This window comes from Passer domesticus, chromosome 8, assembly GCF_036417665.1.
Source record: "Passer domesticus isolate bPasDom1 chromosome 8, bPasDom1.hap1, whole genome shotgun sequence".
Taxonomy (NCBI): domain Eukaryota; kingdom Metazoa; phylum Chordata; class Aves; order Passeriformes; family Passeridae; genus Passer; species Passer domesticus.
The window spans coordinates 23,363,039-23,507,217 of NC_087481.1; the positions used below are offsets into that span (position 1 = coordinate 23,363,039).

At 39.9% G+C, this 144,179-nt stretch overlaps 1 long non-coding RNA gene across 2 annotated transcripts; it reads left to right on the top strand.

Moving 5' to 3' along the window:
• Positions 1 to 377: 377 nt before the first annotated feature.
• On the top strand, positions 378 to 100,563 carry LOC135306142 (uncharacterized). Of its 2 annotated transcripts, XR_010366986.1 has the most exons (5): positions 378 to 472; positions 4,745 to 5,835; positions 10,984 to 11,045; positions 48,843 to 48,879; positions 100,405 to 100,563. It is a non-coding gene; the product is annotated as an uncharacterized LOC135306142 (long non-coding RNA). The 2 variants fall into 2 exon arrangements; XR_010366985.1 differs by lacking the exons at positions 48,843 to 48,879; positions 100,405 to 100,563 and having other exon boundaries at positions 10,984 to 11,150.
• Positions 100,564 to 144,179: the final 43,616 nt, after the last annotated feature.

The window sequence follows — 144,179 nt, forward strand, 5'->3', positions numbered from 1 at the left end:
AGAAGTGACAGATTGCTCTGAAGTTGGTATTGAGCTACAGTTTGTAGAAAACTTGAAATATTCTAGTGGGATGGAAGAGATAAGCTTTAATTAGCATTGTAAAGTGTGTAATTTTCACAGCTCTTTGTCTCTCCACCCCCCTTTCTGAAGCTAAATCAGGCTGTCTAGCTCTAGCTATATTTACTTCAGTCTTTTGCATTTTCTGCTTCGCTGACTTTAAACAATGTCAGTTTGAGAGCAGTGAAGGGAAAACTCAGATATGGGAAGACTTATGCTGAAACACAGAGAATAACTCTTGGAGGGATTACATGGAGCTCTGAGCAGCGAAATGAAGGCTCTCAGATCTCTGAACTCTCTGTGACATCAACAATGACTGTGCACAGTCACGAGAGCCAGAATCCAAGGAAGTGTCCCTGCATGGCACTGAGCACCTTGGGCAAACACAGAAAGCTTTTGTTTGGCTTTCCCTGAGGTAGATTTTGGCGTGGCACAGCGTGAGCATGTGCTGTCCCTGGGCACCTGTGTGCTGGTGTGCTGTGTGGCAGTGCCATTCAGCAGAGACAGGAGCCTTTCTTTGCTCTGTGCCATTGGACCGATGGATCTGCACAGGGGAGCCTGTGCTCACACGGACACATTTCCTTGGCTCTTTATCTTCTTCCCATGACATGTGCTGTGTATGACAGTGGAAAATCCCTTCCTAGAGTAAATGCATGCCCCCCTTTTTGCCTGGACTTGTTGTCAGGGGTAGACATCACACATGACTGTGCTGTGAGATGTGTGATTTGTCCGCAGAGTACACTGCAGGGAGGGGGGAATGTTTGTTGTTCTGATCCGCTCAGCCACGCTCTGCCTGCTCTGCTTGCGTGGGCAGGTACCTGTGCAAGCTGGAGCAGCTATGCTTCAGACAAATAGAACTGTGCAAATCCTCAGCCTGATTAATACTGCCTAAAGATCTGTCCAGCAGGAAAGACAAAACAGTTGGAAATGCAAATAGTTGCTTCCGAGAGCAACTGCTGTCAAAAAAATGCGGTGGACATGTATTTGAGTAGTGATAAGTTAAAATAGAGGATTTTTTTTCCACTCTCCATACTCCTCCTTTTTAAATGGGAATGAGAACTGGAATTTTGTGTAAGACATACCCTAAGATACAACTGCCTCCTGGTTTTCATTTTCACAGTGGTTGTGTTGTGCTTTTCCCTGACCTGATGTAATAAGAAATTCTTGATCCCCATGTGTGATTGGTTTGTCTATTACCCTGTAACACCAATTCTGAGAGGAACAGCCATGTTCCTTGTATTTGATAGATGACCTCTGTTTATGTGGTACTTGGTTCTTCATTGTCATGAAATCCTTGGAATCTCTATAGCCATGGAATGTAACGCACCCTCTCAATATCTTTTTGGTGTATGAGCCATAAAGAAATATTCCTGCTTGTCTTTAGGGAGGCCAGGCATTTCACGTATCTCCTCTGTGTCAAGCTTTATCACAAAGAACTTCTCCAAAATTTCATTTGATAGAAGAAGAAACTCTTTGCTTGTAAAAGAAAATTGTTTGATTGAAAGGAGAGATTAATTATTTGAAAACTTGTGGATCTTCCTGCATTCTACTGGGTATGTGTATCTGTAGGTAGTGTAAGGGTTTGAAAATATCAAGAACACTAAAGGAAAAATGAATGGCACATAGTTGAGGAAGGAAGAGATTCTTGCCTTGTGAATCAGGAATGAGTTCCAGAGGCAGCAGCGGTATCCCATGGATACTGCAGCTGATAGACATGAGACACCTTTACTTTTGTGCTTGTAAAAATACTGTTTATAGACAAATGTTCAGGAGTATTGTATGAAAAGTAAAGTTGAGTTCAGTGGGTATGGGAGTGCTTGCTACCTTCCCCTGCTACATTACATTTCCCAGAACAATCTAGAAAACATTGATTAAAATACATTAGTAGTTAATACTACAATGCTCACACTCTGTCAGATTTATCTTTCTCTTAGATGTCTTAGCCAGCTTTGGGAACAGTACAACTGGTTCCTGCTCTCATGCCCTCCAGGTTACTGTTTATAATTGCGTCCTTCCACTCTTTTTGGTATTTCATTAAACAGGAGACCTACAAGAATTGTGATAAAAGCCTTATGGCTACGCTGTGCAGTTTTGAAGTGTTTTCTTGCATTTGTATCTTGAAAATAGCAAGAGCTGTTTGGAATGGGAGCAGAGTCTCTCTGCTTACAGATGCTTGCAAGAAGGGCTTTTTTTTTTACTGTATTAAAACTAAAAGAAACAAAGACCCCCAAATAAACCAACAGTACAAAGCTCCATGTATTCCCAGTTCTCAGTAAATATTTATATTGCACTAAAGACATTGCTATTCACCATTAACTCAAAATTATAAATGTAGCTACATTTTAACTAATCAAACATATTTAAAGATATATACATACAGCAATTTTTTTCATTTTCAATCTTGATATACAATTACTTTAACATCAAATAACATAACCTTTATCTAGTTCAATAAATGTGGCATTGTACACCTGTTTGCAGGAATATTTAACTCCAAGTACAGATTTATAGCTATTTCAAATTGTAATCAGATGCAAATTAACATGCTTCCCTCACTACATTTTAATTAAAGTATAATAATCTGTAGTTTTAAGGAAATACAGGATTTTGGTGAGACAAAACTTGTATTTCTAGGTTTTTTTCAGTCATAAATGGGAGTACTGCAGTGCTGTGGAATTTTTTTTGCTAGTGTTTTAGCTGGTAAACTAAACATGCTTTGACAGAGTGACATTGCATGAATATTTCAGCTTTATTACCAGTTTATATGGTCTGTATATTTTTTTCTACAATGCAGACTTTTGCTTGTGTTGTGTACTGTAAAATAGGAATTAAGGGCACATCAGGACTTTTTCTCTGCCTTGCTAGCTATGAGTTGTTAGTATTTTATCTAAGGCACCATGACTTTCTTTTTACTTCTTACTAGAGTGCCACTGTTGATCTTGTAATTTCTCTTGTCCTTCCTGCCGCCTTCTCTAGGTTTGTCTCTGTGTTCCTGGGGTATCTTTTAGGATTCTAGAAGGTGTACCTGCCTGATTAGAAGGAAAATAAAAATTAAGATGTGGGGTTCATTTTCCTCTCCCCACTCCTCTTGTCTTCCCCCTGGAGCACTCCCCAGCCTCTTCTGTGGGTGTGCTGGGAGTCCTCATACTGCCCAGTATGGGGCCAGACTTGGCAGAGTGCAGAACAGCAAACTAGAAAAACACAGTAGGGTAGTCTTGGAGAATTCATATCATCTGGGAGAGCAAGGGGGTTTAAAAATATGTGGGAACAATCTGTCTGTTCCTGTTATATCTTTATAGGGTGCGTCCTTTTCATTTTAATCCCTGGTTGCTGTATCTAAGGACGCAGTGGAAACACAGCAGCATCCAAGAAAAAGGCAGGTGTCTCCTCTCTGTGTGCTCCTTGCCACAGGTCCCTACCACTTCTCTTGTCTGAGTGCTTGTGTTAACGCAGTAAATCAATTTATTGAAAAATTAATTATTTGAAGAAGAAAAGAAAAAAAAGCTATCTTCAGTACATGCAGTTCCTGGATGATGTAGTCATGTGAAAGCACAAAAAATCTGTAGGTCTGTTAAGAAATTTCATCATCTGATTCATGTTTTTCCTAGATTTCTGTATTTGTAATGCAGGTACATAAGAGAAGCTTCCTTTCTGCCCTTCCCAAACTTTGTCACCACTATGAGCTATGTGACTCTTAACCAGCAGAAAAAAGGGGGATAATCTGGATAATTTTGCTTGGACATCTAATGAGTTGTTATTGTGGGGTTTTTTGTAGTGGTATTTGTTTGTTTTGCTTCATGCATTGTTTTTTGAGTTTGTTTTTTTTTTCAACCCTGAATCACAAATTTCATCATCACTCAGTAAAATTTGTATTTGTGAGTCTGGATGGGCTAATGTAGAAGAGTTTGCTGTACATAATTTAGAAACATGTCCAACTCTACAAGTAAAATTTGATATTCTGGTTACCAGGGGGCTACAGACTAGGATTGACAATTCTTACTGGTGATGTGAAGTAAGTGTGCAGTGTCCACAGAAATCAGAGTGGCCAGGGAATATTTACAGTGATTGGGCAGTAATTCACCTGCAAGCCAATGTTCCATTTCAGTGTTTCATGTCCTCTGTGTGGAGCAAATTGTCTTGCTAAGACTGAGTCTGAAAAGCAGTGGCTGCTGCAGACCAGGATAGGACTCGAAAGTGCAGATTATGATTCAAAACATAGGGCTATTATTCATTGTGCTTTCATATTTTGAACTCAATGGGGGAATGTCAAGCATCTATGAATATAAATGTGGAAAAGTTCCGTAACATCTGCTACTAATTTCTGCCAGATGAAAGTGGTAATTATGATGAATTTTTTTTGTTGATGATGCTGATACATTGGCCTAAATAAATTCACTTGTAGACTCTGAATATCTAATTGAAAATACATGATTGTATCACCAAATTGTTGACTTAGTTCTCATTTAAATTTTAAATTTGTTTTCATTTGCTGGAGAGTTTATGGCTTGCTGTTTTAGTGCAAAAATATTGCAATGAAATCAGGCATTTTTAATGCATTAAATTAAAATAATGGTTAGAGATTCTGTATTTGTGCAGTTGGATTTTAGGATTGGATTATATTATTCAGTTATTTTAAACTGGTACAATAACTTTGTTAAAATAACCTTGTGTCTTTCAAACAAACCAGACTTCACTGAGGCTTTGATCTTGTCTGCTGTCACCAGTGCAAACCCTTTCTATTATGGGTGGTGCTCTTCCATCTGCTTTTTGCTGCACTGTTGTGGAGTGCTTATGACATCTAAGGACAGTGACCAAATGGCAGGAAAGCTGTTAAATCATTGAATGCTCAGTTGTGCTTTCTGTCCTGTAAAGGACTTCTCTGGAGACAACACAGCGTGGACACAAAATAAGGTAATTTTCTAGATTCTTGAGAGTGCACCACAATTCCTGTTTCATAAGGATGCCTGGGAAAAGAGACTAAAACATTTAAACTATACATGAAAGAAGTGTAGCTCGTCTTTGTGTTACAGAGATGCTTTTTCTGTCCTTGTTTTCTTAGATATGGGTGATTTTTCACAAAGAGCTTCTGAGTTCTCCTGTTTGTGCTCTTGTGGCCCCAATGGAAATTGGGTTTTGGAAATTGATAGTGTGATGGACAAGACTTGGCTGGACCTGGTATGATGCTGTATTCATAAAGGGTTTGTCTTGCTACTCTTCTGTGTCCTTTGTACGTGCATGTATGAACACTTAAACAGCACAAGGATTTTGAACTCATGGGCACCTGAGATAATTACAAAATTGAGAACTCTTAGCAGGAGGGAACTGGCTCGGGTACAGTCTCACTGATGACTTTCAGAATTGGTCTCTGTTGACATCTTGATAAAACACAAGCTACAGACAGCTGCCTTTTCTGTGTTTTAGCCTAGTTCTGGTTCCTGTCCAATATGCAGGTTATCTCATGGTTTTCAGCAGTAACTGTGGTTGCAATAGAAACGCACCTGAGTTGAACTGCTGGAAGTCTCTCTGTAGCAACAGAAAGCACAGGGGAGCTGACTTGCTGACAGCATCATAGACACTTCTGGCAGAACATATGCAGGTGTCAGTGATGCTGGGAGAGTGAACTTGGCTGCTTGGAAGAGCCCTCTTTGGGCTCCATGGGTATGGAGGAGGAGCTGAGGAAGTGAGTGACTTCCCCCCCGCTCAGCAGAATGAAGGGACACTCCTGGTGCTTGGAGGAGCGGGTGGCAGGGTCTTGTATTACAACCTAGGGGGAACGAGGTAAGGTGAGGGGTCAGCTATTTAGAGGCTGAGTCAGTCAGAAACACCTGGATTGAAGAGAGGCATTAGGTGAGATTCTTGATGCACAGAACACACTACTACAAGGTTGTCTGTAAATATCATTGGCTAAGGGATAGTAATATAACAGTGTGTACTTGTTTTTAATTTTAAAAAAAGGAACAAAACTGATGAAAATCCAGTAGTAGGAAATCAAAGGCAATTTAGGTGTCACAGGATGTTCACTTTTGTTTGAATAGCATGTGAAAGAGGAAATTTAAATGTCTTGCAACAGACAGATTAGTCTCATAGCCTTTGTGTGACTACTCATCAAATCTGGAATACAATTCCAGAGCTGTAAATGTAAATTGGCTTGTGCTTTGATACCATATCTGGGGATTGTGATATAGATTACCTGGGGTAATATCTTGTGATATTTGTATTGCAGTAGTGTATCTCAACATGTGAATATTTTGTAACAGATGTATGAATTTGCACAGGAACCTGATAAGTCTTGAATATTTTATGTAACAGAATATATTAAAAAACACAGCAATATTGTCTCTTTCTACAAGTAATTATAATATTAATAAGAGATACTTCCACATAGCCAGTGTTAATAAAAATGTACATTTTCAGAAGAACATAAGCTGGGCCAGAAGAACAATTGTGTGACATGGAGAAATAGAATTTTTATGAAGCAGGTTGTATACAGCAAAGCTGATGGGGCAGTCTGTTTCACTTTGAGAGTTATTATGTAATGAGAGAAGGTAGGCAAGGAAAGAGGCAAACAGGCCAGGACCTCGTTATAATGTTTTGTGTAATGGTTCCCTCTTTATATTTTTCAAATGGATGTTAAGCTTGACTCAGCATAAAAACTCCCACATGGAGGCTTCTGTATGTAGAACTGATGCGGTGTAAACCAAAGACTGGCCTTTCCCCCCCAGCCCCCTTTAATACCCAAAATAATTGGCAGATTGAGAAGGTTTTCCTTATTTATTTTGATAGAGTTTTGAATAAAATGTCAACGCATTTTTATTTGCTTGAAATGTCATGCATCTTATTTTCCAATTTTCCCTTCCTATCTAAGGGCAGTTCCTTGGATAATGTAATTTCTTTATTAAACTATATGAAAGAGTTGTTTACATTCAGGACTGTTTCATATTTCATCTAGTCTAGTTTGCAAATGTAAACAGGAACATTGAATCTTACTCTTTTTGTTTCCTATTTCATTGTTGTTGGAGCATCTCTTGAGATTTAAGTCAAATACTTTATGAAAATACCTGTGAGTTCCTAGCTAGGTATAAATTTAAACTACTTTTAAAAGCAGCTCAGCCAGAATTGATCTGCATGGGAACAGCATAAAAGCAGAATGATTTAACAAAGGTTCACTGAACTGCTTAGTTTGAGTAGCATCTAAACGTTCGTATTGTAGCCTTTTCAGGTATTTGTTAATACAGCCAAGAGATTTCAAAGAGGATTGCATTTAAAAGCAATTGTTGCTGTTGAGACACCCTAATTGCCCAGATTTTTTGAGTGTTAAATCCTTATTGGTTAGCAGCATTCTCAGCTACTCTGTAACTACCATGGAGATCTTGCTTCCTTGTGTTCTAGTTCTTCAGGAAAAATAAAAATACCTGAGATCTCATCTCTGATGAGATCCAAGTGGAACCTAAACCTTGTAGCTTCCATGAGTGGGAACTGTAACTGGAAATCTGAAGTTTAAGAATCAAAAGAATGCTAGAATGAATTGCTGTGCCAAGGTGCCATGGAGCATGAGTGATTCATAATGGTCAGTGTTGTAATCAAAGCCATTAAACAATACATAATCATGGAAGGAAGAAGTTCATTACTGCAAATCAGCAAAGCTGAGGTGACTTTGCTGTGGAAAGCTTAAAAAACTTCAACACAGCATGTCAAGGATTTTTTGGAATTTTAAAAAATGTCCTTCCTAAAAGCCAAATGCTATGTTAGTGCATTTAAAGTGTTGCTCTTCTGAGCTACTCAAATTTTGTAGGCTGGACTAGAATATAAATGCAGAATTTTAAACAACCTTAGCTTTACTCTGCTGGACTGTAGCAGCTTGCCACAGTCTGAGGCCTCCCTGGTGTGGAGAGGCTATGTCACCATAATAACTCAGTTCTTTGAATGTTATTAAATATCATTAAACATGTTTACTCCTAGCTCTTGTGTGAAGTCTTTTAGTCTGCCCCCCTCGTGAGAACATGTCTTGCAGCATCCCACTGTGTGTGGGAGGTTCTGTGTGTAGCTCTAGTGGGTGTGAAAGCCCAGCTCTTCCTGAGCTGTGCCTTGCCTTGCGCAGAGCTGGGTCTTGCTGCTGGCTGTGATACCCTGAGTGCACTGGACTTTGAGCCCCTGCATTAGGTACCACTTCAAAGCACTGTTGGGTTGTGGAGTTTGGTACTATGGCCCTTGTTTTGCACATGGCAGTCTGGGCATCATGGTACTAAGGGACTTATCTTGGTACTAAAGTACACATCTCATCGCTAAGATGGCAACAGAATAGCAGATTGTTTCATGTCTCCCTTCAGTATGATCACAGCATTTAAATCTTTGGATCACAGTATCCCTAAACAAATCTACTGAACTTTTCACAGACCTGTATCTGGTATTTCTAATATGGTCATGGGCATGAAAACTGAAAAACATCAGATAGAATTTAAGATATCTGAAGCTACTACTGTACGACTTTCTTGTGGACATGTGAGAAATAAAGGAGGCATTATCACCCAGCGGTAACTCTAAGCCAAAGGCACATATACTTTCTGAAGCTCAGGGTGCCTTCAGGTTTGCATACTACACCCTGCTTTTATCAGCTTTATTTTGCATTACAGCAAGCTGCTGATGGATCACTCCTGTCTCTGCCAATCCACAGAGCAGTGTGTGAGGTGTGACACAAGCCAAAATGCTCTCGGCTGCTGTGGAGCTATCCTTGGTGCTGTACAAGGCCTCTGAAGGGTACCTGTAAATCTGTTCCCTTCAGCCTTCCTCACGGAGATGTGCAGTGGGAATGGTACTGCTGGCACTCAGACAACAAAGACACAGTCTGCTCAGGGTGTGTCCTGCAAACAGCCCAGACAAGCCACTGCAATTTAGACTTCATTGCTCTTGCACTTCATATTTCTTAAGAGAGTATTTCAGGTGATTTGATGCTTCTTCTAGCTCTTGCCTGAGGTCCTTTGCTGTCACTAACCCTAAGTTTGTGGAAATAGCATAGCACTGAAAATACTTAAAGTTTTATGAGAGCAAAAGGCTTCCCTGTATTTCAGTAGGGTGTAAAGAAAAGTCTTTTTTGTAACATCAAGGATTTCAGAATCGGATGTAAACCCAAAAGTTGGTTTACCAGGAGAAACAATAAAAAAATCTGCAGGATGAGTTTCTGACAGAAGAACATGCAGATTTTATATTATTTTGACAGTGAGAACTGAAGACTATGCAATAGGGAGCCATTTTTCATCAGCAAGAGTAAGCTTAATTTAAAATTGTATTCATAAATGTCATAGTTTCAATCTTAAAGAATGCCTGTCAAAATGCATAGCAAAGTTAATTATAAGGAAATAAGTGTACTACAAATTATAGTTCCTGTTATTATAAATTTCTCAATAATTTTGGATTGCATACAAGTAAATGAGAACCAACTAGTTTATTTCAAAAAATAGTTTACAAGGAAAAACCCATCAAAGACTGACTTTGAGGACTTTCAAGTGGATATAAGGAAAAATGCTGTAGAAGAACACATAGTGGCAGTGTGTATATATTGTGCTATAAGGCTGTCATCAGTTTTGTCTGAAGTTCTTTCTTTCTGTTCCATTTTTCCTTCAATAATGTGCAAGAATGTTTTTTTTTCATTGTCATGACAGTAAGAGTGAGCCTCATTGCATTAATACCATCATCTGAACTATAAATGCACAACAAACCATAGCAGGAGTCAGTGTAAAACTGAGCTTTAAGCAAGGTTTATGGGTTTATTGGTAATTTCTGGAGCAATATTATTGAAGTATCTATAGCAGTAGGTCTTCTGCAGTAAATGCCATAAACTATTGAGGGAGGGGGAAGCACATTGTCCTGATCACTGAGATGTGATCCACTTGTCTTGTGGTAAAACTCAGAGGCTCTTTGGACTTCCAGACACTGTAATGGGGTAGTATTAAATTGCTTCTGATAGTAAAAGATAATGATCTCTTGCAGTGGGTTGACCAGATGTTTTGAAAATTATAATCCAGGGTTTCTATGTGAAAACTGATAAGAAGTTTAGAGTTTAAGTGTGGTTGAAGACAATAGGGCCATGGATTTTAAATACTTGTTTTTTTGAAACAGAAACCTTGGAACTAGAATTCCAGACCCTGGAATTGCTTCTTGTATTTTTTTTTCTTTCTTCTCTCAGCCTTAAAAGGCTTTTTTTCTTATTTCAGAAACATAATACTTTATGTCTTTAATTGTAAGATTCTTTGTAGATTATGTTCTTTACTGACTTAGAAAAATAACTTTACAACAATATTCTGAGGCAATCTAAAAGCCTGGGTCTGCAGTGGCATGTGTATTATGCTGTATATGGCACCAGTAAGACATTTGCAGACGCTCTTCCAGTCCTTGTTATAGTGTTGTATTGATTATATACAACTTCAAAGCAGTGAAAAGAGATCAAGGTAGCACAGTGCCTCACTGCACGATGAAGTACTTTGTTTACAGGGCCCTCAAGGAATGCGCCCATCACTCAGGAGCCCCTGATCTCCTGGCATGTAATTTCCATTAGGTTATATAAGCTGGCTTCACGCCATGCTAGCCTACTTAGGGCAACTCCATCAGGGCTGCCATGCTGGAGGGGGGAGAAAAACAGCCCTACGTGATAGTTGGTCTGTTTATTCTTTTCTTGTTTGCTTGGAGTTGAGTGGTGTGGGACAGCGCAATGTAACTCAGGCCGAAGATCTGCGTGGCTTGCTGTGTTCTGTGTGGGACTTGACCTCCAAGGGGAAATCAACAGTCATGAAATGGAGAATTATGGAAAACTTTGCAAAGGAGAGCTTTCATCCTGACTCCTGTTAAACTGATGTTGCCTTGCAAACTAGATTGTTAGACATTTTAATTGTCTACCAGTGGAAAAGATTGAACATTATCTCTCTCCTGTTGTAGCTTGGATGTTTCCCTATTCCCATGAAAGATCTATTTTGTGGAACCTTACAAAAGTATGATACGTGAGTAACTCAACTGAATTTTGGGCTGGATATATGAGCACTTTGAGATTATGTGCTATCTAAATTGAAAGGATAATAAAGGGAAGCAAGGATGGTAAAATGTCATTTGTGATAGAAGTGATGTCTGGTATTTCCAATTTATCCTAGTGAACTGTAAAATAAAAATATGTAGTAAAATATTTGACATAAAATATAGTACTGTTAAATACTTGAGTTTGAGAAGGCACTTAAATTAAAATTATAGAGCATGAGAAGTGTTCGTTGACATCTGCCCATAAAGTAATTGTATTGCTGAGTTTTCAGCCAGACATAGGATATACAAAGCTTTGGGAGACCTACCTGTTGGGCATCCATTGATTTTTAGCAGCCTTTAGCATTCTGAAGAAACGGCCTTTGCTGTTTCACCTTTTCCACAAAACCTTTATCTAATTGGCAGACTCCTGCAAGAGAACAATGTGGCCAGGAAGAAAATGATGGCATGTGCCAGAGTCATTGAGGAGAACTACCTGGTGGTTTCTGGAGACACTGACACAATTCTTCAGTTTCCCTGCTGGCTCTTGGGCTCCAAACAAAACCTGATTAGTGCTGCCAAATGCTTTTTGCTGCTGCTCAGCAGACCAGTCAAAGGCAGCAGAAACAAAAGCCATTTTCTTCATATATGCTGGAGGCTTGCTCTCCTGAAAGATTCTGCACTGCATTTTGGGGAGAGATTTTAGATCTAAGACCAGCATGAGCTTAGAAAACCTTTGGGATTTGTGCTGCAGAAGTTGGTGTATTACTCTTCCCCTTTGCTGGTGGTGACCAGGACAGTGGATTCCCCATGGCCCCTGTTTGATAACAAAGATTGAGAGATAAGGAAAACAACTTCATTTAGTTTAATGTTTTCAGGTAACACAGGGACATGCTATTTCTACAGTGTAATGGGATAACTGAGTTTCCTTAGTGCAACTGAAAAGATACTACTTGAATGTTAAGAGCGTTTGAGTTTTGTATAAAGTTGTGATTGATAGGAGGCATTCTTGAGCATGCAGTCATATAGGGGATATTATAGAAATTTATGACAGACTAAACATTTGTTCCCAGAAAATGGGTCAAAGCAAAACTACAGCAGTGAACATACAAAAGTGTTAATTCTCCCAGGAGGATTTTTGCCTTGTTCCTAATCTTTGGTTTATAAAAAGATCTTTGAAACTTTCTTCACACTGGTGAATAATTGCATTGACCCCAAAGTAGTTATTCATTTGTGTAGATTTATTCATGTGGTTGAGTCATTGCAGCCAGGGGATCTTAACTAGTTCTAGTTGCATTTAAATTTATAATGAACTTCAAAAGAATTATAGTGACTATTGATTTTTAGCCATTACATTTACAGACAACTGTAACTATGGGAATCACTGTTTTTACAAATTGGTAGGCAGAAATGTTTGCTAAAACAAGTAAAAGGCAAATAAAAGGGATGGTGATGACCTGTAGTATCCTAAGGTAAAACATAAAGGAGACCTAGGAGATGTAATTACTAGGTGAGCTCTCAGTTTTGTCTTGTGATCTTCCTGATTTTCACTAGTTTCATTAAGTATGATCAGTAGAGGAAGAGGTACAATGAGGCTCTTTGTTAGTCGGAGAATTTAAGGTAAGACTTACTCAGAACATGCTTAAAATAGTAGTATAAATGTAATAAGCCATGCCTTATGTTATATACTCAGTTTGTTACACACCTTCTTGTTAATGTTCAGCTTTCATGTGCTTCAAAAGATGGAAGATAACAAAGTGATATTTAACCATAAGGCTCAGATAGCATTTGCTAGACAGGGGTGAATTGCTGCTCTTTGATTTACTCCCCTCCATTTTCATAGACCAAACAAATATTTTTGTTTGGCTTCTGTAAAATCTCCTTTTTAATTCTATATGGCAGCAACGCTGGGAGAAGTTCTGTTCACAATGATATAGAGTATAGGCATATTGCCAAATGTGTATTGAGGTTGCTGGCATGGGATTTAACCATTTCAAATAACTAGGGCAAGGAAGTTCAATCAAAAACTTTCTTGTATATTTTTAGTCTGTTATTATTGGTAATATATGCCTTAGAGGGAAAAGTCTTAAGGGTGAGAAATCTATTTTCAAAGGTGATGCAATTTTGTTACATAATTAGAATTTCTTAAGAGATAAAGCACTTGATGAGAAACAAAACAAAAAAACTGATAGAAAAATACCCTCAAACCCATGTAGAGAGGTAGAGACAATATACTCCTGGAATATATCGAGTTTGTTACAACCAGCTTCTTCATGTTGATTAGAGACCAAAGTATCAGGAAAGGAGTAAAAGCTGCATTTTGACTCCATCCAGAAGTCCTTACTCCAGTATTAGAAAGCTGACCAGGTAATTTAGACAAGTGTGAAGGCTTAGTCTTTTGAATGTTCTTGTGTCGTGGCCCTGCTGTGTGCAAGGAATGAGGTAAAATCTCAAGTAGATGTGTGATTCAGTTTAACTCTAGTGTTGAGTGTCCAGATTGCATTGTTATGCCCCAAGTTTTGTTGACAAAAAGGAAACTCACCTTATTATTATAAAATAATTTATTTCTAGTGTAATAGAAACCTTCACAGTCTGATCAAAGAATCATTATTAGTCCACATCCATTTACTGCAGGAAAAACAGACTAAATCAATGCTGCATACAGAACTATATACCAGTAATTAATAACACAAGTAAAACTGTTGCATACACACAGTACTAGGGTGACATTATGATGCTTGTATCCCCAGTCATCTGTTCTGTCAATGTTGGATATTATGTTCTGTGCCTTCAAGACTGGCTCTGAGAGCAAAAACAGAGAGAAGAAGCAGCACGGATTTTTTATCAGAGACTGTACTCACTCCTCCACAGGCTGCTGGAACACAGAACTCCACTGTGTTGTCTGGGCACGGATGGGGCAGAACAGGGCCCTCCTTTGCTTTTTAGTTAGTTTAGCTAGCTGAGGCAGAGAAGATTTCCCTGGACTGTTTTTTTCTTTCCCTTTTCTGGCAACTGTTCGAACCTGCTCCAGACTGGGACCTGGGGAGCACCAAGAGCTTGCACCTTGTTGCTTACCAGGGCCTACTCTGGGCAGCAGACTCTCCCAGCACCAGAGGGATTGATAACAGAGTGACCACCCACAGGAGAGACTTTCCGAATTTGTCATCTCTTCAGAGTGGCAAGTGAGTTTTGTCATCTGGTATTGTTCATTTTTTGTGCTGGGGAGTGCTTTGTCTGTTAAATAAACAGGTTTTTTCCACTTCTCTTTGGGGAAATTTTTCCCAAACCAGTTGGGGGGAGATGCTGTGTGAGTGGGCTTTCTGGGGGAGGCCCCTTTTCGAGGTTTTCTCACAAATTTGCCCTAAACCAGGACACTGTTACATACACACACTACTAACTAGTTTCAATCTCGTTTCCTGGTGTTATTCTCATCATTCCTTGCTCCTTTGAATACTAAAATAAAAAGTTTCAGTCAGGTATTTGAAGGTAGGGATGATGTACCCCTTTGCCCTGGAGTATATTAGGTTGATGGTATTTTTTTATTATTTCTCTTTTTGCTTTGTTGTCCCTTTTAATTTACATAGTAGGAAAACTACATATGGGGTACAAAAGAAGAGTTTTTAAATCAGATCACTTCATCTGTTAATTTTTCTGCCTGCTGGATTTCTTACGTCCTGTTCAAGCAAACATGCTTTATTTTCTCCCTGGGAAATCAGAGACTGTGTTGTGTTGGGATCTTTCTCAATTATATTCTTGCTTGGAATAGATTCCCTTTCTGTGTCGGGGGCAAACTTCAATGGTAAGTAGATCAGAAGCCTCCAGGAGCAGAGAGATTTGTAAGAGCACTGTAACTTTCCTTGATACCTATTCAAGAAAACTTATGAAGAAAGCTTATGATAAGACTGTATTTTTATTTTCCTAGTGACAATTCCTTTTATTGTGGAACACTTACTTTTGTTGATTGAAAGAGTATCAGCAGAGTTGTCAGCATGGGGTGCCACCTCTCCATGGTGTCTGGAGAGTCTCTGTGAATCTTGAAGCACTGGCTGGGCTCAGGTGTCAGGCTGTCTGTCTGCTGCTGTTTGAATGGGAATCTCCTGCAACTCTAAGAGAAAAAAGTCTGTCAGGGAAGGCAAGACAGGACATGTTTTAATCATTAAAATGGCACCAGTAGAGGTGTGAGAAACAACTGCTCACTTTTAAAAAGTTTATTAAACTTTAACAAAAACTACAACTAAATAAGGAAAAATTACAGCACTGGGAGCACCCCATGACTACCAGCCAGTGCTCATCCTCAAAATGAATCCTCCCCCTTTTATATCTCTAGCCCCTCCTAGAGTCCTGTCAGTTGACTCCTTCCTTGCGGTCCAGTGGTGGAGATCACCTTCTTACACCTTGGTTGGAGGTCTGGTGTTACCATGGTAACAAGCCAACCCTCCAAAATGCCCCGACTACCAAGGCCATGCGTGATAACAATGCAAAGGGGAGGACATGTTGCAGTAACATAACTATACATCTACAAAACTTCTCTTAACATATACATAGTGTTCACCCCTTAATTGTGAGAGCCAACCAGCTCATTACTCATCTATAACAACCCCTCCTTTTTCTTTTTATAAGTTATTTGGCTCAAATAATTAACTCTTATTTTCAATTCTGATAATTTACTCTTCTCAAAAAAATTTGAGAGAGTCATGCTAGCATCTGTTGATATGGGTGGGGACAGAGGGAACAGAAAAAAATCTCAAGTTCTCTTTAGGTCCACTTATCGATGAATTGGTTGGACAGATAAAAAAAAGGAATCAAAGGGGTCCAGTATGGCTTTTTACTGCCATCTTCTGTGCCTATGGGGTTGCTATCCATAGCAGGTATATCTTAGTGGCAAGTAGGGAGGCCAATTCGGTCTTGCCCTCTAGCCCTTCTTAATTGCACCTCTATTGGGTGTTGAAGAGAAAAGAAAGATGAGGGATGATAGAGGTTCAGTATGGCCTTTTTGCCCCCACCTTACCATGCCTATGGGGTTCCTGCCTGCAGCAGGGCTATGGAATCTTCTCAGTGGCGAACACAGGGGCCAACCCAATCTTGCCCTCTATTTCTTGTCTTCCAAAGCAAACCACCCCAGCACCTCTTAAGGTTCTCTGTGTACCTCCCCTCAACAGATGCTTGTAATCTCCATCTATTAAAGCAGGACAATTACATCAATAACAGGTACAGTTCAAACTCCCTGTCCAAAGTATTACTTAAAACAGTCCTTCAGCTGTCTGGTGGGAGCTTGACTCTATTTTTTTCTTCTTCAGACTTCTTGGTGCTTCTTTGGTTATCTCTCCATCTCTACTTGAGAGTCACACTGCCAGTTCAGTTGTTGGCAGTACCTGGAAGGGACCACCCACTGAGGGGCTGGATGCTGGTCTTTCCATGATTTGATCAGTACTTAATCTCTAGGGTTAATATCATAAATTAATGCTTTTAAAACCTTCCCGTTTTGCACCTACTACCTGTATGGTATTTTGACTCTTCCCATGTCCCCTTTCAATTTCATAAACACAAGCTGTTTGTTCTTAATTCCCATGCTCACCAAAAATTTAAATTCTTGTCTCCGGGACTTATTTTGTTAAGGGTTTCTGATGCTATTTTGTCCCCAGGAGGTGGAGCCCTTGACATCTCTAATCCTCTACCTCCCCTTTTTTCTCATTCTTAAAAGCCTTCCCTTTGGGGGCAATTTCTCTTGAAGTGTCTATTTTCTTTAAAATAAAAACAAATTTGTTCTTCTGTAATGGCATTTAACATTACTCTGATCTTTTCCTTTGCTTTCTCTTCATCTCTCCTGATGTACACTTTCTGTGCTTAAGAGATCCTCCAATTCCCTTTCTTGCCAATTGTCTAATTTCTCTAATTTTCTCCGTATATCTAGCCATGCATGGATGACAAAATATGTTTTTAGTAAGATCTGTCTGGCTACTTTTTCCAGGTTGATACCTGAATATTGCCTCATATTTTTTCCTCAGTCTTTCTAGCTGTTCTTTTGGAGTTTCCTCTCTCTTTCGTTGTTCATCAAATGCTTATGAGTATTTTGGCCCCGTGGGACCACTTCTTTAATACCCCTTATAATTAATAATCTATACTACATTGTATGTACATTAAGAGAACTTTTGTAGATGTGTAGTTATGTTACTGTAACATGTCCTCCCCCCCCCCCCCCCATTGTTGTCGTCATGGCATGGCCATGACTTATAAAAAGAAACAGAAGGGGGTTGTTATAGATGAGTAATGAGCTGGTTGGCTCTCACAATTAAGGGGTGAACACTATGTATATGTTAAGAGAAGTTTTGTAGATGTATAGTTATGTTACTGCAACATGTCCTCCCCTTTGCATTGTTATCACGCATGGCCTTGGTAGTCGGGGCATTTTGGAGGGTTGGCTTGTTACCATGGTAACACCAGACCTCCAACCAAGGTGTAAGAAGGTGATCTCCACCACTGGACCGCAAGGAAGGAGTCAACTGACAGGACTCTAGGAGGGGCTAGAGATATAAAAGGGGGAGGATTCATTTTGAGGATGAGCACTGGCTGGTAGTCATGGGGTGCTCCCAGTGCTGTAATTTTTCCTTATTTAGTTGTAGTTTTTGTTAAAGTTTAATAAACTTTTTAAAAGTGAGCAGTTGTTTCTCACAGAGGAAAAACCTGAAGAAGAGAATTGCTGTGAAGCAGCAAACCCCTTCCTTCGGTGTAGCATGTCATGTTTAGGAGCATGTCTTGTTTAGAAGCTGCATTTCCTCAGGCATGCTGAGCCTTCCTGTGAAGACAGGGGCTGTGAAGTGAGGGTTTTCCCGGTCTCCGTGTGTGTGTGGTGGTGCACCAAGGGCTCTTTCAACTCCTGGCGTACACTTCCAGGAGCAGGGTATTGCTGCGCCCTGAGGGCGGGAGTGCGAAGCTTCTGGAAGGCTCATGGGGTGCCGCCTCCTCTGCGTGTGGGCCTGTTTGGAGGGGAAGATTAGGGCAGCTGTCTGTCAGGAGGGAGGCCAGGGAGCTCCTCTGGGCACCCTGCTCTCTGTCCGCAGGGAGGGATTTACACCCGATGTTTGATTGTCTCTGGACTTGGGCACTTCCAGCCATAATGGCGACCTGCCTCAGGTGCTGAAGCGACCACTGCTGGATGGAATGGGAGACAGGGTGTCATCCGGACAGCTCTGTGGAAAGGCATCGTGGCATGGCTGAAGCAGAGGGCTGAGAGGAAGGGGGCACCTTGTGCCAAGGCAGCAAGAAGAGCAGCACTTTTGGCAGTAGTGCCCGGGAGCAGGGAAGGTTGTGGCAGCGAAAAGGTGGGTCTGGGCAATGAGGAGGAGGTGGGAAGCATGCTGCAATGGTGAGTGTCGGGGAATGGGCGTCTGAAGGGGAATCCCCTTCCCTGAGCTCACCATGGGCTCAAATTGGACTCTCTTGTCATCAAAAGTGGTTAAAATTTAAATTCTTCCTTTTCTTTAAATTATTAAAATCTACTTTTTTCCAAACAAAGGAGGAGACATGTGGGTTGGGTGGTTTATAAGTGGCTGCACATCATGTGGCAGAAGGGATTTTTTCTCAAGTTGAGCACAGTTTAGCTGTTCTCAGTATTCATATAGTAAGCAGATTTCCCCAAAAAATGCACATTAACATGTTGTGGAAACTGTCTCTGAATCAAATAACATAAAGCATTGAGATGCATTACACAACTGTGCATGGAATTAACAAAAAAAAAAAAAAAAAAAAAAAAAAACCAAAAACAAAAACAAAAAAGAAAAAAAAAAAAAAAAAAAACCAAACCAAAACCCCAAAAAAAACCAAACCAAACCAAAACAAAACAACAAAAAAAAAAAACCAAGCACATGAACTGAGTAAGGGCTGAAGACGCTTAGGATTCTGTGGCTATACTACACTGCTGAAATGTTTTAGCGCCATTGCTGTAGCAGGATTGCTGCTGGCCAATAATCTTGACATTATTATTTTTTAGCTGCGTTTTTATTTACTTAAATAACTTGAAGTTAATCAGATTAATTTTTCTTTTAATTCCAAGTTGTCTTCTTTCAGATTGAATATATTTTTGCATATCTAAAATATGTAATACCATGATAAACCAGCCCTAATCTGTTGTCGTGGTTTGGCCAGGAAGTGAGTTTCTGGAAAAGTTGTGGTCAAACCAATCAGTGGCCAGATTTGAAATTGGCACCTGTGGTGGCCACTGAGGATTTGGATACGCCTCTGAGAACACACGGGTTAAAAGCAGAAGATTCCCAGAGAACTTCCTCTTTTGATCTGGCGGGGAGGGGGAGGCCATGCGGCCTGTGAGGGGAGGAAGGCCGGAGCCCTGCAAGAGGCAGAGAACTGGGATGTTTGGGCAGCACCCCCGGAGAGAGTGATAGAGACTGTGCTGGCTTGAAATTTGATATCTTGTGCCAGCACCACAGCCAGGAGAAGAAAGGAGGGGGGGGGGGCAAGGTGCCCAGCCACGGGCAGACCTCAACTGGAGTTTTAACCCCTTTGGTGCTGCGACAGTGCAAGCTGTAAAAAACACTGATCCTCCCCAGCTGAGAGTTTAGAGGGGATGGAGGATAGGCAGATGAGAAAAAGGCTTGAGTGAGTGAAGAAATACCAGCAGATGAGAAGTGCCCTAGATGGAGGACATGATCTGGAGTGGCCTTTTGGCTGGACTTTTCTCTTACATGGCCACGGGACAGAACCAAATCTTCCTGTAATGTAAGAGACTGCACCTTGGGGAAGGCAGTTGGCCAAAAGCCAGGAGTGACGAAGTCATTGTGAGAAGTAGAGGGAACAGAGACTGAAGGGGAGGGTGTGGTGGAGCTCTCTGCCTTCAGTGAAGGATCTCTGTTCACGAGGCCCCTCGGCCCCAGGGGGTGAAATATGGGTGGGGGACAGGTGTCCCAAATGGTGAGAGGCAGCCACTTCTTGGAACTGGGCAAGGAATTCTTAAAAGGACCTAAGGAGAAGTTTGGATCCATGGACAGTGGTGAGAGCACTGGACATGGAAGGAAGATGGTCACCACAGCCGATTCTCTCCAGGCAGTTGCCACGTGTGACACGGAAGCACAGGAAGTTCCACTGTGTTTCCTGGGGAGGCCCATGGTGCAAGAGGGAGACTCCTCTCTCCTGATGAACTGGGGGGAAGTTGAAGGATGGTATTGGACTGGGAATTCAGTGTTAGAGGGGATTGAGTGTTAGAGGGGTGGAGGGAGGAGGAGTGTTTTGGAGGTATTCCATCATGGATTGCTGTGTGTGTTTTTGGTTTTTTTTTCTTTTTTTCCTTTTGTGTCTTACATTGTAGATTAATAAAGTGTTGTCTTTTTCCCTCCATTCCCAAGTGGGAGCCTGCTTTGTTCTGTTTCCGGGTCACATCTCACAGTAACCATTTTGGAAATACACCTTTCATGGGGGCCTTGGCACTGTGCCAGGGTCAAACCATGACATCTGTGTATAAATTAGTTGATGAAGAAAAACTGTATATAGACTACCTAATTAAGTATAACAGTGTTCATATTTGTAACTCTATGCTTTAACTGCAGAAGTTGCTGCCAACTCTTCCTCTATAAAATCAGCAATATTTGGGGGGGGTGGGGGGGGGGGAATTGCTGTACCAGAAATCATCAAGTTTGTGCTTAAATTCCAGCAAATGTAAGCCAACAACGACTGTAATACAGATGGGGAACTGCATATTCTTTACTGCCTTTTTGTTATGTAGTAATATCAATCACATTGGCAAAGGTCACCGAGTGTCAATTCATTTGCAGTGGACCAGGCTCATTCTAACAGGAATGGAAATTCCCAACAAATAAAGCCGAAATATAGGCCAGATTTTGGAGGGAATGCAGGTCTGAAGTCACTCATTCTTGAAATGACCTGATAATCCATAAAGTTAATTTGTTTTCATTTGTTTATTGTTAAGTATTCTCTTGCCAGTGCATATGTCTGTGTCTTGCCTTTACAGCTGCACAGTATTTTGAATGTACTGTGTCTTTGCAAAACTTTATTTATTAATATCAGGAGTGATGGCTGGGTGTTGTAAACCATTGCCTTAGTTGGAAGAAATTAAAAACATTGCACCACTTATTAGAAGTGTACAAGAAATTCAGAAGGGTGCCAGTAAGGTTTAGAGCTGTTGGGAGATTCTAAGAGATTGAATTTTCTCTCATCTGGCCAAACTCAGGCGAGTGGGTTATCACCAGAAAAATGGCACCTTTGTTTAGAGTAATTGTATATGTATCTTTTAAATAGTTCTCTCAACACCATTAAATGTTGTTTTGATCTGGTGATCTTTATGATCTAAAAGTCCTAGAACTGATAAATGGAGCATGATTGAGTCCAGCCAACAGATGCAGTGATTCACTTAGGCAGTGTCTGATTGTTAGGGCTGTTAATATCAGCCACAAAAAGAATTTAACAGATTGAGATGAACTAAGTGTGCATTATGATATTGAAAGGATTGTATGCCATAAAGGTCAGATGGTGAAGATTTGCTCCAATTTTTTGAGAATTTCCACAGCTTTCTGTGCATTTGAATTTCTGAAACCTAACTGAAAATAGGCGCGTGCGCAGATCTGGGCAGTAGAGCTGCTGAGTGGACTGCAGTGCTGCTGTCCTGGTGTGCTCCCCTCACTGCTGGCTAGCAAAGAGCAGTTGTTCCAACGTGGTCCCCTGCTGAGTAATTCTGACTCTTGTTCTTCTCTGCACTCAAATGCATACAGTTTGCTGTGGCTTTAGATTTACTTCAGCAGTTAATTACTTAGTGCATGTGTATTTTGAAAGTTTTTCTTCATGTGAGGTGTTGGTGCATTGGAACCATCCCTCAAAACCGTGTAACAGCTACTAGACTAATTTAAAGTTCAAAATTTGAAACTAGGTAGGCATTTGTGGGTTATTAGATATTGCAGACAGTGACTGAGTCTCAACAAAGATAGTTTGAAATGTCAGCAATCAGAATCTGACACTGTCTGCTTGCATTACTAAGGTAGCCTTTTGTCATGGAACTGACATGCTGGTAGCGTAAGTCTATAGCAGACAAGAAAGGCAGAAGTCTGCTTAGTGGAGTGAAAGCAAAAACGTCTTGTTAACTTACTTTAAAACAATTATTTGAGTTTTTGTCTTTTTTTCTCAACTTCTTTATTCCAGTAACTGAGGATTTTACATTGAACAGTTGTGTGCAATTACACCATGACACTATCCAATTAACCACCCAAGGTAACACTGCTCAAAGAGAGAGTTAAATTACATGTCTCAGCAGTGGTCCATGTTTCTTAACCAGGGGGCTGCAGCAATGTTCCTTTGGAGTGCTGAATTCATTTCTTGGTGCCAGCATGCTGTGTTAAGAAGTACAAATTTCCTTGGTGTCCACATGTTCATGCTAATGATGTCTGTATCTGTGCCTAATTACTTCAGACTAGAAAGTTTTTCCATAGTGTCTTTCTTGCTTCTTTCTGCTCAGTGTGGGTACATGGAAGATGTGAATGATGTGATTTCAGTGCCTTTCTCCTGCCCATCTGAAATGGGGAACTCTGCTTCTGAACTTCTTCTCCAACAGAAGAGCAAATGTTTTGCCTACCTTGACCCTACCCACTCTTTTCCCTGCCAGCACAAAGCCGGTTTTTTTTTGCCCTTGCAAGACGAGTAAGCCAATGATAGAGTATCGTGTTGTATACAATCTCACCAGTCTCATGTCTTCCGAATCATCTTCTGCACATTCCCCCATGTTTTTGGAGGAACTCCAAGCTCATGCTCTAACTTTGTTCGATCTGTAACATGAAGTAATAAGCCACCTTCCCTCACACCCCTTTGTCCCCACAAAAAACAACCAGCCAACCAAAAATCCAGTCAAATACAAAACCTCCCTACCCAAACAATTCAATAACCTAAACTAAATTTGAGTCAGAATTGAACACGATTCTAGATAACGTGAATACTCTGTCTTTATTGACATGAAATTCAACTTAGGATAGTAAATAAACAAATTTCCTCATGCTATGTCATGCTATGAGATTTGGGGTGTTCCATGGAAAGAATTGTGTAAAGGCAGAGGGCTTTGGAGACCTTTTGTATTTGTCCACTAGCTCGTCCTTTTGACCTGGGGGTGAAATGGAATAGCCCCTGTCTTGCAGCATTTGTTGCCAAGATGCTCTACTGCTGTACAGACGTAGATTACTTTTTTTTTCTGGAAGGAGCTTTTCTTTGTGCTTTTGGAGCTGTTCAGTTAGTCCCATTTCTGTTGCCTTCTGAATCACTTGTTTGGTTTTTCTTCCCCATTTTTATAACTGAGCTATCTATGCGGAACACAGATGTTATGATTAGCTTGGATGAGAATAAAGAAATTAATAGAAAGCTTCCCATTTACTTTAGTCAGCTTAAGGTTGTAACCCCCAGCATTCCTAGTATGTGTTTAGAAAAGCAGGCATTTCCTCTTGCCTAATTTTGTTGGCCCCTTAGGAGGTTTGACTGTTGTAAGAGTTGTGTGGAAGTAAAATCTGGATGTTCTGTTCACATAAATGTAGCTACACTTAAATGAGTTTCAGAAAGCATTTGTTGACGTTGACCTTAGCTTGGTATGCAGTAGAAATATTTTTACTATAAAATAAGGCATCTTATTATGACATATGCAGTAAATTTTTTTGCTTTATTTTGACCTGTGACAGATGTAGTTGAAAACCTAGTCATTGATGTGATGTATGTCACATGCAATAGAGAAAGAAAGCACTGAATAAAATGACATGGTTAATTTATTAAATCTCATACATCCATGAAGTGCATTTCTTGTGAGTGTCATAATTAGTTTATCTCTAATTAATTTGGAAAGACTGTAGCAGCTGTAATGCCGAGTCAAGCAGTCAGACTTCATAGAAGTTATAACTAGTAAAATATTCCAGTTTTCTTCTGATGCTGATCATGTTACCTTGCAAAAGCAAAATAAGGTTAATTTAAAGATCACTTCATTGTTCAAGTAATACACTTATAGATGTTTAAGTTTCCTGAGCTGATAAATAGTTGTAACTGCATTTGAAAGTGGGTCAGTGTAATGTCAGCTTTACAAAATTATCGTTCTCTTGACAGTGTTCTTGGCTGGCTGGCCACTCTCTTACAAGAAGGCAAAGCACAAATTGCTAAGCTATTCTTTCAAATGAGCTTATTAATCAAGCACTTTGTGTAGCAAAATGCTTCTTCCTAAATTGCATCTGTCTGTACTGGCTGTGATTGTGTGTGTGTGTGTGTGTGTGTGTGTGTGTGTGTGTGTAAAGAATATTGTACTTTTGCTCTTTACTAACACTGTAGACTGAAGTGCTGCCTTTTGCTTCAAAATCTAAATCCTTGTCTAGGGAAAGGAAATACATACAGAGTTCTAGCCATGTGTTTAGGGTGATAAACCTCTTGCAAAACTGTTCCAGGGACTGAACAGGCATCTTTATTGCTAAGTCTTTCTTGTATCACAGTGTATTGCATTCAATTACGTACTGACCAGCTTCAAATTCTGATTTTGCCCAGCAATTAAGCTTCATGTTGCTACCAGTTTTTAATTCCAGTGGTGGTGTAACTTCTAAAGTATTGAGTCCTTCTTTTAGAACCTCTTTCTGCTGTATTTTATTTATCTTCTTCATTATATTGAGATCAGCAGCATCTTCATTAATAAAATTATTTCAGAGGTGCTTCCTATTGGATCCTGTGGAAGGACTTAACAATCAGTCTGGAGAGATGGGGCACAATTCCAGTATCAAAGGGTGCTGTCAAGCAAATGCTGGCTTTGGAAATATGCAGTGTACTGCATATAGAAATGGATCACTTTTGATTGTTGGTCAGATTAGACTAAAACCAGACTGCCCAATTTTCTTTGCCTTTTTGCTGAGTTCTCTTCTGACATGTCATTGTAAAATTGTTAGAGAAAAGCACAGGCTCATTTCAGCAGAAATGTAGCAGTACCTTCTGGTTATAACAGGAGCCTGGCACAGTCCGTGGGGCCGAAGGGACAAACAAAGAGCTCTCTCCTTTCTTTAAGCATTCTTGAGGCACCTTTTTTATGTACTTCTTACCTCAAAATATATAGATATTTTCGTTTCATGTAGCAATAGAAATTCCCCTTTTGCTTGGAATGCTTTTATTGTTAGATATTTGCCTGAGTACATTCTGCCCAGACTTCTGTTGCTTAGCTCATTGTTAACCAAAACACACTCTTAACAATCCGAGTGGGCTGCCTTGGAGAGACCACTTAGAACAGAGAAAGCTGATTTTTTGCTTTTAACAAAAAAGATTACTATAACCTTTTTGACACAATGGACTCAGTATGTTAACAGACTTCTTTTAGGCTTACTTTTTTCTTTAATTTCCAAAACTGAAGAACCTTTCTTATGCAGGGGTATGTAAGAAGTAGATGCTAGGATGATGGAAATTACAGAAGTTACTAACTAATCTTTAATTTTAGGATTTTTTAATGCTCTTACATCTTCAATTGCTAGGAGTTTTTCTTAATTATATAATACTAAGTATACATTTTTTTATAAGCAGTATCTCTCATTTAATAGAATAGTTAAAGTGCTGCTCAATTTGAAAATATTTTCATAAGCTTTCAGATGAGATTTATGATGGATTTGTTGTATCTAAGTCAGGTTCCCATAGCTTCTTACTGACCTTGTGTCAATTCCAGACTGATTACTAATTGATTTGAAATTGTATATTATATAATTACTGATTTAATCTATCATCTAATAATCCATTTGATCTTTGATAGCAGATTTTAAAAAACCCAACATTTTACAATACACCACAAGCATAACAAGTCTAAATGGGCTCTACAGCCAGTGAAGACATCTTTGTAGGAATACATCAATATCTGCTTTCAGTATTCTGCTGAAATTATTCATGTATTGAAATTATACTTTTAAATAATTAGATAATTATCTGGAAAGCACTAGGGTCTGGGAAGAAGCAATTCTATAAACCTGAGGTTTTTGTAGCATTTGCAGTCCATTAGTTAAAAGATACACTAATTTTTTCAGTAGTGGAAGATTTCTCTCCTTCAGTTAATTGCTCATACTTATGATTTTAAAGAGTACAGAGCAGTCACTTGAGATTATTCCTTTAGATCTGTATGAAAAATACAAATTGTAGAGCTATACAGACACTCCGGTGTGTGTACTGTGAGGTACAACTACCATGCATGTTTGTTAGTTGGAGTGGGGAGATCCTCAAAAGTCTCTTCATTGTGTGATGCTAGACTGTCAACCCCTCCCCGTGTTTACAATTTGCATCTTGGAGAGTGAGCTGCAAGGTGAAAGGAGCTAAGAGGTGACTTGCTTTTTTCTGCTGGAACAGTTACTGGGAGCTGCAAAAGCACAGATCCTGTGTCCGTGTTGTGGTTGTCAGCATCATAAATCTGCTAATTAATAAGAAAATAGGAGTTAAATATGGTACTAAAACATGCAGGATTTATTTTCAAAGTATGAAGGAAGAAAAATGGCAACATCTTGCAGTGATCATAGTTACTAAATTGAAAAGAACAAAGGAAGGACTTTAACATGCAGGTGATGTTTAGGGAGAGATAGAGTCACTCATACCTTTTAATGTAAGATAGTACAGCTGTGTAATGCTTGTAAAGCTTTAAAAGACATGATAATATGAAATCTGATAAAAAAGTATTCTGAGTAGCAATTAGAAGTGGAGTAATTCCTTTTTGTGCTTTTGAAAGTTCAAAGACAAATTACAAAAATTATGAAGAGTTAGTTACTTATAATGGTAGAAAGTAATTGTGTCAAAATGTGAAGGCATTTCCACTGGTTCGCTTTATTTTCTTTCCTGAGATAGTTGCAGCTTTTTTTTTTTTTTTCCTGGAACTTACTGTTTCTTCTTCATGCAACTGCAGAATTCACAAAGCTGTGATGTAGCAATAAGCACTGTGTTTAGTGAGAGGTGACATTTGTGGCTCTTGAGAGTCTCCATCAAGGGCTGAGTGCCACCGGCTACAAGGGCCTGGCCCTTGTGGCTCTGCTCTGGTCTCTCAAGCCTTTCATCTAGGTTTGTCATTTTATATTTTCCAGGAAGGAATTTACCAACACCAAACTTATTGTATGGGGGAAAAAAATTAAAGGGTTTTGTTTTATTTTTTTAATGAGCTTAGACCAATAATTTAGAGATGGTTGTGTTACTGCTTAGTGATCTAAGTGACAGATTTGTCTGGGCGAAGGCGGTGCTGGGCAGTGGAAATACAGGCCTGCGTGTTTCTGTGTAGTGACCTGAGCAGCTGCTCAGTCCCGTATTGAGTGAAAGCTCCTTTGAATTTGTGGTAGTGCTCATTGTGAGGGACCTTCCCACTTGGGCTTATGCAGAGTAACTACATGTGCAAAGAAAAGCAGGAAAGTAAAAACTGCTTGGAAATTCATTCCTTCTGCAGAGTGATGATAACTTTCCTCATGCCTTCACCTTTGAAATCATCTGGAAAACATTATTTGGCCAATGTGCTTTGATAGAATTCATCACCACAAGTGTTCTTGTCTGTCATGAACAAACCTAATAGTTTGTAAATTACAGTCTGGAAGAGAAGATTACTTTTGAAACATCTTTTCAAAGGAAAATTGTTCCATTAAAAGATCTTTTTCTTATAAAGTAAACCTGGCTGCAAAAATATTTTTTTTTTACTTTCATATTTGAAATAAAGTAAAAATATTTCATAATGAGAATCAGTTCAGTGTATGACTTCACTGAAAGTAGTTTTCATTTCTTCCTGTCCTTTTGCTATATGAGTGGGGGTTTCTTACTTGATACTGGTGATGTCCTGGAGATAGTATTTAATGTATATTACTGTGGGGTCTGGGGGAAATCCATTAAAGCAGATCTTGCACAAAGAAAAGCCCATTGTAGGGATGGAGGATGAAGTACCTATTTGACAGCAGTCTTTAGCCAAGTATTTTAGCTTTCTGAAATTTTTTTTTAATAAGAATTTTTTCCTAAATAATTTCCAGTCTAGTTGAAATCTAGCATTTGAAATCCAGGTCTGTTACCTTGCTGTTCCTTACCAGCACTTCAGTGCTTTTAAATTTGTTTTGAAGTGTAGAAAGTGTCTTAGAAATCTCCTGTTTTGTGAAATATTTTGACTGTCATATAAATCAAGAAACCAACACACAAAATCCTGTAAAACAAAATACCCACCTTCTTTTAGCAAGTTCCTGAGGATTTCAAAGAGTGTAAAGCCCTGAGAGTGCCTCGAGGACTTTCCTGGAGCTCATTGTACTTGTTTAAAGTGCATACATGGTTTGTGCTTATGAGCTTCCTAGAGAAACTCAGATTTCAATTCTCAGTATTTTTTGCATTTCTGTCTGGTACAAGGACTAAGTAAGTTGTTTAAATGTTGTTCCCTTCTTTCATGTTTTACCTTTTGTAGGATTCACATTCTCTGAACCTGAGAGAAGCAGTGAGAGAAGCAGAGAAGAGAATGATCAAAACAATTCTTATCTCATTTGCTGCTTCTGTGTTGTGCCAACGTAGAATGCAATATGGAGATTGTTTACCCAAAGTGATGGTGTTTTGTTTCCTTGGCCCATCAGGGCCAAGCATGTGTCCAGACTGTCAGTCAGGAGACAGTCACACGATTCAGTTCAGTTGAGTTCTGGTTCAGTTTCAGTTTAGATATAGTGTACTATAGTGTACTACAGAATAATATAATATAATAAAGTAATTAATTAGCCTTCTGATATCATGGAGTCAGATACATCATTCTTCCCAGATGAGGGGTCCCCTGCTTTTCCAATAACCTTTTAAATGCACAGGTCTAACTCTGTCCTGTGTCAGGAAACTTCCCAGTTTGCCTCTTCATTTTGCAGTACCAGGCTGCTAATACGTGTCATGCATTCCTAGTAATCTAGGAGGGACTTTTCTATTTCAAATTAAATGGCTTCAAATATCAGGAATAGAGCTACTAACTGACAGGGCAGCACTAATAATATTTACTGTTATAAACCTCTGAGATTTTGCCTACTCTGCCAGGATATTGTGACCTCTCTGAGGGGCTGTTGGTGACTGGTTGGACTGATTTTCTCTGGTAGCTCTGCAATGATCCCCCAGTTCAACTGCTGGAGCACTTTGGGGCTGGTCAGAAGTTAAAGCATGTTGTGAAGTGCACTCTCCACATGACTGTGACATGGCCAGGCTTGGTGTTCTGAGGGCTGGCAGGGTGCTGCTTGCAGCAAATAGCTTGGGAGCTGCAGCTAGACATTCAGCTCTGCCAGCTTTACGGAAGTCTTAGGATTGCATTTGGATCCTGAGCTGCACTGATGACACCTACCCCTACAGAGTCATTAGGCTGCTGGTAATGATGACAGTTCATCACGAACATGATGGAACCTGTTTTAAGATGCCATGGGAAAGAACACAAAAACTCGGTGGATTACAAAGTCTGCAGTCATCATTGCAATTTACTGCATTGTTCTTTAGTTAGAGGATTGCTTTGTATGAAGCATGAATTCTAACATGAATGTTCTTATACATTTTTACATTATATATGGAATATATTCATGGATGGTTCAGTGACACATCGAGAGTTTTATGGGAGTCTGGTCATGAATGGTATTGCTAGTTGAGCCTGAATGTAGCACAGGAATAAGTAATTGTACTTGACAGAGTGATTAATTGCATCTGATAAGATTCAATAATGAGATGTCAGTTTCTCTATATGTCCTCTTTGAAGTGATGTATCTACAGTATCTGCAGTATTTTTCAGTGGTCATTAGATTATGTGTTGAAGTGGAAAGGGGTACATGTATGTGAATGTTGTGTGAAATAAGTCCTGAAGCAATTGATTGTATAATTAGCAATTACTTAATCATGCTAGTGAATGTTAATTGCATAATTTGCCAGAAAGTAAAGGACTGTGTTACCAAAAGACATTCTTTAAGTTTAAGCTCAGAATAGCTAGAAAATAACTGCAATAATTATCTGTGTTCTTGCTCTTTTTTTTTTTTAAGTAGCATGATTAATTAAAAATAGAATCAAATACTTTAACTGACAGATAACTGATTAAAGCAGAGGAGGGTATACAAATCTTGGCATTAATAATTCACAATTACTGCTGCATCATATAAAATTGTTTCTATTATTTTAGTGGGATTCTGGGGGGAAAAATGTTCAGTATTTCAGAATTCTAGAAAAGAAAGTAAATTAATAATTTAAGTATTGTGCTCTGCATTAAAGAAACCCACAAACCAAAAATGGACATTTGCATCATCAGGTCATGCCTTGCTATGTGAATGATGAATATTCTGAAAGAAATTTGCTCTGGAGATTTTTTAACTAGGTGTCTAATTTTGGTCCTGCTGCTGTAACTTTGTGCGTCTTATTTTAGCCCTGTATTCTCTGAAGTCCAAATGGGGCATGCTGGAGAGATTTAATGTCTCAGAAATGGAGTTCAAATTTGTTTGTGCTCTCATGGGCAGAACACAATATGGCAGGGAGTATATGAAAAGTAAGTTCTTTTTTTTTTAAGTCTGCCTCCAGACTGGCAAAAAATGCCTGATGGATTTCTTTGGCTCTGTCTGATCTCATCCACCTCTCTGCCTGGAGCATGATCAGCATGCTAGAGATTAGTTCTTCTGAAAAGAGATATTGTTGAGAAGAGTGAAATTCCTGTGAAGAGCTCTTAAGCACTGGTAGACTGGCAGTATTGTCTTTCTCCTACACCATTGTTACGAGAAAACATTTCTGGTTTTAAATAGAAAGTTGAATCAGAAGGGTGTTTCTCCTGTTGTTTCTAGCATTTTTGTGATCTAAATGAGACAGGTGATTCCCACCTCTTGACAGACCTCATCTCCTGATACAAACAATCACACAGCTGGCCATAGGTTCTTCAAGTGTAATATTCAGAATTTGTGGAGATCATCACAAGCATTTAAATGGGGACATAATGTGAAGGGCATTATAGAGCAACAGTATGGATTCCGAAATTTACCCTTTAAAATTCATCTACATGTTTACTGATGAATGTTCTTCTTGCCTATTGGAGAATGGGTATGTGGCTGCTGAATGAAAGACCAGGTTTGTTCTTAATTCCTTGACTTCAGTGAAGTTGCTCCTGATCTACACTGGTGTGTGTTGGGTACAAATCAGGTAGTTATTCTACTCCTGGAGTCAGTTGTAGCCTACTTCTGTCACAGTATTTCAGATTACTACACAGGCAAGAATTCTGTCTATATAGAGGCATTTTAGAAGAGTTACTGTATATTTGTTTCTCACTGCAGACAATGGTGATTCATATACGTGTTACATAACTTCCGGGGGTATTCTTCCTTTTCATTTAGTAAAGCAGTAATTTGAATGCCAACAATGCCAAGACACCTAATTTTTTTTATATATATATATATATTTTTTTTTACTTTATTTGACAAAGATTTTTCTCTAGAGTTTTTAATCATTCATGTATTTTAGGTATTTTTCAGTATTATCTGTTCTTGGTATTAGCTTCCCTTTTTACTACCTAAAGGATATACTTTAACTCTCAAACTGCAGAATTTCTACTGTTAACGGACATCAGGTTTTTTATAGTACCATGTTTATGTAGTTCCCTAATTCCTAATAATTTTGGTTTGATTCTAGAGGACAGAATAATACTAACTGTGATTTTTTTTCCCCTCCTGTTAAGTTTTTAATCCTCTATTGCTTTGAACCTGGGGACGTCTCTGAGATGCAGGAAAAAGTGTGTAGGCGGATGCCTGATTTAATGACCTCACAGACTTGCAGAAGTCACTGTGCAAAGTATATGAACTCCCTGGTGCTGGCAGGCTGGTGAACTTCCATCAGCTGAACTTTAATTTCCAGGCAAGAAAAACAAGGCAAAATGGGTGTTGCTTAGGTTTGTATGAATGTAGTAATGTTGAATAAAGGTGCCAACTATATTAGATTTTAGGGCTCTCATTTTCAAAAGGTTACTCACAGAGTTCTGATATTATTTCAGAACAACAGCTTGTGGAAGGTAACAGTTCCATAGCAAATCTATCTAAACAGGCATGGATTGAAGGGGCTGCTAAAGCAAGAGGATACGAAACTGGTGTATTTGCAAATCCTTTTGTATGTTCTTAACTTTCAGAGAGATTCAGCAAAATCTCCAGAAATCTCCAGAAAATGAATGAGAAAAATAATTGTGCAAAAAGGTGGAAGTTGAACACTGAAAAAAATGGAAAGTGAATTAATTGGGCTATTACTTTATGAAAAAGAAAAATACAGCAGCAAAGGGAAGCAGAAACTAATTTGGTTTTGGTGCAAATGTATTGTGTCCAAAAGAAAAGCCCAGAACAGGAAATAAGTTCTGTACATGGAGAGAAATATGATGCAGTGGGGATAAATGAAGCACAGTGAAATAAGGAAGCAAAGGTGTTGAAACACCAAAGTGAAGTATGAAGAAAGTAAGAATTTGGAGAATATATGGCAAAATAACATTTGGCCAGGTTCTCAAACAGCTGCAGAACTGCAGAGTGACTGCAGGTATCTTGTAGCTTCTGTGTGTGTCTTCAGCAGCACCGGAGGGCAACATGTTAAACTGAACTGAAACTTTAATTATGTTATAGGAGTGGCAGGAGGTCAATAATATATGTAATATGAACATTTGTGACACATCAATTGTATAATGAAAGCAATTATAACATCATTAAAAGTCTGATAAACCAATAATTTTGTGATAATTACTTCTCAGTTACAGGAAATAATTTACCACAGGAGATGCTGAAAAACAATATATGAACACTAATAGCTGTAGTCACATCTGAGGCATATGTGCCATTTAATAGCAAGTTTAAATCCCATCATTCATTTGAACATTGTAGATTTTTGACAAGCAAGGCCTGTTTTGGAAAGGTAGTTACACATATGTATGGGTGTTTGTGTCCTGGATAAATACAAATTTTTGTATTTTCAATAAAAACTTGATAAATATAAATTTTTTGTGTCATTGAAGAGCAGGATGATGTGGGTTGTTCTGATTTTTGAGTTGGCTTTTTTTGTCAGATCAGCATGTGCACTGGGGCAAGGGGGATTGTGAGTAAGTGCTTGAGAGCACAGGATGAGAGTTTGCTTTTCTGAGAGCAATTAGCAAGGCCACAGGATTATAGCCAACATGAAATTGTACCACATTCCAGTTCTGAGAAGTGACTTTCATCTGTCACTTTTGAGATGCATACCTCACTTTCATTTATTTAAGCTCTGTAGCTGAACAAACTGATTCCATGAAACCGTGCCTGTGAAACAAATACTGGATTATGCTTTGAAACTAATAGAATCCCAGAATAGTTTGGGGTGGAAGGGCACTGTAAGATCATCCAGTTCCAAGCCCCTGCTATGGCCAGGGACACCTTGTGCTATCCCAGGTTACTCCAAGCCCATCCAGCCTGGCCTTGGAGACTTCCAGGGATGGGGTAGCCTCAACTTCTCTGGGCAACCTGTGGCAGTGAATCCAATATGATTTATTATTTATGAAACTGTCCTGTTTGAATAAAGGACAATCCTTACCTTTCAGAAGAGTTGTTATTCCAGACTTTCCATCATGATAAGAAAAATTTTTTAATCCTAAAAATTTATTATTTTCTTTCCTAGCAAGTGTTTTCTATTGTATCTATCATGGTATGATGGGAATTTATGAGGCTAGGATGCTTAAGAAAAAGTAAGTGAACTAAAATTTGCCAGCATTATTTCTGAACCTGATGAGGGAAATCACTGTAAGTGCATGTCATGGTTTGAGGATGGCACAATGCCAGTGCTCTCATGAAAATATATTTTCTCTAATGGCTTTTGTGAGGTGTGATCAGGAACAGAGCAAAGCAGGCTTTTAACTTAGGAATAAAGGAAACAAACTTTATTAACTACAGCATTTAAAAAGGAATAGACACAAAACTAAGAATGAAAACTCTTTAAATACATTCCTTTTCCTCCCCTCCTATTTCTTCTACAGCATGAAATGACGTCGTAGATTTTCACCCTGTCACTATCTTTCAGATAATCAACTTTCAGTCTACCATCGCCCCTCAAATAATCAACCCTCAAGTTTATTAGGGAGAGAGGAGTCTCTCCTTGAACTATAGTTTCTCCCAGAAACACAATTGAAACTTTTTGTGTTTCCATGTCACTTGTTACATTGACCAGACAACATCTGCTCTTGTGACTTCTTCCCTCCATGTTCAGTGCTCTCACTACTGCACATGGACTAGGATTGTTTTTAGGGTTCTCTATTTAAGGATGTTCTACTCAGTTCTAAAAGTAGCAGTCTCTCAGCTTTGGGATACCAGTCCCCCTTAAATTTATCTCCTGGGGCCGAGGGGCCTTGTGAACAGAGATCTTCCTCTTCACTGAAGACAGAGGGTATTCCATACCCTTCTCAGCCATCTTTGTTCACATTAGTGCTTCACTCTTGTCTCTAAAGCATTGTCTCTTTCTAAATGCAGTTTTTGTGTTACAGGAAAAACATGGGTCTGTTCATGGCTATACAAGAAAGAGTCCAGCCCAAGGCTACTTCATCGTATCCTTCCACTTCTTCAGATATCTCTTACATGCACTAACTTTTATCGTACCTGCTCATTTCTCCATGCTTCATCTCTCTCTCTTCATTTACATTCAGGAGGATTAGTATTTGTAAGTTTTCTATTATTTTAGAAAGAGGTTAAAATCTTTGCTTCTGTCTGCTCAGAACTCCCACAGCAGCCAGGCACCTTCTCTTGCACCGCATCCCTCACTTCTGGCTGGCCGTGCTGCCAGTCCATGATATCAAATTCCAAGGCAGCACAGGCACTGTCTCTCTCTCTCTATCTCTCTCCCAGGGGGTAGGAGGGGGGCCCAATGCTTCTCAGGGCTCCTCCACCCTTCCATCTTGCAAGACCTTCACCCCCCTGCTCTGCCCGAGGCTCCGGCCTACCTCACCCGGCCGCATGGCTTCCCTCCCCACCCAGCCCTGGCTGGGCAGGGGAGCTCTGACCTCCTTTACAGACTGAAACTAAGAGAGAATTCTCCTGGGAGTTCTTGCTTTTAACCCCCTGTGTTCTCATAGGTGGTCCATACCTTCAGTGGCCAAACCAGGTGCTAATATTCAAATCCAAGCACTGATTGGTTTGACTACAACTTCCCAAAAAACTCACTTTCTTAACCTACAACAGTGCAAATGGCTTTTTATTCACTGCAATTACTCTGCTGGCCTCTCTTAGGTTGCAAGATGTTACTGGGGGTGTGTATTCTATTGCCATCTGTTAGAGGTGGGACAGTTATATTCTGTTAATTGGGCCACCTATTAAAACCAGGTGGGGCAGTTTTCTTTATCTCTTCAGTGAGCCCTCTGTACCTGAAAGAATGCAAAAAGAATGGATTCTTACCGCAAAAAGAACGATTTCCACTGGGGCCCTGAACAGCAGCAAGCCTTCACCCAGATCATCCAGGAGATCACTCATGCGGTTGCTCTTGGCCCAGTCAGGACAGGATCAGATGTGAAAAACATGGTCTACTTTGTAGCTGGGAACAATGGCTTGTCCTGAAGCTTTTGGCAGAAGGTGGTTGGGGAGACTCGAGGCCAACCACTGGGATTCTGGAGCTGAAGTTACAGAGGGTTCAAAGCCAGCTACACTTCCACAGAGAAGGAAATCTTGGCCACCTGTGAAGGAGTTCAAGCCCCTTCGGTGGAAATTGGCATGGAAATGATGGAGGAAGGAAATCAGAGGAAATTGGCATGGAAACACAACTCCTCATGGCACCCTGACTGCAGGTGCTGGGGTGGTTGTTTAAAGGAAAGGTTCCCTCTACCCACCACACCACTGGTACACCACAGAGAACACATAGATTGCCCTCATCATGCAATGTGCCCATATCAGAAACCCAAATCACCCTGGGATTTTAGAAGTAATTACAAACTGGCCAGAAAGTGATTTTTTTAGTTTCACTGGTGAAGAAGAGCAGGAACAAATGCCAAGGGCTGAAGAAGCTCCACTGTACAACCAACTGCCAGCAGAAGAAACACAATACACTCTTTTCACTGATGGTTCCTGTTACATCATAGGCATGAATGTGAAGTGGAAAGCAGCTGTATGGAGCCCCACATGACAGGTTGCACAAGCTACCAAAGGAGAAGGTGGATCAAGTCAACTCCCTGAACTCAAGACTGTTCAGCTGGCCCTGGACATTGCTGAAAGAGAGAAGTGGCCAAAGCTAAACCTTTATACTGATTTGTGAATGGTAGCCAGTGCTCTGTGGGATTGGCTGGAAAGGTGGAAAAAGGTTAACTGGCAGCACAGGGGAAAACCAGTCTGGGCTGCTGATGAGTGGAAAGACATTGCCACTTGGGTAGAGAAGCTACTTGTGAAAGTCCGTCATGTAGATGCCCATGTCCCCAAGAGTCTGGCTAATAAGGAGCATTGAAACAACAAGCAGGTAGATCAGGCTGCAAAAATAGGGGTGCCAGAGATAGACTTAGATTGGCAACATAAGGGGAAGTTGTTCCTAGCGTGATGGGCCCATGATGCCTCAAGTCATCAGGGCAGAGATGCCACCTATAAGTGGTATAAGTGCGCGTGAGACCAAGGGGTGGATCTAAGCATGGACAGTATTTCACAGGTTATCCATGACTGTGCAATGTGTGTTGCCATGAAACAGGCCAAGCGAGTGAAGCCTCCATGGTATGGTGGGCAGTGGTCCAAATATAAATATGGGGACGCCTGGCAGAGTACATCACACTGCCCCAGACACACCAAGGCAAGTGCTATGTGCTCACCATGGTGGAAGCCACCACTGGAAGGCTGGAGACTTACCCTGTGCCTCATGTTACTGCCTGGAACACCATCTTAGGCCTGGAAAAGCAAGTCCTGTGGAGACATGGCACTCCTGAGAGAATCAACTCAGACAATGGACCCATTTCAAGAACAGACTTATGATTAATGCCTGGTTGGCATTAATAATGTTACCATACTTTAATTCTTACGAGCACCTGGAAACCAGAATTCTTATGAGCATCTGGAAACCAGGTTTTCTGAGCGCCAGAAAACAAAGTATTGAATGGACATATCATATCCCCTATCATGCACCAGCTGCCAGGAAAGTTCATACGACAACAGACTGCTTAAGACTACCCTGAAAGTACTTGGTGGGGGAACTTTCAGAAATTGGGAAATGAACTTAGCAAAAGCCACCTGGATGGTCAACACCCAAAGGTCCATCAATCGAGCAGGTCCTGCTCTGTCTGAACCCTTGCACACAGGGGATGGAGATAAAGTCCCTGTAGTATACATGGAAGGTGTTTTAAGAAAGACTGACTAGATTAATCCCACCTGAGGCTAAGGCAAACCCATTCATGGGATTGTTTTTGCTCAAGGACCTGGTTACACTTGGTGAGTAATGCAGAAAGATGGAGAAGCCCATTGTTTACCACAGGGAAGCCTAGTCCTAAGTGAGAACTGTGTGTAAGGTTTCATTGTGTAGAGTTTATTGATTTCAGAATGATGCAGATGGTGATGGAGTTGATGGAGTAAGGGGTAGATAATGTCTTAGGTTGCAAGACGTGGCTGGGGGTGTATATTCTATTACCATCTGTTAGAGGTGAGACAGTTATCTTCTGTTAATTGGGCCACCTATGAAAACCAGGTGGGGCAGTTTTCTTTATCTCTTCCGTAACTGATCCTCCCTCCAGGGAGATATTTTTGTTAATGGAACATTGAGTGTTCCTGCATGACTGATAAAATTACATCATCCCATTGTGAGATGTTCCACCCAGAGGGAGGAGCCAAGCATTCCTACCTGGATATAATCAGAGATTTGGAACACCACAGCAGCCTTTTCCCACTGGATTCCCAGAGGAGGAGCTTTCTTTTCCACTGGAATCCCAGAGGAAAACCAGGCCCATCTACACCACCACTGGACCTTCATGGGAAAACGATACCCTTCTACCGCATCCCTGCTGCAATAGAGCCACTGAAGGAGGACTGAAGTCACCATTTAATGGGACTGCTACCAACACCCTGACCCACAGGGTGTCAGATTGTACTCTGTCTGTGTCAGAAGTTTGGTTGTTTTTACTATTGCATTTGTATTTTAATTTTCCTGGTAAAGAGCTGTTACTCCTATTCCCATATCTTTGCCTGAGAGCTCCTTAATTTCAAAATTACAATAATTCTGAGGGAGGGTGGTTACATTTTCAATTTTAAAGAAGGCTCCTGCATTCCTTAGCAGACACCTTGGTCTTTTTCAAACCAAGACATGGCCCTTGGTCTCAAGGTTGCACATAGGTTGTGTTTTTGCAAATGGTTGTTTTGGAGATGCTTAAAATGCTGACCTTGGCTGCCTTTAAACTAGAAATTTTAAAGAAAAGTTTGATAGCAAAAGAGAAAAGTGATATTGGAGTTACAGTAATAGCTCAAGAAATAACAGAACTTTGACTTATGGGAGGTTTTAGTTATCTTCAGCTAAGTTTTATTTAAAATTTACTTACAAAATAGATACAACAATTTCCTCAAGAGCATGTTGGAGAGGAGGAGTTGCTGGTTTTCACTGATTCTGGCACACTGTTTGGAGTGTAATGACAGGGAGATGTTTGATTTCATCCCTCACCTTAGTGAGGAACTTGTATCCATCAAAAAATGTATCCTATCTCCATGGCAACATGTTATTCCTCTTCTGTAAATAACATGTGTTCCCCTTTGTTACCTCCAAGGAAGAAGGTGCTGTTCTGTAGACGCACATGTGCGTTGAGATGAGTGCACACATACAGAGTAGCCATTGGAAATCAAAAATGTTAAAGAGATTAAGTTCCTTTGTAAGAAGAACAAGCAAGATTGAAACTACAGGTATCCTGTAGCACAGGGATTCAGAAAGATTCTTTCTCCCAGTGTTGAGTGTGCCAAAGTGTTTTGCTTGTGTTTATGGTTAGAAGTATTAAAGTACAAGCTGCTCTGGCTGGTATTTGTCCTTGTACATTTATGGCAGACCATTTTTCTTGCCTTTTCTTCTGTCTCATCTCCAGATTTTATTGTTATTTTTTTCCCATTGGGTAGCTAATTGTAAAAAGTAAATTATTGAAAGCCTGTAAAGCTTCCAGGAACCCATTAAAAGCCTTGCTCCCCTGATGAGGATTTTCTGCTACAGCTTTCAACTGAGATTTGTCACTTAATCAGTTTTTAATTTGATTAGCATGTGATACGTGTTTTTTCAAGATCTCAGTCAGCATTTCAGTAAGTACAAGGTCTAATTTATCCACATAAAATTCTAACTACATCAAGCAATTTTCTTTTTAATATGAACTTTTAATTTCATCAAGTTAGTTGAGATACTTTTCCCTTAGATACATCCTGGTTGTCATTAATTATGTTACCATACTTTAATTCTGTGTTTATGAAGATGTAACTAGATTGCAGTTTATTTGTGTAAACTGTTTTGTAGAGTAGAAAATAATAAAGTTAAGATTTCTGGAAATATTTCCTTTTTCAGTCTGCTTCCAAACTGATTCAGTTTGAGGGTATAGGTATTTTGTTGGTTTCTTTTTTATTTTGTGGGTTTTTGTTTGTTTGTTCGTTTGTTTTGTTTTCTTTGCTTGTTTGTTTTGTTTTCTTTTTTCTTTCTTCTATTGCATCTTCTGTCACTGAATCAAATGTCCTACTGCTACAGGTGCTAGCACTGTCACACTTGGAATAAAGTATTTAGTATTATGTGGGATTGGGATTAGCAAAGGGCATAAATGGGACCTTTTTTTGTGAATAGTAAAAATTTTTGGTGGAAATTGTTCACAGGAGTTGCAGGCCGCTGTTGGAACATTTATGACTGAGGTAAGAGCCTTGTCTCGCCTTCCTTTTTGTTACTAAAGATGTGAGATGTGTGTTTAGACAAAAATATATGTGTGCTTTCCTTGTGGTAGTACTAAACTGAGAGATGTTTACTTTTTTCCCCCAAGTTCTGTGACAGCAGGTTTGAAAAAGATAAACTACATTCCCAGATATTTATCCTGTCTTATAGCACTGAATAAACTGAACTAAAAATTTGCATATAGCTTCTGGTTATCCAAAATATTTCTGTCCCCATGTCCCCCTGAGGCCCCCTCCCCACCCCAAAAATGTATGTTTGTGAGTTTTTGCTTACCTACTCTAAAACTAGTAAGAAGTGGTTTTATGTATGTTTCCATGTCCTAGGGTGATGTTGTGGTAGTGTACCCCCTATCGTCTTCTTTATGCCCAGACATGAGTCCTGTACCTCTAAGCTCGAAGGGAAAGAAAGGTGCTGGAATTCTTTTGGAACCCTATGGTATTCAACAAAGAGGTCCTTTCTTTTAGAGGAGACACCCTTTTCAGAATGTTTCCTCCTAATTTGTTTCAAAACTGAGACTCTCTGATATGACCAGACTTTTTAGATTAATCAGTGCATTAAAACTGTACTGAATTTTTGAGTGTAAAGCACTGCTTGGATCAAAAATTAGTTAGAGAACCACAGTGAAAAGTGGTGAACTGTGTAAAGCAGTAGCCAGATTTTGAAGGCACTTCAGCCAGTGGAAGATTTAAATCTGCTTGCCTGGCATAAATTAAGTCAGTGAAAAGAGAGCGTGGATGCTCCTTAAAATGCTTTCAGGAGAAACTGTCTCTTGGAGGCTCATGAGTCAGCATTTGAACCATTTTACATTGGTTTCCTTGTAACATTTTTGAGGAACCTAAAGGTGTGATGCCACTGTGCTTTTGTGTTAGTTATAAGGAGTCCTGTGAATAGTACTTTGCCAGAAAGTGATGTGAACACAGAGCTTTCAGTATGAAATTTAGTATCAGCTCATACTCAAATAGTTTTTCTTGTGTGTAGTGGTTGTTTCTCTTCACTGTGGTGTGTTTCCAAGACAGTGGAAGACTGTCCAAGACGTTGATTTCCCAGCAGAGTTGGTTGTAACTGTGGCCACTTAGGCTGATGTCCAACAGTGGAAGGCAACACTGAAATATTGAGATCTCCCCTCTTCCCCCGCCAGCTGGAGGAGATCTGTTTTGCTTAGGACCCCTTTGTTCAACTGCATTTACAGCTAAGGATCAGCTCACAGCAAAGGGTTGCTGCACGTCCTCCCATGCATCCTGTGGTAGCACACAGCACTGGAAATAGTGAGGAACAAGTTGCCATACACTGTGTACCACATGGTTTCTCCCTCTGAGAAGATTTTTTCACAACTTTTATCTTACTGGAGGTTTAAAGTCAACTTTGTCACCAGTTCTTTATTATCTAATTTCTGATATTTCTTGTGTTATAATGTTACTGTGGGCACCTGAGATTCTATAAGCTGAAGCTGGCATTAGCAGCACAATTATATATAGTATTAGCTCAAATACTTACCACAGCAATGGTGATTCTGCGTTTTGATTTTATTCCTAGTCTGTCATTCAGCCTCTCTTTTGAATGACTACAGACTGATTTACTATATGCTCGCACTGCTATTGGATTTCAAAAGACACTGCAGCTGTGTGGAAAACTACTGTCAAAATAAAACATTGATGTTTTGAATGAAATGAAAATGGTAGAAAATGTGAGGCTTTTAAATTAAGGATACATAATTAAGGCTGCATGGACTTTTTTGTATTCGTTTAAGTTCTGTGTCCAGTATGTGTGAAATGACCAAGTTAACCACATGTCCTCTCCCCCATCTCCCCTCATAGGAGCACCCTGTCTTCAGTGCTTCTAATCCTGAGGTCTCAAGCATTTATTTGATTGGAACTGAAGCAGCCCCTACTACTTGTGAATTTTATTTTTTTTTAATGACAGGAGCTTTTTTAGAAATGGCTCTAATTCTATTTTATTTCTTCATTCTATTTGAAAATTCACTTCATTTAAACATGAGTAAGTAGTGAGAGTTTTCTGCCTTCAAAACTCTTTTCCATTCCTTTTCTGTTCAAGATAAACAGTATGTGGGCCTGAATTAAGGGCGGGACAAGTTTTGAAATGAGAGGCCAAATGTGCAGCTTAAATAGAGCCACAGAACGGTGTGTAGGCTCTAAAGCATCTCCAGAAGTCGTTACGTCTAATTCTGTACTCACATGCAAGCCAGTTTACAAAGTTGCTGAGTAAAGTCACTGTTCAGCTTGAAGATTTATATTTCTTTGGTTTTGGGGCTTTGTTGTTTCTGTGTTTCTCTTCACTTTTTGACATGGAATTTGTTATAAATAAAATTGTTTGGGGACAAGAATTACACTTTACTCAGGGAAACCTACCCATTTTTTGGAAGCAAAGAATTTATCATCCAGCTTTTGTTACAATACTCAACTACAGCCTAAGAGTGCTGTGCTGTCCCATTTGCTCTCTTGACCAAGCTAGCCCTTTGTTTAAAGTTTACATCCTCTTTCATCACCCATAGAGTCTGAAGAGTGAGTAATCTCTAAGTTGGTGCATTGTAATGAGACATCAGCATCCAGATTTCTTACCAGGACATCTCACACATTTTTCTCACTCCCATTTAGTTCATATGGAGCTATTTCATCCAGTTGCTATAGCAACCACCTTCTGCTCCATTGAATTTTTATTATATAAAGTGTACTATTAAATACTTGATAATGGTGTATTTCACTATCTAAAGTTATGTGATGTAATTTATGTAAGTGTTAGAAAATAATTCTAGATGATATTTACTCACGCTGTCCTCTGTTCAAACAATGCTTCGTGACATTTAGATAAAGGACTCCCAATATCCTGAAGTCTTTACTGGAAGCTGATGGCTGGTTAAGAAGGGCCACTGTAGGAGATGTGCACAATCAGTTTGGACAACAGATAGAAATACTGTTGCTATTACTCATCCTCACTGTCTACTGTACACTTCCAGTTTCTCTGGTTATCATCACCCTTTTTTTTTCTGGGTAGTTTAGAATTACACTGTAGTTTGTATTATACCCCTCAAAGAAAATGCAACCAGGAAGGTACAGAACCTAGGTGTGGAATTCAAGGAGAATGACAGAAGATGATGTGATCAACATTCTATTTAAAGGTTTAAGGCACTTACAACTGCTTCAGTTGCTGTGCTGTAATTAATAGAAGGTAGCCCAAGGACACTCCCTTAGACAAACTGATTCAGGGTAATTGGACAATGGACAATCTCAGTTTTAAAAATGTCAGTTTATTACCGCGGTTAGGGTCAATAGGAGCTGTATTTAGCACTTCCAGAAATCACGTCTGTCAACTTTATTCAATGCAGTAACTTTGTCTGGCTAATGTCAAGACAACAATTTTGTTTATCTAGAACAAGTAGCTAGTTAGAATTTTTTCTGGCTCCAAGTCATTTGGATGGGTGATCCAGTCTTGCATGTAAAAGTAATGAATTTTTCTTAGTAGCAGAACTCACATTTTGCCTTTATGCTACTAAGTTTTGTTGCCATATTTGCAGTAAACTCTACAAAATTAAAATACTTATGGGGCAGAAGAAATGCTGCAGCTAATTGAAGTGCACTTTTTTCATGTCCTGAGCTATGAATTGCAGAAATTAAGTCCTTGCCATGGGCAGACAGAGACACAATTAGTTGCACCAGTATCAGTAAAGAAGAAACAACTTTAAATGTATATGGATAAAGAAACCAGCAGCAAAATTCTTGGCTAAAAAGTTTTGATCTTGCCAGTGCTTTTAATATGTCAGCATAAGGCTTCTTGCCTGGTTAACATTATCATGCGTGAACAGAAATCTTGACCTAAGAGCTGGAGAATGAATTATTCAAAACTGAGGAGAAGCAGCAAAGAAGAAAGTTCAGCCAAAGTTCAGCAACCTGTTAGGAAGGGAAGTCTAGATAGGGGTTGTGGTTGTGTTTGTGTGCTGCTCTGTGACCTTGGGCAAGTAACTTTGTCTCCAGCTTTGTCCATTATTTCTCCTACCATTTGCTGGTCTTGGCTATTTAACCTGTAATCTCTCTGAGGCAAGGATTGTGTCTTGCCACAGGAGCCCTGATCTTAGCTGAGGCTTTGGCACATGACTGCAAAGCAGGGAAGAACTAGCACAGTTTGGAAGCTGAGATAAATAAACAGAATAGTTTAAGATAAAGGGCAACAGTAGTTTGCCCTTTATCCTGGCAGTAGTACATTTGCATGCCTAACACTGACATGGGAAAACGAAGACCAGTTGTACTTGTGATATTAATGCACTTCCTAAAATTGTAATAATGTATTTCTTTTAAAGAGTCATTCTGGCAGCCTGACAAAGCACTATTTATCTCTAGTGATCAGTTTGATGTTTGTTCTGAGCAACAAACTTGTTGATTGCTTCAAGAAAACTGAACTTGCAGTTGTGTTAGACTAGAATAAATTAGAGAATTGAAGTACAGGGGAGCAGAACAGGGTGCTGAGAGGTCACTTTTTCCAAGTTCTTTGCAGATCTTGGAGATTTGCACCATTCTCTTTCTGCCGTGTAGAGTTTTTTCATGCCTTCTTTTTGCATGTCATCTCTGTTGTCCTATTAAAACTTTGAGCTCCTTGTGCACCTTTCCTATTAAATTCTTTGCACAGCACAACTCTCCCTTACTAATTTCTGTTAATATTCTCCATATCCCATTGTCTCAGAAGAATGCAGCTGTTAAATGCATACTGGGAATAAACTGTTTCATATTCACAAATTTAGGGTTTCATTCAGAAAAACAACTAAAAATCTTATGCATTTTACATTTATACAAAATAGGTATTGGTTCCAGCAAGAACCCTTCAGAAGAAATCAACTACAGCATATTAAAATCCATGTCAAATCCTGACCAAACAAAACGCAACAAAACTAAGCAGATGTAATTCCTCTGAATATCTCTGTCTTCTGTGTGGAGAGCTACCTTTTAACTGATGCTTTAATCTTGGCTCTTTTTATATAGACTGTAAGCAAGTTAGGGCGTAGATCTCTTTTCCCTGTCTTTTGGGAGGGTAACAAAGCACAGCAACCATGTTGTGACCCAAACTCTTTCACTCCCACTGTGTTTCTGTTGTAGCTTTTGTTTGTGCAAATGTTTATACACATTAGCTCTTTAGAACTGCTTATTCTGAACTTTACTCAAGGGAAAAGATACAGTGATTAGTCATCATTTTAGGATAGAGAACACTGTGCATGAAAACACATTTTCCGAGAACTGGATTTGGTAACAAAACCAGCAAACTGGAAATCCAGTTCATACGTTTTTCTGAGGAATCCCTGTAATTTTGTCAGAAAGCTAAAATCCTCATTTTCAGTCAAAGCAGTTAGCTTAGCTCTTAATAGAGTAGCTGTGTATGTTTCAGTGGAGTTGGGAACACACTGGGCAGAAGGCTGACTACTTCTGTCTACAAATCTTATACTTAAATATATATCATTCAAGTCAGAAACAGGGATAAATTGTCTACAGTACACTAGTCAAATCCTTTCCATATTCCCCACAGAAACAAGTTTTTTTGCAGCAGTTTCCTGCCATTTCTATAGATCTATTAGGCTGATATGTCTCCTGAGTGAAGAAAATTTATTGGAGTAATTTTTTCATATACACTTAATAAAAAAATACCAATTCCTATTGCAGAATGAAGTCTTAGTTTATTCTTTTTGTGCATTGCTTCTTGCCAGCTGTGCCAGAAGATAAAGTTATCTTAGCCTCTTGTCCATACAGTTAATGTTATTTTCAGTGTTTGGAAAATACAGCCAGAGAAGTGAAACAGGTGGAAGAAGGTCACTTTATGTCCTTACAAGATGCTACTGACTTCAAATTTCATTCGTTTAAGGCTGTTTATTTGAGTTAATCTTGGTACTTTAAAAAGATGGATGTATTGGGTGAGGAAAGAAATAGAACCTCTTAAAAATCTAAACCAGAATGTATTTCTGTGTTCACCCACCTGGGACTATGGACTGCTGTTTCTAAATTGCTCTTCTTGTCCCTTTCTACTAGTATCTACAGATATGTTTTTAAAGCTTATTAGTAGAAAGGAAACTTGGTGGTTTTCCTTTCAAAACCAATTGCATGTTTGCTGCATCAGAGTGTGGGGGGTGGAACAATTTGATTTCCACATGGGTTTGGCAATCACTATAATTCCTATTGTCTGCAAACAGTTGTTTAGGAGAGAGCTATATTTTCATGTGACATGGAAGGTGGGTGGAGTGGCATTACGAAAGCTATTTAGAGTGAAAAAACTGCCCACAGGACACAAGAGTTCTGCGAGGTGTCAGCACTGTTCCTTCAGGCTTACCAGCCTGCCTTGTAGTTGCTTGTTTTCAGTTTGTGCCATCTACCCCAGGATCTAAAATGAGCTAATGCTGAATAAAACCACAGAACTTCTCAGGATGCTTACTCCCTTTTGGCTTGAGAAATTAATTTTTCAGTATCAATATTTTTAAATTACTTATGGAAACATTTTATACAATTCAGTTATACTTACATCATTTAGATTGTCACTGTTTCTTGCCTAGGAAGAACTGTTTCTAGTTATTCTCACAAAATAATCTGTCTGTTTGGCTTGACTGGAATGTGAAGATTAGGACTTTGCATCCAAGTGGAAGTATGAATTAAACTAAATTGTCCACTTACATATGAGGAAAATGTAGGCAGAGTGGAGATCAGGCTCTATTCTGCTTAGCATGTGCTAATGTAGTCTTCTCAGGTAGTCTTTTACCTTGCCTAAATAAACTTTCAAATGCATGTTTCTCTCAAGGTGCACATTGAAGTTTATGTTAGTCTGCATTGTGCAGCAGTTCCCAGAAATATAATACCAGGAGAAGTCACTGAGAATTGTGTTGCAATAAAAGCCAGAATCACTTATTTCCCTTTACAATTTAAAATATTGCATAAAACTCTCCAGGGTAGAAATAACACCTCCAGCCAGCCTGATTTGTGTTACTGAAAGTAACAACACCAAAAAAACAATTGCCTTCTATAATTTAAAATTGAATGTATACCTTATTACCAGAGTAGGAGGGATGTATTTCACTGTAGTTCTCATGGCAGTGTCCATCAGGAGGAAAAGAAAGAAAAAAGTCATACCCAATCGTAGAATATCCTGGGTCACAAACATTTGGTAATGAAAACCAGAATTCGGTGAAAATTCACTTGAAATGGTTAAATTAAAAGCAGTCGTTATGAAGGGTGAATGTGTGATGCAGCTTTTCAAAATTAGTCTTTTAAAATCCTGCCTGTTTCGACATTCTGATCTGATTTTGTGGCTTCTTTGTCTCTGTGAACAGCTTCAATCGTCTCTTGCTAACATGAAAATATAAATCAGCCAAAACTTACATGAATTAAGACAAGGTTCTGCAACCTGCAGTGTGTGTGTGGGTGGGTTTGTGCTTATGCAGAGGCAGCTGTGCTTCACGTGGTGGGTGAAGGGTGTCGGAAGTAGAGCAGGCAGGGCAGGGCTGGGAACTTTGTGTTGCACACCTTATCAGAAACATGAAGCGCACGGAGAAGCAAAGGCTGTAGGTGTTAGACCCTGCAGTGCTCCAGGTTCCAGGCACTAGGGCAGTACCTCTAACCAGTTACATAAAATCCCAAATGCTGTTACAGGTAAAGGGGTACAAGTCCACCAGCATTTACAGTGTCAAAATCTCTTTGATGGGAATGAGTTAGTTCAGCTGGGTAAAAGCTGATGTCAAGGGATCAGAAAGGAATGGATGCTGTTGCACAGCAGCACTCTCTGTGTCAGAGAATGGAGGGCAGAATCCACCTGTGTTGCTTTGTGACCCTTGTGGAGGTGTCCACAGGCAGCCCTGATGGATTCAGTAGTTACGGCTTAAATTTCTGCCTCAGATACCAGCTGTGCTACTGCACCCTTGTGCACAGGGGTGCTGCTCCCCCTGTAGTGCCTGGAGGTGGGAATTGCATTCCAGCCTGGATTCCCTCAGGATCCTGTGAACTCTCAGGCCCTTCAGCAGTAGTTCAGGCACACCCACATGTTTTCTTCAACCAGCACTGCTATGGGGCTCCAGTTTGAGCAGAGAGGTGGAGCAGCAGCAGTTAAAGTTTCCACAAGAGTTTGGTTGTGTTGTTGTTGTGCAAGAGTGACAAACCTTCAATAATTTACCATCCTAACTGGTCTGAATTAATCCACAGTGCAACTCCCTTAGCTTCAGCTGACCCTGTGACATCATTAAAATTATAGAAAGGTATTGATATTTCCCTAATGCAGCCAAGAGTTTGTAAATGGAGTCGTACTAATTGTTATATAATGAAACTAAAAATCTATATATACCTTACTTTCTCTTTTGTAAATATATTCTCTTAAATAAATCAGGGACTATTTTACCCTGCAGTACTGGGTTTCCTTTGGTATCAAACTCACTCATTTGCAAAGAGATGTTAAGTGCAGTTTACGTAGATAAGGAGAAAAGCATAGGCTCTTGAGCAGAGCTTAAAAACCAGTAATGTTTTAATGGCAAACTAAAAAGTGGGTGCATTGACCTGTTTGGAGTAGGCAAAAATGTAAATTGTCTTTCTCATATTAGAATGAGTTTTCTGTTTACCCATAGCTGCAAAGGTTGTACAAGGGTGAACTGTTTATGTAGAATTTTGGAAGGGTTTGGGAAATGTTTTTCCTTCCTAAAGGAAAATCTGATGTGCTCCCTACTGAGAACACATTCACCTTTGTCTGTTCTGTGCTGAAAAGCAAGATAACCTGGTACATGCTTGAAACTGTACTTCCTTACGTTTGTCTGCATTATTTTTCTCTTCAAGAAATACTCCTCCAGGAGGGTTGTATTTATGCTGTCAGTGGTCTTAAGTTATATTTGTGGTAGGATTTTTTTTTTGTTTAAAATTTTCCTTTCTTTAAAAAAATAGTTTACTCAACTGATAATTGAACTTTGATCAGTGCTACTCAACTTCTGTACCTTGCTCCTTCTTTTCCAGGAGTGGTTATTGGGCTGGTGAAAGGTGCTGCTTCTAGGTAAGACACCTTCCCCATGTTTATTATAGCTGTTACAAAATATGCTGCAGCAAAATATTTTGATGCTGTTGCTATTAGAATCAGTTTACAAAACCAGCCACATAATTTGCCATTGTTTTTTCAATTAATATCTTTTTCAGAAATAATCTGACATACTATAAACCTGAATCCTGTATCAAGATTCTAAACGGTAAATCTGTATCAGTTTCAGTGAGCTTACTGAAGAAATAGTGAGTCACCTGAAAGGTGTTTTAAGCCATGTTCATTGCACTGAGCATCCGTTTGGTTTGGTGATTAGTTTCCTGACATCACCTTTCAGGTCTGTCTTTCTTTGTAAGTGTTTGCCAGAGACTGAGTGCTTACAGATCTGGAGCAAAGTAGACTGTTTCAAAGAGATGTAAGAAATAACTTTTGAAATGTGTGTTTCCAGAATAACAGTGGAGTTGAGTATTTTTTTTCTTGACCTTGCAGACCTTGGTGCTAGTGTAGCTATGTAGGGTTGAATGCAGCAAAAGCAGGAGAAATAAAAATAAATGGGATTTTGCTTGAGGCAAGCAGTCTTGTCCAAAGGATCTGAGGGCATGCTTGGTCACTTTAGGTGGTGATACCAGTGAAAACAAAGGTCAGTGGATCTCCACTAACTGCTGTATAGAGTGTGATTCTTTTGAGCTGTCACAGCCTCAGACAGTTCTTTTCCAGAACCTGTGAATTAGCCATAAAACTGTTTGACCAATCCAAGTCTGAGATGGGAATAGATTTTTTTTATTTTCACCCCATCCAGAAATCTGGATGAGTGGAATACCTCACCCTAATCATAGAATTGAAGAAGTATCGGGGAACAAGGCAACCTTCCCACTCTGTATTTAACTCTAGGCTAACCACCATGGGTGAATCCTGTATGTTCTTCTGTGCCAAAAGCAAGTAGGTAAACTCCTGACTTTCAGTGTCAAGGATGTAACACCTCTTGCCTGAAATGCAGATTCTTTCTTGCCCCCTTCCATCTGGAGGCAGTAGAAGCAGTCTTAGCAGTAGCAGAGGGGTGCTTCTAATGTAAGACTTACTACTTACTCATTTTCTTCTTGGCATCTGAAGGGGGATGTTAGGTTGTTTACTGCTTGTCACAGTCCCCTTCCTGGCTTTGCTGAAAATGTTTTCAGGGTGCTTCTTCAGCACATATTGTTCTGTAGTTTGAGGTTTGTCCATGTCCTTTCAGGGAATGTGGATTGCCTTTTATTCTATGTAATAGTTTCTTGCACAACATGCTCTAAAAATGGCAAGAGCAGCATACCAGTCTGGAGAAAGACTAGGGTATTGAGGAAGGAAAATAGAAGTCTGCTGGCAGGATTGTCCTTCATTAATTCTACTTGCAATTGAGAGAGAGTAAAGACCTGTCTTCCTTTCTTCCCTCTCTTAACTGCTTCTGTCCAAATAATGAAAAAGCAACTATTCTTTTGCTTTCTTTTTCACTTCTACTGTTGTTTACAGAAAAAAAAAATACTCAGTTCAGTATGAAGCTTGCACATATATTTCCATCAGATTTATCTGAGATTCTCCCCTCAGCTGGCAATGTTACTTTAGTGGAAAATCAAGATTACTGTTCTTTCTGCCAATCTGTAAATGCTGTGTGACAACTGGGCATAGATACTTAGATTTCAAATATATTTCTCTGAATACATTGCTAGTGCAGACTGTTTCTTGGTTTCTTCCTGTTATTGTAGGTGACATATTTGTCCCCAAAAGCTGTGTTCCAACCTTCCGTGATTCCATTTGGTTTTTTTGTGAATGCTTGTTTTATTTATGGCAACAGAATCAAAGCTTCAATGACTAATGCTGAATAAAGTTTTGTTGCACATATAAAGAATAGAGAACAAACTTTTCACAAAATAAAAAAGAAAACATTGTTTTGTTGCATCATAAGGTCATCATATAACTCCTTTTGGAAAGGATTTCCAGATGGCTCTAATCCAACCTTCTGCTGAAAGTGGTACAGAGACTGCAGAACCTCTCTGGGTAACCTGTTGTTGTACCTGGCTGGGTGTGTGGGAAGTTTCAAGCTCTCTTTTCCATTTCCAGTGTATTGTGTGATATAATAAATTACCTCCCTTTTAAACTTGTTGGTTGTTTTTGCAAGTAATCCTGGGGACATGTCCTGGAAATATAATGCCATGTTTGTTCTGACTTTGAGGGGCTTGGGATGCCAACAGTACAGCGTGAGCTTGCTCGGTGTTTACAGTTGGTTCTCACTGCCACAAAGTAGGTGACTGTTAAAACCTATCTGGTGTTGTGGTTAGGAGTTGCTGTCCTGCTTTGCTTCTGGAAAGTTGACATAAATTTATGAGTGTATCTTAGAAATTATATCAGTGAACTGTCCCAGTTTGGAGATAGGGAAATATTTCACTATTGATCATTTGTTCTGTGGCTAATAACATGAGGATGAAGGGGAAAAAGAACTCCTCTAAACTGGTTTTGCTATCAGCATAGGGTTGGAAGGAACTCTAACTACTGAAGGGAGATCTGTAAAGACTACAGAAAAAAAACAGCCTTTGAGAGGAGTGTGATGGGCAAGATAAAATGGTGGCTGAGTGCAGAGAACATCTCAGACTAGCAGGCTGGCCAGTTTTGATTGACGTGGGTTTTAGGCATAAATGCATCCTTTGAAAGAGGAACTGACTCCAGTGGAGTTTTCATGACTATACTAAGCAGTTTATTTTCTGAGACTGTGGTAGAGACTAACACAAAACTCACTTTTGTTTGTGGATACCTGTTGCCATGGAACTAATTTAATTCACAGATTAACTTCCATTTACGGATTCTGATGAGTATTCTGATGAGAAAGAAGAGCAGGTAAGCTGGAGGTAGTTCCGTGAAGCTGAGTTGGTTATTTCTGTCTGTCCCTTCTCAGTATTTCTGTGAGACCCATCAAGGTTTAAATCAATGGGTTCGTAGAAATGTGTGAAAAATTTCAAACTAGCTTTCTTCTGTTTACACTGAGCTGAACTCCTGTAGAAGTTCCTGCCTTTCTGACTAGAAGTGAATCATTAGTGATAAAATTATTTGAGATAAAACCTAATCTATATGTTAAATGACCAATGTTTATGTTTCTCTCTCTGCTAGGTAGATCTAAGGTGACATGTTGATCCTAGAAATAATTTGCTTTGAAAGTGTGCACTTGATTGTTGTGGTTGGATATGTAGCTCATTAAAAGAATAGGGTTTTCTTTCCCCATAAGTGAAAGGCACCCTAAGAAACTGGGCAAGGCTAAGATAGTGGAGGTGCTGAACACAAACTCACAGTACAGCCTGGATACTGGGAATACTTTATCTGAGGAAGACAATTGTCTGTGTTTTAATTTAGTATGGGTATGTGCTGCCGTAAGGTCATTCTGGGGGGTCTTTCTGCATTTCTACAGAAGGATCTCCGTTCAGCTGAAAGGGAAGACAAAGAATGGTATGGAACTAATTTTACTGGAATAGAGTAACAAATGTATAATCCTGTCATTGTTTTAGCTGGATCTATAGGATCATCTCTGTTGCATTTTACTTTTATTTTGTTTTTCCTCTGTAGGTGTCTGAAACCCAAAGTAGTCATAAACACTTTCCCATTCAGCTTTGGAGTGAAAATTCTCCTTAGTTAGCAACAGCAGCTGTGCTGTTCTCTTGTCAGTTTTGTGTGCAAAGGAGCACGGCACAGGAACTGCTTTTCATTGCAGTTCTTGAAGGCATTGCAGTCCTGTCCAGACTTTCAGAATTATCTTCTCAAAAAGCCATGTACTCTGGGTAGGAAAGCAGTGCTGCATGTTAATTGTTCCATGACGAATTTATAATGGCCATTTTTAGTTTATACTTGCAATTGCATTAGATAGTGAGAACAATGTACTAGATGGGTATTTAGAAGCCTGTCATATTATTGTTGCTTAATAATGCAAATTCGAAAGATTAAATGTAATGGTCAAAATGAAGAATCTGTTTTTAATGCCTCATGCTGTCAAAATGTGTCAGTGTTTATGCTTTAGCTGGCCATACCAGACAAAAGGACTTGCAAACAGAATGATCAAATGTACTGTGAGCCAAAATGTAACTTCTGTAGGGTTATGCTTCTGGTAACGTTCACATAATTCCAAAAATTAATCTGATGGCCTTGGGAGAGAATTGAAGACAGAGGCTGCCCTGACTCAAATGAAGGGACGCTGCCTGTGTGCATGGCATGATAGGGCATGTTGGACTCTTGTGGCACATCCACAGCTCAGTGGTGCACTGAGGACACAGCACATTTCCCAACCCCAAACTGTACTTCAGTTTCTGTCTGCTGTGGGACCTGGTATGCAGGACTAACATCTGCATCCCATATACTGTGTTAGGGAATTGGAGGAAAGCTGCCTTTGGCAATGTGTGGTAGTGCTGAGGCATAGTGGGAGATGCAGCCTAATGATCCTCATCTCCTGTGCCTGCCATGTTCAGTGTGTGTCTGATTTTGCCTGGTCACACCAGTAGCACTGGCACAATAGTTGGAAACGTCTGTTTTACAACTGAGATGCATCTTCCTCAATGCTTTTAAACCATCAGTGTTCTATGCCCACTGTGTATCTACAGCAGCTGTGGGACAGCCATCCCTGGGGACACAAGCAGTGTGGCTGCCCAGAGAATTCTCTGGAGTTGGGCATGAAGATGCAGCAAAGGAATAATACTGCAAAGAATAGAATGCAGATGTGTGGATATCCTGAGTATCATTTGACTCTGTCACACCATGCTGTTTATCAGACCAAACTAAATTGGAATGTTCAAATCCTTTACAGAGAGCTTTAGTGTTCTGAAGGAGCTATAGCCTCACTTTTGACTGCAGAGTAATGTCAATTACACTTATCTTATTTATTCTGATATTTACCAGGTTGTAGGGGATTTGAAACAGAAAATTGAAATGCAGTAAAATTTGAGAGTCTCTTTTCCTTTTAGCTGGGAAGGTATCATGGATTGACTCTGGCATGTCAGTGCCCTCCTGAAAATATACTTTTTCTAGTGGGTTCTGTGAGATGTGATCAGGAACAGAGCAAAGCAGGCTCTAACTTAGAAATAAAGGAGACAAATTTTATTAATTACAACATCTCAAAGGAACAGACGCAAAATTAAGAATGAAAACCCTCCAAATACATTCCTCTTCTTCCCCGCTTTTCTTCCACAGCATGAAATAACACCACAGATGTCCACACTGGCACCATCTTTCAGATAATCAATTTTTGAGTCCATTATCATCCCTCAAATAATCAACCCTCAAGTCCATCAGGGAGAGAGGAGTCTGCTCTTGCACCATAGGCTTCCCCCAGAAACACAATTGAAATCTCTTGTGTTTCCGTGTCACCCGTGGCACTGTCTGGAGAACATCGGCCCTTGTGACTTCTTCCCCCCATGTCCAGTGCTCTCACCACTGGACATGGGCCAGGACTGCTTTTAGGGTTCCCTGTTTAAGGATGCTCTGCCCAGTTTCAACAAAAGCAGCAGTCTCTCAACTTCGGGACACCAGTCCTCCCCAGATTTCACCCCCTGGGGCCGAGGGGCCTCATGAACAGAGATCTTTTTCTTCACTAAAGACAGAGGGCATCTCACACCCTCTTCAGCCGTCTCCGTTTTCGCCACTGCTTCACTGCACTCTCTTAGGTTTCAAGGCATTGCCTCTCTCTAAATGCAGTCTCTGTGTCACAGGAAAAACACGGGTCTGTCCATGACCATACAAGAAAGAGTCCAGGTCAAGGCCACTCCATCATCTCCTCCCACCTAGGATTCTTCTCACCTCTTCTAACGTCTCTCACTCGTACTCACTTTCATTACACTTGTTTACTGCTTCATCTCTCTCTCTTCATTTACATTCAGGAGGACCAGTATTTGTAAGGTTCCCATTATTCTATGAAGGGGTGAAAATCTTTGCCTCTGTCTGCCCAGAACTCCTACAGCTGCCGGGCACTTTTTTCACGCAGCATCCTCTACTTCTCCTTCTGGCCGGCCGTGCTGCCAGTCCATGATATTGAATTCCAAGGCAGCACAGGCACTGTCTCTATCTCTCTCCCGGGGGGCCCAATGCTTCTCAGGGCTCCTCCACCCTTCCATCTTTTGCAAGACCTTCACCCCCCTCCTCTGCCCGAGGCTCCGGCCTACCTCACCCGGCCGCATGGCTTCCCTCCCCACCCAGCCCTGGCTGGGCAGGGGAGCTCTGACCTCCTCTACAGACTGAAACTAAGAGAGAATTCTCCTGGGAGTTCTTGCTTTTAACCCCCTGTGTTCTCATAGGTGGTCCATACCTTCAGTGGCCAAACCAGGTGCCAATATTCAAATCCAAGCACTGATTGGTTTGACCACAACCTCCCAAAAAACTCACTTCCTTCTAAACCTATGACAGAAGGCAACAGAGCAAAATCTAAAATTCCATCTTCTGCTTCCCCCCCACCTGCCTTGTACCTGAAGATAATTTGATCTCTTCAGAACAGATCTTAAAGGAAATGTTAGAGAGGCAGGTTGGTAGAAGAGTTTATGATTTCCTATCATTCAGGTTGCAGTGTCATATTGCTGTATTTGCTTGGCTCTCTCCTCAAGTGACTATAACATGGGATACTTGAATCAGTTTGGTGTCATGTGCATGTTGAGCTGTAACAATCATACTGTTGCTAAATAGAGGGAATCAAGTCCCTCATCATTCACAGGTCACAGAAAGATGCAAGGCAACTAAACATGCTGGTTATGTATTTGCTAGATATGGGCCTTATCCTTTCCTGACACCATGACATTGTTGGGTGTTATGGTTATATGCTTTTATAAATTCTGATGTCAGTGGGGGTGATTGAGCATAGCATATGTCTTTGTATAATCATCTAAAGAGAACAAAAGTGATTTTTTTTCCTGCTAATCCCTGGAATGCATTACATTAGTGTATTATCTGCCTCATCAGGAGAGCCTGTAAATTGTGACATACATCATCAAAACATTCTTCCTGTGATGATTCATAATGGCACACGGTGTATTAGAGGTAATACATTTTAAAATGGCTGTAAACCACCAGAATAATTTATACTACTTTTTTCTGTAGAAAGAAGAGCAAACCTGCATACATTCTCTAGTATATAGTACTTACAGCAAAGTTCACAAGGATAAATGTGTAGTTTTATATTGCTAAATCTATTCATGTGTTAAGTACACATTGTACCAGAGGTGAGTAGTGTAAAGCTGCCTTTGCTGCAGAATTGTTAAAACTGTTTCATCATATTCATTTAGGCAGATATGGCATGGAAACTAAACATTATACCTGGGGTTATCCACCTTGTATATGATAGAGAGGAAAATAAACATGCTTTGATTAACACTATTACTAATTTGTGCAGCCATGCCATTACAGAATACTTGAAAGAGGAACCAAATAGGTTTTTCTCTCCCCTCTTTTATCTGGTGTTCCACTGTGGTCACATTGTTTGCTGAAAATCCCTGTCCTGTGGCCAGTTCATTATCTTGTGAGGAGAAAGCTAGGTGAATTCTGCTGACTTGCAGAGAGACGTTTCTGTATCTACCCAGGTAAACAGGCTACTGAGGGAGCTTAGAGCAGAATTGCATCTTATGTAGCATCTTTTGTTTAAGTCACAGGAATGTAGACAGCTTTGTTCAGAACTGTGGGCAAAGGCAGATCTTTCCCCACAGACAAAACAAGTTCTTTTGCAAACACCAGCTTTGGTGCAGTTACTTGGAAACCTATCTGAGCATTAGGCATGTAGGTTTGAGGATTAAATTTTTGGATATCATAAAGGAATGGCATGGTTGAAAGAAGGTAAAGGAACTCTACTCTGAAAGAATCTGAGGTTTTAGCAAAGAAAATCCACATAGCTACAACAATAGAATTGGAAAGATAAAATTCTGTGTAGAATCACTTGTAAATTGCTAAGCTCCGTAAGGAAAAAAAAAAAAAAAAAAAGGAAACAGATACTTTTTACTTATTTACTCTGGGTCTTTTACTTACAACTACTGATAAATGAAAACTAGCTATTTAGTCATACAAGTTGTTCCTTCCAATTATGTCAGTTTAATTCCTTATAGCTTCTTTGAAATGGTATGTCAACTGAGTAGTCCTTAACTGTATGGCTACTAGAGAATTCCCATGGTTTGGTGCCGTGAGATGACTTCTACACAATCCATGCTGACCTTTTCGCTATATATCACACCTATCTATGAGCTCACAGATTACCCTTAGAATGGGCAGTTTCTGGAAGTTCTCCACCTACAGGTGTCAGATCTGTTGGTGTGTTTTTACCTGTCTGTCCTGGAATTGTTTTTTTTTTTTTACCTTATGTGTCACACAGACTTCTTGTATTTGGGCACTTTTAAGCCAGAGGTTTCCCAGCATAGTTGACAGTGCAGTTCTTTCCCCATGGATTTGCCCAGAAGATTACAGGTGAGTACCATCTGTGCCAGTGGCTTCTTATTTTTCAGTGTTGAGAGTAATAGTTCTCATCTCTTATTACAGTGTCTTCCAGCAGCCCTTTGATTAGAAGGTGGTAGAAAAATGCTATCATATGCTTTATACTGTAAGGGAGTCCTGTGAGGAAATATCTTTAAGCTGTCTTCTTGTAAAAATTAGTTCAAAATTAACCAAAACCTAGGTTTTTAAAATGCAATTACATTGTGTTCCCTGAGCACTCCTTCTATATCTTGAACAGCAACTGTTTCTGCAGATTCCTGGACAGGTGTTCTGTTCCTTTTGAAGAAGGATGTGTTACTAGGTTCTATGAATCTTACAAGCTCAAACCATTCTGTGTTCTTTATCTTTGACCACGTTCTGACATCTAGTCTGCCAGTATTTGTGATCCTTTGTATTTCCTTTAGATAAACCTTCAGCTTTACTAGAGATGACTTCTTAGTATTTTAGCTACTGTTTAGCCACATCTGTTTTTTGTTTGATGTTTATAATGCTGGTTTGGTTTTGAAGGCAAACACTTACCTTGAGCCTCCGAAGTGGTGCCTGTCTTTATTCATAAAATGGTTTGGATTGGAAGGAACTTTAAAGATCATCCAGTTCCACTCCTGCTGCCATGGGCAGGGACACCTTCCACCAGACCAGGTTGCTCCAAGCCCCATCCGGCCTGGCCTTGGACACTTCCAGGGATGGGGCAACTTCTCTGGGCAACCTGTGCCAGTGCATCATCACCCTCAAAGGGAAGAATTTTTTGTTAATAGCTAATCTAGATCATCCCTCCTTCAGTTAATGCCCTTCCCCCTTGTTCTGTCACCACCAGCCCTTGTGAAATGTCCCTCACCACTCTCTTTTACTGAAAAGTACTTTCTGGTTTTGTGTGCATGTGTGAGAATTAATGAAAGTGTGTTAGAACCAAATCAAAAAGCTTTGATATTGTGATAATAAGAGTCAAGTGCAACATGATATTTCTAGTATACTAACAGAAAAAAAGAAAATAAATATAAAATAAATAAAGATTATTAAGTCCAGACTGGTATTTGCCTCAATAAAGAAAATCTATTTTTCTAGTCTTTCAAGCCCCACACAATTAATGTACTGCTGCATTCCATGATAGTTAAAAGAAATTAAGAATGAAACTTCTTGATCCACATCTGTTGGAATGCATGAAATAGAAGCCTTTCTGAGTCCCTCAGAGAGAGAAAGGAATTCAGGAATTGAATTGGAACCTTTAGAGAAACTAAAATACATTAAGCCATACAGACAGGAAGCAGGACTGTAAGTTTTAGTTTTAAGTAAGTAGAAATATATTTTAAGTGTCTTAAGAGACTGTGTTAGCTAGTAAAAGCCCTAAAGCCTAGTATAAAGTTCAGTAGTGTTACCTTTCACAAAATTAACTTAATTCCAGACATAATGAAAACATAGCAGAACATTGCTTACATTTCTAGATCACACAGATAGAACAATTTGCTTAAACAGATAGAACTATACATGCAGATTTTGTGTAAAAATTAACACTGCTTTCGCGCATTAGAATCAAGCTCAGATATGTGCAGGAAGAATGCTTTAGAATTGTGGTTTTAACTGGTTGGATGATTTATGAATAAAATCCCCCTGTGCTGGGGTGAAAGATGGAGGGAAGAAGAAAAAAGGTGGGGGAGCTGCTGCTGCTTCTGCTCAGGACATCGGGACTCTGTGCCAGAAAGCTCTTAGTATGGACTTTAACACTCTGAACTCTTCGCCTTTGGGACTGATGCATTCATGCAATGAACAACTTTACAGAAACCAACAACTGCTCTTGGCTTTTTGAAGACCCAAGACCCATGAACAACTCAATACATCCTGATCTCCCTAGCAGGCTTGCTGAAGATTACAGAACTAATTCTCAACTGACATAAAAGCAATGTTGTGTGGAACTATTGGCCTTCTGGTGTGAAAGCGTTGGACATAACAAGGCTAGGATACAGTGGCTGTGGTCATGGCAAGATACCTTCATTTTTTTATTATTTGGTTAGTCCTATAAAAAGTACTGAAAAAACCCAGAAATTATGGTCCTGGGATTTTAGTGAAGGGTGGCTGGGAAAAATCCTGGATGTAGCCTGTCAGCAGATCAGCTTGCAGAAGAGTATTGTTGTATACAATAAGGAATTGAAGGATTAAAATCAAAAGTTATGGTATCTTTGGAGAGAACATGAAATTTTTTAATGACTTCGCAGGAGAGTCATCTTGCTTTCTTTGAAGACAGTTTTGAAAAGTGCTTGTTTATTTAAGTGACAATGGGATTTTCCTCACAATCTATAATGGGATGAGTAAAAGTCCAGTATCTGAAAATTCCTGCAGATGCTCTCTGTTAATGTAATTTGAATGAATACATTGCAGCATTAATACATGAATTCAGTTCATTGTGAATTTTTTAATGGTCAGAGCTGGATTTTAGTATGTAAATTACTTGAACTATAAAGAAGCAGTTTTCCCTTGGTTTCCCATGTTCATTATAATTGCCATGAACGTTGTAGTTATGTCTTGCTGCGCTGTCTTTGATTCATTCAGGGTAATGTTTTTGTGCCTCTCAGCTCTTAAATACATAGTTCAGATTCTGGAAAACAAATCTAGTGTTGTCAATTGTGCACAGACCTCATTGCTGTGTGAGAACCAACCTCAGGAAGCTGCTTGCCAGAATGCTTTGAGAGAAAAGCCCTCACACCAGATCGCTTGAGGCTGATGGATATCTGGAGATTTCTCCTAGAAGAGGCATGTTCATTTTGTTTCTTTCTATGTACATTAGGATCCTGCTAATTTTGCTTCCCCTGCATAAAAGAACATTTTAAAACACATATAGTACTAAGCTGACTAAGAACACCACAGAATAGTGTTTAGTCTTTCACGGTAAATAATCTTTTTTATGAGTTGTGGCTAATGACAGCACTGTTTTGCATCTTTTTTGGAGCTGTTCTGTATCATGATTTGCAAGTAATCTTATTTGTCATAATTTATTTTTTACTGATAGAAATAGATCTAGTTTGGAACACATCCTCAGATTCCTTGGTGCTTTCAAGCAATGTGAAGTGAATGCAGTAGTTCGGGAATTTGGGAAGTACAAGTACTTCTCCCTCACCTGAATTAGGTGTTCCTGCTACCATAAAATATATTTTTGAACTAGCAATGCTGTTTGCCAAATCTGTTATGTCATTTGCCAGATGCATTTTAAACTTCTATTTAAGCTATTGATGAGTATTACAGAATGGTGTGGAAAATCAGTGTAAAACAAATTTGCAACATCATTTTTTACATTAGTTTTTATTTTTATGCTATTTTTATGCTCCTTAGCATTAGGTGGCACTGTTTTCCAAGCTTACCTTTCACAAGCAAGTCTGAGAATTTGAAAGCTGAAATCTAAATGCCATCAAGTAATGGAGGTTTTAGTGTATTTACTGTAAGATAATTTAATTAAAACACAGCACTGTGAATTGGAAATGTATTGACCACTATCAGTTGGAAATATAGAGACTTTTTACAAAAATGTTGTTACAGTTCTGGATTAATACAGCATTCCCTAGATACGCGAGACTTTGTACCACTCTAATACATTGCAGTAATAGGACCTTGGGATTTACTGTTCTGTACTTACAGCAGGTGTGACTGACATTGAACCAGTGAAAAGTTCATCTGCATTTTTACCTGACTCACTTGTGGGGTTTTTTTTGTTTGGTTGTGTGTGAGATGCTTTATTTTTCTGGGGTTTGGTGGTTTTTTTGTTTTATTTTTGGAGGGTTTTTTTTGAGAGGTATTGATTTTCTTACTTTCAGTCTGTAGGGTACCTACAGGAGCTTTGCTTCTTTCAAGTGAAGCTCACCTGTGCTGTCTTTAAAATAATTTGCCTGTCAACCATTGCATGAGTTGAAGTGCAGTTAGATCAGCATGCTTAGTCAGCACAGCAACAAGAGGCAGAAAAACATCCTGTAGCTCTGCTGAGAAAGACATGTTCCTCTGCAGTTGCCTGTCCCTGCTTGCCCTTTGAGGGGGTTCTCACTCCTTTGTCTCTCCTTTCCTGCTGAGGCAAAGCCACGATGTTCCCCTGACCTGCAGCAGGAGCTGCAGGCGTGTGCTGCTGCCAGGCTGGAGCAGGGCTGCCACAGGGCAAGGGGTTGGAAGGGCTGATAGAATAAATTCAGGCTGTGCTCAAAGCCTGCCTCATGCTCCAAGGAGTGGACTTGGCAAAATATTTCTGAGCTTCCCACCACTGCTTTGGAGGCTTTCTAGATCCATATTTCTTGTGTTGTGTAGCAAGGCAAGCCAGACCTGCAAACAGGAGTGTGAGTTGGAGCCGTGCAGTGCTGTGTCCAGCAGATGAGACCTGCTGGCATCAGGAATCTGCATTCTGCTGCTCTGAACCAGGACTTTTGGCCTCCAGGAATCATCTTCTTGGCTTACTGGTCCTTAGTAAGATTTGGATACATCCTCATGTATAAACTATGCTATCAATATCTTAGCAAACAGAACTCTGTGGTGAATGTGTAAAAATAACATTGGGGATAATAATGTCAGTGTGTGGCTTCAGTATTTAATAGGAATAATTTGATTGCTAATAGAAATTCAAGTATGACTGTTTTTAGAACATTCAATAAGCATGAAAAAAATCAGTGATATTTTTTTTATTTTATTATCTAAAAGGTTCAAAACCAGAACTGGAAGAATAATTTTTTTTTAACAAATCTCCAGCTTTACCATTCTGATTATTATTTTATATAGATTTTCCTCCTCTTTTAAAATATCCTTTTACTTTCTGATGTAAGTAATGAAAAAGAGAATACTTGCTTTCTATAGTGGCATATGTTACAAATACCTAGGAAAAAGTCCAGAATTACTGTGTTGAGACCTGGGTGGTTCAAGAAAAGTGATCTTGCTACAGGAAATGACTCCTTTACTTTCCAAATGTCAACAATGTTTAAATTAATCAGTGGAACTCCGAAGAATGTGGCTGGTCTCTTTTACTGTGAAAGCATTGTGTGATGGTGTCATGTTTAGCAGATGGCTGGGGGTTGGGGGATTTCCTCCTTCTGGGACAATAGCCTTTATCACTGCTTTCCCACTGTGACTGTCACCTTGTGCCCCTTTACAGTCAAGTAACAGCTTTGGTACAGCTGTAGTCAGTATCTTGAGTTCTGGAACAATTTGGGGATAATGACAGAGTTAATGAACCACCTTTCCCAAGATATGGTCTTTATTTACAGCAGCCAGCAGTGTGGAGCTGATGAGTGTTGAGTCAATAAGCAGCTCCCCTGTGGTGGTGGTTCCCCACTCCCTGCACAGTCCTGCCATGTGCACAGGTGTAGGTTGTGCACCACAGAAAAACAAGAGCTCATGCACCACCTGATCCAAGTCGAAAAATGGTTGTTTCTGTAACTGAACAAATGCCCCCAGCGCAGGACTGGGTGAGGGACATGGTTCATTCAGTCTGGGGTAGACTCTGACTCTACCTTGGTCATACATGGCTTTCTCCTGATGTGGAACAATGAAAAAGTTTTCTTGTAATTGCTTACAAAGCACAAAACAAAGTCATCCCTAGATACACCAGTTTATCAGTTTATCCCCCTTTTTTTTTTAAACTCAAATAAGCATCTGCATCAGGGCTAGTAGCCATTAATTCAGATTGTCTTTTGTGTTTAATTGACTTTCTTTGGCCCAGGATGTCTGTCCCTCTGCAGGGGAAAGAACTGAACAGTCTTGTCACTTACTTCTGTAGTTTATATTAATTAGCTTCTCCTTTCCCCTCAGACTCCAGTTTGCACAGAGAATTAACTTTGAGCACATGTACAGATGATTGTAATCCTTGCTATACTGAATATTAAAAAAATTGATCATTGTCTAGGGTATCAGAGGCCTCTGAGTGTATTTGTCATGTAAATGCTTTTAAGACTCTGATTGCTGTAATACAATAGCTATCTAGAGTAATAATGTAGTGTTAAATTTCTCTTTGACAGCATGCATGTTCATTTGCCGGGGTACATTTCAGGTGTATCACAGAAACTGGTTTATATGATACACCGTTCTTCTTGCAACCTCTGCTGTGTGTGCATATGTTCTTTACTCTGTGTTCTCCTCAGCAGAAAATCTCAAAATTCACTGAAGTACTGAAATACTGGGAACTATCCTATAATTCAAGAAAATTTCATACTGCCCTAGCTTACTTCATGAGTTTGTGTTACTAGTTGACAGTTACGTACAAAGTAAGGTGGGAGGAAATAACATTTAATGTAAGCTGCTGTCTAGTAAGTACTTGAGTATCTTTCTGACTTGCCTGTAATATCCTGAGGAAATAAAACACCTGCAGTCAATCCTTCACCTCAAAGGAAACAGTCTGTAGTTATGTGAGATGGCTTTGCTTCAACTACACAATTTAAGTTTTGTTGGTTTTGAGGTTTTTCTGTTGCAGAATGCACAGGACTATGGGGAAATATTTAACTGAATCTGTTGGCCCTGAGTTCTTTAAAGTTGCGTGGTTGAGCTTGCAGAGACAAGACGAGAGGTGTAAGGTAGGTACTTCCAAGGAGTCGGGAAAGAAGCTAACTGGGATTTGTGTCTCCACCCAAACAGGTGATGCTTTCTCCCATCCATCTCAGCTGATGGATACAAGAACAGTTGCTGTGGAAGTTGTTTAGGAGGGTACTGGGAGGAACTGTGTAAAACTTGCATGTTTGCTCCTTTTCAAACCTGTCTAAGATGAGGGGTAGCTGCAATTTGTGTTTCTGTTTGTCTGTCTGATATTTAAAGAAAATCTGTGGAATTGGCTTGAACTATGGTAGTCAAATGTTGGTTGGTAAGGATGATCATAGGAAGAACTAGACTGGCACTCTCCCAAATCAGAGGGGTTCACTGAGTGTCTTGGTACACAAATCCTTCATTTGTTCAGTTGTGATTAGCATGGAACTTTTAAAATTACATTCTCTTTGCTTTCCTGTGCTTTTTTAAAAAATTGAACTGACTGCCAATTATCTTTTAACGCGTTACATGACATATGACTGCATGCATTCTGCAATGTGGGGCAATTGAATGGGGGTCAGAAAAGCATTTGATATACTTCTCCCAACATATCTCTTGCAAAGAGATATGCAAAGATGTCTCTTGGCATATCAAAATATGTAGAGAATCTCAGTTTACAGAGAACTTGGAATGCAGTTCATTGAGCAGCAGAGAAACCTGCTAGTATAGAGGAAAACCAAAATCATGTGAAGATGCTTCTCTTTTTCTGCTATACAGCTGGATAGCTTTTATTCATCGTGTCAGCATATGAGGGCGAAAGGTGCAGATTGAAGTTCTGGAACTGTATATTTGGAATAAATACAGATTTATATGAAATTTCTCTTAAGGCTAAATGACTAATCAGAAAACCTGGATGTAGATCTCCACTTTCCTAAAATCTATATGAGTTTGACATTTGGTAGGTGATTCTGACTCGACTAGGATGTGGAGAGTCAGCTATGGGGTTTTTGTTAAAATTGTGTTCTGTTCTCATTCATGTTGTGATTTATTTGAATAACTATGCTGTCATTAATTTTAATAATTGGTGCAGCCAGAGCTTTATGCTGTTAGTGATAATTTATTTTCATAATGTTAACTGTTGGATCACAACATATCAGTGGAAAAAAACATGTTCTTAATGGTCTTAGGATTTCTCAGCAACATCCAACTGTACCAAAATTTTCTTTTAGATGAGACAATTCATCTGCCCCCTCACCCCTTGTTTGTTCTTTTTCTCTCAGGGCTGTTGCTTGGTTTCTTAGAGGTCAGAACTGTCATTGGGGCCGAGTAAAAATCTGTATAATTGATATGTGTGCATAATTGGATATATTGGTGCATTCAGGAAACAATTTTCACATGTGCTGGACAAGATTCCCCTTGCTTACGCATGACCCTGAGAACCAGCTTGCTTTTTTGCAGTAACAGCCAGTATTGTAGTCAAAATGGGGTTACAGATCAACAAAAAATGAAGTAAACAGTGGGCTTAGAAACAAATTCAAGAGACTTAATTCTGTTCGGTTGCTAACAGTCCAGAAAATCTAAGCATTCTATGCAGTCAATGAGTGACACTTACTCAGAAAGTATATGAATATCATCTTAAAACAGAGCTGTTCATCTTGTTTTTCCCTGCGTCTTGTCCATGATGCTGTATTCTGCGACATGGGGTTGAAGGACAATTGACAGTCTGGTGGTTTTGTGGGGGTTTTTTGTGGGGGTTTTGGGTGGGTTTTTTTGGGTTTTTGGTTGGGTTGGTTTTGTTTTGCTTGGTTTTTTGTGTCTGAAGATTACTGTTGCCTCAACATCAAAAAATTCATCCATTTCTTTTATTGTAAATGAGTATTTTTCCAAAGTCCAGCACAGAGAGCTCCTGGTGGAAAAGCAGACAAGTGCAGTGGTTGCAAAAAGAAATGTTTAAAGCCTGGGTCGTGCTGCTACAGCTATGTGTATCATAAGGATGAATGCCAGAGTATCTGCTCAAATGGTGTGAAATCTCTGGCCATATTAGGTATGAATCATCTTTGGAATAATGTAGTAGCACTAGGCATCCTCAGATCTTGTCCTGGATTGTGCATGCCTGTGATAGTGCTGGCTGCATCATCTAATTTTTGCTAAAAATAAACTGGAATTGCAGGAATCTGGTGTTTTTTAGTTGTCAAAATGATTTAAAAATAGATTATTGAAATATTAAGTAGTATAGTTCAGGATAAATATTTATATTCGTTATATAATTGATTATATTATAGTTTTGGTGCTGTTTTGCCTTAAGGGGAACAAATTGAAAGCTTAACAACTTGATTCATACTTGTTCTTCACTATTCCTCCTGTATGTGAGCTCAGTCTCTTGAATATCAAGAGTTCCCAATATCAAGCAAGTTCCCAACTGCTTTTCCGTGTAGAGCATTCCAGCACTACATAGATGTTTGTGTCCAACCTGCTTCTTCCACACACTCCAGACAGCGAGGTGACTCCATGATGTGCATCAATATTCAGGCATAAAACTTACTTCAGTAGTGCTCTACAGCTCTGTACTGTTCTCTCCCAGAGCCGGGTTTTCACAATAGCCATTATTACTTCAGAGCAAAACACTTTGAGACAATGTGTTCCATGAAGGTAGTTCCACCTTTCTTCTTGGAGATATATTAAATCATGCGGCTATTTTCCTCCTTTTTTTTAATGAAAAAACCATTCAGTAACCTTCTTTCTTAACAGAAATCCTGCTCCAAAAGTCTCTTATCTGCCAACGGTTTAGCTGTGATGGTTCTTACGCTCTGGTTTCCCCATGTGTTGTAGTGATAGACACAGAGGTGTGTTCGGAGGGATGAGAACTGTGAACTCAGGGTAAAGGTCTTACTGCAGGGACCATGGGAAAAGGGTGCTCAGAATGACTGAGTCAGTGGCTGCTCAGAGGGTTACATGGCAAGGGTTTACAATGTTATTGATAAAGGGAGATGGGATTTTTTCAGGTACTCAGCTTCAAGGGCATAGTGGGAACATGGAGTCCTGAAATACTGTTTGTGAGGTACAGTGTTGAGGCTTTTCCTAATCAAAATTTTCCTTCCCCTCCCCTTCCCTTTAAAAAGCTTGCATTCCTGTGAATCCACATGCTAAAAAATGACAAGATACATCCAAAAAAGTAAGAAAGATTATTTAGGAAAATTATCCAATGTATTTTTTGTGAAGTCTTTGGAAAGGTGTTTTGTTATTGTGTGGTACTTAACTGTAAAGCTTAACAAAAAAACATCCCTAACTTAGGCTGTGGCCTTGCTGATGTGGTACCAAAGGCAAACAGATGAAAAGGGTGTGAGTACTGGGGTTGCCCCTTGCCTGTGGTATTGCTCAGATACCACACTGTGCCTCCCCATCATCTGGCTTTCTCTCCCCCACTCCCAAGCATAAATGTGAAAATATTTTGGTGAATCAAAGTCATCCTTACTGAGTGAATGTCTGAAAAGCACCAGTACTTCAGTGATACAGTGCTCCTGAGAGCTGAAGAATCAAATCAATAATAAAATACTTCTTTAAAGGATAATACAGCTTTTTATGGAGTTTCAAATATACTATGCCTTTTCTTATCAATAAGGGCAGAATAATGGATCTAAATGAAATAACAAAATACCTTGTATTGTTAAAACCTTCTCATAATAGATGTTTTGAATCTGGTCTTACATTGTCTTTGCTTTTTTTTGTACTTGGAACTCAGCATGGAAAAATGTTAGGGGTCCTTCTTGTGACTGTAACTAATGACTTCTGTTACCTGATGGAATAAAGAAGCAGAATTCAAGGCATTGTAACTGGAACTTGGAAGTTTAAGCTGTTTCCAGAACTTGGATGCTAATCACAATTTGAATCAGTTTATACTAGTGCCTTAGGATTTAGGTGGCGAGATCTTAGATGACTCAACTTCTTAGAGTCAGGGTGGGGAAAATTAACCACAGGAGGGAGTAAAGAAAGTATTTACAGAACCTGTACTGTGGTTATATTGTAACTTCCAACTAAGGTGGAAGTGACAAAAGACACAGAATTTGAAGTGCACCTGAAAGGCCCATCCTTAAGAGCCTCTTGAGGTACCTCACGCAGGTATTTTGGGAAATAATGAGCATTTGGCAATTGGCACTGACAGCACCCCATGGCTCTCATTACAAATTAGTAAATTAGGGAGTGTCATGCTCTGAGAGCTATATGTAGATATACCCATCTGTCAAGGGTTGACCCTGGCACAGTGCCAGTGCCCCAATGAAAGGTGTATTTCCAGAATGGTTACTGTGAGATGTAACCCGGAAAGAGAGCAAAGCAGGCTCCCACTTGGGGATGGAGGGAAAAAGACAACTTTAATAATCTACAACACAGAAACATAAGGAAAAAAAGAAAAAAAAAAACCACACACAACAATCCAGAATGGAACACTCCCAAAACACTCCTCCTCCCCCCAGTCCTCTAACATTCAAAACCCCGCCTAACACATCGACTCTCAGTCCAATACCTTCCTTCACACAAGCTCCCCCCAGTTCATCAGGAGAGAGGAGTCTTCCTCTTGCACCATGGGCCTCCCCAGGAAACACAGTGGAACCTCCTGTGCTTCTGTGTCACACGTGGCAGCCGCCCGGAGAGAATCTGCCATGGTGACCATCTTCCTTCCATGTCCAGTGCTCTCACCACTGTCCATGGATCCAAACTGCTCCTTAGGTTCTTTTAAGAATGCCTTACCCAGTTCCAAGAAGTGGCCGCCTCTCACCATTTGGGACACCTGCCCTCCCCATATTTCACCCCCTGGGGCCGAGGGGCCTCAGGAACAGAGATCCTTCGCTGAAGGCAGAGAGCTCCACCACACCCTCCCCTTCAGTCTCTGTTCTCTCTACTTCTCCTCGCGGCCTTATCATTCTTGGCTTCCGGCCAACCGCCTCCCCCAAGGTGCAGTCTCTGCATTATTGGAAGAAACTGATTTCACCCGTGGCTATATAAGAGAAAAGTCCAGCCAAAGCCACTCCACTCATCTCCTCCATCTGGGGCACTCTCATCTGCTGGCATTTTCTTCAACTACTCAAACCTTCTTCTTCTTTCCCATCCTCCGTCCCCTCTTAATCCTCAGCTGGGGAGGATCAGTGTTTCTTACAGCTTCCATTGTTTCAGTACCAAAAGAGTTAAAAGCTCAGCCTGGTCTCCCAGCGGCTGGGCACCTTGCCCCCGCTTCTTCTCCTGGCCATGGTGCCAGTACAAGATATCAAATTCAAGCCAGCACAGTCTCTATCACTCTCTCCCGGGGGGGCTGCCCAGACATCCCAGGTCTCCTCCACCCCTGCCTCTTGCAGGGCTCCGGCCTCCCTCCCCTCACAGGCCGCATGGCCTCCCCTGCCCCACCCAGAGGCAGCTGGGCAGGGGGAGGAGGTCAGACCAGCTCACCTGCCGGACTCCAAAGAGGAAGTTTCTCTGGGAATGCTCTGCTTTTAACCCCTGTGTGTTCTCAGAGGCATATCCAGGTCCTCAGTGGCCACCACAGGTGCCAATTTCAAATCTGGCCACTGGTTGGTTTGACCACAACTTTTCCAGAAACTCACTTCCGAGTCAAACCAAGACACCATCTAATTTTAGTTGTAACTTATTTTTTAATAGGTTATATTAAACTGCTGTCTGCATTTAGAATTTTAAGGACATCTATTGACTGTGTGCAAGCTGCCAACTGTGAAATGAATAGGCAATTAAAAGGTTTAATTTTATGTTTCTGTTGTGGCCCATAATATACAGCAATAACATTGATGTGTAGGAAACAGCCATTGCATGAGATACTGAGACATGCTCGTGAGCTCTGTCCTTCCCTTAGCCTTGCTCTGCCTTTGTTGTCAATTCAAGGCTTCAGTGATTGCTTTCTTACATTGCCTCATATGAGGACTCTCAAAAGTCGGTCTCTTTGTGGCATTCAAATAGTTTTTAGTCTTTGAAAGGTTCTCTCTCTTCTGAAGTACAGACCATATTGCCCAGTCCACTTTCTGTTTTGTCAGGCTTTTTAACTTAGTGTAATTGTTGAGGTGATTTCTCTGAAAAACAGTGACTGAATACATACCAGGTTTAGCTAATACTATATAGTTAAAAGTCCATTCCCCATAAGAGAGTACAAGCCTCTTTTTTCAGTTTGAGAAATAAGTAGTAAAATTATCCAGATAGTTCTTAAATCCATTGTCACACACTTTAGCACCATTCAGTGTTTCCTTTCTTTGTTACTTCTTTTCTGAAATGGAAATATATTGTTTGCTCTATATAGATGATGTTTATGTGTTGTTTATAAGTGTGCAATAGAAATTCTGAAAGAAATATAGTGCTAAGGTTGCTAAGGTACATGAACTTGGAGTATTCTAAATTTTCTTAAAGTAGTTTTGGTGAAATAAAATAATGTTTTTATTTAAAGGAAAAGGATTGCTCTGTGGTGTTCAAATAATGGTTATATGCTACCGATGATTTATTTGTGTTCATATGTACCTATGCACCTTTTCTATTTGTCAGAATTTTGCTATGCTGTGTAATAACTAAAAAGCATAGGACTTTCCAGTAGATTATGCTGCACTGTAGTATATCTGCAATGGAGTACATAAGTAGGATAGATAATTTTGAAGTATCTTAAGCAGTTATTTTATTTTATTTTGGTGTGTTTCAAGAAAGGAATAATTGTCTTGGACATCTGATGTAAGCAAAGGCTTGTGATATGTGAAAATGAACTGTCTCCCTTGGAAGAACCTACAGATGTGCCCAGATTTCCTTAACTGCTTGGTTTAAAAGAATTTGTAGTATTAATTTCCAATCTTAGTCTTTCAAACTTTGCTTAATGAACTTTTCATAGGAAAGTGTTCTTTGCTGCTGTTAAACGTATTCTAGGAGTTTAAACTGGACTGTTAGGCCCGAGATCTGCGAGGAGCCATGGGCTGGAGTGCAGAGGATGGATGCAGGTATTGCTGTCTTCTATTACCAGAGCACTGCTCATCAGAGTCATGAAAGAAAATCTCCTTGCATGTGGCTGTGCAGGGTAATCACCCTGTCAGAGCTGTGCTGTTCACAGCACACAGGCTGAAGGCTGTGTCTGTCTTCATATCTGTGCACATGGGGGAATAGGTTGTAGAAGAAGTGCAGCAGAGTAAACATCAAGAATCCGTTCCGCTGCTCAGCTTTATGTGCTGAGATAACAAACAGTGGATTGGGAGGATCAGTTCTCCTTCTGGAAGCAGGAAAGTGTGGTGTGAAATTCAAGACTAAATCTCCAGTCTTTCCCTTTAGAGTATTATTGCTCCTGATACACATGTAGTTACCAGCACTTCATTTTTTAGCTTATTATTATTTTAGTGATTATTAAACAAAGGTGAAGTTTGGTGCATTTAATGAAACTGGAGGGATTTCATTCCCCTTTCACAGGCCCTGCCTTGCAGGAAGTAAACATGCTGCTGCAATGCTTCAGGTGGCTGGGGAGATGGGAAGCATTCTTACTGCTTTTGATAATGAAAGTTTCTGGACACTTCTGATGATGACTTCTATCTTACCATGAGGCAATCAAAGATTATGGCATTTGGTAATACTTTTAATGGCTTATGAATATGGAAATCTGTATGAGTTTCTTGTTAGATAAATGAGGACATAATTATTTATCACTTGTGTTCCTAAAACTGCCCTTGAGATACCTTTTGTATCAGATGCAGATATGCAATACTAGCTATCAGTAATGAGGCATTTAGGAAAAAAGTAATTTCCCTGTTATTGTGCTACTGCATTATTTTTAATGCTGCATGGAGATTTTTGAAGATGCCAGTCAGATATAATTTTAGGGATAAAGATTAATGACTTCCTACAAGCCGGCCTGATTTTTCATTACAACTTAGGTAGATATAATGTTGCTGGATGAGTGGCAACATAGAATTTTGACAAAGACATTGCAAGAAGCCAAGCAAAAAGATTTTGCAGTGCACAAAAATATAGTAAAAAAACTCTCACAATAACAAAATACAGTAAAAATAGAGTAACAAAAATGTAAATGAAAGGTATTGCAACTAAGGCAAATGGATGTAAGTTTGAAGGGGAAGTTGTGTTAAACATCTTTTCAATTGTTTACAAACACTGAGAAAAAGAGCTTGAAAATTGCAAGCCTCTGTTAATTTTTTGGGGGAGTTTCTTCAATACTTGAAGGTAGGTAAGGCCTAGATTTGTGGGGAGGGACATACTCATTTTGTATGTTGTTGCAGAATAAAACTGGTTATACAGAGTGCAAGTTGGAAAAATGTCAAAATCTGGATGTTATTTTAATTATGGATTGCCCAGCTATTTTGGTGTGCATATGGAAGAACACTGTCAGGCTGTCCTGCAGTGTATTTCCTGGCTTTCCTATAGCTGGTGGCCCATTTAGGATGTTTGATCCCCCGTGTGGCATATAGTGTTGAGTAACAAATGTATTTAAAGGTGGTAACTTGGGGAAAGGAGCCTGCATTGGGCCTGGTGGGGCAGCTTGCCAGGCAAGAATACGAACTGCCTTGCGTTCCTGCTGTGTCTCTGAGTGCTGCCATGATTTGTATAAATGTTACCTTTTCTGTGCAGGGCTTTGACATGTGAGCACTGAGCTCTGCCCTTCTCCCTCTCCTCACTGTTCGGGTTCTTGGTGTGGTAACATTCCTTAACTGTTCAGAACTGCATTCACATCACTGAAAAATAATCCACATGTGAAATTTTGTATATTTTGTCCACTGGTTGAACCCTTAAACCATTTCAGAAGACCATTTATGTGACATTTAATAGACTGTGCTGGATAAAGCAGAGGTAAATCCTCCAATGTTAGACTCTCAGTGAAGCCTTATTTCATGGTCCTTTTAAGCTTTTCCTAAACAAGGAAATAAAATGTGCTTACTGTCTTTATTCTGGTACATCCTCTTTGTTCAAACAAAATGTTGTAAAATAGTTCATAAACTGCCTTTTGATATGTATCTTGTCATGTCTGTGAAGTGTTAATTATTTCCTCTAATGATATGATTCAATGGTTAAATGTTTCACTATTAATCTTCTGCCATAAAAAGATTCCTTTCCTCCACTCATGGCTCTCAGATGACTTTTACAAACTAAAACAAAGAAATCATTCACATGGGATATCAACAGAAACAGCTGTCACTGACTTCTCATTTGCATCTTTTAATAACTAAGCTTATTTCCTTATCAGACATCATCTTTTGTCTGTATGAAATCCTAATATCTCCAGTTCCCAAGTAGTTCTAGAGTCAAATAACATGATTTTTAGCAGCTATGAAGTCTTGGAGGGCTGAGACAGTTAATTAAGGGTTCTTGATTCTGGTTGTATGAGAACTTCCTCAGCAGCTCAGGTTGAGTTGGACAGACCAGAGGAGCCAGTGTGTGGAATCCTGATTCCTTCCCCTTCAGGGAAAATCCCCAGAGCTTTGCCTTGGAGAGATACCATAGAGTCTTTCCCATACCTGGGCAGACAGAAAGGACTTCCTCATGGACTCTTGCTTAGCAATGATCCACTCCAGTTCCTTTCCCCATGTGTTCCTAATTCTTGTGGTTTCTCCTTTCTGTGTTTCCTCATTGGTTCTGGTATCCCTGGTGGCCGGCCCATCTTCCCTGTAGGGCAAAGCCCTTTGCCCTGCCCTTTGTGATGCCCCTGTGCCCTCCCCTACTTAAACCTTCTGCAGAGCACACAATCTGTCTTTAGTCTCTGGTTTCCCTTTGGGGTGCTGCAATAAAGCTCACTGAACTGACCATATAAAGGCCCTTCTGCCTCTCTTGGCTGAGCTAGCCCTGCTGAGTGTGGTGTGAGGACTTGACTGCCTTGCCTGAATGCTCACCCAAGCAGCTTTTCCACAGGAGATGCTCACTGGGAAGTATGTAGCAGCAACCAACATCTAAAGGCCATGCTGCTACACCAGTGTTGATTTATTTCTTAGCTGTGTAGCATACAGTGGATAAAAATCCACATAAGAGAAGCAATTTCCCCAACTGTCATCAGTTTCAGCAGAAAAGCTAAAAGCTAAATGAAAATACAGACTATGTTTTTCCTTTGGATGATTTTTTTTTTAATTTATCACTGAGTCACACTGAAGAGACAGAGGACAAATAGCAAACATACTGTGGAGCTGCTTGTTTATGAATCTTGGACCTCCCTAAGCACTCAACAAACTGATTGTGTAATGAATAAATGTATGCTTCCAAAGAAATGAAATGAAACAACCTGGATAATTTTTTTTTCTTCTGGGAGTGTTTGTCTGATAGAACCTGCAAGGAAAGCTGACACTAAAAGGATTCTTCAGAGCTACTAGGATATGCATATATATATGCATACTTACTTTTATATATATATATATACGCAATTTCTCATTCCCCTGTAGTTTCTCAAATCTGAACATAGAATTTTGTGAATGTGGCAGGAAGCTTATGGCAAATGTTAAAAAAATCAGTATATGAAACATGATCGATCACTACAAAAATACTGAGAGCAACTTATCTGGCGCTGGTGGTTTTTAACATGTTCTTTATTTCAAAATTCTTGATCCTGTAGCATGGAGTCAGTAAACAGGACTATTGTGGGAGTACAGCCTGGAAGGAAGTTTGAATAATCTCTTAACAAGAAGACTGGGCATGAGGATTCTAATGTGCTTAGGTATTCGGCTTGAATTGGAAACACAAGTGTCAATCAGCTTTCAGACTAAAACCTGTTTGTGTAAATCCTTATTAAGAAATAAGAAACAATGTCATTATGAAAGGCTGTTGAACTTTGGAGGATTTTGAGAGATTTAGTGCTCTTCTCTTAAGCCTCTATTCTGTGAAGCCAAGCTGGTAGTTCTGGAGTGCTGCTGCAGATCTGATACTTTCTCCCAGGGTAGTTACAAGCCTTTCTAATAAGGACACAAGTTTGAAAATGTTGATGAATTTTCTGTGAGTGGCATTTAGGTTTTGGTCTGAGTGTACTGCACACATGATGCAACAGAGGACCAGTGGTAAGGATTTTTCTCTGGTAATGTCTGCTGGTTTTGCTCCTTCAGAGGTGTTGGCTTTGCCTTCGGACTGGCAGAACAGGACTCTGAAAGGAACAGCCTTAGAGTCTCATATGATGATAGTTGCCAAAGGCATCAATAAAAGTACTTGCAATCTAATTTTGTTAAAAGTACATTGTGGTTGTGTGTATTTCCAGTGCTTGAACAACTGGATTTGAGGCAAGAGGATGAGAATAAAGTGTGTCCTAATCTTATACTTTCTCTAGTCTATGGGCTGGTTTTGGGCAAAGGCTGACTGGATGTGTCAGTATAAACTTGGAGAGCCAAACCTGCATCTCTCTTGACATTGCTCCCCAGATCACCACGTGCTGCATTTCCACAGAATTCATGAGACACTAATGTCTGTGGTTTTCAGGTGGAGGGTGGGTGCGTCCTGTGGCCTATGAAGTCACAAACCTAGCACTTTGAACTGCTTCATTTCCCCAGCTTGTCAGTGCTCTTTTAACATGAGCACATCAGCTCAGGAACTCTACAGGCAGCAGTTTGGTGTGTTTTTGCTGGGTGTTGGTGCTGCTTTTCAGTTTTCGTGAGAAATACCAAATCATAATAATAAAGACCTGTGCTAAAGTTCATTATTGTCAAAAATGCCTGCTTTTGGCATTCCCTATTAGACTGTTAATTCATAAACTCAAACTTGGTGGCATCTGACAATTGTTTGCTTGCAATTATGTTAAGCCCTGATTGATCAGAATTTCAAGTTTGTTTATTGTTGACGTGATTCCATAATTTTCAATTTTGTTGTTGATTACTGCAGTGAAATTTCCTCAGTACATTGTGTCTGTTCTTCAGATCTTAGTGTTGATAGGCAGTCAGCTATATTCTCACAATATTGGAAGTAAATGTATGGTTCTTTGATTGGAGAGAAAGGTAATTAATTGATAATAGTCTTTGAAGAATGGATAACTAGCAGGAATTCTGAATTTTGAAGTCTGTCTTAATAGAGATTTTTCTGTAATCAGAGTGACATTGAGAGAAAAAAAAAAGCTCTGGGGACTGAGAATGGCCTTTATGAGGATTTAATAACATAATAATCACCAGGGGAAAGTATTTTCTTTTCTGTCATCTTTTACTTTTCATTTGTCTTAATTTTCAGCACTTTAAACTCCTCTCTTTGGTAGCAATCTGTTGAGTTTGTAAGCTTTACCTCTGCACAGTTGTGGAATGAATGTTTCATCCATTCATCCATCTTTCTGTAAGATACAGAAATCTTCCATAGCTTCATCCCTTCCAACACCTCCCATTCATAAAAGTCAAGGAGAGATGGGTGCCTCACTGCATATTCTGGTTTGATACCCAAAACTAACTAGGGGAAGTTGGTGCTGCCCATCATTCTCCTTAGAGACATATGGAATTGTCTGTTTGATACTTACTGTATCAAACTACATTGATTTTCAGAATCCAGATTTCATGGCTAGTAAGACTCCATTTGTCTTTATGACTCACCTACTAATGGCGTGGAAATACAATATTGGTAAGGCAAAGCTTACAGGAATGCAGTGAGAGCCCTCAGTCAGACTTGGCAGCAGAGGGGAGATTAAGAAGAGATTGTGTGTTTACAGTTTTTTGTTGTTCTTGATGGATTTTGTTTCCAGAGCTGACATACTCAAAGTTTGCTGAGACTTAGAATGGAGCAGCAAACAGAACAGATGTTGTATTTCACACTGAAGTTGTTTCACTTATTTATAATGCAATTATTTGAAGGTTTCTTATGTGGCACAGTGCAAGAGAGGTCTTTTGGTGCAATAGCGAAGGAATTTGTATTCACAGGATCTGCCTCTGTGACTGTCCTCTGCTGAACTGCAGTGTAGGTGCTCAAGGAAAGCTTGTAGCTAAATATGTGACTTTGTGGTTTGAATCCATGCCTTAGTGTCATCAGAGCGCTGCTGTAAACTGCTGCTGGGATGGTTAAAAAATTAGGTGGCTGCTCAGTGCTTACAGTTTACATATCCAAGATAGAATAGTTCATTATTATTCATCTGGTAAAATAACCCATTTTTCTCTTCCACATGAATTCTATCTAATTTTCAAATGCAAAGATTATTTGTTTCTATATATGATTGATTATTCAGGCTCTCCTGTGAAGAAATGTTTCAGTATCTGTTGAATATTAATTAAATACTACCCTTTTGTATTTCAAATAGTTTTTAACATGGTATCCTCTGGAGAATGTTTTTATGTGGAAACAACAAGGATTCCTGAACACAACTAAATCAGAAGATTTAAGGCAAATGTTGTCAAAATGCTGAGAGCACTGTGAATCAGGTTTTAGTTGGTGACACTATAGCTGCTGGCTGTGAACAGACAAAGCAAAAAGGTCACTTGGTTGGGCAGTGCTCACTTCCTTACATTGCTGGTACACATTAGTTTAGAATCTTCAAGGCTTTAAGTGACACATTTAGCCTGCTGGCTTTGCTTCTAGTCAAAGGCTCCCAAAAAGTAGTGTTTGGAATTTGCAGTGGTAACCACATACAGTTTAATTAATTACATTTTAAAAAATATTCCTGTTTCAAAGTGATTTTTGTTTTACTGTGCTGAAGTTGCTGCTGCATCTTCATTTCTTAAAATACTGAAATGAAATTTAATTTTCAAATAACAGTTTGTAGAAAACTTGAGTGGTTGAGCAGGTTTGTGAAAAGAACTCATAGTCCAACAGAAAGGTTACTGCTTTCTGTTTCCAATTAGAAAACCCTATCTGATTAACCCAGTTTTGTGGTTGAAAAGGTTCCTATCTGCCTAGGTTTCAGTGGTTTATCTTGTCTAATGAGTTAGTTATCTGTTGCAGACAATTATTTCTTGTACGTTTCTTGTACATCCATGTAGTCTAGTCATGCTATTAAAAAAACCCCAAGCAATTAATCCAAAACCCAGGAAAACTCCCCAAACTGATCACTGCCAGGTAACAGAGCTGGTGCCCTGCTCAGTATATGAGTTCAGTACTTTTAACAATACTGTATTTTTAGTGCACAATACATAGCAAGGATATTGACCTGTTGGAGCACATACAGGGGAGGCCACCAAGATGATGGGAGGGAAGGAGCATCTCTCCTATGAGGAAATGCTGAGAGAATTTGGTTTGTTCAGCCTGGAGAAAGGGGTCACCTAATTGTGTCCTTCCAATACATGAAGGAAGCCCTTCAAAAAGATGGAGAGAGACTTTTTACAGGCACATGGGATGACAGGACTAGGGGGAATGGATTCAGAGTGAAACAGAGTAGGTTTAGATTAGGAAGGAATTCTTCCCTGTGAGTGTGGTGAGGCCCTGGTACAGGGTGCCCAGAGAAGCTGTGGCTGCCCCATCCCTGGAACTGTTAAGGGCCAGGCTGGATCTCTGAGCAGCCTGGGATAGTGTAAGGTGTCTCTGCCCATGGCAGTGGGGGTGAAACTAGATGACTATCCTTAAATGGCTTCCAAGGCCATTCTGTGATTCTGTGAACGTCTCTAAGTGCTTGTGCAGTATAATGGAATGTTAAAAATTAGTTCATGGACTGTTGCTTTTAAATGATTGAAGCTCTTCATGTGTCACACAGCCTCCAGCTTCCTCATACACTACATAATGTGCTTTACAGTAGTGCCTTTGGCTTCACCCTGCACTGGTTGCACACAAGTATCATCATTTGGCAGCTTTCTAATTAAACAAAGGCTGCGATTGGGCTGATGAAGTTTGCAAAATCCAAATCTTAATGATTCCAGTTAACCCTCTTCCCAAACTTACAAGGCTTCCAGCTGACAGTTCCATTATATGAGGAATTGAAACATCAGCTGTGGGTGACTTTGAGTGATGCTACTGCTTGGTGCCCTCAAGAAATCACATCTACAAGACTCAGGTGGCCAGATTTGCAATATAAATTGAGTACAGTGTCGAGCTCAGCGTAACTTCTTATTATGTAACAATAAAGCAAGAAATAGTTCAGTAAGTAAAAGTATCTGTGATAGGGTGAAGTTCACACTTGCTGTGGAGGGAATGTGAAAGATTGAAACACTAGTAGAGGTGGATGAGTAAAGCAAATAAAATATAGGTCTGAACCAACACCATTACTCTTTTCTTTCCACAAGGGAAAAAATTCCAGGAAGCGTAGACTCCTCTGGCCAAGGGCACAATATTGACAATTTAAATAGAGGTGAAAAGTGAGAAAGACTCACACTAGTCTCCGTGGAACACTTGTAATGTATCACTTGAGATTGTGTTTATTACTTAAAGTAGAACAAATATAATAAGGTGCTCTTGAAACAAATGAAATCAATTAGTTAAAGTGCATCCACATTTAGATAGTGATTTATGAAATTCTGTCAAATTTTCAATATCTTCTATGGTATGCATTTTTGGACAGTAGTAAAACAGATCTGATTGGACTCTGCAGGTTTTTAATAAAGATCTCAAATGAAACACCTGGAATGATCAGGGCAAAGTGTTGTCTGTGACTTTGGGTTTAGAGGCACAGCAATATCCTGGGCTGTTGGGCTGCCATCATTGGTGGCAGTAAGTGCTTCAGTGCTAATCCAGGTCACATGTCTTCAATGCCAGTAAAGCAAAATCCTGGTTCTCTTTCAGTGTAAAATTTCTGAAAATTAGGGAAATGCTATCAACTGTTTGCAGAGCTCTTTGAAAAACTGCTTGGAGTTTACCTCTTTGTGCTGTCATGCAATTCAGCACTTTTTTCTAGGTTTGGGGGCATCAGGTGCATTTGGACACAAAAAGAGAGTTCTAATCTATATACCGGGTATGGGAGTGAACTGAGAAAGTAAATAGGAGAGGGGTCAGGTTCATGTCTTTAGTGCATTGTGCTTATCTTTTTGATGTGGTAACAGACAAATTTAATTCCATAGCTGTTTGCATTTCCTTCCAAAGAACAGATGAACAGATGTGGATTCTGACCATTGTCCCCACATTTTATCCTCATGTATGAGGGACAATTCCAGTGAGGCAGAGTGGATAGCTCAGCATTGTTTGCCAATTCTTGTGTCATGATATGTTTGAGTTAGAAGCAGAGTATTTTTGCTAATGAAGTACTTACTCCAGCCCTTGCTCTTTGTCTCTTCCATAGCTTTTGTAGGGATCAGAAGAGCCTCTCTTTCTCGCTGCTCTGAAAATTGTCTATTTTTATTGGTGGTATATGTGCCTCAGAGTACTGGAGCAGAGTACTGAAGGAAGTGTGCTGTGGCAGCTAGCAGTGAGTTTTGAAGAACCACTCCTTGGCTTCTGGGGCTTCCTGCAGAGCCAGTCAGCCTTCAGTGCCTCAGTGGCTCCACTGCAGAACTTCAGCCCCTCTGTGCTCCAGCAGGTGGAAACTTGGGGCCAGCCATTGTTTAATAGCAGGGTCAGTCGTGGAACTACTGACTTTCTTCCTAGGAAAGCCTGAAAAATACCACTAGTGATTTTACAGAAGTGCTCTTGTAATGCTGGTTAGAGGTTAAATATAGGGAGAGACATTATTCATGAATACAAAGAGAGAATCTGATAAACAGTTCAGGAAGAAGTCATAGTTTTGAAGATATTTTTGCTCAGTGAAGAAGTCTGCTTCTATGTAAGACTTCTAAAATATAAGTAAGAAATCTCACAGGACACCTAAATTCTGTTTACCTGGAAAACTGTTTGTTAAATTTTTTCTTCCATAAACTTCAAAATGAAAGTCATTAAATTTGAGATCTTAACATGAAGAAAAAATGTTTCTACATTTGATTACACAAATGCTGTCCCCTGCACAAACACTGTAGGCGATGTTGGATTTAATAAAAATAAGTCCACCCAAACATATGGAGACCGTGTAACAACAGCCAAAATTTTCACCTCAAAAAAAAAGCTAATTAATAATGTGTTAACTCTACAGATAAAACTAAAAATCATACTTTGTATTACACTTGCTGGTCTGAAGTGTTAAAAATTATTACAGGCTGGAAGCATGAGGGTTTTCTCTTTTATTAACTAACATCTGTTTGTGTTTCATGTCCGTGTAGGCATATTAAAGTTGACTCTGGTTTTCCTTTCTAGCCTTTTGGAATGGAAATCTCCCTCCAGTGTCTGTCCTAATTCAGTACTGAAGATAGGAATATGAGGATCAGAAATCTTAAGAGAAAAATTTGAGCTGTCTGCAGTTGTTTAGTTACTGGTAATGCTGATGTAAGTGAGGGTAAAGAATTCAGCATAAACTAGAAGGGAAAACCTCATGTGTATATGGCTCTTCAGAGAAATAAGTGCTATTTCTGTAGTTATACCTCATGATATGAAAATCTCTGTATTGTGGTAATTTGCAAACAAGGTATTGTTCTTCAAGTAATTAAATATTGGTATCTGAACTCTGATTTAGTGTTTCTCTGTAGCATTGTGTTACAGTTACTAAAGCAGATTAAAATTGGTGGACAAAATATGCTTGTGAAAATTCAGTGTAAATTAACCTTTTTTCCAGTATTCCTACAAAGAAAACACAAATAGAAGTTTCCAGACATGACCTTGTTTTTGTTTGTCTAACCCTGAACAGGAACCATTACTGCATGGGCTGCGATACCAGCAGTGGCACCTAGCCCATTTTGATGCTACTTTGTTATTTAAAGTGTGCTAAGAACCATGTTACTGTAAATTGCTATTTATTCATGAGGTCAGTCTTTAAAGGATAGATCTTGTGGAAATTATTCTATCCTCTGTTGAATGTTTTAGTATCTTCATGACATTTACACATTCAAACAAACATCTTGGTTATTTCTTTAGATTTAGTGTGTTGTTGAATTGCTGATTTGAGTAAACTTTTTCATAACAAGCAATTTATGTGTCTTTATAACCACTTGAAGTCTCTTTCATATGTGGCAAGAATATTTTTAGTGTCGTATAATAACATTTCACAGTCCAAAAGAATTGCTTTGAGAGGCAGCTTTTGTAAGATTCTTAATCAAATGAAAAGATTGAGCACAAGCAAAGAAATCTAGAAATCTATTAAGCTCCTTATTTTAATCCACCCTAAATCATTTAAATGTATGCATATTTGCATGTGAAAGCTGCTGTATTATCATTGCAGTAGAATTGTTGGTATAAATAATGCCAGTCACTGTCGCAGTTCTATTTCAGTTTTAGCTGGAGAAGCCTCTCTGGAGAAACACCAATTCCTATTTAGTTGCCATAGAATTTTACAGATGGAGATGATCCCATTAATGAATCATGTGCTGCTGTGAAGTGATAGGATTGCTGAAGTGCCATGTAGTCCACATTTGCCATCTTAGGAGACATGTTTACAGATTTCAGACTAGTGGCTGTGTTCATAAATAAAGTGGCTCCTTGCTTGTGTTGAAAACCTTTATTTGTCAGAGACTATGATGTCACTTCCATACTCCTGTATTTCTGTGTGGGGTTACCTGTAGCACAGTTTTGCCACTGTAATCACAGGAAGGCTGGTCCTGTTGTCAGATGTGTTAAGGAGGTGGGGGGAAAGCCTGGCACAGAGAGATAGGAGCTTTGGAGGATTTGCCACTCTGAGTGGAGGGGGCATCCAGTTGCTCTGAAGGAGATACAGAAGGATGGACAGAAGGATGGGAAGTTGCCAATGGATGGAAGTTCATTAATTGCTCCCAGAGGTCCTGCAGCTGAATGAGGCTTTAGAGATGGGTCTGAAGAGAGGAAGAAGGGAGGGACAAAGGGCATCACCTGGCTGGAACGAGAAATTATTATCAAAGAACAACTTAGGGAGTGAAAAATGTGGAAGCTTGAGGGCATCCTAGTTTTTACAGTACCTTTTCCCAAATATGGGAAATCAAGAGAATCCCATGTAACCTTCAGATGTTGCTTTAAATCTACAATTACAATTGCATACTAGAAAATAAAATCTCCTGCATAATAGTTGTGTAACTGCCTCTCTCAACTGTAGAGAAGTGCTGTTATTTATTTTGTTCTGTTAGAACTTGGCAAAAATCATTGAGGAAGAACTGGTTTGAGTTGCTCATTTTATGTAATTAATTTCAATTTCTTGATGTGCCCATGTGAACAAAGATTTATCTCACCAACTCATGGTTAGATGGAGTTCTGGATTTAGTGGCTTTCCTGTTTTTTCAGGAAAATTCAAGGGAGAGGACAAGGATTTGCAGCTGATGGCACAATAGAACTTGGCCTTTAGTCAGTATGCTTTCTTCAGACACTAATGCCTTGTGAGTACTCTCTGCTTATGCCCTTCAGGACATCACAGAGGAAGAAATCAATCAGCCTCTGAGTTTGGAAGAGCTCATAGAAGGAAATCTTTCCCTTGATGACCAGGTTGCCCCTTCAAAACCTGGCAGCTCCACAGCAGAGCAATCCATGAAAGGCCCAGCAGTGAGGGGCAGCTGTACAAGTAATATTGAGGACTCTACATCTGACCTAACTTGTAAAAGAGAGAGTGCAAAGTCAAGAGAAGGAAGGGAATTCTTTAAAATCATTGTACCAGAGCAGCTCTCCAAATATTCTTTCCCTACCTTCCTGGAAGACATTGTGCTGAACTAAATAAGGGGGTCCTTGAGTAAAGCTATTCATCTCTTCCTTTTTTCTAATGGATATGTAGAAGTCCTAGAAAAAAGGAGTAAAAAATTGCTTTAAAAAATCTCTGCCCTCAAACTGAAACCTAGCATGTAGTAAGTAAAAAAAAAAAACCAACAAACAACAAAAAAACAACAGAAAAAAACCAACCAAACAAACAAAAAAGACATTAAATATGATGTTAAATTGAAAGATTCCCCATTTTAATTATATTAAATGATAGTAGGGGAAACTGAGGATGTAAAGGGTCATCCTTGGTCCAGGAAATAATTAGGGCGCATTTTAATGCCTCATTAGCCTCTGCTTTTGACTGGTGGCAGCTTGAATCAATGAAGTACAGAGAAGCTAGGTTTGCTGGCTTCTGCAGCTCACCAAAACTGAAAAACTGATACCATTCTTTGATTGTTCTGATGTTCCTACTTAGTGGCGTTGCCAAGTTAAAGCTCCCTGTCTGCCTGTGTGAGACCTCTTCAGGTGCTGTTCTAGCAGTGTCTGCAGTGCAAGCTGTGCCTTTGGAGGGAGCTCCAGTTTGGTGAGGTTTGGCTGTGATGGCCAGGTTTCACTAATCTGGACCCTGGGAATGGGTGGATTGCCTACAAAGAGAGGGAACCAGCTCTGCAGAGACTTGTGCTGAGGTACTGCTGTCCACTGTTCCTCAGGGAACAAATCAGCTGGGCAGCTCTGCAGCTGGGGGTACTAGGGCTTTGTACCATATTGCCTTTAGAAATGGTGCACATTCTTTTCGTACTTGATACAGTGTCCTAAAATTTGTCTACTTCACCCAAAATCCATAGTTTCAATGCTGGGGAAATACTAATTTAAAAACTTGACCCCAAAAAACCCCAAACAAAACCAGTCCTTAAACTACTGCAAATCAGTTGTTACAGCAGTTCCCTGTGGAACACCACTGTGAATTCTGTTCTATATTCTTTTAGACTGTCATGTATTCATGAAGAAAAAAGAAATTAAACTGATCACACCCAGGGTTTCTTTGATTTGTGTAGGAGTTTGTAAATTTCTTTTTAACCTTGGTAATACTTTTTCCATTGGCTGTGTGTATCTCTCTAGATTCACTGTTATAGACTGATCTGCAGAGGGCCTCAGTAGTGTGCTTTATCTTTATCTGTCTAAATTTCTGTAATAAAAATTCATTTTGGTTTCTTGTTGCTGGTACTTCCTACATGGAAATAAATATCAGTGCCCACTGCTAAATTGTGCATATTGGATTTTCCTTTTTGATGGAGTTAGTGTTGCATTTTTGAGAGCAGTCATTCTAGATGGAACTAAATAGCATGGAATTTGGAACATATCTTAAATATTCATTCTTTAATTAAGCATATAATTTTACAAACTGTGCTTTGTATTTCCAACCTCTGCATGTCCATAGTTCCTTTGGTGATGGTTAATTATTTTAGTAATTACTTCCCTTTCTATTGAGTAGCTGAGCAAATAGAATAATCTTTCAAGTAGTTACTTCTTTTTTTGATTAAGAGCAATCTTGATAGTGAAAATCATTATATGTTAACAAATCAAAATGTGAGAGCTTTAGTGGTACAGAACTGGTTCACCACACTATTATTTGATTGTTTGATGAGATGGATTGAATCTATGTCGTCAACAGCTGGGTCATTTCTGTGTCCCCAAATACATTTTGAAAATACATTTCAAATTGTATGTTGTAATATTTATTTACATTGAGGCTAGAGGTAAGAAATTAAACATCTGTTTGTTCTTTTTGAAGTAGACACATGTACATGAGTACTGCAGTAATTGAACTGTTCTCCACATTTGGTAGCATCTCATCCTCCCTACATTTCTTAAAAAGGAATAATTTGTGAAATTTAAAATTGATAAAAGCACAACAAGATTTTAATATTTGATATAGATTTCTATGTGTATCTGTTAAATATCAGGGTATAGTACATATATGAAGTATTATATGCCAAAGAAGGCCTAGTTCATCAGTGCAATAGGCTGCAGGTCAATATGGAGGCAGTGCACATAGCCCCTGGAATTTGTAGAGTGGTGCCGGCCCTGCTTGCAGATTGTGCACCACAGAGATGAATTCTGCTATCTGCTTTCCCTGGTCCCCTGGGACAGAAGCTGTGCCACAGCTTGTTTTGTGTCTCAGAATGTTTTTGACTCAGGTCAGTTACAAAAAGAAGGCAAACTGCTCGAGCTGGGCAGCCTCGTCATTTTCTGTAATTAGAAGCTCTTACAATGCAAGTATTGGGCTACTCTGTAGAGCAAGACTGTTGGAGTGCTGAAAGTGCTGAGCTTGTGATTCTCACACAGTACCTCCTGCAGATCTAGTCCAATGGGTTTCTGTGAGAGAATTGCTCAGAAATTAGTAGATGAGAATTCCTGGCTCTCAAATCTGTACCCTTGATTGAGTAGAGCTCTTCAGTACCAACTGAAGTGATTCAGAGCATGGGGACCTGAGTTCAGAAGGGCCGGGAGTCTTTCACGGTGGCATGGTGGTACCTTTCTGTCCGTGGGCTTACACTGTGCTTAGTGGAAGATCAAAGCATTATTTCTGCCTTTCAAGTATACTTGAAAAGTGGAAAAAAATAGCTACCGACATTTGTCACCCCCATGCCCCATGTGCACGATCTGATTGAGGACAGGATCCCTTTATGATACAATGGACTTAGCTTTGCAAAGTCTTCACTGGCCATGAAGTTCATGTGCTGTCTATGGCTACCTCATAGCTTCTTTGGAGAAAACGTGAGGTTATTCTGTGATTTTAAGAATCATCCAACTTGCCTCCATAGGCATTTTAGGCATCCTGTATTTGAAAGCCTTGCTCATGGGCGGGCTCTGAAAATGCTGTAGCTAATGTAATGCAGACATCACTTGCATCATGAATATCACAGGAGCCTGGTCATGGTATGGAATTTTACAGCACTTAGCTCTTGGAAAGGAATTTTCTCTTGTGACTGTGTTTTTGTGACTTATTGTGGCTCTCAACAATCTTTATGTTGACTGTCAGCCTTAGCATATCATCAGCTATAATGTCCTCCCTGTTTACATGTTCTCTTGAAACCTTTAATGGGTATGAAATCCCAAATAGCATTCCATTCACAAGCAGAGATGTTCCAGGATTGTCACATGTATTCTGAGGGTCTACAAGCTCTGTGATAGCAATTTACATGGCAAGCATAAGCATGTTACCTCAGTAACTGGCAGACTGCTGCAAGGGATGCAGAAATCTTCCAAGATCGTGGCTGCACTTCCTTGCAGGTGTTAAGGATTTGTGTCAAGCATTTGCATTTACAATAAAGCTGACTAATAATGACCATATCTGAGTTATCTGTGTGTTGCTGATTAAAGTTTGGTCTTTATATAAAAACATTTGAACAGGTGCTAGAGACAGCATACAAAAAAAACGTATTTGGAAACAACAGGTTACTCAGTATTGACTTTTGACTGGTGTAAACTGAACTTGGCCTTTTCAGTTCTTTCAAGTTTCTTGAAACAACTCTTGGTCTCTGGTTTCTTGCAGTATATTTATTTCCTGAGTACTGCACTATGCATACTTCACTTTTACAGTAATTGAGGTGGCTGGAGGTCAGCCAGTCTGATCAGGCCTTTTTAGAATCCTGAAGTACTTAGCATTGGAGATTCTCTTCAGAGATTATAGTACTGAATTGGAATTGTTCTCCACATATCCAAAGTATATTAAACCTTTATGCTTGAGTGACTGGTAGGGCAGGAAGTGTTTTATCTACATTAAATTAAGATTGTTCTGATTGTCCACATGGGTTATAAGGGACAGGATCGTGAAGCCTGGGGAAATTGAGAGCCAAGTAAAGGAAGTAAAAATCCAGCTGGAGTGTTGCTTTCAAGAGTTCTAGCCCTACCACCAGCCTTGCCTATGAGCTAGGGAGGGGGATGTCTCTCACGGATTTGGGCTGCAGCTGTAGTTGGCAGTATAATTTCACAGTACTGTAGAATATTTGAATAAAAGGATGACAATTACACCTTAGCAATTCATAATGGACTTTAACTTGTAGCTCTTGTAGAAAGTGAGCCTGCTAAATATAACTATTATTTTTGGAATGGATTTCATTTTTAGAGAATACTAGAAAAAAATTTAGAGACTATAGAAAACCATCTAAAAGGAATCAAAGCATAGAAAACCAATTTCTGGATACAGTGTGTTTTCACTTCTTTTAAGTTTCAAAATAGTCCAGAATTCTTATTGATATTTGTTCTATTGTACTTTTTCTGTGGGTTGTTTATACCAGTTTCTCAGCTTATTATTGAAGCTTTTAGATCAATGTTTAAAAATAGTAGCAACTTAGAAATGGCTTTAAAGATAGGTCTCAGTACATCATCTAAATAGGGTAACTCATAGAAATTTATTATTAAGGGCACTTAGTGATTTTCATTCGTTTGTGAACAACAGTGATATACAGCTGCATCAACAAAGACAGATTTTTTAAAAATTATAAAATAGTTTTCTATATAAATTTAACTTTCCAAGGCCTCTATGTGTTATTATGACAAAAGGGCCTCATCCAAAATATCATGTTTCTGCATAAAGAAGTGCAGTAGTCTTGTCTGAAACCTTGTATTTTCCCAAAAGAGAATATAAAATACCCAGTATATTTCCCACTATAAGATACCTAGCAATGGGAGCTGAGTTGCTTTTTCACAGTGGCAATAAAAAGTATTATAGAAAATCTAATTAATTTGATTATAATGGGAACATAGACCATAATAATCCCAGTAAAATCTTTTGTTTAAATATGACTTTCAGGGGGCAGGGAAATGGTCTAGGAAGGGGAGTTTGTGAACATGCAGCAATGTCTTTTCAAGAAACTGTTCTCATCTAGGGAAAGAAGTCAGTATTCTCAAGCCCATCAGGCTATTATTGCTGGCTTTTAGGCACTGCTTCTCATATACTTCCAACTGGGCATTTTTGGAATAAAGACAGTATTAGACCTCAGGAAACCAAACAAAATAATGAAATGGGAGTTCTTGTGATGGCTGCATTCTAAGGTTGTTTCTTAGGCTCTCTGGGGTCTCAGATCATTGCATCGGATCAGCACCACGCTGACGCTTGGGACCTAAACAGCCCCTTGGCTCTGGGTAAGGCTGGTGCTTGTCTGCAGCAAGGCAGGAACTTGGCTAAATTCCTTGGTCCCTCAGGGGGGGGACCATTCTCAGGTGTCTGAGCCCCTCCTGTTCTCCGTATGCAGCTGGTGCAGTTGGCAGCTGTTTGTTGTTACAGCTCAGCTATTTGAGGAGGTAACCCACTTTCAAACCACTAATCCAGGAAAATAAGAATGAGTATGTGTGGGAATATCCAAATAATAAAAAGCTATGTTTCTAGAATGTGACTAGTGCTTGTCATATCTATATTTCAAATCTGTATTTCCTGGCTCAAATTTATTTACATTTAAAATATTTATTATCTTTTGGTTTACTTGCATAATATAAGGTCAGTATTCTATAGATGAGTTCCTTGTGTTTAATGGACTCTGCCAAATACATGAGATTTGTGGCTGTTAGCATGGTACTATGGGGTGATAACTTTTTGGCTTAACATAATGTTTGAAGTCCTCCATTAAACTCGAGATCAATTTTATTGTGTGGTTTGTTGAAGATGTGTAGACTTTATTTTCTTTTCATGGCTTTGTAGAAACATGACAGTGGGTAGGAGTATTACCTGGATTGTATCTCCAGCAGCTCACAGAAGTTGCAGGATTGATAGCTTGTTGGTTTTCAAGGCACCCGTTTTTGGCTAGAGAATTTCTGAAACTTCTCTGCCCTTGTCACCTTTGTTGAAAGGAGCAAAATGAGTCTTGTGATGGTGTATTTGAATTCTGCAGGCCTACATTTCTTCCCCTCACTCTTTCATATGTCAGAATTTGCTTTTGCAATTTCTGCTTTGAACCCAATATATTTTTCTTCAATAGTACTGGAAAATTAACAGTTTTTTAGCATTATTAATCTACTGGAAAGTTTTATAGTGATTTTTTTTACTAGAGATCATTCAAGTGGGCAATTCAGTTTTTCAAATTCAACAAAGCATAAGGCATCAGGCCTCCTAATGTAAATAATGATCTTTATATTCCACTTTTGCCAAGATATCAAAAAATGAGTAATTTATGCTTCAGTGGGTAGGCAGTGAGAGCTTTCTCTACCAAAACATTTTATAGGTTAAACAACTGTCAAAATCTGATTTTCTTCAGGCTTTTATATTGCTTTTTAATACTTCTAATATTTATTACCTAATAAATAGCCTCTGTAATATGTGTATTTGCACTTTTCAGTGCCAGTCCTAAACACAGTCTTTTGTTAGAAGTACAGGGAGCTTTCCTGCTCTAAAATCATAGTTAACTCTATAGAGTTAGGAAGGAAGACAGAAACCCTTATAATAGTAGCATTGCTATCCTGGGACATGCTGAAGCTTAAGCAGTGTGGAATGGATGGAACCAGGGTAAAACACTCACTGCTGTTATTGACACCGTCTGTGATTGTATGGACAGAGAGAGCAAGGGCAGGGGGGTGGCCAGAGCAACAAAGACAAAATCACAAAACACAACAGTGTGTAAGTGTGTGTATCATTTGATTTGCCAGTGAGCATTTCTGGAGTTTCAGTGCAGTACTACATTGTGTGTGCAGAAGCCTTGTGACACCCTCACAGTATTTAGGAGTGACAAGAAAGTTACACTGTGAGCAGAGCAGATCTTACACTTGCGAAATTGTGTTCCTACAGATGTTCCTAGGCTGTACTACAGAAAAGCAGGAATTTCTCTTGTCAGGATTCAGCTGGGACAGCACTGAAGTCTCTGTGAGCTGCCTGTGGTGAAGTACTCTGTACTTCTGGGCAGTGCACTCAACATTTAGTTCTCCATGAGCAGTTTGTGTGGACTGTGCAGATCCCCTGCTGCAGCTGAGGGACTCAGTGCTGTGTTAGGTGGGGTGGGCCAGGCCCGGAGACTCCGAGGCACCGCAGCAGCCAAGCAGCAGGAACACTGCACTCTGCTCTTTGACAGTCAAAGCGTTTAACTCACTTCTGCATGGATTGCAGCCTGCTCCAAGAAGTCTGTCAGAATTAAACCCACTTTCACCAGAGCTAGGCATTGTCATTAGTTATACTCCAGGTGGTGAAAACATAAAGAATTAAACTATCTAAGTTTAATATGTTTACACTATTAGCTGAACACGAGCTGAATTTGTTAGGTGTAGTTTGGCATTAGTTTCATGTCATATTAGGCATTTGTGCAGAGCTGTGCCTGCCCCAGGACTAGGTCACCTTCTTCTCTGGGTTTTGGAGGTGTTCTGTGAGAAGATGTATGCATTCTGATGAGCTGCAACAACCCAAAGTAGTACAGGGTTTTAAATCTTATAGCATTAGTCATATATGGGCTTATTTCTCAGAGTACTCCCAGCTCGGGCAGGCAGGTGCACTGTGCTCTGCAATATACCCTGTAATTTTTTGTAGCTGCTGGGTTGTGCTGTTCAGGCTGTGCCTGTCCACAGCAACACAAGGAAGCCCTGACAGCCCACAGGGCCTCTGCCCTCTGCAGAGTGAGGAGTGCCAGGGCAGAGAGCAGCGAGGGCAGCAGCACCTGCACGTTGCCTCTGGAGCAGGCACGAGGTCTGAGGCCACGCTGTGTCCCACCAGCACCTTTGGGTGAGCAGTGCTGCTCCCCTCTGCTGGCCTGGGGTAACCTGGGTGACTGGGTGCTCCTGTGCTCTCCCTCCCTCGTACTCAGCCATCACAGATGGTTATCCCACTGGCTGTCTCCGTAGATATCGTGACATTTATCCCAAGGCACTGCCTGTTGTCAAATGCATAGTCAATTGTGTCATTTGCTTTCACCTGTTGGAGTTAATCTCCGTATGTAGATAGGTCTCCCCATTTTAATGACATGCTCATAATGTCAGGATTAAGTCAGGGCCAGCTGTAAATTTAACTGACTCCTGTGATGACTTTTGAAAAGATGGCTGTTTCACTAAAGGTTGCCACTTCATCCAAACTTACTTTTGTGGGAAAGAAGTGGGATGTAAAATTTTGTCTGTTTGGATTTATGAGCATAAATCTCCTTGAGGGATGGCATGCTAATGACATGCCAAATAGTATGCCAATTTAGAAAAATCTGTCAGAATAGTCATACAATGGCATGTCACATATGTATGAATTCTTCTGAAAAATAGTGGCTTTGTCATTCTAACCCTGTCACTTGTCACCAGGTAGATTCACACATTCCTTATTCTGGGCTGAAAAACTCACAGTAATTGCAGCGACCTACTGCTTCATACATTTTTAAGCAAAATCTGGAGATCTAAATCAGGAGATTTCATAATTTTGCTATCACATGAAGAAACGGACTAGTACTTAAAAGCAGTGAACAAAAAAAAAAAAAACCAACAGAATAAGTTGTTAATTTAATTTAAATAATATGGGGAAAATAAATTATTCAGACATATTTCCACTGTTTCTTCCGTTTATTTGCTCCTTACCTTGTTCTTTCCTGGCCTTTCTGGCAGATTTTTAGCTGATCTGTAAGAGAGAAAAAAATCCCAACTTCTTCAAATTCAGATTAAAATGACAAAATAATTTTTAACCTTTCTAATTCTCTTTGCATAATAGTGCAGAGATGTTTGAATATTTGATATTATGTCCTGTAATTAGGCCTTTGATTTTAGGCAGTTTTAATATTTGATAAGAAGTTTTAAAATCTTGCTCTGAACTTTTCCCTGTCTGCAGCCTGTGTCCTAGGGTGTAGATTGTGCTTTTGGTAGAGCTTTATGAGAGGATCAGTCTCCTCATCTTCGGCAGCACTCTGTGGAGGAGCAGCTGTGTTTATTATTATTTAATGTATTTTGTTTATATAGTGGACATGTGTGTACAAAGAATTAAGGAAGAGTTGAACAATCACTTCTGAACAGTACTAAACTTTACATGGGGTATCAGACTTTGAGTGCTGGTGAATTGACCATGAAGACACACTGAAAAATTCATGCAAGAAGCTACTTTTTATGATTTAGGATGCCCCTGAGAATATATATTTTGAGACTTGTTGTTCATTTGGACATTTTGCGGAAAGCTAATGTAGATGTTTGATAAAGATAAAATATTCACTTAGCACCTCTTTGTACAATAACCTTCTGTGTTTGGAAGGAAAGAAATTCAGTTTACTGATGTATTTTCAGTTAGCCAGAAAATTTCCTGCTTTTGACAGAGCAGCCAGAAGGAGAGGGAGGTTTGGCTGGTGCTTCTGCTGTGAGGCTGCAGTGCAGTTATGCCAGGCTTGATGTGTCAGCCAGAGCAAATGTTATTTTGTAAATGACTTTCCTGTTGCTGTGTTCAGGTCTGTCTCCTTTACCAACTATTCTTTGAGTGGACAAAGATGAACGTGCTGTCCATTGCCTTGTTTTTCCCAGAGTCATGGGGGCCAGAAGATTTATGTCACACCACCCTGCTCAACCAGGGCACTCAGGTTCTGATTATCTCTAAGGATAGAGATAATCTCTACAACCATCTCTCGGCAACCCGTTCTAGTGTTCAACAACCCTTACAATAGAACAGCTTTATTGTATGTTTTAAATGAAAATGTCAATGGAAATGGCCTCTTGTCCTAGTCCCTGAATAGGATCTATGTCCATTTTCTTTTTCCCTCCTCAGATGTTGACAAAATCCCTCTGAAGCTTTCTCTGCCGAGGACTGAACAATCCCAGTTCTTTTTGCCTTTTTTTATATGATCAGTGTTCCAGATTCTTAATAATAATTGTGGCACTTTCATGGACTCTTTCTGCTATGCTCATGTTTCTGCATAGCTGCTTTCTAGCCATTTAGACCCTGTGATCCATGCTGGCTTGTTTAATCCTCCTCAGCTACAGGGAACTTGGTTGAACTTTACCATGTTCCTGTGGACCCATTTCTCCATCCCCTCAAGGTCCATCTGGTCCATGGGCCGTTCGTCCCCCTGTAGTGCCTGCAGGCTCACAGAGGTGCTGTCCCATCATCCACTGTATTGGTCCCAGTACTCTGGGGTGCTCTGCTAGTGACCAGTGTCCAGCTGGACTTTGTGCCTCTGGTCACAGCCCTTTGAGCCTGATACTTCAGCGAATGCAGCACATTGTTTGCTTACCCCCTCCGAAGCTGTCCACTTTGTCCATGAGGATGTTACAGGGCACTGTGCTGAAAGGCTTGCCCATGTCTCACCATATCTGCTGGCTCCCCTCGTCCACCAGCCACCCTTTTTGTCACAGAAGGTCATCACTCTGTGCAAATGTAATTCCCCCTCTCTAAATCCTTGCTAACTACTGCCTATCACCATTTTGTCCTTCCTGTTTGGAAGTGGTTTTCAGGATTATTTGCTGCACTACCTTCCCTGTGAGTGAGGTGAGGCAGGTCAGCCTGTAGCTCCTGGCTCTTGCTTCTTGCCCTGGAAAAAATGACTGGTGTTTCTCTTTCTTCTGGTCCTCTCCCAGTGACCATCATCTTTCTCAAAGATAATGCAGACTGGCCTGCAACGATCTCAGCCAGTTCCCTCAGACTATGGAATAAAAAAAATGGAAGAAACAGTGGTAAAGGGAATGAACTGGGTTTTCTGACATCAAGATAGTAAATTAATGTTTTATGGTTGTTGTAGTTAGTTCTTTTAGTACAATGAATAGCATTAAGGTGTTCATAGTGATACTGGCTAAATTACTATCTAGGTAAGAATTCTTTCTGTCTTCAAACTATATAGGAGAAAGTATGTATTCATTATACAAGGAGAAGGGCTGAATATATGCAAACTCATTGAGAGAGATTATTCTCAAGGTTAATTGAGATATATCAGTTTGCACATGCTTTTTCTCTAACAAGTTTCTGCCTGATTACCAATGGTAAATGGTCAAATACACTTTTATTCAGAGCAGATTCTCTAAAGTCAGGCATCCCAAGAAAGATGGATTCAAGAGGCTTGGTTCAAGGCTGACATAATTAATAAAACTGTGGAACACATTATTTATAGGCTCACAGAAAACTAACTGGGAAGGACACTGAGCGTGGCTCATGGAATCGTGGTGCCTCAGTTGTCCTTGGTATATAGGCACTTCTGGCATGGCTTTCTCCATCTGCACACACCCAGATTTTCTTTTGGAAGTGTGGGGACCCTGAGAGGCATACCCTGGGTTAGAGAGACACAAGAAGCTTAATTGGCTCCTTCCCTTATTCCTATGTCCCTCCCTATTTCCCCATTGGCTCTCATCTTTGTACTGCCCCAAGATCACTGGGCAGCCCTAAAGCTCCAGTCACAGAAACCTGGACTCTTCCCATGAGTCGCCCCTTTGGACCCTGAACATTGCACTGTGCAGCTGAATTAAACATCTGTGGATACTATGCAAAGACCCTTTTTGTTTGCTTACCCTGCACTTTACTGTCAGCTATTCCTGCTGCAACATGGAAGGGCTCTGGAAATTTAGAGCAGGAAGGGTTTGTTTGTGATCTGAACTATAGATTGCTTCTATCTGTGGCATCACGATTCAGCCTGAAGGAAAGAACTTTCCCTGAGATTTATTCTTGAACTGATCACTTTGCACATGGGAGCTCCTTTTCTGTATTTACTTGGTGCTATTTTCAGATTATCAGGAATAAGGGCTTGAACTTGATGAACCAAGAATTTTTCTCAATAAAAGTGTGTTTCCACTTGAAAGCAACGGACCTTTCATAGCCACAGCAGCTTCAGACTCAGTTTCTAATGCCCATTGTTGCATATTTGGATAGAAACACTGGAGATGATTAAATGTGGAGATTCTCAGTTCAGTCAAAGAGAATTCTCCCAGGCTTCAGGCCTGGGACACTTAGAGAGGAAGAATGAAAACAATTATTATATCTTTTTCTGTTCATGTTGTTTATAGATATGTACCTTCAGAGTGCGCTATTCATAGTTCACCAATAGTGTGAAAGGTTTTTACTTTGAGACCATCAGATTTCACCTCAGTGATCTTGGTTATAAAAGGACACTACCTCTTAATACATTATTCTCTCTTTTTCACCTTCTGAACCATGGAAGTGTTTCGTCCATCCCTGACTCAATAGCGTCAGTTAGAGAACAATAATTAAGCACCTTCTGAAAGAGGTGCACAAGAGAAGATATTTAAGTGTATTTAATCAAATACAAACATGTACCAAAAATTAGTATTACAGGATCTTTACATATTTTTCTGGACCAAACTGAGCATTCTAGATGTGGAAATGTGAATGAGTTATGGATTGTTTGTTCAACCAGTTCTACCAGTGAAACAGAATGATAGAAAAACACATGGTAGCCTGGCAAAGGCTCTGGTAGCAAATGAATGCTGAATTGAGCAATTAGGCAGGAAATCAAAATTGAGGATTCAGTGTAAGGCAGCACATGGCACATGATCCAGAACAGGTCTAGAAACAACTGGAGAAACTGGCAGAGCATTTTCGGCACCTGGTAGTGTCCGTCTACAGCCAGCACTCTGCACTGGGGACTTTAGAATGGCATAAACATTTATCTTGTCTCTTCTGAAATATTTTGAGAGCACCAGTCTGATCAGGAGTAATTTTTTAAAAGACAAAAATATATAAGGACACAGCTGTCCCTGCTGGCTCTGGGGACTGTATCTCAGTTCCTGGGCAGAGTGCAGGGCAGAGCCTGGTACACGTATGTGGCACATTTTCTGTCTTAGTGTGATGAACAGGATTTTTGGCCTCAATTTGCAGTGCTAATGGAGATTTCTAGTGTTATGTGTAGCCTGAGAGAGGTAAAGCTCACATTTAGTGAAAAAATGTGACTCCTTGCATAGTATCATCAGCACCACAGAAAAAGAAAACCTGGAAATCCATAGGACTTCTTTATAGCATTCCATATCTCCTTTCATGGTGTTTAATTGCTAGGAATAGTGAAGCCCTTCTCTTCAGCAGCACTGTGTCATAGCACCCTTTAGCTGTGGTGAGGTCAGGATGGGCTGTTAGACTCACATGTTTTCTCTCTCTGGGTAGAGATATATGAGGAAATAAAAACTAAAATATATTTTAATGAAAAATGAATGGCCAGGCTTGGTATAGTATCTCCTCCCAGAATTTATGAGTGTGGGATGGTGATCTGGCACAAATTTCCACTTGGCAATCAAGCACAGGTGTGCTGTCTGGTGAACTGCCATGTACTAATAAAGGCTGTCCTTGCCCTGGTGTATAGAAAATGAAAACTAATGCACGTGGCTGGAATGTGGGGGGGGGACCTGTGCCACAGTGAACCATTTACATTCCAGGAGAAGGAGAGATTCTTTTCACTTGCATGTTAAACAGAAGGGCCTAGAGGAGATTACAAACCAGTGAGACTGTGTAACAGATAAGAAACCCAAATACTGTCCAGAACACTATTCAGTGATTGCTGCCAGCTAATGCTGTCTGAGCCCCTCCCTATTTAGGAATGGAACCTTTTCACAGCATTGAAGTCAATAACTGTACAAAGTAGGGGCTGCATCTCAAGGTGTATTGAAAGCATATGCTTTGATAATAGAGCACTTTGAGGGCAGGTTAATTGGCAGTAACTCACTTTGCTCACACATGTTAGGGAACTTTTCATGAAAAGAATGAAGTCTTAATTATTCAGATCAGCAAGAGTAATTAGGAAATATTACCTGCCTTAATAGAATGTAGGAAAGATCTTACCTAGAGCAAGATCAATTCAGGTTGTCTAAATGGGAAGACTTCCTCATGAATTTTCAGATTGGCCAGGGTGGCTGATTTTTAAGGAAACTGGTCTCAGTAACCCAAAATGTTGCTAAATTTCTTAAAGAACACTGTACACTTCAGCTTTCAGCAACGACTGCAGAAGGGTCTAAACCCTTCACAATAATACTCTGATATGGTTCCTTCATGCAACCCCTGAGAGAGGTTCCATGTTTTGGTGTTTCTTAACTGAGAAGACATTTCTGTGGCACTCCCATGTGCTTTTGGTAGTGCTTCCTCTTCAGGTTCCTTGCTCACCTCCAGGTATGTGCTGCCTTGTAGGGCCTGTGCTGTGGCAAGGAAATAAAGCTTTTGTGGCTCTCTGCTCTCAGTCACTTTTGCACAAGCAGCATAGCACAGTGCAACAGTGAGTTTTGGCAGCAGTGCAGTTTTGGAGATGCTTAGATGCTGGATTGACTTTGAATTTTATTATTTTTCCTTGATGACAAATTACACTTCCTCAGGATACAGCTTGTGTAAGACAATAGTAATGTCACTCTCCTAAATAAAGACGGAGCAAGTGAAAGCAGATGGAACTGCATTACTGATGGGAACTGAGGATATTCAGAATAAGGAAGTGGAGGCTGATAGAGACTACATCTATTCAATCATTGCCAAGGCAGGAGCTATCGACGCTCTGTACAGGACAAGATTTTCAGATAAAAATCTCTGGTAGGTTTGAGCTCATTAAGAAGATCAAGACCCAAACCAAACAGTTTGTTTGCTCACAAGTGGTACCTCTAAACTGAAAGCTGAAAATCTAACTTTTTGGTGTATTCAGTTATGTAATTTCTGACACCTTTGAGACTTCCACAGAACAGTGAAATTTTCTTAGCTTTTTTTTTTCTTCTCTGTGCCAGACCTTTTATAATATTCTAGGCCCAATTATTCTGCTAATGTTAAGAGAATTCAGTAGATAACTCTTGACCTTATCAGTGACATGGGCTTTGCTTTGCTCGCTAACGAAAGGAACATGAAGAACGTTCAGGGAAAAATGAATTTAAATGCCTGCTCCTCTCAGGTAAGGAATAATAAGGATTCCCCTGCTCCCAGCAGATGGTAGGCTTTTTTAGGTGTCAGTACAAATTTATTTCAGCGAAAGAGGAGAAATGCCTACAAGGTATTTGTGCAGAATCCTGAACTTGCTACCTAGATAGAAATTGACTTGAATGACATTTTTTCACTGAGTAATGGTTACCTGCAATCACAGAAAAGAGTTTCTTTGCAGTTTTAAAGGTACAGCTGGGTAAGCCTTGTTTAGATTTTCTAGTAAAACTGTCCTGTTCTTCAACCTTGTCTTATTTTTACCACAAAATATATCTGTAGTTTATGAAAAACGTTATTTAGACAGGAATGAAAAGGAAAACCTTGCCCTAGTCATCTAAATACAATTGCTTCCATTGTGCCAATGGAAGCCCATGAAGGTTAATAAGGGCCTTTCCTTTGAGATTAGTGGCATTAGGTCAGTTTCTTATAACAATATATGTGGCCTGCAGCTGTAGACTCAAAAGAGTTTGCTTGCATGCTCCTCATTTATAGTTAGAGGATGAAAATACAATTGCAAATAGAATAGATCAAAAATCTTTATATATTCAGTAATTACTGTTCCTTTTATCCAGCCAACCTGAAAGTTGTAGCTACCTGGGTAGCTTTGAGATAGATAAAGAAATTAATTAAAACTAAGCTAGAGATCAAAATCTTACAAAACACTCCATCTGCAAACACCGATAAGGTGCATTTTGTTCTTTCTCTTCAAACAATAGGTGTAATTATTTCTGGAATTTTGTGTTTGCCACCCAGAACAAGCAGTAATTTTTTTTTTTTCTTGGTATCAGCCGACACAAGAAAGCCAGTGCAGCTAAATTCCTTTTGCTTGGAGTGAATGGCCAAGCCAAAGGCAGTTCAATGACTCAAGGTTAATGGCTGAGTGAGGGTGGCAGTCGATTCAGAATTTGTTTGTATTGGTGGGTGTTTGAGCCCAAGGACAGCGTGCAAAGGCAGCACAGCCCCATTGTGCTCCTGGCAGCTGGGGGCTGCTGGCCCTGCCTCAGCCCTGCTGAGTATCAATACTCCACCCACCACTCACCACACCAACCACTCCTGTTCCTTCACAAAATCCACACTAGCAGAAGTTTTAGTAGTGCTGCTCCTTTGAAGAAAATAAGATAGGAGGGGAATCAAGGTCAGTTTTCATGTCCCAAGGTGTCTTGGCAGGTCACAGAAAATGAGTTTGTCTTTCTGCTTAAAACTGGAAACAAAAGAAAATTCAAGACTCCAACTGGAAGCTACATCTCAGCTTCTTACAGCAGTATGAGGCCATTTATAGCTATTGGGACCATTCCTGAGTAGGTGGTAGTAAAGGACAATTTGGTGATAAGAGGCAGAGTCTGACCAAAGTGCTTTTCATATTTGGCAAGGAGGAGGGCATAGGAAGAAAGGCGGGCACAGAAGGATAAGTGTACTTAGAAAGAATTTGTGAATTTGACTTCAAAATGTCTGTCTTTGTTTTGATTAGCTTTACTTTTTCAAGGTATAAATGAAAGCCTATACTGTTGTGAAGATGATAATATTTCTCCTACATTTTTATTGTTACATGGAGTTGTGTGTTGGAGACAGACACACGACACAACACCGTGAGTCCTTGGCAAACAGCCATGAGTTTAGTATGGCTGCTTTTTTTAAAGGACTTTGTATTTTCTAGGCTCAGACAGCTCATGGGATGGGACCTCACCCTGCCCAGCTCTCTGGCCAGTGGTGTATCTTCATCTCAGCTAGAACAGGGTTGTCTGAGGTCTTTGCTTGGGTTTGAATCCAACCTATCCCTGCCTTATCCACAGACTTGTTTTCTTCTAGATTAGTTGAGTTTAGGGGGCAGCTTCAGATCAGCTGCAATGTCACATTGTATGAGGGAAAATTTGAGGCATCTTTGTAGCCTGTTTGAAATGCTCGTTTTTTAGAAATTGAGGTGCTACAGGTAAATACAGAATGAAGTACTGTAGAGGGGGAGAACTAGAGGAAAATATACTGGGTACCTCGAGGAAGGTCTTGTTTTGGATCCTGTGTGATTTTGACAGTCAGTTTAGAGCAGTCAGACTGCCATGGATGACAGTAACCAATACACTTGTGACCTGTAAAACACAGAAAGAATCAAGAAACAGATGGTAGAAAGGTTAGTGGGAACTTTCCATAACTTGAATAATCGCCTGTATGTTTGGAGCAGAAAAGCACAAGCAATGCTCCTTCTGTGGCTTCTGTCTTAACATTCTGGTTTTTCTTTCCCCAACCTTTTCAGTTTTGTGTTTGCATAAAAGATTTGCTATAGCTACAGTTTGGGTTGTTTTTGCCAGAACCTGAAGGGACAATGCACAAAAGATGGTGGCGTTTCTTGGCGGATGTACTTACAACTTGGGAGAAAAGAAGTGACAACCTTGAAGCCAAGGTGGCAACAGCTGAATGATCTGTGCTGTTTCTCCAGAGGCAGCTACATTTTAAGACCAGCAAAAGAGACGTACAGATAAGTGCTACTTCTGCCATTGTTTTCTCTTGTAGTAGTTTTCTGCAGTGTGCATCAATCCTCAGAACTGTTCCACAAGCACTGAGAGTCAGCCAAGGGCTTTGTCTCAGGAGTGAGCAACAAGACACATTCATTTGGTGTTGTAACTAGGGAACAGAAACACAAAATTTATCTGCAGCTCATCTAGACTGTGCTGGCTTCCAGTGCCTTCTGTTGAGCGCTGCTGCTCTTCCCAGGAAGGAAATGCTTGTCTGTTCTTGCTGGGTTTTGACCGTCTGTTAGGTTTCTTTTTCTCGGGCCAGGTCTTATAAACCCTCAAAAGGGAACCTAACACACCCAAGGATAGCTTAGCTATTACCTTTTGGGAGCATATAATAAGCAGGATGGCTTCTGCTGCAGTGTTAGAAACAAAAAGGTTTAATAAAAGGCAAAATAAACAAAAAAACTTGAGCCAGGTCCAGAGGTCTGCTCCTGGTGTAGACAACTCACAAAAGCAGCTTAGTTCTTTTGTTCTCTTCTTTTCTACCTGATGGGCCAGGCAGGACTTTTTCGCTTCTATCCAATTAGATGACCTCGAGTTTTTGGTGAAGTCTCTGAGGTCCTATGAGGTGGTTTTTCACCTAATCATTGAGAGAAACTTCTGGGCTTCTTTCCTTTTTTGGGAGACAAAGGCTAGCTTTGCCACTCTTGTCCTTAGGGGGCACACTCCTACAACCATCTTATTCTGGAAAGTAAGGACTCCAAGAAATGCAAAAGGAAGTGCATAAAGCTTGTCACAGAAACCTGAGAAGACAGTGCTGGTTCCTGGTAGCTTGTTGAGTTGGTATTAGCGCTGAGAACACAACCACCTCTGATTGTTTCCTCTGCTGTTTAACAGTAGAAGCCAAGGGAGGAGGAGGAGCTGGGCTGTTTTCCTCCATGCCAGTAGAAACACCTTCTGATAAAGTTGTTTTTTCTCTTATTTTCCTCTTCCTTCGGATAATGAAGGTAACTAGAAACAGATCCAAGTATGAAAATCTGTTGTAAAATTCCAGTTCTTATAAAGGGCTTTACTCCTTGGCCTTCATTCTTCCAAGAGTGAGGAGTAACTGCATGGAAACCTGCCAGCTCCCAGTACAGTTACACAGACACAACTGGGGTACAGTGGTTTCCTTTCAGAGTACCTCTCTAATAAAATCTTCATCATCTTAACAAAGCATGGTTGCCTTTTCAAGATTTCAGATTTCTCTGAGGACATGGATTAAAAAAATACTACCTTTAAAGTGGAACATCCCCAGAATATCAGCTGCTTATTACATCTGTGGGATCCTTTGTTCAGGATGTGTAAACTGTCAAACCTGTACAAACCTGTACATTATCAGTCTTCTCTGAGAGCAAGATTTTCTTATCTGACAGTACTTCTGAGCAGGTACTGCTGTGTAATCACCACTGACTTTCTTGAACTAAGAATCAAAATGGAGCGTTTCTCAAAAAGCAAGACTGAAAGGCCTCACTGAAACTGTTTTAGAATGTGTGGTAAAGGCAGTTCTTGCCAATTCTTTTTTAGCCAAAAGAACAGTGAAAAAAACCAACAGATTTTAGGGATGAATGAGCATTGGAAAAAAGGCTGTGCCTTAATATGATTCTATGTGGGATGAAGAGAACTGGATCAAACAACCCACAGGCTGTCTGCCTATCAGTAAAGACCAAGACTTCTAGTGAATTGCCTTTCATTTTGCATTTTACTTTTTATTAAATATAGCATGTTCACTGTAGTAGAGAAGTAAGTGATTTGATTATAAGTTATTTTACATTTCAACAGCTCTTCTTCTTGCATTTTGCAGAAGCATTGTCATATTAGTTAAAAGTATAGAGAGGTGTACTTATGTAGAACCTTTGCTAAATTTCATTTGCAGTTGCAGACTTATTTCTCATGAACTGCACTTCAAAGAAACTTGAAAGTGAAAATGATTAATTTGTTTTGAATGGGATTCAAAACCAGTTTTCTTGCCTTAGTTTTGCAGGTGAAAGAGTTAAGACTTTGCCTGCACCAGATTTATGAATGTTGCTGCAGGCAAAAATTAGCTTAGCAGTTTTTGCTAACAACTCCATCCTTTTTCTTCTGAACTCCACTTTCATTCAACAGAAGTGCAAATTGTGTCCCAGTAGATTAGGTGAACTGATGGTTATAGAGGAGTGTAATGTGCTGAGTCACATGGCTTTGCTTTCATGAAGGTAGAAGAACAGGTCATAAACAAACTGAAAATTGTGGGGGTCAGAACCCTTTAGAAGAAGTAAATAATTTTTTCCCTGCATTTTTCTATAGTTGGGTATATGATGGTGGGTTTTTTTCATTTTTTTCTTTGTTTTAAAATTCTTGGGAAAATAAGAAGCAAAACTATCATACTTAGTCAACCTTGTGCCTTGTTGCATTCAAATAACTGCTCATGAAAATTACAAGTATAGTTACCTAGCATAGGTTTTATCCATAATACTTGTGGAAAACCCCTGTACCTTTTCCTTTGAAGGTGCTCTAAGGTCAGGTGCAAGAGCATTATAATTTCTGTTGTGCTGCACAAAATTCTTGGTTCTTTAACTCTACATTGACTCTTAATAGAAATAAAAAATCAGCAAGGCTTGGAATTAGATTTGTAGACTAATTTAGGTTGGAAAAGACCTTTAAGATAGAGTGCAACCATAAATCTGACACTGCCAAGTGCACCACTAACCCATGTCGCTAAGAGCTACACTTACACGCCCAACAAAGACCTGCAAGGGTGGTGATGCATCACTTCCCTGGGCAACTCTTTTCACTTAGGAATTTTTTTTGTTTTTCTAATGTTAAACTAAACCTCCCCTTGTCCAACTTCAGGCCATTTCCTCTTGACCTATTGCTTGTTACTAGGGAGAAAAACCCAACCTCCAATCTTACTGCAGCCTCCTTTCAAGAGGCATCCAGGAAACTACACCATGACTGGCATTTTGTTTCTGCTTCTGCAGCCCACGGAGAGCCTGAGGAGGTTGAGGATTGCAAGACAACCTGGCCCAATGCTGGCAAGCTGGAAATAGACTCATGGCCTAACTTTTCCCAAGTATGCCCACAGAGTTTGAGTACTTCTCCTCTAGAGGTAGATAGTTTGTTTTTCAGTACAGATGTGGGATGGTTAAAGACTTTAGTGTCAGATTTATGTCTCTGTCATTGGCATTTGCTCTGTCAGTGGCCAGGAACAGGACAGTCAGTATTTCTCTTATTTGAAACAGACTATCTCTACTTTTGTATTCAGAGCAATTTTTTAAGTTCATTCTTTCTAAGTGTGCTCTTTCCCACATGATATTAAATAAAACTTAACTTCTTGGCTTTCCCTTTTTTTATAGGATTGACCTTCTGTTTTATTCGGTATAGCCATGATCTCTTCTGCTTAACTGCTCATCATGACATCTTCTATCTTCCCACTTACCAGTGTCTTTAAATATCTTTGTATTTCTTCCAGTATAGCTAATGCCAGTTGGAGCAGGTAGAGTTCCAGAATCCTTTTCTCTGTTGTTCTCCCTGTCGTTTGTGACAATGCTCCTCTCTCCCATAACATGTAGGCAAAGTTTGAGAGAAGTTATTTGCTGGTGTAATGAGTTCAATGGTTTTCACTATTGTTAAAAGTAGGTTAGAAACTGTTGTAAAATAGTTGATAATTGTTAAGTATGTACTGTTAGTTTAGTTGTTATATTGTAAAAGGGGTTAAAAGAGTAGTTATAAGAAGTACAGTACTCAATGTACCATAACACACCTAATTAAAGTGCACCACTGCCCGAGCAAAACAAGCCAACCTGGACGGAACTGTAATAGGCCAATCAAGAGCCTTAAATCTTTGTACAAATGAAGGATCCAAACAGAAAGTAATCCAAAGGGACAAAAAACACAATAAAAAGGGGCATCTGACCCAGGGAAGCTGTGCCGCTCCACCTGGAACATCAGGGACATTGCTGCTGAAGAAGACCCAGTGCTGGCGCTACAGCATCTTGACAGGAGCGCTCCTGCTCGGCCCATGGGCCCCATGCTTTAGGCCTTTCTTTTTATTATAATAAATGCTGAAATCACTTTTAGTACCAGGAGTCTGGTCCCATTTTTAACAATTATGATCCGTAAATCACTTCCTCATTTTTCTCTTTTCAGGAACAGGGCAAAGCTGAGTACTTATTTTTTTCTATTTTTATAGCAGTCACAGAGTCTAGGTAGCCTCTTCATGGGGATGATGAACAACTTGCAATGATAAACTTGTGATGTTTTTTCAGGTGTTCCGTGCTTTTTCACTCTGACAACAAGAGACTTAATTTTGTTTCCAGTGCAGATATTTGTGTGTTTCTGTTGTCAGTGGTTCACTGTTGTTATGCTGGTTCTACTATATTTTTACAGCATGAATAACAGAGATGCAGATCTAGTACACTTAATATGCTGTGAAAAAAACAAGCAAACAATAGCAGGAAAAGCAACTCTTAGAGTGAAGTCCTTGCTGAGGGGGTAACGTTTCCTTAGAGAGATAGGGCTGCTTGCTCTTCTGGGTGTGCAGAGCTCTGCCTTGTGCCAGACATGGCCATGGGACAGTGCCTGTGGCAAGGCACACTGGGCACCATCAGCTTGGATGCCACCAAGCACAGCCACTGGGCTGGCCCAGTGACACTGGGGCTGTGCAGTGCTTGTGGATGAGTCAATGGGTTGGTACTGCTGTTTCAGCACCCTGGGTTGAAGGGGTTGTAGGATTTGCAGCAGGTTTGTACTCCAGGTTGGAGGAGCACTACTGATTACAATCACATCAATTCCACTCTGTTTGGGAGAAAAACAAAAGTTAGGTTGATTTTCACTGGCCCTGAGTGAAACCTTAACCTGAGTAGGAAAAGTGTGGGTGGCTGATGGAATGTTCCCTTGCTGAAGGGAGGGGATTTGTTTTGATGTGTTGAATGAGACTGCAAGTATCAAAACTGCTTTTTGACTCAATCATTTCTTTCAGTGCCTCAATATGTTTGATTTAGTTGAAAATGGAATTTTTAGTTATTATGTCTTTATCTCAGTTGGGCTACTCTGTTATTTGCTGCTAATGCTGAGTGAAGTACCATGATTGCTGGCTGATTTGACCTCTTTTGTCAGGGGGAGCATTTCAGTTGATATTAGTGGGTTTTGAAAAGAGCACATTATGCACAACTTAAATCCTGTTGCTGGCTGCCTGAGAAACAGCTGATTTATTTAGATATCTTTGTCTTTTAAGGTCCTTAATTCTCTTGTCTCTATTACTTAAATCCATTGTTTTCAACCTTGTTTGACTGTATCTGAATTTGAATACCAAATTCTGTCAAAAGCCTATCAAAACCAGAGAATTTTTTCTGTTAAATGCTATTAAAATGCCTTCTATTTGTTCTAGTACAGTTTAATAATCTTTGAAAACAAAACACCTCTCCAGTTTTGTGTAATTCTGTAATACCTGATAGTATTGATAGCAAGAAAACTTTGCTATTTCTTACTCATATTTTTATCAACTTGATTTATATTTTAAGTAAGACTGTAATGTACTGTATTACTGTTTATTCCTCTTAACATTTATTTATTAATGGAGTTCTTATTGAAATTAGAGACCATTATTTTACATTTTCGTACAAGTGTTTTCTTTAATAACCTAAAATCGTAACAACAAAGTTCAGCCTTATGCATTCTGTAGGTTTCAACTAAGTAAATTTTTCTTGGGCATTAAAATCAAGAGAGCTCAAATTTCTGTATAAGTAATCAATCAAAAGTAGCACAAAAGGTAAAGTGTTTAAATGTCAATTATAAATATTCATGGAAAAAATGTTTACCCACTTTTGTATCAGTAGTCCCTGAATATGTTCAAAGCAAAGTCATTAGATGTCCGTTCACACTCTTTCAAAACAATATATTGGAATCTCTCCTGGGCCTGCATTTTAGTAGAGAGCTCTGTACACCAGTACACTCTCTCTGGGTGCTGCTTCTCCTGGAGACTTTAGAGGAGCTTTAAAGATCACAGGGGACCTTTAGTTCCAGCTGCACATAATGATTCTTAATTAGGTCAGGTAATGGTGGGTATCAGCATTCTGCAGCAAATGGAGCTTGAAATGTTTTGGACATGGAAGGTGGGTTGAATTCCTCCATGAGATGCTTTTGCTGAAGTTCAGGAAGTACTAGAAAAACATTACTTTAGGCTTGGTTATGTAATTGGCCCCAAACAGGATTTTTGGTGGGGGTGGGGAAGCAGGGGAATGTCCTTTGTTTTGCTTTACAAAAATCCAAACACGCCACACAACATGACCTCCTTTAATGCTTTGATTTACTAGTATTGAAGTTGTGTGTCATGTGCAGCTGTTTTAATGTAGTTTAAAGTATTTGACTCTGTATTTTACTAAGCCTTCTGCTGCCTTCTCATAATTGGATGTGTTCCTAAGAGTTAATAATTTCTGTGCTATTTATGCCCAGTTTAAGGATTATCATAAATATTCCTCAAGCAATTGTTTTTCTATTCATATACCAAATGGATTAAGAAGCTTAGTTATGAAAAATAGTTGTTAGAGTCTAATTATCATATGGTTGTTAATGTTTTCCAATAATAGGATGCTTTCATGGTAAAGCAAGACACACTCCATTTGCAGGAGCTGCATAATTTGTCAGGTTTCTTAAGTGGTGGCTTGCAAGTTTGCCCATAGAAAAAACTAAATTATTTTAATGGATTGCACTGATGTAGTTCATTTCATCTGAAAGCCTCATTACTTTGATAAACATCATTATTATTCTTTATCCATATTAAATAACATCTAGAATCTCCTGCTGAGATCCCTTTGGTGTTAAGAGCTGTCCAAAATACCATGTGAAACAAATTCTTCGCAAACGTGTTCCTGTCAGGGAACATTTCTCCTGTGTGTGCCCTGTGCCCAGGAATGATGCTGAGCATGGAACTCCCCTCCCCCTGCTGATAGAGCTCATTGGGCTGGACAAGGGGAATTCTCAGATACTGTTGCCATAGGGTAGTGTACTTGGGAGATAACGGATATAGAACTTTTTCCATGTAATTCGTAATGAACCATTACAGGAAGACTTACTAAAATTATTTATTCTCATGTAAAATGAAATGGTTAGAAATGGAACACTTAGGATGATTTTTTTCCCAAACAAACAAAAGTGTGTAATTGATAGTTCATGGTATCTCAATATTGCACCTATACACAAGGTACAATTTAGTAAGTTATGTTCACTGAGGAAAGGGGAGGATCTGCTTTTTTCTGCTGGGATTACTCCTTGATTGTCTTTCAGTGTAACAAAGGGGTATTTTAGGAAGTTTATAAACAAAGTAAATTAATATCTGTGCTTTCCTATAGATGGTCTTTTAGGTAAAATCATTACATGTGTGAATGTTTGAATGAGTACTGAAAGTCAAGGTCTTTTCTCTTTAGTTTCTGCTGAAAATGGATGGTTGTTTTTAATGTGGATGTGAGTGGATCCATCCTCTACTTCGAAAGCCACAACAGCTTGTCACTGGGGTATGCTGCAAGCTCTCTGAGGCCATTAATCTCTGAAGGTGGAGATGAGAGTAACCCCTTCTTCTCTTAAAATTAATTTTGTTTCTCCCTAACACTTGCTAGTATCCAGTTACATGTGTGCTGAACAGAGAATACAACAGTGAGACAGAGACCAGGACAACGTGGAACTGCAGCACCACAAACTGACTTCCGGCATTGCTCTCCTGCTTGTGCCACTCCTTTGGCTATTAGCAGGGATAAGTGAAAAGATATTGGTTTTCTTCATTTTACTGTCAGATGCTTAGGAACTGTCTTATTTCATGGTAAACCTTAAAGTCTCTTATAAGCTGTTATGTCCTTGTTTTTCTTATTTAGCTTAGATGCCCATATGATGACTATGGCCAGTTAATCACAGGACAGATCTTGACAGAAGAGATTTGCAAAGAAAATAACTTCTATATTTCAAGGTATTTTTCCTTGGGGACTTAATTTTTCTTCACTTACAGCACATTGCAGCGTGAACATGATTACATAGTGCCTGAGGTTTTCCACATATTGTGTTCTCAGTTTCTTAAATTCCAGCCTATAAGAAAAACAGCTGTCTTGGTTTTAGAGTTTTGCCTCTCTGTGTTGCTGAGGGCATGTATGTCTGAGACATACATGAGGTATACGTCTGTAACCACCATTACAGAAGTGGTTAAAATAATGAATCTTATTTGTGTTGGTCAAAGAGTAAGAGCAGCTCATGTCTGTTAAACAGCTTCTAAGACTGTAGCTCATTGCTCCTTGTGAACAGATCTGAAGTTGAAAAGGTCGGTTTAAAATGGTGGTCAGACTATGGGTTACAGATAGGAGTTTTTTCTGGATTTTCTACTGAGGCTTATCATCAAGCTATAATTTCTGGTGGGCTTTTTTTCCCCAGCACGTATTATGAACCTGTAAATTTTGACACCTAACGTTTGTTTTACACCATGAGAGGCAATCTGAAGTGGGTATTTAGGGGAATGAAAGGCTCTCCTTTGACGCATTTATTATCCAGGCTCTGTGTGATAGCAGTGATTTGGCAACTACTAAACATGTACTGAACTGTTGAAGTCGTGCACCTATATCTAGGGAATGTCACTGCAGTGATTTCTCCAACAGCCAATATTTGGGGTATCATTAATGATACCTAGGTCTGACATTGGCCCATGCAGTCTGGAGTAGACTACTGCCAAGAAATGCGGCATAAGAGACATTCTTGATCCTGCCACATCTTGTGGCCACTCAGGCAAGTGGTTGAAGTTTGGCAAAGATGGACTTTGTGACGCAAGATCCCCCTGCCCCTGAGAGCCAGGTTAGAGCACACACAGAGCAGGCAGGAGAGGGTTCTCTGTGTCTTGACTGTGGCTGTGACCCCCCTCCTGCCTGCTCTGTGTGTGCTCTAACCTGGCTCTCAGGGGCAGGGGGATCTTGCGTCTTGTCCACACGCACCAGATAGAAAACACTGTGAGCCCTTTGCTCGGATGGTTCATAGGGAGGCTTCTGGAACAATAATCCTGGGATAAATAATCATAAAGTCCTGTCTCATCTCCTGAATCCACTTCTCAGATGTGCTTCTAGAAAATGAAAACTTTAAAAATCATTCACCTCTGAGAACACAATGTTAATCACATCAAAACAATCTGAAATCCAACGTTGCTTTCATTATCCTAAAGTCAGCAATATGCTCTCCTCATTGTTCCTTTCTGTAGTGGAATTTATTGAGGCTATTCATCCTTCACACACACTGCAGAAGTGCACTTCGTAAAGCTGAGAAAGCTGTAGAGTTAATAGTGTAATAATTCAGCAAGAAAAACTGATTTGCAAGTGACCCATGTATCAGGCTGTCAATGGTGCTTAAAGCTAGTTCATAAATTCCTGCCAAAGAAAGGTGTGAGCTTAGGGGACCACCCTCTTTTATAACCAAAATGGCCTTGTAAGAGTCGGTCACAGGAGCTTAATGCTGACTGTTATTCTTGCACGTAATTTGCATACCACCAGAGCAGAGGAGGCAAGGAAAACAGTATTTTGTGATCAAGAGCTGACAAGAAACAGCACATCTCAAAGGATCAAGCATTTACTTGACCCTGGACTGTGTCCAAGGTGCTCCCTCTACTCTGTACCTGTTCCTGAGGATCTTCAGCAATGAGTTTTTCAGGGTCATTGTTCTTTAAGACATACTCAGGCATGTGACTGCCACCTGGATGTGACATGAGGCCATAATTTTTCTGTCTGTGAGGACCTTATTAGGTCAGTAGTGCTAAGAAAAACCTGTCTCTCTACCTGCTAATAATACCACATTCAAAATAAAAATCATCTGGAAACCAGAATTTGCCAGAATGGAAGTTATGTATAAATGCCTGGGTTGCTGTGCAGGCTCTAGGCACTTACATAAAGCAAGTTATCTCTGGGAGAGAAAAACAGGAGGAAGGACTTTATTCTTATCAGCCAATGTTTGAACAAGGAAAGAATTGTTTGCTTTACCTTTCTCTGTTGAGAGGGGTCTGGCAGGTCTCAGGGTGGTTCTGCAGTGCCCTGGCCAGTGACCACATCCCACAGTGTGCTGGTTCCAGGGCACACAGAAATGGACCTTGCTAAGAACCTGCTTCCTCTGCAGGGATCAGCAGCAGGGGGTTTCCCCCACCTGTGTGTGCAACCAGCTGTGTCATTTTAGAAGCAGTCTCTGCTGCTTCTGTACAAATTCAGGGTAGAGGTGGGTTTCTCATATTTAAGTATTATATGACAAAAGCAGGTTTCCACGAGTTTATAGCCCTCCTATGTATAGAGTGGATCCAGCAGCTTGGTAATTGCTGAAGTTACTGATTGCTGTAATAGGCAATTAGTCTTGAATGTCCCATCAAGTCAATCATTACTTCATGTGATTTCAGACAAAAATGCTGCTTGGAAGGTTTATACACTTTTTAGCAGTCCTGGGATATGTAGATGGAAGACTTTCTAGTAATTGAAGGGCTGAAAACATAATGAAAACATAAATCAGGGGTTTGCACTCAAGCAATATATTCATGTTGCTCGCCTGAATTTCTGCATAGGGCACTGGGTGATTGCAAATACATTTCATAATGTCTCCTACAAGGCTTTTTCTAGAAACAGGAGCTAATGATCAAGGTACCAAGATACGAATTATACCTTGAAGGCATCTCCAGAAAAATTTATTGAAGGGGGCCTAGTGGGAGAAATTATACAATATGACAAACAGAAAGTCAAATGACATCAGATGTCAGCAGCACCCATACAGGAGTCTAGGAAATTGATTTTCTTTAAAAGGATTTTTATAATTGCCCTTTAGAAAATTATTATAATGGCAGTGTGCATAACATATGTCTGTTTAAAACAGACTGCAATAGGAGAAGGGCTTTTCTTTATAATCTGTTTTTATCGTCTCCTTTATCCTCCACAGGGCTGGGGAGGTTAAAGTTAAAAAATGGTTCCCCAAGATGGTCTTTAGTTGACAGTACAGCACCAGCTACCAGAACCTCATTATGGGTGCTTTCAAGGAAAACAATTAAATGTTCTGCCTTATTTAAAATTTGCCATTTAAGTGCTGTGAAAAGCAGCTACTGCATTCAGTAGCATAACTGGAAGTGGCTGGACATGACTGATGTTGAGAAGAACCTGAAATTTTTATTACCCCCATGAGAAATGCTAAAATTCTGTTTTACCTTTGTTCTTTGCTGACTGTACTATTGTTTCTAGAAAGAAAAGCCTGTGTTCTCACTGTTGACATTCAAGATTTACTGAAAGAATTGTTGTGGAGCCAGTGAATATTGAAGTTTATTGTATTAAAAGACAGTCAGAATTGTAGGTCTAGTTCAAGCAAATTACTGTAAAGCATGGAGTTTCTTCTGTCTTCAGTAAAAGCTGAGTAAAAATTGAATCTAGATCAATGACAGAACTTACAGAGCAAGGTCAGTGGATTTACATTTGCACTCTCAGTTGAGTGTTACTCTTCAGCTGTGCTCCTTCCATTCATATCTTCAGTTACTCTAGGAGCAATTTATTAAGGCAGCTAGTGGGGTAAAAACACCATTATCACTATTGACATTTAGAGAAGTCAAATTGCAGCACTTCAAGTTGTTGCTCAAGAAAGTGGACCTGTAAAGACAAAACAATGTGGCTTGCTGTGCTTTGTGAAGGGAATTGTCTGCAGGGTGTACTGCCAGCACACAGGTGGCCGTGTATTCCTGCTGTAGATACACTCCCCTTTGTGACAGAGTTTTTCTGCTGTCCGTGTGGACAAGAGCACAGCAAACAGCTCATAGTTCTTCTATTTTTGTACTCCATCACTTCAGGCCTTCACTCATTCGGTATTTTCTGGAGGAGCTGCATTATGCATAGGGCAGTCATCATGATGAGATCAGATTTTGTGATTTAATTTCACGTTCAGATCAGTGCTTTCCAAACTTTTTATGTTGCACACCCCTATTAGTTCAAAATATGTTTGAGCACTCCTCAATTTTAATACATAATGTATAATAATTACGTTTATGTATTCATTATACTACTGTACTCATAATCATGTATAGTATAAAGCATATGCAAAAATAGAAGTTCAAAAAGAATAAAATAATACTGAAATACGCATAATTAAAAAATTATTTTCTATTTCATCTCATCATTTTGGAAACACTGGATCAGACCCTGTACAAAAAAACCCAACTCCCACTGTGTTTTTAAAATCCACCAACTCTTCCTAACTTCTGAATAAACCCGTGTCTTTAATGCTCATCTACTAAAAATTGTAGGATATATATCAGAAGATGTTTGAGAATCTATTACAGCTGTAGGGGATTTTTTAAAAAGGTTTGATTATTAGACCAAATGTATAATTCGGAACTTCAAAATAAATTTTTAGTATTTACTTTGTGGGAGAGTTTCTCAAGTCTTCTCCAGTTTCAGAGCGCTAATTTTGAATATTATGAAAATCTATTCAAAACTGTTTATAAGGCTTAGTACTTTTTAAATAAATTGACTATTTCTTTCAGGGAAAATTATCTATTTTATATGGAAATATATTCTTAATCCTTGTGGTTTACTGACAAAATTACAAACAAATATTTTTCCAGTGAAATACTATTTTGCTGGTGGAGCAGTTTGGACTGGGAAAGCTAGTTGTTAAGACAGCCCCACAGAGGCAGAATCCTTTTCACAGTGACCTTCAAGAAAGCCTGTTTTTCCAGAGAGAAAATCAAGGGAGTGAGGAGTTCCTGGCCAGGAGAGCCTGGGAGCTCTGGGCTCAGCCTGACCCTGCCACGGTCCCCGCTTTGCACTGGAGGCACAGCTCCAGAGCCAGGAGGCTGCAGGAATAGCACAGCTGTAATTTTCCTAGCTTTTTAACAGGAGTTGCTAAAATTCTAAGGCTTATGCTCATATAGAAATATTCTTTCCATTTGCACTGATATTTTCAGTGGGCTTTAATGCTTGCTGGGAGACTAAAAAGAGCAAAATAAGTAAAACCCCCTCAAGCCTGTAGCTCTGATGAAACAGCTCCTCTCATACTGGCACAGGGCTCCCTGTTGTATTCTTGGGTGGGAGAAGGTGCTTGTCACTGCTTTTGAATGAGGGGAGAATGTCTTTACTATAATCTTTTGCAAGGACTTTTTAAAAAAACCTCAGTGTGTCCGTGTGTGGCTGTGTCTGTGTGCACATACATTTACAGCTGTGTGTGGGCCTTGGTCAGGCTGGGAACCTCTTTGCTGTGTGGCCCTCACATACAGTCAGTCTCTGTGTGGATGGCATGCCATCTTTTTACATCTAGTCTGAAAAGATTGAGATGGTTTTTTGGCTGTTTGGTGTTTTTTTTGCTCATCTAGAGGTCTGGGCAGGGGAATCCCTGTTTGTGGGAATCCCTGTGCAAAGGGGTCAAGTCTGTGCTGTGGAGGGAGGCTATGCCAGGACTCAGACTGGTCCTGCTGTGTGCTGGAGAGGGGCACTGCCAGAGACAGGCTTCTGTCTTCCCTGACGTACTGACCCAATGCCAAATCTCAACTTTGAGATTGGACTAATCAGACCTACTTGTTAATCTGATGTAAATTCTGTAATAATTTGGGATTTTTAAACTTACTTTTCTCTGAGCAAAACAAGTTAGCACTTCTGAAAGAAATATTTGGGTTTTAAATAATCAAAAACTGTTCACTACTTCATACTTCCCTCCTCCTTTCTGAGGGAATTGAAATAGCCACTGGAATCAGTGAACAGTGTAGGATTTGGAGACTATTTTTTCCAACTAATTTCATTCAGATCCGGTTTTTATGCCTATACCAGCCTAACTGTACTACTTAAGATGCTTGGAGCTTCATGTGGAGCCTCAAGAAGGACTCCCCTAACTTTCCTGAGGAGGTTGTTCTATGTGTTGGTGCCATTTCAGAGTAACATTGAAAGGCTTTCCTTATGGTATGAAGCATATTAAAACATATAGAGGACAGTAGGAACAAAGGACATTTTGTAATACTGGGAAATGTTTGCTAAACTGGGTCACTGTAGTGAAATGAAAAGTTTTGTTTGCAGCCATTATTTAATCACCAGCTCAAAACACTTATGAGTGAATATCATTGCTTGCATCAGGGACAACTTTATTATCTTGTTGCCTCTAGAACTGCTAAAGATTTTTCTTTTGATCCATTGGGAGCTGTTACAAAATGCTTGTAATGCTGAGTTTACATGAGGAGGAAGTATACAGATTCTTCACAATGATCCAGTATATAGAAAAGTGTACCACAAAGCCATTTAATACAAATTGTGAAATAAACATGGTATGGTATTATTTCCTTTTTTAAAAAAAAAGCTTCAAAAGGGGAGAGTTGACATGGTATAAGTCCTTGTGCCACCTAGGAAATTACCATAAAACTGAAGTTTTTATATACTGCCCTTCATTAAGGGCATTGGCACAGCCCCCTCACGGGTATGATACAAACTGACTTAAAAGGCTACAGCTTCTCATAGAAGCTAAACATCAATATCCTGTACTAGATAAGTTTTTCTTGTCCTAGTTTCAAGGTTTTTTGTCTCCATCTGTTGGGGACACCATTGCTTGAAACACAGAAGAAACGCTAAGCTGACCAGAAAATACAGCCACCCACCCATAAAAGAGTTACTTTTTCAGCAACATATTGTTCTAAATCCAAAAGCAATTACTAACTTATAAGTTAAAGCAGATTGCAGGGTAGTTTGGATCTAAATAGGTGTCAATACGTATCCATTACTCTATTCAATAAGCTAATGGAAAATGAGGTCAGAATAATGAAGCATCCAATGAACAAAAAACCTTGAGAAACAGTATCTGATCTATGTTTAGCTCTCTTAATTACAGGATAGCAGTACTGAAATGCAGCCTTTCATCAGACAGTATTTCATTTAGCAGAAAACAAAGAAACAGGATGCCTACAGTAGCCAGGGTTCTGCAGAAGTAAAAAGACTGTGTAAAACAAAACACTGCATATGGGACTAGAGGTGGCAGGAATTGTCCATCCTTGTGGCAGTCTGTTGCTGAAAAACTCAATACTCAGGTCCCCTTAGAGGGCCCTGCAGGCTTGCAACGTTGACTTGTCAAATACACACAGTAATGAATAATTGTGCTACCGGAAGGTAATACCCTGTCCACAAAGGAGATGTCAGAGGCATGTGGTGTTCCACCAGGAAATCCCAGGAATGACAGTATTGGGTTGAGACAGATGATCTCCTTGATGTGAGGCTGTCAGAGTCTGCCCACACCATGGATGTTATGTCTTGTACAGCTCTAAGTCTATGGGTGTACAGCTCTGTGGGTGGCAGTGGGCAGAGCAAAAGTCTGTCACTAGTCAAAAAGACCCCAGGAAAATCCAAGGAAAGTCAGCTTTCCCAAGTGATGGGGTAGGTGAGGATGTTAGAAATTAATACCAATGTCTGTTGAGGGGAAAAGAGATAGAAATCATAATAAGAAATAGAATGAATGGACACAGAGATGAATACAATATCTTGGAGAAAAGTCACCATAGTTCAGAAGACAAGTCAAACACCACAATTTCATGGCAGTTCCCTGAAGGAGTAGCTAAGCAGGTAGATAAGATAAAGCTGATGATATAAAACCAATTTAGACTTTAGAAAAGGCATTTACCAAGGTACCTTTCCAGTAATTTTTAAAAAACTTAGGCACGCTGTATTTGTTGAAGGACTAAACAGTCAGTCAGGCATCCAAAGGAATGGTCAGGAGATAAACCAGTGTGATGACTAAGCTTGCATGTGAGATAAAGTTATTCAGGAAGTGATGTGGACCTGGATGTGAATATGAGATGAAATCTCTCATGTACTGAATGACTGGGTGATAAAATGTCAAATGAAATTGAATGTAAATAAAATGCAAAATAATATACATGAGAAAGAATAATTCCTTATAAGTGCTTGGTTCTGATCTGAACACAAACACTAACAAGGAAGTTTATAATTGGCAGTCCAGAAAGTTTCTGGAGTTTTGCTCAGTAATGACATCAATAATGAGGAGTGTTAAAGATTATGGTCGGAATAGAAAACAGAAAGAAAATATGTCCTGGTGTCTTTATGTTTACTTAGGATACACATCCATGGCCTAAAATGCACAGTTCTGATGAAAGTTAGAGTCAAAAAGATGTAGTAAAATGAGGCAGTACAGCTGGAAGTAGAAACTGTGATCAAAGATTGTAGGAGTGTGCCCCCTAATGACAGAGTGGCAAAGCTAGCCTTTGTCTCCCAAAAAAGGAAAGAAGCCCAGAAGTTTTTCTCAACGATTAGGTGAAAAGCCACTTCATAGGACCTCAGAGACTTCACCAAAATCTCGGGGTCATCTAATTGGATAGAAGCCAAAAAGTTCCGCCTGGCCCATCAGGTAGAAAAGAAGAGAAAAAAAGAACTAAGCTGCTTTTGTGAGGTGTTTATACCAGGGGCAGACTGCTGTACCTGGCTCGAGTTTTTCTGTTTGTTATTTTGCCTTTTATTAAACCTTTTTGTTTCTAACACTGCAGCAGAAGCCATCCTGCTTATTATATGCTCCCAAAAGGTAATAGCTAAGCTATCCTTGGGTGTGTTAAGTTCCCTTTTGAGGGTTTATAAGTCCTGGCCGGAGAAAAAGAAACCTAACAAAAGATGGAGCATAATTTGTATGGAAAATTACTAAATTGCCTCGTCAGCCTGGAGAAGAGCTTTTGTTTTGTAGCTGATGAGTGGTTTGAGATGTAGTAGGGAAAACCTGTCCCTCAGGTGATTCCTGAACTTGTTGAAGGCAGTATACCTACAAATCCAGCCTGAGGGAGGGGAGATAACAGGAAACCTGCCCACCCTGTTCTGTGTTACCTTTGCATGAGAACCTTGCAAAGTGCTATTACAGGCTGAGGGGAGGTAGAGAAGTGTCAGAAGTGGAAAGAAGGGAGTAGTGGTCTAAGAGTGACTGAAAAAGTGAAAAATGTCTCCAGACTTTCATGAACAACTTTTCTAGTTGTTTGAAATTATCAGCAGCTGGATACATCTGTATTCCTGGAGCACTTGCAAAATGTGCAAAATGGGCTCATCTTACAAAAGAGGAAATTAATGTGCCTTGGGTGCTTGGGGTAAGTCCTTCATCTCCCCATACTATCCCAGGCAAGTGCTGTGGGGTGTGAAGTGGCAGTGTGGGCTTCAGGAATTGGCAGCCTGGGGCAGCTGTGCCAGTGCTTTTTAAAGATGTGGAATTTTATGAATGATTGAAGGACACTGGAGAAATATGACTTGCGCAAGCAAAGCCTCATCTGCTTCCCCAAGAGTATCCATGATTACATGCAGTCTTGTTTGGAAGTCCCACAGTGGGAAGAAGCAGGTTTCCCCTCAGCACATGTGTGTTTGGTGTGGCTCTGATTCTGCTGCTTTTCTGTGCAGAGGAAAGAAAGGTTTAACCCAGTAACAATAGAGCTGAATAAAATGGTTTTGTGCTATGTCTTCCTGTGCCTACTAAAGTTGAAAATGGAATTTAGGGGAAAAACATGAATTTTCCTTTCTCAGCATGAAGCTTTTTCTTTTCATAATAGAGATGTAAGCCTGCCCTCCCTGTCATTTAAAGCAAGCAATGACCTTTTGTGCTTGCTTGGGGTGCACGAGTGCCTCTTGTATTGTTTGATTTCTCCTTGAAGAGGAATAGCAAAGAACATGGCTGCAGCTGAGATGCACTGGACTGGCAAGTTCATGTTGCCACCATGGGGAGGAAATAAAGCTGTCACCTGTTTATGTCATTCTTTTTCTGTCCTTGTACCAAAGCACAGTCCCGGTGTGCAGAAATCCCAGCTGTGCAATGCATATAGACACAGAGTTTTCACAGCTGAATTCCTGCTACTGTTAGGGAAAGAATTTTTTAGGCTTTCTCTCAAAGGTTTTAACAAATTTGGACATGTCTGTCTAGTGCCCATGTAGGTTACTGCTTCTTAGCTCATTTTTTCTATCTGCATTGGTCAAACCACTTCTCTTGGTGATTTTATTGTGTCAATAACACTTTTTGCTTCATTAAATGATACCATTCTCTCACATACAAAATGATGCTTCCTAAGTGGGATAAAGCCTTTCACGCCAGGCCCCCACCTAAGTGTTTTGAAGACACACCTTTCTTCTTTCTGCCCTGCTACTCCTTGCTCTTAGGAGGAGGTGCTCTTCTTTTCTGCTTGATGAAAGTCATGAAAACAACCTGACCATGCTGAGGCTGCTGAAGCTCGGGGGATGTTGTCTCAGCACTGAGTATCAGTGTCAGACTGCACTGCCCTGTTGGTCTGTTCCTTCCTGCTGCTCCACACCTCACATCATTCACAAAGCAAAGACTGGCTATTAATGGGAGGGTTTAGTCTTTGCATACCACTTGCTGGGCAGAGTGCTCATCCCAGTAAGGGCCTTAAAAATGATTTGAGCAGAGCCAGTATGCCAGCCAGCAAGTTTTAGGCATTCTGATGTTCACTGAGTACAGACATCTAACCTGTCATGAACACTAGCATGGAAATGCATTAAAAACCTGTAATAGCAAATAGTGAAGCCACATGCAACTGAAACATACTTGCACTAGGAGGTTTTTTAGAAACTGTTGTCTTCTGCCAGGTCCTACCTTTGTATGAAACAGGCAGCTGCCACAGGGCAAACTGTACTTGTGGTTATTTGGCTACGGAAAATATACAAAAATCTATGAATCCCATCTAGGAAGCATGAAATTAGATGTCATTGCCAAATTATTAGAATAACTATAGTAAACCAGTATCAGTATTGGGTTTTGCCTTTATCTACTAATTATGTTGAACTGGTCTTATTACTCCCATAAATCCTGCTATACTTAGAGGAGTACATAAAATGCCAGGAGGACTGGGCATGATCTGTGCTGTTTACCAAGATGTTTATCTTCAAAATGTGGCACAACGTTCTCATCCAGGATATATTCTGACAGACTCAAGCCCATGTCAGTCTGGTTATGCCAGCATTTGGAGAAGGAGGCTGACAGTAGGAAGTAGAGTGAGTATAGATGTGATCCCTCTTGCTCTTCAGCAGCATCAGATGGATTCCAGAAACATCTCCAGAGAAGCTGGAAGCTTTATTTTTCCACTGCTAGAGAATTCAGAGTTGTATCAATGTGCCCTGTTGATAATCTTATCTGCAAAGGCTGGTGATTATACTAGATCCCATGTATAAACTACCAAACAGAATGTTGAATGGAATACATGAATTCTAGCTGAATTTTAATAGTTTTGGAGTAGAGCAAATAGAGTCTGTGTTTGTGTGTAAAGATTGTTAGTGCCAGCCAACATGTGGCTGAGTCTCATTTGAGACACTAATGGCTGTGTCACCGTGGGCTGTAATGCAGTGAAACAGTTCAGCTTGGGAAAAAGGGAATAGCTTTTCCTCTTGGTTGTGCTATGGATAGCCACATGTAAAGGGCAGTGCTTTTAGGTTATAAAATGTGATCCCAATTTTTCCTGACATCATATGGACTGACTTGCTTGCAAACTGTATTTACTATCCCCAAAAAAGCTCATTACTTGCCTCATAATGAAAGCCCTGAAAAAGAATAGAACATTATTATGCCATAACCCTTACGGAAACTGTTTTGCTTGAGCTGTACTTCTGAATTTTCTCCTAAACAATTAGATGTGCTGAGTATTAAGACTAGTTGTAGTTTTTATTGGTTTACTATGACCAATGGTAAAGTAAAAATTTGAAGATGGTGCTTGAAAGTATGTGTCATTGACTCACAGATGGAGTATTTCTGTAAGTAGAAAAATGCAGTACATACAAAGTATTCTGAAGTTTATAGGAAACATACAAGATAGTGTAGAATAAAGTAAGGCACAAAATTGCTATTCATTTTTATGCTTATCCATGAGTTGGAAGCATATGTATAAGATTCAAAGCATCTTTCCCCTTTTCTGAGATGAGCACAAATACTCAGAAGTATATGGTGATATACTCTGTAACTTCATGCTCAGCAAGGCAGTTACGATCTCAGCTGATGTTAAGAGTAGGTGCAGTGCTGCTCGACTCAGTCATCCTTCTGGGTGCCAGAAATCAGCTGAGTGTGTGCAAAACCAGCCTGAGTGTCCTGGGGTGACTTAATGATGCTGGATTGTATCCCATTTATCTGTTCAGCCAAGAAATAAGTTTTGCACGTTTGAGACTGGTTCTGAGAGCGAACGGGGGTGGGGGGTGGGGGAGGGGGGTGTTAAGAGAGGAGGAGCGGTGAAACCTCAGAGCACCCCCAGCCACCTGGGGCCACGGGGCTCTTCAGACAGGAGCACGCTCCGGCTGGACCCAGGCTCGGGAGGGGAGCCCGCGTGTATCCCCGGGCCCGGCAGATGCCCTAGGAGTGGCGGCTGTGGGCCAGCTGTGTCTGGGGAGCGGCGTGGCAGTGCCTGCTCAGGGGCCGGTGCGGGGCCAGCAGTGGCGGTGAGAGCTCGGGCAGTGCCCGGTGCGGTCCCGCAGTGCCCGGTGCGGGTCCCGCAGTGCCCGGTGAGAGCCCCGGCAGTGCGCGGTGCGGTCCCGCAGTGCCCGGTGCAGGTCGGCAGTGCCCGGTGCGGGTCCCGCAGTGCCCGGTGAGAGCCCCGGCAGTGCCCGGTGCGGGTCCCACAGTGCCCGGTGCGGGTCCCACAGTGCCCGGTGCAGGTCCGGCAGTGCCCGGTGCGGGTCCCGCAGTGCCCGGTGAGAGCCCCGGCAGTGCCCGGTGCGGTCCCGCAGTGCCCGGTGAGAGCCCCGGCAGTGCCCGGTGCGGGTCCCACAGTGCCCGGTGCAGGTCCGGCAGTGCCCGGTGCGGTCCCGCAGTGCCCGGTGCGGGTCCCGCAGTGCCCGTTCTGGGCAGCTCCCAGCCAGCGGTGACAGCCCCATGAGGATTCCAGAGTTCAACCCATGTCCAGGATTTACAAGCAAGTTTAACAGTCTGAAACCTGCTTTGCCGAGGTGGCTCTTACATTAATGAACTCTATTATTATTATTACTACGAAATGGCATCTTAGATATATTTAGGCTAGGACTAATTTTTCAGTTTGTGTCTTTCCAACCATTGAATGCTTTTTCAGAAATCTGAATTTATGAGATCTTAATGTTCCCAGTAGTCTAGCAAACCCATAAGTTGAAGACCAAACTGTGAATTATATTTTAAATAAACGAGAAGGTTTCTCTGTTGAATATTTCAGCACTAATTGTTGGGGTTTTTTCCATTTCACCAGGTGTTTATGGAGATGTGAATGATACCATCTTTTACAGCAGGTGGTCAGGTGGAGTCTCTTCTCTCTTTTGATGATGCCGTCTCAGTCTCAGGATGGTAGAAGTGTTGCTTTAGCTTTCCTACATTTTTAGAGTTGGAACTATATCCTGGAGATTTTAACAAGAATTTATCTTTTTTTTTTTTTTCTTTTTTTTTCTTTTTTTTTCTTTTTTTTTTTTTTTCTTTTGTCCAGAAAGAGCTCTGGATGAGAGTGTTTTCTCTCAGGTTACTCAAATAACTCACTTGTGCAGCATAAGTAGTCATGTCTGAATCAATGAGGGAAGACAAATGCAATCATTAGCTGCTAATATTTTGATGAATCCTGAAATGTAAAAGTACTGCTGAGCAAGTAAGGAATTTCATAGTCTTACACAGTTCAATGGCTCCTTAGGCCCAAGCATTCCTTTTGGTATGTTACTTTTGCAGTGAGCTGCACCAAGGAGATATTCCAGTCCCAGATGTAATCACTATCTTTACAGACCTTTTTATTGCGCAATCCAGTTTTTGGCTGCTGGTGATGACTTCAGTGACTGTGTGATTCAGTTGTCTCTGCCCATTTTCTGTCTGTCAGACAAGCTGCATTCAGCTTCAGAGAGGTTTCCTTTTTCCTTCTTCTTTTTTTTTTAATTGAAATTGGTTCAGTAATATAAAGTGTCAAAATGGGAATTTTGCTTGGCAAAAAGGGAGAATGATTAATTTCTTCTACTAGAAAATAATCGGAGTTGTACAGGGCAAGAGGAATATAGTTTTCTTGTTCTCTTTCTAAACCATACATAGGCAGATTTTTTTGGAAAGGAATAAAGATGATGCACAGAATTGATAAAAAATCTGTCACTCAGGGTTCAAGAAATAACAGCAAATCAGAATCACAATATTTTGAGCACATTCCATTTCAGATAGTACATAAATTATGGACAAATGTTCATAATATACTTAGAAATTTTAAAATACCTACTTTTAATTTTCTTTATTCAAATATTTATGCCTAAATAAAGGACTGTAAAATACCATAAAGCTCAAAAGTGAACTTTTTGCTATAAAGCCATATTTCAATATAAAAATTGTTGTCTTTCATGTGTCCCTCTTGGAACTGAATTGTTCCAGTTCTTCCAATCTCTCTTCATTTGCTGTTTTCTAGACAGTATGTATCTCCCCATGGCCTTCAGTTTATCCACTTTTATGCAGTAATTCCAGTAAGGGAATTCCCAGTGAAAGAGAGCAAATACTTTGCTTGTATAATAGCATTGTCTGCCCCCTCTCTGTACTCCCCAGCTGAGTTTTCCTTGGGCAAAAAAGAAAACTTATTTATTTACCACAACCTTCTAAACCTGCTGAACATGTGCACAACCTACACAAGCAGCTGATCCATTGTTAATTGTCCTTTTGACTCATCTGCTGCTTGCTGTTTTGTAGAGGAAGATCACAGGTGCTAATGCTGAAGGTTTTAACACGGAGCTCAATAGCTGGGGATGTTCTTGAAAGGTGTCAGTTAAAAAAATGCCATTAAACTTCTCAGGACAAACTTTCTGGTTTTCATTTAAACTTACTTCATTAGATTCAGTAGTAAATTAAATAGCTGTGGTTTTGTACTCAAATATGTTCTAAATGTGTTGCTGCTTTGTGCCACATAAAGGAAATAGATTCCTGATGTTGTATTGCTGGCTGTGTTAATGTTAGTTCAAACAAATTAAAAAATCATTAAAAGTTCACATTTCAGATACATTAATAGTATTTCAAGATTCCAGTTCAAAAATCATTCCCATATTTTAAGGTCTTGCTGAAATAGTGCTGCGGCATTCTTAAATGTGAGGCATAGAAAATTCCTGTAGTTTTTTTCAGCCTCTGAGTAAGCAGGCATGAGTGTAGTACGCAAAGAACAAGTGACTGGAATGAAGAGTTGTTCACTGACCTTCACTAGGGCAGAAGAAAAATTCAAATTAGGCCTGGACACCACTGACATATACACAAAGCTCTTGCTGTAAGAGGCTCATTGCTGTCCTTGGAACTGAGAGCAAGAGCCCCTCAAGCCATGGTCACCCTTCAGCAGGAAACTGCATTCCTAAAGGAGTACAATGCAGTGGTGGACTCCACTCGTGGTCAAGTATTTCAAAGGAGGTTGTAGTGAGGAGACTGTCAGTCAGTCCCTTCTGCCAGGTAGCAAGCGACAGGATGAGCCTAAATGGCCTGAAGTTGCACCAGGGGAGGTTTAGATTGGATAGCAGGAAAAATTCTTCATGGAGAGGATTGTCAAGCACTGAAATATACTGCACAGGGAAGCTGGAGAGTCACCATCCCTGGAAATACCAAAAAAATGTGTCACTGTGGCACTTGAAGACATGGTTATTGGGGAATGTGGTGGTGGTGCTGGGTTGATGGTTGAACTTGATCATCTTAGAGGACTCTTCCAACCTTAATGACTCTGTGATTTTAAATATTCAAGTAACTTGGAACTAACCATGCACTGTTCAAAACACTGGCTTTATTTCCTCTGAAAAATGGGGCAGAAATTTGGAATTATTGGTTGTCTACATTTGCATAAAGTTTTAATGTTGTCCTCATTTTCTCAATTTTAAAATTGTCTAATTTTAATACTATTTTTAAATGTAAAGCAGCGTGATTTTAGATGGTTTAAAAGTTGTCTGATGACATGTAGATGGTTCCAGTTGTTCAGTTAATTTATTGTGGGTATTTCTATCACAGCCCATACATCTGCCATTGCTTTTTAGCATTTTTATGATGTTATTCAAACTATCATTTAAATTCCAGAGCAAAACCCCAAAACAACCAAACAAAACCCAAAAAATGAACATTGACTGTTTTCTTCGCTAGCCTATTTTTACTAAAATTACTTACTTTCCCTTTTGTAACATATCCCCCAGTCATAAATGCTAGAAAACAGATTTAATGCCGATAAAAATTTTGCAAGTTTATATCATATTTTCATAATTTACCAGAAAATTATTGAAGTACTTCAGTTATTTTAAGTTTATTGCCTTATGCCTATATTTTCAATAACACTTGTTAGATGTGGCAGTCAGTTTACTTTCTCCTTTCCCACAAGAATGTTATGAGCTTTTTTAATTTGTCAGATGAAAAGGCAGGAGTCTATTATTTGCAGCAACAAAAAAGAAAAAAAAATTGAGGGTTGTTTATTTTTTTTTTTTACCTGCCACATATAAATTATTTGTTTTTCTTATCAGTCTTTCGTAATTCTGATAGATCCAAAGAGACTTTGACCAAACTTTCAAAAATAACATTTTGCTACACGGGAAATGTCAGTGTGCAGAGAGCCAGATCTGGGACATTATAGTCCTGTGAAAGCTGTGTGACATTGTCTCTCGGTTCATCATACTGTTAAAAAAGAAGGGAAAAGAGGCTTCAGCAGGAATAAGTTTTTTATATATACAACAAAAAGTTTGAGGAAGGGGAGTGAAATAGAAGATAAGGAGTGGTGAGAGAAGACTATTAGAGTAGAGGAAGATTAGGTAAAAGAGAAAATTACCATGGAAGAAGAGGAGAAAAAAGCATATGCTTTTTATATGCTGATTTATGCTGTGGGACTTACATAGCCTGCAAGGAGCCTATTAAATTTAGGTCACAATGTGGTGACTGGCAGAAAAAGGACATCTCTACTGGGGAGAAGAGGGTTGTTAGCCCATCTGAGTTTGAAAAGATGACAGCTTCCAGTTTCATATAGCTTTCTTTTAATTAGGGATTTATTCAGTCTTTCTTTTCTCCCCCCAGACTAAAGCTCTGCTACAGTGTGGAAAGGGTTATTGGCCTGTACCCCGATGTGCAGAGAAATCCAGTGTTAATGCATCTAGAATTGTCAGTATTGTTGCTTGTTGGTGGCACACGGTTTTGATTTGAGATTTTGTTGGGTTTTTTTCTAAAGCAAGACAGAGACTCCAGAGAACAGTTTCACTGGGTGCGGACAAATTTGTGGACATTGGCAAAAAACAAGTGCCTGGTGCAGTTGACTACCAAAGCCAAACCATTTATTTAAATCTTGCCTAAAGCTTTCTCTCCTGTGTGTGGAGGCAGCTCCTGAAATACTCCCACCATTTCTGGTTGCAAGAGGTTGCTGGCAGGGATAGAGTCCCAATATGGTTCAGCTTGGAAGAGACCTCAGGAGCACTGGAGTCCAACCCTCTGCTTGAGGAAGTTGCCGCTGGGGTCAGACCAGGCTGCTCGAGGCTTTATTCAATCACATCTTGGAAACTGCAAGGGAGGCAGAACCACCTCTCTGGGAAACCTGTTGCCCTGCTGGGCTTCATAGTGGAGGGAAAGGTCTTCTGTCTGCCTGTTCCTCTAGCCTGTACAGATTCTGACTGATGGCAGCCCAGCCCTCATGTGTATCAAGTTATTGACAGTTGCCCTCATTTTGGTGTTTGGCAGATTTGAAAAGTGTGTGTTCTATCACCCCTTCCATGGCATCGATAAAGATGTTAGGAGGAATCTCAGGATTGATGTGTGTGTGCGGTGCTTTACTTGTCACAGGCATCGAGATGGAGTGCAGCCTAATTACCATCACCCTCTGATCCTGATCTTGTCAGTTCACCTTTCCAGTCTCTAATGACCTGACAAGAATTATGGGAGATGGTGTTGAAAGCCTTATCAAAATAAGTGATATTTGATGCTCTTTCCTCATCCACAGATGTGGTTGTTTTATCATAGAAGATCATCAGGTTGGTTAGGTTTGATTTATCCTCAATAAATCTATGCTGACTGTTCCCAGTCACCTTATCCACTGTATGCCCAAAAATGTGTTCCAAGAGAACTCATGCCATTTTCTGAGATACTTGGGTTATCCGGCCTGTTCCCCACACAGGCCTTTTACATTTTTGAAGACACTTTCTCCATTTGTTGTGGTTCTTCTGGTCTCCATGAATTTCTAACAGAGACAGAAAATGGCCTTTAAGGGACATACCCAGTTTCCACCATATGCTCAAATGAGACTTGTCAGATCAACGACTGTAAGATCAATCTCAAATAATTTCCTGTATGTTACTGATAGTTCAGCTTCTTTTTGAACCTCTTGAAACCAAGTACAGAGGCATTTTTTGGAGAAGGCCAAGGCAGAGGTCGTGTTGAATAGCTGACTCCATTTGTCTGCTCTTTGTCACCTGCCTCATCAAGCAGCATGTCTGGATTTACCTCATTCAGCCTCTTGCTGCTAATGGAGCAGCAGGATGTGTGGGTCAGCCCAGCCTATCAAATTCCAAGTTCTTTTCTACTAGTGCATAGCCTCAAATGCTGGGAGAGGCTGTGCAGGTCTTTCAAAGAGCAGGAGTCGTGGAATGGTTTGGATTGGAATGGACTTTTAAAATCATCCTTTTCTGATGCCCTGTTCCATTGACAGGGACTTCTTCCCTTTAGACCATGCTACTCAGAGCCCCATCAAGCCTTGTCTTGGACATTCCCAGAGATGAGGGGTCCATAGCCTCTCTGGGCAAGGGATCTGATCTGCTCTGCCAAGGTTCTGTAGGCATGGCCTCCTGCCAATGCCTGGCCATTTGGATGTGATGCCAGCTCTCACACAAAGAACTGTGAGAGTAGGAGCCCTGTCTGGGGTGACAGCTGGGGGCTGGCAATGGCAAATGTGGCAATTGTTTTGTCTCTGCTTAGGTTACCAGTAAGTGGCTGTGTGTGGAGTCAGAGTAAGTGTTGGTGTTTTGCCTTCCTCTGGATCCTGAAGAGGGTTCAGCGCATCCTGAGAAACTCCTGTATCAATTGGGTAGTGCCTTTGCTGTTGGGACTGTGAGTATGAACTGGGAGGAGCCCAGGCAGAGTTTGGGCTGATTCCTGAGGGGTGGCACTCACTTCGTTATGAGCAATGGGCCTACTGGGAGTTCTGATGTCTTCAGTCTGTGTACTGAATGGTGGCGAGTCCTGGTACCCTGTTAGATATGGACCTCTGCACAATTAACCTTCCAGTTGGTTGAATCCAGATCTGTTAATTGTAGGAAATCAACTTGTAGCAATTTCCTGACTTGGGAAAATAAGTTCTATTTTATTTTACAGATATTCACATTTTAGCCATCAATACAAAGACCAGAAAATGAGGGCTTTACAAATATGAAAAATAATGTGGCTATAAGGGTATAATATTTGAAAGTAATGAATTATCATTGTGCTAGTGAATTATGAACTCTAACAAGTTTGTTTCTCTGAGTAATGGGACAGTTTGTGCCAAATAAAGCTCCTGTTGCTCAAGATGTTTTATATGGCCTAGAAAGAATCAAATAGTTTGTTTTTATCAGTAAAACAGATAACAAAAGCATTGACTTTATTTTTCTTTTCTTTTTAGTTTCATCAAAAACTTAAACCATCTGTAATTTGCATGGATATGTAATTTTATAGAGTTAGTTCGATGTTTGGCTTTGAATTTACTCTGTTTCCTGAATTATTTAGTTTATTAATATAAACAGTTTTTTGGTGTAGTTTCAGAGATTTAATAGATTTATGCCAAGGACTGCAAAAGAAAAATTACATTCTCTGTGCTAGTTAAAATTTTAATAAGGTTATTTACATAAATCATATTTATATACATATTTATATATGTATATATCATATTAAAATACATATTTAAAAATAAATTCTATATGTAATTAAAATAGTGGTTCCAGTTTTTCTTATCTTGCATTACTTTTTTTTCATTCTGTGCAACTTATTTCCTAATATGCTTTAGATAATTACAGGTATTACCTATATGACAAACAAGTATTGGCAGTTGTAATTCCATGGCATTAAAAAAAAAGAGAAAACAGAAGTCCAGGTTTGTGTTTGAAGGGGGTCTGAGGCTTGGCACAGTGAGTTGGAGAAAATGTCTCTACATTTGCATTTTAAAATGTCCACATAAGATCTGTAGAAGCGATGACAGTGATACATGTTCACTGTATTGAAAGACTGATTTCCCTCAGCTGTACATGTGTCCCAAACTGATGTGGTTAAGCACCCTGTTCTGGCATGCAGAGACATTGATTTTGAGCTGGGCAAGAATCAAGAAGAAATGTTTAGGAATAAAATTTTGAAGTGAATTATGAGCTGTGTGACTGCAAAATTTAGGGCTTAAATTATTAAACAACTCTTCAAAGAAAAGCCACTTACACAGGCAATCTCTTCCTGTATATGTGAACCACTGTAAAGTCAATCTCATGCATTATGAACATTTCTGAGGGAAGAATCATAAAGTGAAATGAGAATCTCCAGGTATCTAAACATAGCAAGGATGCTGTGAAACAGCGATGTTTTGTGTAAGAGGACATTTTGCTCTTTGGAATTATTTGTTCTGTATTTGTGATTCTCATTTGAAATTGGCTTTCCTAAGAGTGAAAAATATGTCCCAGCTGTCTTTAGAGTGTACTGTGAGTAAAGCTTAGCTTTGGATAACAGGAATTTTAAGTGTAAGAAAGTCATGCATACTGACTGAAAGTAACTTATCTTATGCACTCATTGTAACAATATACAAATTTTTTAATAAAACAGTGCAGTATTGAGTGCAGTTGAGGATAAGCAGAAATTACATTTGGTATAAGATGAATTCAGGATAAATGAATAAACACAAGAAATGATCCAGATCCTGTTACATTCTGAGCATGCCAACAGCATAAAATATAGATTCTGCTCTGTGGTATCATTCCATTATAGCTTATTTTTTCAGCCTCTGGTAACATAAAATGTAGAAATACCAATAATTATGGTGGGTTAGATCTTAGTGACTCAGTCATGGGTTATTAAGGTTGCCTTTGGAAGGGGATAAGTCCATAAGGAGACAATTGTAAGAATTTCTTATAACTGAGATAGACACCACCATGTTGATGAGAATTCTAAAAAACTCAGGGCATCCTTTTCCTGAACCAAGACACAAATCAGACAAAACTCTGGTTATTCTTTTTTTTTTTCATTATGATCAAATATCCTGTAATATAGCAGTTTTCACTCTGAAAGTATTTTATACAAACGTTTGTGATAATTTTTGCCTCCTGGAATGATGTAAAGCATGCTGGTCCTTTTTTTGTAAACTTTCTCTGGTAAAGGAGCCATTCTGTCAATATCTGAGAGTCACAGAGCACATGAAAGGAAGTGCCAAAACAATATGATAAATCCATGTGAAAGGCATTAGGTACCTCAGAGATTCCAGTCTGTAGCCATGATATTTTATGGAAAATCCTCTGCTAGGATTTTTCCTGTCCTGAGGAGCTGAGAGCCTCAGGAAAGAAATGTAAACAATAACTGTGTGCTGCTGTGGAATGCAACAGGTGCATCTTCCATTGGTCCTTGTGGATTGTTTTCAATTAGTGACCAATCACAGCCCCCTGTGCCAAGGCTGTGAGCAGTCACAAGATTTTGTTATGCATTCTATTCTATTCTATTCTATTCTATTCTATTCTATTCTATTCTATTCTATTCTATTCTTGTCCTTTGTAGCCTTCTGATCATCTTCTCTCTCTGTTCTTTTAGTACAGTTTTAATGTAGTATTTTAATATAATATATAACATAATAAATCAGCCTTCTGAGGAAAATGGAGTCAAGCCTCATGTCCTCACACATGGATGGTTCGCCACAACACCAGTCAAATGCTTGGTTTTCCTCGGTTTATAATTTCATTTTCCAGAATCAAATTTTTTGGAAAGCAATGTCAGACCGAGTACAGAGGCATTCTGTAGGGCTGCTGTTCCATTTCCCTGCCAGGGTATCCTTTGGGTAATGAGGAGGACTTTGATAGCCCTGTATGTACATATGGTGGTGTGAGAGAGTTCAGAAAGGGAGACGGGGAAACACCAATGCAGCTTGGCAAAAAGCCCCTGCTATTGTCAAAAAGCTGAAGAAAGATTTACTGGCATTCTCGACCGATAAAAACAGACTACTTTTATACTCAAGTTACAACCACAAATTATAAAATTTTAAAATTGTACACTAAACTTAGAATGTTAAATCTTTTCTCTACACTGAACAGATGATACATTCTTTCTTTGCCCTTGAAATTGAATTGAACCCAAATTCCTAGCCAGTGAAGTATGTATGTGGTTGTAGTTGTATTTCTTAAGCACCTTTTGAGTTAACAAAAACCACCTCGGCCTGCTTAGAGCAGTGTATGTGTTTCCTTGCCTTTCTGAGACGACCCAAGCATTTAAAAAATGGATCGTGTATTTACATTTAGTTTAGATGTGCATGTTGATTTGAAAAGCCTTTGGGTTTTCCTAGACATCCTTGTGAATAAAATCTTTACAAAATACATAACATAAAATTTAGTAAATGCTCAACAAAAGGTAAGCACTTCAGTTTGTGTTTGTTTTGTTCCAGTACTGTTATATGGTGTTTTAGTGGTACTTCTACAGCCTGTTTACCGTGGTAACAAATATCTGTGATAAATAATGTAATTAATTAGCTTAATTGCCACCAGTTTACTGGCACAGACATTTTTAAGAGGAGGCCGTAGCAGTATTGTACATGTGTTTTATATAAACAGACAATGGCTACAGTGTATTTTACATGTGTTTTCAGACATGGTTGAGTGAGAAAGTTACTACACCGAGGGCGTTTCATTCCCTGTGCTTTCAGAAAACTGTAATTTCTCCATCACCTTCATGTGTCATTTTTCTTTTCTTTAAAGAATAGCTATGTCAGACTGCCTGCCCTCCTGCACATTTGTGTAAAGCATTTTTCTTGGTGCTTGATGTAATTGATAGCATATATAAAATTTATGGCATTGAATTCTGAAAAATACTATCCATTAGGTAAAGGGAAGTTTCCACATTTACCTGGTGAGCTTCAAAATGCGGGTCATGAAGAATATGAACTTTTACCTTGGCAGCACACTTGCTTTCTTTGAAAACACAGGCGGTCCATGACCAATTTTTGAGAGTTGCCACTACAGGGCACTACAGTTTAGAGCCACTTGGGGTGTTAAGCTGTTCCCTGCTGGCTGTCCTTTATTCCTGTAAAGGTTCTGCCTTACATACAGGAAACAACTCATTGGGACACCTGGGCTGTGTCAGTCCCCATAACACTTCCGTTTGGTGAAAAATAAATTGGAAATCCAGGATCTCATTAGCCTGCCCGAGCAGCATGGGCCTGAAGGGTGTGTGCACATTTTTATTGGCTTCATTTGCCCCTGTGTTTTACAGCTCTTCGTGGTCACCTGAGAGCGCTGTCAAAGATGACAACAGATGGGATCCAGCAAGGCAAAGGGGTAGGGCTTGTATTAGGAAAAAGAAGAGTAAACCAAGTTCTGGTTAGCGTGAAATTTCTCTTCAGTAACATTCCTTGTTTTTCAGTGCACCTGGGAAAACTGGTGATTGCAGTTCTGCCTTTGCTTTCCAGTCTCTTTTCCCACCTGGCTCCTCTGAGACTTATTTTGTTCCTTAACTAATACCTTTCTTCCTGACGTCTTTTCACCTCAAACCACAATGTTTTCAAGAGTATTTATACAATTTTTATGAGTCATATGTTATAATAATGTATGTTTTACTTACCTGTTGAAAGATTTTTTCACAGTTTCTCCATTTCATAGTTCTGATAGATGAGAAATTATTAGTATAGACAGGAGACTTGATATTTATAGTGCTTTTGCAAGGCACCCTCTTTTGAACTTAGCTTCAAATATTTCAAATGCTTGTGCTGTCCTATAAGAAACTCTCTAGAATACTTGAGTGTATTGAGGTTTGAAACACATCTCCTTTGTGTGGTTTGGGTTCCACATGCCAAATAGATCATCAGGTATGTGAATAAAACTATAGTTCAGTTAAAATCAATGGAATTGCAGGTCTCTTTAGTTTTACTTTTGGCCCAAAACACAGGTAGAATAAATGCATGTTCCTGTCATTCAAAAATATTAAAGCCATGATGGCAATTTTTTTTTTAGGATTTAATGGATTTTTATTTCCAAAATGGGATTTTTCTCCAGCAGTAGGAAAGTTTTGGATACCTCATTTAATACTGTCAGTGTAAATACAAGCATTTTTAATTATATTCTAAGTTCTTACAGCAACCCTTACTTATTTTTGATGTACACATATAGCTACAGTCCTAGACTAAGATATTTTTTGCAAGGTATTTTGAAAGCTTATTAGAAAGACAGGCTTTTGGCCCCTTGGAGCTTCCAAAGTGAGGCCTACCCTCTAGCTGACTTGAAGATAAATGTTATCTGGGGCATAGTTTTTATTGCAGATGTTACATTTTTCAGAGCATGGGAGTTCTGTTTCCCTTTCTGCATTCCCCAAACATCTCTTGCTGCTTGTTCCTTCAGGTTGTGCGTGAAAAGCTGGTGTAGGCAGGGTTTTGTGATCCAGGACTGTATTAGAGCCATAAGCATCAGCTGCCCTGAGCCAGGTAGCTTTATCTGAGTCCTTTTCACAGACTGCTTAGATGGAACATACTCGGCAAATTTGTCACTGGCGCCTCTGTCCACCTTCTGTCCTCATCTGGAAATGGCAGCTGTCTGTAATGCCGGGTGTCTGCATTTTTTCCATGCTCTAAACAAGTAAACAAGAAAGAAAGGAAGGAAGTAAACAGTAGAATTCATGAAAAGCACAAGTGGTAACCTTGGAGACTGAGAACAGAGGGTGCAGAGCTGTTAATTTATTTTCAAGCTGAAGTGCTCAACAGTCTATTCATATTTCCTGTATAATGCAGACATCCACATTTCAGGAACAATGCAAACAGTGGGTACCAATTACCCTTGCATCTTGGAATGTGCCTCTAGGAGAGGAGACACACGAGACTGTGCAGGGCCAGCCAGGTTTCTGTGCCATCAGGCTGGGATGGAGGCTCTTGGTTTTCCTGTATAAGTGGATTTAACTTGGGGATGTGGAGCAGTGCCCCATAGTTGAAGGCAGGTTTTCACTTTTGATTATAAAGGAGGCTGTATTGCTGTGGGGAAGAGAGGTGCATGTTACCCAGCTGCTTTCTAAACCTGAGCAACCACTGCCAGTCATTTCTGCACAGCATAACAGATCTATCTCTGTCTGTTAGGATCAGGAAAAGAACAGTTGTGCTGTTTTATGATTACTTCATAATGAAATGCTAGTTGCTTTTAGTTGCTACTTACAGTGCCTGGGATATTTGGAGCCAGAAGTAATATTTCTGATATTTCTATGATGAAAAAGGAGGTTTGGATCTGTACCCCTCTGCTAACTATAGCCAGTTATGAGTTATTAATGGTGGGAGTGTCATTGCTAATCTGTAGTAAGAGGAATTAAAGTTCTTGAAATGTGCAACTGAACAAATACTGTGCAGCTCTGCAGTTTCAATAAAATGACATGTCACTGATTCTTCTCTCTTGGTTGTGATATGGAAGTATGTCCGTGTAGCTTCAGTCCCAGGTTTTTTCTTGTACATTTAATATATTTATATTTGCTCCCACACTTTCATCTTTAGAGCAGTGTAGTGTTACATTTTAGTTAAGTGGTATGCTCTGTCTCACCCCTGAAAATGTAGGGTTTATTCCACGCCTGTAATCCTCCCCTGAAGTCTCATGTATCTGTAATCCCGTTGTCCCAAGTCTTATTCCACGCTCTCTTTGAATCTCCCTCTTAAGCTGTGCAAGGGAGACCACAGAGGCTCTCCTGGCTCCTTTTCTCCCTAGGCTCTCCTTCTCCCTCCCTCTTGCCCCCTTCTCCCTCAGTACCCATGCTGCTCCCGGGAGTGGGACCCCCAATAAACCCTCATCTAATCAGCCCCCTCAGAAGCTGTGTGGAGTCTCCTTGCCTGCCTGCTGCTGCCAGCAACCTCACAGCTTAGGGGGCCCTCCAGGGACACTCTGGGGAGCCTCCTCAAACGAACCACAACAGAGCAGGTGTTGGTAAGTGCAAGTGTGTGGCCAGTGGCAAAGAGAGAGATTTGATACTAGATTGGCAGCTAGGAGATAGTATCTCAGTAGTGCCTGCCTTCCTCCTGTCAGGGCTGTTGAGGGTACGTGGAAGTGCAAAGAGCTGCACTCAAGCTTACAGTTGTTATTTAATCTCAGAAGGGCTAAGCTGTCCTAGGAGCTGGTGGGAGTTTCACCCAGGTATCCAGCCTGAGATGCAGCTGGAACTAAGAACATCCCTCAGGTGTCCCACACATCATGTCTGAATGCCTGGAGCCTCATTTGACACCCAGCAAACTCCATGACTTACTGGGCTTTTATTTGTCTCAAGAATCTGAGCCAGAGTCTCTATGAACCTATCGCCTGTTGAGAGCTGTACATATTTCTTCATTTCCTAGCACCATAAGGCTTACTGTTGTGTTGGGAGCTCAAGGGTCCTTCCTTGGAGCTGCTCTGTCCCCTGTACAGTGCTGCACCTCTGACTTGGCTTTGAGCCTGCGGAAATGCAAGCTCTCGCAGAGGAAAGAGGATCTTTGTCACTTTTTTCTCATTATTTTCCATTTAATCCTTTTTTTCAGGAAACCTAGCTTCCTTGCTCACTTGAATCAGATGTTCTCTTTGTTCTCTTACAATGTTCAATATAATATTAACAAAAATTACACACAAAAAAGGATTTCTTCATGGCTCACTCAAAAAAAGAAAAGAACATGAAGGAAACCCAACAAATCTATTTTCCTAATTCTCTCCTTCTGTGATTGTTATGCAAAACTTTCTGGGTTTAACCTGTCCTATCTCGATCACATTTCAATTTCCTTTTAGCATTTTTCCTTTGTTGCTCAGTTTCATCTTTATATAAATGAAAAATGAAGGAGTTTTCTTTGATTAATGTACTTCTAGAAATTAAAATTAATTCTGAAGTTTTATCAATTCTACTGTTTCTCCATCCTTGTAGACAGAAGCATATATTGCTTTTCAGATTTTCAGGCTATGGTCTGATTTGCAAGTACTTCAGTGATTTTACGTACATTCTTGAGAATTACAAGGAAGACTGGAGATAGTTTTTGAAAGGGCTTTTACCACAGAGAGAAATTTGGCCTGGCACTGTAATTTAAATTGGTGGTCAAATGGACTGGAATTTAAACTACCCAAAAGCCAAACAGTAGGAATGCTTCCTTTTCTAAATCCTAACACAGCAATGAAGTTGGCTCATTGTAAAGAACTAGGCTACCTCAATAACAAATATTTTTTTAAATGCAGAGAAATCTGCAGATAAATAATACAGAAAATTCCCAGATGTTTTAGGGTAATTCACAGTGGCTTTGGATTGGTTGTCGTTGTTGGGGTTTTGGTTTTGTTTTTTGGTTTTTGGGGTTTTTTTTGGTTGTTGGTTTTTGTTTTTTTGGGTTTTTTTGTCTGCTTTTTCTGTATCCTCATTTCCTTCACAATATGTCAGGCATATGGTAAAATATTACAGGCACTGGGATAAATCTTTCTGCAGAAGAAATGGCCCTGAAATGAAGGTCATGATGTTATTTTGTGGCATTGATTCATAGAAAGAGAGGGTTTATCCCAGAAATTAAGACTACATAGCAGTTCTTTCAGGAATTAAAGAGTAAGTGATCATCTCAAAAGAGATGATGCAGTGGGGAGGATAAATGTGATATCTGTGGGAACTTTGTACTGGTCTATAACCTTCGGGAAAGGACACAGGAAAAGACTGTAGAAAGATTCAGACACAGGTGAGACCAGGATCTGAACATGATGCAATTTGAGAAAGGGAAAGGCAGTGAAATTCAGGTCAGCTGTGTTTACTCATGAATATTCAAAGACTGATACAAAATGGCCATCGTGGCTTGTTGGCAGGACATGGACAATGCTGTGATGGAGCCTTCCTGTTCCTCAGTGTACAGAAACCAGAATCTTTCCTGGCTGTGCAATGGGAACGTTCCATAGGCTACTCTACTGGAGATGTTTGTGAGGCACACAAGAGAAAACCAGAAAAGACAATTTATATTTTGCTGTATTTCTAGTGTTCTGTTGTATTTTCCTCTGTATTTCTCTCAAAAATTTGTTTTGAGGGACATGGGCAAAATTATCCCAGCCAAAGAGAAAGCCAGTAAATATTTCCAGTCATGACTGGGCTAACTTATCTAGCCAATGTTTTCCAGTTTTTGTGGATGAAAATGTTCACTCAGGTGACAGTAAGGAGCTTTATGCTGTAAAGCTGTAAATGTTGTTGAAAATGGGAATTAAGGAGACTTCTGTGCATGTTCTAAACACATACACAGTAGAGATGGTAATTTTAACCATGGACATGAGGTATGATCAACTTTTATACTGAAGGGATAACACCCTGGAATGATACCTGTGCTTGAAGTGCTCACAGGGATCTTCCTCCCTGGAGCCTCACATCTTGCTGACTGAAGTTAACAGCAATATTTTAGTTAGTTACAGAAGTGCAGTATCAAATTTATACAGCGTTTAACAGCATATTTAAGTGTTGTAAGAATTTATAACATAAAGGGAAAGTTACAAATCATAAAATACAGCCACTTATTACTGTATGTACCTTCTAAGTAATGACAATTAGAAAACTGTTGATAAATATGGAGAATGAACTGAAACACTTGGCAGTATGAGAAATACAGTTTCAGTATCAGTAGCACTGATTTTCTTTCTGTCTCTGTATTGTTGTGCTAGTGGGTCACTAATAAACAACAGCACACTGGATGAGAATTGCAGTAGGTATAAAGGTACATGTTAGAAGAACCAGCTATTTCTGCCAGAGAAGGATGTATTATGTGTAAATATCCAACACATAAAAATATACAAATTCAGAGGTAGAAATAAATAGAATCTATATGATTTGTAAAATGCACAGGTTTTATAGTATTGTAAATTCTTTTCAGAGATAGTGAAAATGTTTAAGACATACATGTATAACCACTAATCATCAAATAACTATTGATAGATAGAAGTTTTGTCCTCAGACAAAGCTTCTGACATAAAAAGATGAGATAATAAAACAACAGGCACAGATCATAAAAGATATAAAACACTTGAACCAGTGATGAAGCTGGAAAATGGTGTAATGATTGAATTTGCAGCATTCTGGGGAGGTAGGGTGAAAAACCGAAGAGGAGCAGAAGAATGTCTGAAGGGGACCTTAAGAAAGTGTAGAGCTGATCAGGTGTAGGTCATTATTACAGTTTAATGATAAATCTTTGCAAAAAAATAACAAAGAGTAAAAAAAATAAAAACCAAACACAGCCCCCTCAAAAAACCCTAAATGAACAATACACCCAGAACTAAAAGAACCAACCCAAACACCCCATATTTGATGTTTGGTCAGAGATAGGCTCAGGAAGAAAAACCCCAGAACTGTAAAAGAATGAATATGCTATTAAAGAGCATCTGAAACTTCAGGGAAATAATGCTTTCAGACTCTCTAGTTCTGCTGTAAGAACATGCTGTGAAATGTGTTCATAAGCTCAAGTAACATTTTCACAGACAAATGAAAACCTGCAGCTCTGTCCAGCTTATCAAGTCTCATTCAAAAAACATGAATCCACGTTTTTTGAAGACCACTCTGGATAGTGCTTGGAAAGGGAAAAAAAGAAAATTATGAAAGCCCTCAGATTTATGTAGTAAAGAGGTATTCTAAATTTTTTTGATAAAATATGCCTGTTAATTATAATGCTATCAGATTGACCTGGATATCTCTAGTGTTCCAGATAAACTGCACAGAACTTGGCAATGAACATGTGTTAATTCTTGAAACAGATTTTAGAAGAGAGGTTTACTGAAATAACTCATCCAAATATATGTATTTCTGAATAGCAAAAATGATGGGGAAAAAGGAACATCTTTCAAATGACACTCTTCTTGAAGTTATTTGGCATTACAAACTGCAGAGCATCTGGTTTAGTTTAAAATGCCTTTAGATAGAAACTCCTTTAATCGCCAACATTTTTTTTTCAATTTTGGAGGCACCCCTCTACGTGGGCTTGCAAAGAGGTGTCAATGTACTTGTACCAATGTCCTCAGCTCTTGCTGCAGCTGGGGTGAGAGCTGTCTCAGTGGGATGCAGGTTCCAAACCAGCAGTGTTGAAGCTGCGGAGGTGGGCAGAAGCCGACTGCTGGATGTGCATGTCTGTGCTGAGATGGCCATGGGGACACTCCCCTGCCAACAGGGAATGGCTCCTGCGGATACAAAGGGGTCCCTGCAGCACCATGGAGACCTTCCTGGGCACCAAGAGCCTGCTGCAGAAACACCTAGTGCTCTGCTAACTTCATCCTGCTGTTGCTGAAGAGCAGGAATCCTCAGGAGCTCTCTGGAAAGCACAGGAAAAGCTTCCCATTGAGCTCTTTTAAGGGAATTTTATCACTCACAAGGAGGAGGAGTGATGTTTATCTGGATTTCCATCTAGCTCCATGTGTAGAGTATGTTTATCAAAGCACAGGGAAGTTGGAGGAATAAACATTTAGGAAAATCAAGGCAAACACAAGTCTCCTGTTGGTGGTGAGCATTAGAAAATCCTCGTGTAATTAGGTCTGAGCCTGCTTTTGGGTTTTGTAATGTTTTTTGTTTAAACAAAACTATATGATAAGGAATACTGTTATGCTACTCAAGATGTAGCTTCCTACTTGTAGTTGGCTCTTCCAGGGTAGACCATTCAAAAAACTTTCTAAAATGTAAGGAAAAAGAAGTAATCAAGATACTTAAAATGCCAAGGCCACCTATTCCCTTCAAAGAAAGGTGAAGTAGCCTTTATTTCCCCTGATAAACTACCCTTGAAAAAGTGACAGGAACCAAGGGAAAATCCTTGAAGTGTCAAGGAGGTTGATAGCAGGAGAATGTTTTTCCCCCAGAGGGTGGCCAGACACTGAACAGGCTCCACAGGGCCGTGCTCACAGCCCCAAGCCTGGCAGAGCTCAAGGAGCATTCAGACACTGCTCTCAGGCACAGGGTGGGACTTTTTGAGGTTCCTATGCAGGCCCAGGGGCAGGACTCAAGGATCTTGATGGGTTCCTTCCCATTCAGGGTATTCCATCATTCTGTGGAATGTACATCATATCTCCATCTTTAGTAAACTGCCTTGAAATATGCTTTACTAATTTGGCAATACTGTGATTTTATCTCTTTTTCATTAACTCTTTTCCCCATCAAATTCTTTTGATATGTTTTGTTATGATATGGAGTATGTCACTGCTTCAGAAATCTCTTTGTGGAGGTTGTAGGAAGTTTAAACCACTAGAGACTCTCTGATCAAATAAGGTCATAGCAGCAGTTGCAGTGCTGATCAAATGCACTTTTTACATCCTCATCCACTTCTCAAATGTGGTATCAGAAGCTGCTTCAAAAGAGCAGGAGGATGGAACTTCTTTTAGAAACTTTTGCAGTGCATATCTACCAGACAGAAAAAAATCTTTCTAAAGCAACATTAGAAATAAAAAATGCTAGTCTTTGCTATAACTTTTTATTATTGTCTTTAGTGAAAATTTTCAAGAGATGCCTTCACTGGCTTCTTTTAGCACCTTATTTCTGCCTAAGAAGCTGATGTATAAGAAATTTAACTTTTGGATGACTGCAATTCTGAAGTTAGCACATTCTGTTCAGTTTCACTGAGTGAGGACCTTAAATAAGCTCTCATTCCCCTTTTGATCATGGTGTTAGAATGAGCCCAAAATCCAGCCAGCTTTCCTCTGTTTTGATCTACATGTGAACATAAAGACCCACTCTGGAAACTCACCTGGTAGGCAGTGCTCACATCTTTGCTCTCAGAAAATGGATACCGATATTATTTGTGTATCACTGTTTAGTCAACTGTTCAGGCTGCTGTTGTAGATACCATACAGGTTCGGAACAAAAATTAGGCTTCAACTCCACAGGCTGTAAAAGTTCTCTGCAAGTTACAGAACGTAGCTTGAAACAGAATGAAGTTCAGGACGTCCAGTGGATTGAGCAAATTCCAAACCAAACTGCTGCTATGTATTCTACAGACAGAGGCACTAACTGGCTGTGTGGAACAGATACTGCACAGAGCATGATTTATTCTGGTCCCATCATTGTTCTATAGCAGTAGTACAAGAGTTACAGGAGAGTGGAAGACTCACAGAAAGCTGCAAGTATTTTAGATCAATGAAGCAGCATTATTTTCCTTCTTCACAAATGCCATGCTAAATGCAATACCTTTACTTTTAGGTTTTGATGTTGGATTTGTAACTTACAGGGACTCAGTGAACCATCCCATGTGCTTTTGCTTACACTGAGGAATGGTAGGAACCTTGAATCCAGAAATGTTTGATCATTGCCATCAGCGTCCCAGGCCCTTTGCTTTTTCTAGGGTAGGAAATGGTGCTATTTGCTCTCTTCAGCAGACTCATAAAGGAAGAACATTTATGGGACTCCTTGAATTGCTGAACATGTTGCCAGGGAGTAGCTTGTCTGTAAACCAGTGGGGAATATCCAGCACAAACAGATGGCCAATCTTGGTTCAGCTCTGTGCGGTAAAGCACACAACAGTTCTCTCTCTTTTCTCGTGACAATGTCAGATGAGTGATGGGGCTGTGCACAGCAGCCTCTGAGTGCCTGGGCCCTGCATGGCCATCTTTACCAGAATTACCAGGCCTTTTGCTGTACATGCAGAGATTATTTCTTCCCCTCCTTTGCCAGACCACACAAGACAGATTTGTCTCCTGCCAATGTTGTGCTGGGATTCAGCTTGTGAGGACTCTTCTGAGGAATCAAGGAAAGAGAACAGACTATTGGTGTATAGCTATTTCCACTTTTACTGCTGAGGACAGACTCAGCCTTCCTGATTGCCTTGCAAGAGAACAAACGTGTTTGATCAGGTACTTTGCACTGATGTGCAGGGCTCAGCCCCAGGTGCGTGTTCAGGAGGAAGTGTTGGGTGCAGCAGCATGTTGTGAATGCAAACCTGTGTATGCTGTATGCTGCTGAGATCTACAGCTCACTCCTTTCACTAAAGAGTGCTTGAACTTTACTTCTTCCCCTCCATTCCTTCTCCTTCTGGGACCAGCACAGTGGCATAATTAGATTCAGGTTTTAGAAGTTGCCTCAGCTGTACCACGCAGTATTGATGTAGTAGAGTGGACAGTCGGTGTGTGTGTGTGTGCAATTGACAACCCACAGCAGCTGGTTCACCTTACAGGCTGTAGGGTTCTCATGGGGAAAGGAGAGGCACAGTCAAGGTTCTACCAGGCTGTTCTTCAGATGTGGTCTTAGTGTCTTGCCAGGACACCCTGACATCTCTTTCTACTAGATATCTCTTTTTTCAAAACAGTTTTCAAATGTTTCCATTCCAAAAAGACCACAAACAAACTGAAAACCCCAAATCCCAGCCTTCTTGAAAATGTTTGTCAAGTTTACCAAAGAAGGAAGATGGTTTCAGCTGAATGTTCCTTTATTTGTTGTGAATAAATCAGATGTTGTCTACATGAACATCTCTCACTTCTCTTGTTTACAGCCTACACTGATAGTTAAGCTTTTAGAAACTTTCAAGTAAAACTCATCTGCAGAAATCTTTCCTCTTTTTTTTTGTTTGGTGGGCTGTTTTTGCCCACAATAATGTATTGTATACCTTCCTGTGGTCATTAAATTACTTGGTCATCAAGAAGGGGTTTACATACCTGTTAAAATAAGTGCACTCAGAGATACCAACAGAAAAAGATGCATAAGTATATAGTTTATGTATGCAGGTTGCAATCTAATAAAAACCCAATCTCTTCATGTTACCAGGTTTGTGAATATTTATCATCATAAGCAAGTAGCAGAGAGAGGCTGGGCTGAGGAAGTCATTGTCACCAATAGAAAACAATGTCCTGAGAGAAAATGGGTTCTTGTGAAGTCCCAGGTAAAAGCTGTTGTCAGTTTCCTCTGTGTCTCTTAAGTAGCCTTGAGCTAAACCAGCCCCATAAATTAAGGTGCTCAAGGACACTATGCAACAGAACAGACATTCTGCCAGCTCCTCTTGGGTGCCCAGTAAGGATCCCCTCATTTTCTCTGAAAGCAGCTGGATGAGCTAATTGTGAGGCTAAGGAAGCATCAGCAGGTTGCAAGAAATCATTAGTCACCTCTGCAGTATACCTGCTAAATTCTGAGTGCATTTAAGCAAAGCTGTTGCTCTCAGCCTGCAGTGCAGAATACAGACAAGTTCAAGGCTCAAGACCCCACCAGTGAGGGGCTGGGAGGGGACAGAGCCAGGACAGCTGTGCCCAAGGGATCCAAGGGATATCCCAGCCCATGTGGGGCCATGCTCAGCACTCAGAGCTGGGGGAGGAGAAGGAAGTGGGGACATTGAGACACCTGCCAGTCCATTGGCAGTAAGGGATGAATACCTTGTTCTGTTTTCCTGATTGTGCAGCTGTTGCTTTACTTATTAAACTGTCTGTATCTCAGCCTCTGAGTTTTCTCACTGTTACTCTTGCAATTCTCTCCCCCATCCCACCAGGGGCAAATGAGTTAGTGGCAGTAAGGGGCTGAGCTGCTGGCTGGGGTTAAGCCATGACATTCTCTGAAGGGCAGCCTCAGGATATCTCACCAGAGTTTTTCAGGCTTAGGGAAAAAAAAATAGGTTGTTTGGCATCTGCAAACAATACTTTTTTCTTTGTTGTGAGTTACCAATACCTGACAACAAGTCCTGCAATTGCTTAGGGAAGGAAAAGAGGACATGAAATGTATAGTGAGAAGGAATGAGGATGGAGGATTATAGTTCTGGTTTCCTCCTGATGCACACAGTGCAGTAGGAAAGGAGAATTTGCCAGATGACACACTGGGAGCAGCTGTGCTCACTGGCACTCTGAGAAAGCATGTTGCTGCTTTCACAGATTCACACTCTCAGACACTTCTATATATCATTTTTGGTGAATGTTTATATTGTCAGACATGCATCCAGGAGTAGCTGTCCATTTTCAAAGCAATTTTCAAGGCTTGATGCATCCTGTGGAATCTGTCTGGTCCATAGTCAGACTGTGGATAAGGAAATAGCGTTATGGAAAACAAACACACCGGTTCTTGTCTGCCTCAGTCCAGCTGGTGAAGCTTCATGTGTGTAGAAACACTTGGTCCACATAGAGTGTGCTTGGGACAATGTGCTGCTGAAATCTAGAAAATCGGGGTAAAAAGTGTGCACTCTCTTCATTTGCTGACTGATGAGAACAGAATTTTGCCACTGACTGGATTGTACACATGCCCTCTCTTTATAAGAGCTCTTACTGTTTTCCATGCTGGAAGTCTGAGTTGCAGTGTGCCTCTGCAAACCTCCTGTGGCAGCCCCTGCTTGCCACAGCTCAGTCATAGCCCTCAGGAATTCCTGTAGCTGGCAGTCCTCCTTAGAAATCCGATGGCATTTGTACTGCCTTACAGCACTGCTGCCAAATTCGGAAGGTACAGCTGAAACTTGGTGGAATTTTGGAATTGGAATTTTCTTAGCCAAGAGGTTCCCTCAGTACTGAGATGTGGTCTGCTTCTCTTCTTAAATGCAAATACTAGAAATGTAGTATTCAAGTAATATATAATTTTTCCAATGCTCTTATGAGAATGTT